Below are 144,179 nucleotides of genomic sequence, written 5' to 3'. Positions count from 1 at the left end.
AATTATGGGCACAGAGAGGGTACTGCAAGCTGTTTATAGGATGCCCCAAAATGTGCCTTGATTTACCTGCTTTTGTACACATATCAAGACAATAACTTCTTTTGTGTTTTACAAAAGCAAAACTCTTATTTTTTTTTTTTTGTTTTATTTGTAAGTTTGTTTGTTTTTTGTTTGCTAGGGAAGCATTCCACCACTGAGCTACCTCAGCCCAAAGTAAACCTTTTATGGGAGGATTCTGTCAGTGGTTGGAATGATTGTAACTCCTCTGCCTAAAGACTTTCCCTGGGTACCACAATAAACACAGTCAATTGATTTTGACAATTCATGACTAGAGTAGATCATATACCAATGTCCTCTTATTAACTAGACTTCTAAATTGAGTTCTGGTGCTCTCACTGATAATTCGTGTTTTCAAGTAAATGAATACAATTTTCATATACAAAGTTGTGGAATCGGTGATTCATTTTTTCTATATATACTTAAAAGAAAGATATTATGGGGTGAAAATGTAGCTCAACTGGAAGAGTGCTTGCCTAGTGTGCTTGAAGGACTGAGTTCAGCCCTCAGTAACTCATAAACTAAGCTCAGTTGTGTGTACCTGTAATCCCAGTTCTTGAGAGATAGAACCTGGAACATCTGGTATTCAAAGTGGTCCACAGGTTACAAGACTAGTCTGAACTATATAAGACCATGTTTTGTAAAAGAAAAGAAAGAAAAAGAGGTGGGCAGAAAGTAAGGAAGGAAAGAAACACAAAGAAAAGGAAGAAAGAAAAAGCAAAGGAAAGAGAAAATTTATTGAAGACAAGAGTTGTGCATATTAAAGCAGTGCTTCTCAAAATTGGAGTCACAGCCCTTCTAGGGTTTGTATATTAGATATTTACATTATGATTCATAAGAGTAGCAGATTAACAGTTTTAAAGTAGCAACAAAATAATTTTATGGTTGAGGTCACCACAACATGAGGAACTCTATTAAAGAGTTATAACATCAGGAAGGCTAAGAACCACTGTATTAAAAACACATTGTAAGATAAACACTGTGGCAACAGGTTTATAAACAGTAATCACTCTTTTTCGTAAAGTCAACAGAAAGAGAAAACTCTAAGCACACATATCAAATTGGTAAATTGCTTTTCAGTTGTTAGCCACTATAGAAAACTACTAGAAAAGGAGAAGATTAAAAAGTTGGAATTCCTCTATCTTTATCCCTGAACATCACATAGGCAGGGTAAACCTGGTGTTGAAGTGTTGTGGGTGGGTTGGTGTTCCCGGCCCTTTACTAGACTAGTCTACTTAGAAGGTGTCTTCTTCAGTCTCCATGGTCTCTGCTACTAGGAGTCTCTCCTTGAATACCCCTCATTCCTCCCAAGAGCCTGCCCTGACTTAGGTCTCCATCTTGTCACAGAAATGTCTCCACCCTCAGTTTTAAGCAGAGATTGAGAGACTGTCCAATGGAGGCTTAGCCCATCCAAAGGCCCACACTATTGGAGAGGGCCAACCCCTGAGACTATGAATGATACTCTGCTAAGCTTGCATACATGAGCCTGCCAGAGTTGTGCTCTGAGAGGCTCTACCCAGCATTGCCTCTAAACAGATGCTGAGGCTCACAGAAAAACATTGGTCAATGAGTAGGGAGTCCTGGAAAATAGTGGGAGGAAAGAAAGAGAAAAAGACCAGGAAGTGACAGGAGCTCCACAAGAAAAACAGCAGAGCCGTTAGTCAGGGTCCAGAGGGATTTCCTGAGACTGAATAATAAACCAAGGACCATGCATGAACTGGACCTAGACCCCTATAAAAATGTAGCAGATGGGCAGCTTAGGTTTCAGGTGGCTACTCTAGTAAGGGAAGTGGGGACTGCACTGGACAATGGCTCATTTGTTCACTTTTAAATCACTTTCTTCTGGCAGGACTGCCTTGACAGGCCACAGGGGAAGAGGACATGATCAGTCCTGATGCAACTTGATGAGCTGGGATGGATGGGAAAGGAAGCTCCCCTTTTCTGAGAAAGAGGGGAGGGGAGAAGAGGGATTGAGAGAGGATGGGGCTGCATGGGGAGGACTAAAGGGGTTTAAAGGATGTAAGGTCAATAAAATAAATAAATGAGAAAAACAGGCAAAACTGTATAGAGAACCACAGAAAACTTAAACAGCATTATGTGGGTGATGAAGAATGATTGCTAAGAATAATCAGGGACAATGTATATCAATTGACATTAATGACCAATATTGTTGGTAAACCAAAACAACTGACGAGGAAACACCCTGCTGTAATAAACAGGAGCTGATGCTTCGTGATGTATATGACTGTTCATTCACATTGATTGTCAGCTCAAAGGAACTAGAATCACCATCACCGAGGAGACAAGCCTCTGGCACACATGACAGGCAAAGGAAGGTTTCTATACTGGTTTAATTAAGATGGATAGATTTACACTAAGTGTGAGCTGTACTACTTAGCGGTTTAGAACTCTGACTAGGTGAACAGATGGAAGTGAGCTAAGCACCAACATTCACTGCGCCACTTGCTCAAAGCAGAGGAACCATGACCAGCTGCCTCATTTTTAAATTTATTTTTATTTTTTAAACTTTTAATAATTACACTTTATTCACTTTGTATCCCCCCATAAGCCCCCACCCTCCTCCCATCCTAATCCCACCTTCCCTCCCCCTTCTTCATGCATGCGCACACACACTCAAAACAAAACAAAGCAAAACAAAACACAGTAAATATACACTGTGTAGGTTTTTGTTTGTATATATATATATATCATGGGCTTATAAAACATGTTTAATATAAGACAACTCAAGAAGGAAAATTAAAACTTCTAATTTGAATAAAAACTGAAGTGAACACCTCGGGAAGTTAATGAGACACATGCATAAGAGTGGATTTCTACAAAGTATCCTGTAGACCCTAGCTATGCCCCCTTCTTACTGGGGAAATGAATTGTGTTGACTCAACTACTGCACTTGGGGAAAGGGGGAGGGGGTTAAAAGTGTTCTAAACATTGTTCAAACCTTTACTTCAATTATGCAACTGTATAACATGAGCAAAGAGAAGCAAAGAAAAGGATGCAGGATCTGAAACACTCCTGTTGAAAAGTCACAGTTGGCTGTGCTATCAGATCTTGTCCACCTAGGACACATACCAAACACCATAATATTCCTTTTACTTGGTATCCTCCTTCCAAATAAAATAAAGTGGACATTTCTCACCCTGAGTAGGGGAGAAAAGTTTAATTAACACAGAATGAATTCATAGATGGGTGCAAATTCTGTTTCTAAGTGTGCCTGTCCTCCAGAATGTTACCGTATTCCAGTTGCACATCTGGGTGCAGCCATTACAATGGAACAATTCAGTTGGTGATGGTAGAGAAGTCTCATGTTGATTGTAAACATATTTCTAAGAGAAATTATGTAGAATACATTGTCATCAAGAAATTCAGAAAGAAATGCTGGGGAAATTCAGGATATATGGCTTTAAGATTCCTGGGAATAATATCTAGGAGCATGGGAATGAATGTATCCTTTGCCCATGTTAGTAATCCTAGGGCCAAGCATGGATAAGGAACATTTTTAACAGTGTCATCATGTAGCCTTGTGATGTTTGAAGGTGTGGAGAATGTTTACAAAAGGAGGAACTGGGAGAAGAATGAAATCCATACCAGTTACAAATAACTACTAGACCTTCTCTCTCTCTTTCTCTCTGTGTGTATATGTGCATCCATATTTACATGCTTACACATCTGTGTGCATATGTGTGTTCTCACGTGGGCGCATATACATAAAGGCTGGGTTTTCGACTTAGGTAAGGCTCATTTTATTTTGAAGCCAAGGTCTCCAGTGACCCCGAGCCTTTTTCCTTTTTCCATCCATCTAAGGCTGGAATTGCAAGCTTATGACAGAACACTATGGAATTTTGAGAGGATGCTAGTTTATTAAGTTTTCAAGAAAGCATAGTTAAGCACTTTAAGGATTGAGCTACCTCCCAAGACTTAGTTGTTGTGAACTTTTTATCTTCTCCCTTGATAGCCAGTTAATCAATATTTATAGAGACCCAGTTTTAATAAGCACTGTAAAAGTGACTGAAAAGTGAAAAGCCACATCACCTGCAATCCTGGAAATCTATTCAGGAAGATAGTTTACATGCTAATGAAAACACTTAGAAGTGTGATTCTTCAGTCATCATTTTTCAAGGCTATTTTGGAAGAACTGTTTCTTGGGTCCAAATTCATGTTTAAATAACTATTTTCCTTAAATCTGCTACCTATGATGATTTTTCACATTATTTGTAGGCACAGAAGCTCGTACATCAGACAATGTGAGTTTTTCAAACACTGTAAGGTCTTCTCCCACATGCCTTTCCATTTATGGAATCCTAAACACATGAAGTTGAGAACTTTTATTTCAATGTCTGTGTAGAATTGTGTTAAAACTTTGACAAGGATTGCTTTAAACCTGTAGATGTGGTAGGATGAACATTTTTACTATGTTAATCCTACTATGAGCATGGTTAATTTTTCATCTTCTGATAAATTCTTCAATTTCATTATTCAAAGCCTTGAAGTTTATAACATACAAGTCTTTCACTTGCTTGGTTAGAGTTACTATTCTAAAATATTATATCTTTTTTGAGGTTATGGTAAAGGCTGTTGTTTCCCTGGTTTCTTTCTCAGTCCATTTGTCATTAGTATATAGGGAAGGGGCTACTGACTTTTGTTAGTTAATCTTGCATCTAGCTACTTTGCTGAAGCTGTATCTTAGCTGTAGGGAAACTTGGAAATTTTTTAAATTTTTTATTTAACTTTTATTAATTACACTTTATTCATTTTGTTTCCCCCCATAAGCCCCTCCCTCCTCCCCTCCCTGTCCCACTCTCCCCCCCTTTCTGCATGCATGTCCCTCCCCAAGTCCACTGATGGGGAGGTACTCCTCTCCTTCTTTCTGATCTTAGTCTATCAGTTCTCTCTCATCAGAAGTGTCTGCATTGTCAGGGTTCTAGTTATCTCCATGAATAGTCCTTGGTTGGAGTATGAGTCTCTGGGAAGTTCCCTGTGTTCAAATTTTCTTGTTCTGTTGCTCTCCTTGTGGAGTTCCTATCCTCTCCAGCTCTTACTATTTCCCACTTCTTACATAAAATTCCATTCACTCTGCTGAAAATTTTATTAATAATGTTAAACAATATCAAAATAGGAAGGTGGAATGGTAAACTAAGGTGATGAAAACAATCTGTACATATTGTATAAAAGAATGAATCTTTTGAGGAACCAAGTTATTTAAATAAACTACTAAAAATATAAATAGAGTCTATGTCCTAAAGAACATAAAACACAAATGGAAAATATATTAATACTCAAATAAAGAGATATTTTATTCTCATAGACGATTTAATTTAATATTATCAGAATATTAATTCTTGTCAACTTAGCATATGCATTTAAGAAATCCTCAGGAGGGAATTATATACAGTCACAAATTTTTCTAAGTGTTATATGGAGATACAGTTCTACTCCAATTGTTTGATGTGTAATCTTGATTGGCAAAATGATAGGACTGAGAATCATCATGAAGGCAATTATCACACATCTGTAAAAGAGTTTACAGACTGAGTTAACAGAGATAGAGAAGCCCACTCTAAATATAGATGGCCTCCATTTCATGATGTGGTCCTGGGCTAAATGAAAAGGAGAAAGTGAATTGAGCACCAGCATTCACTTTTTTGCTTTGTGATTTTGAATGTACTTTGACCACCTGCCTTGTGCTCCTGTTGGCTATGCTATCAAACTTGATATCCTATCAAACTCTGAACCAAAACAAACTGTTCACTGTTCTCATGTTTTAGTCAGGTCATTTTTCTCACAACCTTGGAAAGTGACTAGTACAATTTAGCTATGACAACTATCAAGAAAAATATAAACACTGGAAAACACAACACTTGACATTGAGACTTTTGAACAGTAATTCATAAGATGTAGTATTAGTGTAAACCATGAATACATGAATCAATCAAACAGAAGTAGACTTATATAAATATGCAAAATAAATACAGTCCACTAAATTGTTTTTACTAAATAAGAAAAAAAATAATAAAAGGTAGATTAACAGATTAGGTCAGAACAACTGGAAGTCTGTAACCCATAGTAATAAAATCAGGAGTAGACAGGAAAAATGCCTTAATATAATAATTTATATACCCATTTTAAAACTTCACCTGACATCCAAAATAAGAAAAATTTTAGAAGAAATTTAACACCTAAAGCAGTTTGAGTTGAGTCATAATTATATTAAAATAACAAGATTCTGTTAGGTCTCTGTTAGATTTTTTTCAGGATCTTCGTAATGTCTCAGAGCACTCAGATTCTGGAATGAATTGGAATACTAAGGTTACAACTGTAAAACCTGAAGTATCTTTTCTAATGAAAAATATTTCTATAGAAATATTTATGATCATGTAAATATCTTATTTAATTAAGTAAAATCATTACTAAAATAATTTCAAGACCAGAAAAAATTGACAGCTAATAAAAACTAGAAGGTCTTTTTGCTTTTTTACATATACAATCCTTGTGGTGTGATGATTAATGATTAATGCTTCAGGACATGGCCACTCTAAGTGGGATAACTGATAAAATAAGGGATGTGTACTGTAGTTATAAACCCTGGTCAGAACCTTGGGAGACTAAGGTTTCTAGTGTTTGTGAAATACAGGACCAGAGGGGGGAAAAAAGCTGAATTAACAGAGAAATTTGGAAATATTTAGAGGATTCTCCTAAAGTATTCCATAGGATCCTCACGGTGAAGTGTGTGAGGAGACACTAATCAGTACTGGAAAGATCAGCTAAGGATTGGAAGGATCTATCTGCCCTGCTCACAATGCTGAGAAGTGTCTGTTGTCAACAGCAAAACCAAAGGGAATCATAGACGGTGGTAATTGGTGGCTGCTGCTCAGTACGATTCAGCTCATATCTGATAGTGACTCTTGAAGTCCAAACATAGACGGGCAAAACTGTGTTAATGACTGAACTTCACACTAAAGTGTGCTCCAGACCAGTTAAAAGTTATTTGATACTACCACAAATGCCTAAAAATAGTGCTATCATTATATTTCATCTGAGTTCAGTTTATGGAACATCTCCTCCAAGAACAGCAAAACATACACTCAAGTGCTCATGTTATTTTTATCAAGGCAGAAAATGTTCAAAAACAGCAACCCCGTTTTCAGAAAAGCAAAACAAAACAATTTAAACCATAAAAGGTATGCTCCTTAGTCTCAATGAAATTAAATTAGATACACATAACAGAGAAACTTTTGAAAAGTTCCTCAATGACAGAAAGTAACATATTTTACCATTACCTTTAGACAAAAGAAAGTCAAATTACAAAAGAAAAATAAATATTGAATGGTTTAAAAGTGAAAATACCAAATGAAAACTTGTTGGTCACTACTCTTACAGTTCACTGGGCAATTATATTTCATGTGTTTATGTTAGATAAGAACATGTGTCTCAAATATAGATCTTCAGTTTTTAAAATAAAAATAATATTATACAGGCTGGAAAGCTGGCTCAGCAGGTAAGGCACCTGACTCCTCACTTGAAGGTCTGAGTTCAATCCTTGAGACCCACAAAGTGGAAAAAGTGAATGGACCTCTCTGACTTCCATGTCATTAACAGTCACACATAGTGTACTCTTTCTCTCTCTCTTTCTCGTTCTGTCAATAATTAGAATAAAAATCTGGAGAAGAGACTAACAAAAAAAATCTAATGTATTAAAAATCATAAAAAGCAATAAAGTTCACAACGGAAATCATTGGAATGAAAGTGACAATCTTGAATAAAAATATTAAAGACAATACAAGTTAGGCCTTTGAAAAGAGCAAAAAAAGTTGACAAGATCTAATTAAAAAAAACAGATATAACACAAATGATCAATAAAAATGAAAAGGTAACATAATTACAGACTCAAAAGCCATTGATAATTAAAGATAATTAAGCTATGATATTGATAACTTTTTTTAACTTTTATTAGTTATACTTTATTCACTTTGTATCCCGCCCATAAACCTCTCCCTCCTCCCCTCCTAATACCACCTTCCCTCCCCCCTTCTTCACATGCCCCTCCCCAAGTCCACTCATAAAGGAGGTCCCTTCTACTTCCTTCTGATCTTAGTGTATCAAATCTCATCAGGAGTGGCTGCATTGTCATCTGCTGTGGCCTGGTAAGGCTGCTCCCCCTTCAGGAGAAGGTGATCAAAGAGCAGGCCAATCAGTTTATGTCAGAGACATTCCCTCTTCCCATTATTATGGAACCCACTTGGACACTGAACTGCCATGGGCTACATCTGTGCAGGGGTTCTAGGTTACCTCCATGCCTGGTACTTGGTTGGAGTATGAGTCTCTGGAAAGACCCCTGTGTTCAAATTTTCTGGTTCTGTTGCTCTCCTTGTGGAGTTCCTGTTCTCTCCAGATCTTATTATTTTCTGCTTCTTTCATAAGATTCCATGCACTCTGCCCAACAGTTGGCCATAAGTTTCAGCATCTGCTTTGATAGTCTACAGGGCAGAGCCTTTCAAAGGCCCTCTGTGGCAGGTTCCTAACTTGTTTCCTGTTTTCTTCTTCTGATGCCTTTCGGGATGGGGATTGAGCATTTTAGTTAGAGTCCTCCCTCTTGATTAGTTTCTTTAGACAAACAGATTTTAGCAGGTTAACTCTTTATTGGAAAATACAGAATTTGGATGAAATGTAAACAATTTCCTTAGAAAATCAAGTGCCAGAGTGACTCAAGAAAAAGTCACTCTGTGCAAGTAGCATTGTGCCTATTAAATGTATGCCAAAACCATTTCCGTACCGGTGACAGTAAGAGCCATTAAAATAAGAAATATTATAAATTGCACCACACAATGTATGCATTTCAGATATATATTTATATATCAACAAGTTGAAGAAAAGAAAATGTTTCCTATGTATTTTTAAATGTTTACTATTTATTCATCCATATTGCTTTCCATTTTTTCTTTTAATTTTTATTAATTACACTTTATTCACTTTATATCCCTTTGTGGCCCCTCCCTCCTCCCCTCTCAATCCCACCCTCCCTCTCCCTTCTCCACACATGCCCCTCCCCATGTATACTGACAGGAGAGGAGACCTCTCCTTCCTTCTGATCCTAGTATATCAGGTCTCATCAGGAGGTAACTGCACTGTCTTCCTCTGTGTCATGGTAAGGTTGCTCCTCTTCAGGGGAAGGTGATCAAAGATCAGACCAATCAATAGACATTACCTGAGAGTAAAGGGCTGGAAGATAGTTTTCCAAGCAAACTGACCCAAGAAGCAAACAGGAGTAGCCATTCTAATATCTAATAAAATAGACTTTCAACCAAAATTAACCAAAAGGGATGGAGAAGGACACTTCATACTCATCAAGGGAAAACTCCACCAGGAAAATATCACAATCCTGAACATCTATGCTCCAAATACAAGGGCACCCACATTTGTAAATTAAACATTAATAAAACTTAAACCACACATAGATCCCCACACATTAATAGTGGAAGACCTCAACACCCCACTCTCAACAAAGGACAGATCAACAAAACAGAAATTAAACAAAGAAACAATGTCTCTAACAGAGGTCATGAATCAAAGGCCCCTTACAGACACTAGAGAACCTTTCACCCAAACACAAAAGAATTTACCTTCTTCTCAGCACCTCATGGAACCTTCTCCAATATAGACCATATACTTGGTCACAAAGGAAGCCTCAACAGATACAAAAAGATTGAAATAAACACTTGTTTCCTATATATTTTTAAACTTAATTGACTTTAAAACAGCTAAGGAAAAAGGACAATCTTCCTCCTGAAAATAGAAAAAGTTATCAAAATGGAAAATATTACAAATAAATTATCAGTATGTAAGGAGAATACGATATTAAGTATGGTTTAATACCCAGCAAACTCTATCTCACAACAGACTTCCTTGTCCTTTGGATTTTATTCTGTTCCTGTTTCCATAATGTTCTCTGACTTCAGTTGTGGAACTGTGTTGTAAATGTACCAATTGGAACTGGACATAAATCCACAGATAATTGTTTCTATTCTTTATTCTTCTCTCCTAAAATGTGAAAATCTTTCTAGGAAATGTGTGTTTCCAGGACTTGCTGCTTCACTTGCAAGGACCACCCTTCTCTGACCTGTCTGTCCTGTTTCTTCCCCCTTTTGCTCAGCTCTGTTGAGTGACCATCTCTCTAGTAATGCCAGCTTTCCACACTGGCTGAATGCTAAATTATTTCTACTAGTTTTTCCTAATACCAAACTTCCAATTCATCAAAAAAATTGTAATTTCTCTCCCTTCTAATTAATTCTTGTTATATAGACTCTTACTATTTCTCTGTGTCTGTGAGAGATGAAATTTGATGTACTTGCTTATATTTTGTGTTTGTCGAGCTGAAGTTGATCCTCAAAACAGGCAAATTGACTGTTTAAAAAAAGGGAATGATGATAGCTCTCAGCCTCAGAACTTACCACAATGGCTGTCTATCTATAGCTGTTTGCCCATGACCTCCAATGAAAAAATATGTACACTTTCTTAGATGAAGTGTAATAGTGAGTTTTCTGTTCTTGTGATGGTATACCCTGACCAAAAAGCAACTTTGGGGAGGAAGGGCTCATTTTGGCTCACAATTCCAGATGGGATATAGTCCAGCGCAATGGGGAGGTCACACCGCCAGGATATGAGCTTGGTCATTCATATTCCCTACATATACAGGAAGAAGGGAGTCAAAGAGAACAGTAAGTAGGGCCAGAAAACAAAATTTCAAAATAAATGCCGAGCAATATACACGGTGTGCCAAGGCTTTGCCTGCTAAATAGTCCACAATCTTCTAAAAGATTGCTCTACCTGCAAGCAAGTACTCGAACGTGGAAGCCTGTGAAGGACATTGCACAATCAAAAGTACATTTCAAGGTGCAATAAGCCCTAGACCAACGAAGTAACTGAGATGGGAAATGCAGAGGTTTTCATGAAGACATACTCACTGAACAGTCTAGCGCTATCTCATTCTAGCTAAGACTTTCTCGAGAAAATACTTAATATGCAAATAGTACATCTCAAGGATTTAATGAGACTAAAAGATGTCATGTGATGAAAGTTGATTGCCTCCCTGTAGAATATATGATTGTCCAATATGCATTTAATCCATGTTAAGTACTTCTGAATAGCTGTCAAATGGATAAAGCCCTACATTCATAAGGCAGCTGCAATATTCCCACAGGGAGATGATCCTCAAACAAAGAGGTAAAGAGAAAGAGAGAAAGCAGAACAAATGACTCTCTGAGCCTTTCATTCTCTGTTTAGCACACGGAGATTAAAAAGAGCCCCAAGCAGGCATAAACTTATCACTTCAGGGTACTGGCTTAAAAAGAGCAAAGATAGAAAACCCAAAACCTACTAACTGGAGTCTGTCTTAAAGATCAGCTTGAAGCCCTACAACAGGGAAGCCATTAAAATATTGAAAATTACATTTTGTCTTTGACCCTTATGTTCTTCATTTCCTCTTCCTATTTTTAGCTCTTGCATTAAGCCTTCCTATTTTTGAATATGATTAATCAGCAGCAGGGAAAAAAATCTTCTCTTAGGCTGAAGTTTCTTGGGTTTATAATTCACTAAACTTGACAAAAGATTACATATTTGTGCTGTAAAAGCTGTAAAAGCTTTCTTTTTAGCTCTTTAAACAACATGGCCTTAGGGTTGGGACAGATTGTTCAATGGTTAAGAGCACACACATTAGGAGGTCACAGACATTCCTGGGGATCCTATGGCTCCTCACATTCAAACGCGCATATCAATAATACAATTCTATTTTAGTCCATTGATCATCCAGATAATGTCACCGGATCATTTTTAATAAGCATCAATATAAATAGGGTAACTGCCAGGGAGACAGTTTGGTGGATAATAGTGATGACTGCAAGCACGAGGAGGACCTGAATTAAAATCCCCAGCACTCATGCAAATTATTGGCCATGCCCATGCAAGCCTGAAACTCGAGCACTACAGAGCAGGAATGGACAAAGATAAAGCTAGAAACCTGATATCCTGCCCTTATCTTTGCATAAGTGTACACAGAGGCATGCAGCTACATGTTCACTTGCCACACACACACACACACAGACGCAGAAATGCACTTCATACACATGGACATATACAAAATTGCAGACACATACACAATTAAGTAACATTAAAATAAATAAAATTTAAATAAGTATACAGGGCAACAGGTAAGATCATTATTTAAAACATAATCTGAGAGGACTGTGCAGGGTTCCGTTTCTAGATCTTATATGATTTATGCTGGTGTCCCACAGTGAGTGGTTCTCTTGTGTTTGTTGTGTATTTTCTGATTAGCACTCTGCTCTTTTATACTGGTAACAGTAGCTTTGTTAATATGAGCTGGCATCTGGCTATCACATCGCACAGCGGTGTTGGCAGGGCTGAGCTCCAGAACCTGTGGGGCTTTACTCCGCAGATGATTGGTGTTGCCCTGTGAGCTGCTACCTCATGGCTACCAGCAAGTCAGCTTCCTCAGCCAATACGTATCTGCAACTTCATTACACAGAAAATGCATTTCAGTTCATAAAAATTCTCCTTTTTAGATATTTGGATACTTGAAGTTAGTCAACAGAAAGCAGGGGCTTATCTTCACCAGAAAAAAAAAAAAATCCAAATGTCATCTTTCACCTGCAGTTTGGATTCATATCTCCTGTTCTGAGATGGTGAATACTCACCTGTGCGTATGTGGGTGAATGTGTGTGCACTCCTATGTACATGCAGGTGTACACAGGTGTGGAGACTGCGGTCACCTTGAATAGTGCCTTCATTAGTTGCTTCTTCATTATGGGTTTTGTTGTTGTTTTGTTTTTTTAAGATAAGGTCACTCCCACATTTGGCTAAGGCCGAGGATCTGGCTTGCTTCCATGTATGTGGACCTATCTGCATTGCCCCTGTGGCACGCCTGGGTTGGCTACCCAGAGGCTATTTAAGCTGTGGGCTGGCTTTCCCCAGGGTCCGAGGATTGTTCAATGTTCCTGAATAAACTGCATTGAAAAAAAAAAAAAAGAAATATCAAAAAAAAAAAAAAGAAATGGCTAGAAGTTAAAACATATATATATATCATGGAAAAATAAAAATGTAGCACGACTATCCTTTGAGAGGTTTTACCCAGCAGAAGATCGAAACGGATGTTGAGACTCATAGCCAAACATTAGGCGGACATAAGCCTCGGGGTGTGTTGTGCAGAAATGCAAGGAAGGATAAAACATCCCAGGAGGGTCAAGAACTGCTCAATAAGACCAACAGTGTCAACTATAGAGACTGAAGCACCGACCGAAGAGCACGCATGGACTGGAGCCAGCCCTTGAAACACACGTAACTGCTGGGCAGCTTGGTCTTCACGTGGGTCTCCCAGCAAGTGGGGATCATATCTGACATGAACTCTTTTTGCCTGATTTCGGGTCACTTTTCCCTACTTAGGCTGTTTTGTCTGGCCTCAATTAAAGAGGATCTGTTTAGTAAGGATGTGACTTCATGGGGAGAGGGGAGAGGGTGGGAAGGTGGGACCAGGAAGAGAGAAAGCTACGATCAGGATGTAAAATAAATAAATGAATAAATTTAATAAAATTTAAAAAACAAGAAAATGAAAAAATATATATACATTTCTCATTTCTGTGAGAAGTCAGTATCAGAAGTTAAAATAGTTTACTTTAACTATGTTTACTAAACATTCAATCACTTTAAATATCTGTAGTTTTTGTGGTTTGTGACTGCAGGCAAGCATTTTACTATTTTAATAAAACTTTTCTATCCCAAAAAAAAAAAAAAAAAAAAAAAGATAAGGTCACTCTGTGAACCTGTACCGCACCAATTTGGCTTGGTTCGCTGATCAGCAACATTCAATGACTCTCTTTTCTCTTGCTCACCAGTGCTGCAAATACAAGTGTGTGCCCAGTGTCTGCCTTTTTATGTGGTTTCTGGGGATCCAACCTCGCTCATGATGCCCACACAGCAAGCACCTTCTAGCATGAGTCACCTCACTAGGCTTCGCTTTGTCATTTTGATAGCAACAAAATCAGTTCCCTTCATAAGAGCAAGAACAGAGAATTTATTATGCCACCCCTTCAAGAGTGCGGTTTGACAGGACACACACACGAAAGTAATAGTTGTGGAAGCGTGATTAATTTGTTTTTATTGTCCATATAGATTTTCCAAAAAAAATTACTTTAATATGTAATCCTCCTAATTTTAAATATGTTACACTTGTTTAACAAAGACATATATTGTTAACTAGGGTAATTTACAGTTACTAACTAGTGTTTATTGGCCAAATATATTATTTTATACTTTATATATATATATAAAGTACATATATATAAAGTATATATATATACTAAACTTTTGAAATATTTTTTAAGTTATTCTGTGATAATTTCACACATATGCACAATGTATTGGGACTATAGCCACTTCAATTTTCTTTTTGTTTCTCTTCTCAGAATTCTCCCAATGAAGTTCTTCCCAAGTACATGTTCTCATATTTTTTTTTTAATATTATACCCCAGTACATTCAGTTAGTGCTGCCCATATGTACTTGGATCTGGGTCAGACGTTTGTTCATGAACAACCAACCAGCGGTCATAATGCCAAATAAATATACATTGGCTTATAGATGTATATATATGGATTATATAGATATCCATTACTAATTGATAATACATCACCTAATTAGAATGTAAGGTAGCAAATGTTCTTTTACATTAATGTGTAGAAAGAGTCTGTGATTTATTTATCATCATATCAAGTACTCAGACCTAGTTGATGCTGTGGCAGAAGCAAGATGATATGACCCAGAGGATTGCAATAGTATTTAAAAGAAACTTCAACTGAGGGGCATCTGGACTATTTCCAGCTTCTGGCTATTACAAATAAGGCTGCTACAAACATAGTTGAGCAAATATCCTTATTGTGTACTTGAGCCTCTTTTGGATATATGCCTAGGAGTGGTATAGCTGGATCTTGAGGAAGCGCTATTTCTAGTTGTCTGAGAAAGCGCCAGATTGATTTCCAGAGTGGTTGTACAAGTTTACATTCCCACCAGCAGTGGAGGAGGGTTCCCCTTTCTCCACAACCACTCCAGCATGTATTGTCACTTGAGTTTTTCATCTTGGCTATTCTGATGGGTGTAAGGCGAAATCTTAGGGTCATTTTGGTTTGGATTTCTCTTTTGACTAACGATGCTGAACATTTCTTTAAGTATTTCTCTGCCATTTGATATTCCTCTACAGAGAATTCTCTGTTTAGCTCTGTACTCAATTTTTTTTTAAATTGGATTACTTCATTTGTTGCTGTTTAACTTCTTGAATTCTTTATATATACTGGATATTAGTCCTTTGTCAGATATAGGGTTGGTGAAGATCCTCTCCCAATATGCAGGCAGTTGATTTGTTTTGACAACAGTGTCCTTTGCTTTACAGAAACTTTTCTGTTTATTGACTGTTGCTCTTAAAGCCTATTCTGTTGGATTCTGTTCAAGAAGTTGTCTCCTATGCCAATGAGTTCAAGGCTATTCCCAACGTTTTCTTCTAAGCAATTGAGTGTATCTCCTTTTGTATTAAGGTCTTTGATCCACTTGGACTTTAGTTTTGTGCAGGATGATAAGTATGGATCTATTTGCATTTTTCTACATGTAGACATCTGATTAGGCCAGCACCATTTGTTGAAGATGCTGTCTTTTTTCCATTGAATGGTTTTGGCATCTTTGTCAAAAATCAGGTGTCCATAAGTATGTGGATTTATGTCAGGGTCTTCTATCCGATTCCATTGATCCACCAGTCTGTTTCTATGCCAGTACCATGCAGTTTTTAATATTGTTGCTCTATACTACAGCTTGAGATCAAGGATGGAGATACCTCCTGGAGGAATGTATACAGAAATTGTGGTACATCTACATAATGGAATATTACTCAGCAATAAAAAACACGGAAATCATGAAATTTGCAGGTAAATGGTGGGATCTGGAAAATATCATCCTGAGTGAGCTATCCCAGAAGCAGAAAGACGCACACAGTATATACTCACTCTTATAGACATATGATATAGGATAAACCTACTAAAATCTGTACACCTAAAGAAACTAATCAAGAGGGAGGACACTTGCTAAAATGCTCAATTCCTATCCAGAAAGGCAAAGAAGCTGGACATCAGAAGAAGGAGAAAAGAGGGAACAAGCCAGGAGCTTGACACAGAGGATCTCTGAAAGGTTCTGCCTTGCAGACTATCAGTGCAGATGCTGAGACATATGGGCAACCTTTGGGCAGAGTGCAGGGAATCTTAGGAAAGAAGTGGGAGACAGTAAGATCTGGAGAGGACAGGAACTCCATAAGGAGAGCAACAGAACCAAAAAATCTGAGCACAGGGGTCTTTCCTGAGACTGAACTCCAACCAACGACTAAGCATGGAGATAAACTAAGACCCCCACAAACATGTAGCCCATGGCAGTTCAGTATCCAATTTGGTTCCTTTGTAATAGGAACAGGGACTGCCTCTGACATGAACTGATTGGCCTGCTCTTTAATTACCTCCCCCTGAGGGGGAGGCAGTATTACCAGGCCACAGAAGAAGACAATGCAGCCACTCCTGATGAGACCTAATTGACTAGGATCAGAAGAAAGGAAAAGAAGACCTTCCCTATCAGTGAACCTGGGGAAAGGTATGCATGCAGAGGGTGGAGGAAGGGAGGGATTGGGACAGGAGGAGGGAGGGAACCACAGAGGGATACAAAGTGAATAAAGTGTAACTAATAAAGAATTAAAAAAAAAAAAAAAAACAAGAAACTTAAAATTTTGGTTTGTCTAAATAAAGATTATAGAATATTTTCTTTGTAAAACTTATTTGGTCTTTTGATAAGTTTGTACAATGTTTTTTTGATTACACTCAACCAACCCCTAGATCCTCCCAGATCCACTCTCATTTTTCTACCCACTCAACTTTGTTTCCTTTGTGTTTTTTAACTCAAATCAAAATTTATGCTACCATGGGCCCTTCATACTTTCTCTTCCTAACACTCAGATAATTATTAATTACTACAATTTTCTCCTTCTTTAATTTCAGAATAAAACCATAGTACCTTATCTCATCTTTTTTTATATATGCATTAGTTATCAAATGGATTGTCGATTGTATTAATACTAATAACATCATATCAACACTATTGTAGTAAAGATAAAAATCTCTTGTTTAGTGATCATATAATTTAAAATCTTTAAATGAAATATTCAGAATAATGTATGTTTACAAAATATAGAGATTTGGTATTAAGAGGAAGAAAACCTTATATTTTTGCAAACTTTATGTACTATGAAGTGCTGTCTAGTGTCATATTTTATGCAGTGATGAAATGCAGCACCAAAGGCAGGTTTAGGAAGAAACAGTTTACTATGCCCGTAGTTCAAGGAACAAGTTTGATGTTGTCCCATAATTACTCATTACTCCTAAAGGTTGAGATTACAAGAAGGCACTACCAGAAAAATCTTCCTCTTCCTCTAACTTTTTCTCCTGAAGAGTATTAGACAAATGAAGTAGATATATCAATGAATAGATTAAGATATATAGATGGTTAATAGAACATAAGTAAAAGAGCCATATGTGAGTAATCCACAGAGTAAAAGATCCATAATGAGGAAATGAGTGAAGCAGCTACATCATATATTCTCTTTCACTAAAAGATGAGAAAAAAAATTGTACAAAAAGCAAAATGGAATCTTCAGCCTCTTCTTCTTGATTTAATCATTACATTCAAAGTTTTTCTATTTGACCTTTCTTCTTTAAGTTGTATCGAATTACTGCATTTATTTTTTCCTTCTTTCTTATCCCACAGATCTCCAACACAAGAACAATCTATCTGTATATCTATCTATCATCTATTCATTTATCTGTGTATCTACCTATCATCTCTCTGTTTATCAGTGTACCTATCTACCTCTTATTATTATGTAACTATCATTTACCTATCTCTTATTTATTAATTATCTATACATCTATTAAAAATCATTTATAGATCTTTCTACCTTTGATCTATCAACCATCTGACTGTCTCAATCTATTCATTGATTGATCTATAGAAAGATCATGTTTCTGGTAATTCATTCCTGTAAACTCAGCCATGAGGAGGACAATGGATGGAGAATTTTGAATTTGAGAGCACCCTGGGCTACCCAGCACACAGTAAGCCAGCCTCTGTGGTTCAGTATATATTCAGTTCTTATCCCATCAGAAATGGTGGTGTTGGTGTTGTTAAACTTCACTGATTATATGCTTCACTGACTACTGGGGTGCTCAAGGGTGGGGATCAGAATACCTCTACTGTATTAAGAAGAAGTTTCTACCAAGTCACAGGTAACTAAGGGCACTTTATTTATTTATTTATTTTAAAGGCTAGGTTGGATAAACTCTCCTGTTCTGAGTGACTGGACAATAACAGAATCTTTCTCCTAAAAGTCTATCCATATGGAAAGAATAAAATAAAAATCTTCCTTCAAGCTATTGTTTAATGTTTTTAATTGAATAATTGACCAAAACAGGACAAATATAATAACATTTGTGATTGGAAACAGCCTCTGGCCAAAGCTAGGCAGTTGTGGTTGCTGTCTATCTTTGTAACTTAGGCAACTTTAGCATTATATAACTTTTGTTTCCTATACATATGTTATCCATCTGAAGGCTGATGAAAGGGAGGAGTCCAGCATCTAAGGAAGAAGAAAATCTTTATTAAACATGTAAAACACATAAAATCAAAAGGCTCAGGCTTCTGCACTTCATGACAGCTGTGCACTTCCCACAGTACAAAGTCCCAGGAAGGGTAGATTAATTAAGTCATTATGCCCTGAGAGACAGGTATAATTATTAATCTTCTCAGCATACTATTCTGAGTTCTCAAAATTCAGAAAGTTAGATGTTAGGGATTTGTGTATGTGTGTGTGTATATATTGAGATGCCATGGGGAGGGGTCAAATCAAAAGGACAAAATCAAAAAAGAAAAGGAGAAAGGGGAAGAACAATCAAGCCCCATCACAAAAGCTTCTGAGAGTCTCTGCGGAGAGGATCTTTTTGTCTTCAGGACCACGACAGCAAGGGGAGATGAGGAACTGGCTTGGTGGATTGTGGGTAATGTGCCCCGTGAACACAAGCTCCTGCATTCAAGCCTCTGACACATGCAAAACATCCAATTATGTCAGGGAAAACTTGTAAATCCCAGAGACTGGAGGATTCTTGCCAGAGGCAGACTAGTCCTAGCATGATGGGAAAGTTCAAAGCTTGTAAGAGACATTATCTAAGAAAACAAGATGAGCAGCACAGAGGAACAACCCCCAAGATTTAATTATTTAATTTTGTCTTTCACATGTGGGTCCATGCACACATACACACACACACACATGCACGTGTGCACACACACAGAAGCATGTGAGTATACACATATGTAAAACTACACAGATAAGTTGATACATGCTGATGTGAGAGGAGATGGCTCTAAAAAAATAATAAAAGGGGAACAAAGACTAGAGAAATTTCATCTCCTCTATTTCTATAAAAACACATTCACAATGTGTGCCTTTAGATTGCAGAATTTAAAACAGCAATACATTAAATCAATCTCCTAATCTCCTTCTGAGAAGTGCAATCAAAGTTGTTCTCCGCATGTTAATATGCTAAGCTTTTTACATTGAGCACTATGTTCTGTAGAATAATACAGTGTACCTGTATTTAAGATCAGAAAAATTGAACAACCATCACAGAAGATTGAATGTTACAGTCTCTTTTCTATAATAGTATATAGATGTTAGTGATTTCAAATGAGTCAATAAGCAGAAAAAAAAAAAAATCACTGCCAGAAACACTTGAGATAGAAAAGAGACTATTATGGTCGGGGTTTGAAAGCCCATTTTAATGTGTTCTAACAAGATCAGCTCTACATCAACATATTGCTGACATCTAAATAAAGTTCAACAAAAAGAACTTCGTGTGATCTCTGAACTCAGAAACTAGCTTCTTTCATACAATAGTAAGGGTTCTCTACAAGAACAGAATTGATAGAATGGGTAAAATCATTAAAGAGGATTTGTTTTAGAATATCTTGCAGGCCCTCATTCAGCCAACCTAATAGAGGTTGCCTCTGCACTGAAGGCCAAGAGCCCAGCAGTTTTTCAGTAGACAAGACTGTCTCAGTCTTCCTAATAGAATGCTGCTTTCCTAGAGAGCTGCTGGTCACTACATTGGAATCCAAAAAAGTTGGCTCTAAGATTGGCAAAGTGCTGACTCTGTCAGAAAGTATATAACCCACTTGATGTACAATGTATACATGTGTGAAACTGTCTTAGTTGAGCACATGACCTTGTACAATGGATACTGTGTTAAGGATCTTGGGAACAGACTTGATTTTGCCAATTTTATTAAATGTATTTATTCATTCTGTGAAAATTTATAAATGTGTGTAATGTCTTGATTGTTTCTATTCCTCACTGCTCCCTATCAATTCCTCTAGCCCCAGAATAACTTAATATCTCCCTCCCAACTTCATGTTCTGTGCTATTTTTTTACTTTTATTCTTTGGATAACTGAAATGACACTTGAAATTCTACCATCAGCTGAGTTCATGTCAGTTTCTGGTGCCCATATTTAGGGTGTTTTCACAAGTACCACTCTGAGTTTGTCAAAGGGATATGCCATACATGAAAGGTAAGTTTCAAGGTTCAATTCCAACTCTACAACTCATGTTCAGATGAATTCCTTAAATGTATTTGTCTTCTTTGGATGTTTGAAAAAAATAGAAAAAAACTGCTTTGAGAAAATTAAAGGTCTTAATCCTTACAAAACACATTATTTGTGTGTTTTCTAACTTAAACATCTTCTTCCTTTAAAAATGTTTCTTAAATTTATTTTAGGGAGACAGGTTGTTATGGCCATGGTTTGAGTGTGTGTGTAAGTCAGAGAGCGACTTTCAGGAATTGGTTCTTTCCTTTCACTATATGGATACCAGGGATGGAACTTAGTTCATCAGCTTCATGACAGAGACCTTTACTACCTGAACCATCTCAGAGGCTCCAGTTGATTTTCTGACTCTATCATCTTTTCTTCTCTTTAAGATGCAAACAGAGCAATTCCTTTTTTTCTGTGAAAATTTCTAACACATTAGTTATATTTTATCTTGAAGTTTGAAAGCCATTATTATATAAATTTAAAAATTAGAATGAATAATATGACTGCCATGTTAGATCCATTGTTAAAAGTCACGTTACACCTTTTTTAAAATTATTTTATTTTTTTATTAATTACACTTTATTCACTTGGCATCCCCCCATACACCCCACTCTCCTCCCCTCCCGATTCCACCCTACCTCTCCCTTCTTCATGCATGCCGCTCCCCAAGTCCACTGATAGGGGAGGTCCTCTTCTCCTTCCTTCTGATCTTAGTCTATCAGTTCACATCAGGAATGGCTGCATAGCCATCTTCTGTGGCTTGGTAAGGCTGCTCTCCCTTCAGGGGGAGGTGATCAAAGAGCAGGCTAATCAGATTATGTCCCTCTTCCCATTACTGTGTAACTCACTTGGACACTGAACTGCCATGGGCTACATCTGTGCAGGGGTTCTAGGTTATCTCCATGAACAGTCTTTGGTTGGAGTATGAGTCTCTGGGAAGTTCCCTGTGTTCAAGTTTTCTGGCTCTGTTGCTCTCCTTGTGGGGTTTCTGTCCTCTCCAGCTCTTACTATTTCCCACATCTTACATAAGATTCCATGCACTCTGCCCAACAGTTGAGCATAAGTCTCAGTGTCTGCTTTGATAGTCTGCAGGGCAGAGGCTTTTAGAGGCCTTCTGTGGCAGGTTCCTACCTTGCTTCCTGTTTTCTTCTTCTTCTGATGTCCATTCTCTTTGCCTTTCGGGATGGGTATTGAACATTTTAGTCAGGGTCCTCTTTCTTTAGATGTGCTGATTTTACTAGGTTTATCCTATGTTATATGTCTATATGAGTGAGTATAAACAGTGTGTGTCTTTCTGCTTCTGGGACAGCTCACTCAGGATGATCCTTTCCAGGTCCCACCATTTACCTGCAAATTTCATGATTTTCTTATTTTTCATTGCTGAGTAATACTCCATCGTGTAGATGTACCACAATTTCTGCATCCATTTTTCAGTTGAGGGGCATTTGGGCTGTTTCCAGCTTCTAGCTATTACAAATAAAGCTGCTACAAACATGGTTGAGCAAATGTCCTTTTTGTGTACTTGAGCCTCATTTGGATATATGCCTAGGAGTGGTATGGCTGGATCTTGAGGAAGTGCTATTCCTAGTTGTCTGAGAAAGTGCCAGATTGATTTCCAGAGTGTTTGTACAAGTTTACATCCCCACCAGCAGTGGAGGATGGTTCCCCTTTCTCCGCAACCTCTCCTGCATGTGTTGTCACTTGAGTTTTTGATCTTGGCCATTCTAATGGGTATAAGGTGAAATCTCAGGGTTGTTTTGATTTGCATTTCCCTAATGGCTAATGACGTTGAGCATTTCACTTTTTAAAGTGAGTGTCACATTCAAATATTTCAATCGCCAACTCCTTATTTCCTCATTTTTTATGTTTTCTGTCATTTGTTGCTGACTTATTGCTGAATGAAAAGCGTATGTTTGTCTGTTGGGGGGTATATGCTCACATGGGTGTGCACTGCTCTGTATGAGTGCTCTTGCATGTGTATGTGTATTTTTAGAGGTGGAGGATAGAGATCAACATCAGATGTGATTCTGGTTTACCATCCATTTTATTTTTTTAAGACAGGAACTGTCTGAGCCTGAAGCTTGTCAGCGAGTTCCAAATATCCACTTTTCTTCACCCCCTTACCACCTACCTGAAGTACAGATGATCACTATTGTGGCAAGAGTTTTACATGGCATTGTGGATCCTAACTTGGCCTTCCTGTCTGATTGCAAAACAAATGCTCTATCCACTGAGCCATCTTCTCAGCCCCCTTGTCGTTGGCAAAGGTTTCACAAGCCACCCTCCACGTATCTTTTGTGTCTCGATATACTACACTCTTACTTATTAACCGCCAAAGCGACCATCTAAATAGAAGTGTAATTGTGATTATTTTCTCCTAGATGTTTAGACAATAAGCCCCAATAAACAGGTACTATGAAACATGTTTCAATTCCTGGACTTGACTGAATATCTTTCTTTAAAAACAGAGCTTTGCACAGAAAGAACTGAACCTTCATTCAAGTCTCAGAACCCCCCAATCCAGTGATGGGAAATGGAAAGGAGTATCTTGGCAGCTGGGATATTTTAGGAAATCATTCAGGCAGGTATATGTGTTTATTAGGAATATGTGATCGAAGGGGACCAAAGATTCTGGCTTTGCTATTTATAGAAACGAAAACAAGAAGAATCCCAGGAAGGATTCTTCCTGGGAGTGTTCAAAGTGGTTATTTTAGAACTGTTAACAAACCATTCTCCATCTTGGCCTCTGTAAATCCTGTTGAGCTCACAAACAACAATGAAAATCAGGAAATACAATCCTATTACATGCCTAAACTGTGAAGATGCAAATACTTCCTGTGACTAGACCAAAAGCAACTCATCTATTGCTGGCAAGCCTACAACTGGCTAAAGTAAGTTAGAATATTGTAAGTGGGGGAGATGGCTCATAGCAAAATGTACTTCCTGTGTAAACTTCAGACCTCTGGTGAAGGGAAGGATATGATTCCAGAAGTGTATTTGAGTTCATACATATATAATTCATACCCACACATAATAATAAAAAAATAAAGTCTTTAGAATGAATACTGCTCACTAAATGAATATTTTTTATTTTATTCTTAGATTGCACACTTTATGTGCAACTAACTTTCCAAAATTAGGCTATCAACACATTCCAAGTTGGGGATGTGTTTTAGTTGTTAAAGTCATTGCCCTTAATTTGATCCAGCACTGAATAAAATTGGACCTGGTGGTGCAAAATGGAAATGGAATATCAGAAATTAGGGGGCAGATAGAGTGAATTTAGAAGTTCAAGGTTATCCTCAACTACTCAGCAGGCTGAGACATTGACAAGTGGAAAAGATGGTAAAGAGGGTGGCTGTAGAAACCTAATGGCTTGAAATTTGGTGCTCAAATTGCCCCTCCCCTCCCATGCACACACACCGTCAGAAAAAACAGACCTAGCCATCCCTGGCTATATGAGTGCCTGTCTCAAATGAAGAGCCCAGTGCCAAACTCAATGCTTCCTTCTAAAACAGTAAAGAAATGCCAATGGAGTTATGAATGTAAGCATACTATAGTGTCTTGTTTCTCCAGTTTCCATAACGCAATCTAAAGTCATAAAATATTTACACCATGAGACCCCTCAGGAGAATAAACTACAATGCTTACCTCTCCATCCTTCAAGTCTGTCATTTCCTAGGCAGAGAAGAGAAGCTCATCCTCTAGATGAGCCAGCAGGCCCATGGGGAGGAGTCCAAGCAAGGATGTTTATGGCGAGTGGATTTATGTTCTTGACATGTCTGTAGAGATCCTATGCAGAGATGGCATAGGCATCTGACAAGGGTATTTTATCATTATTTGTTCTGCTCCCCAGGGACCATAAGGGAAAGACTGGCAAGCAAACAAGTGAGCTTTCTGTAACCTGAGAAGACATATGCCTGTATGGGAGGGCTGCTGGATATACCCTTCACACCATGCATATTTAGCATGCTGTATATCCTGGCTCAGAACCTCTTGCTGGTTCAATAACACAGCTTTGACTTTTCAAGTAACCTCAGCAGGAAATCTCTCTTTTCTTGGGGGATACTTTTATCATGGGCTGGAAATAGCCCCATACACATAACACTCATACAAGACAGACACACACAATCTCCATGTGGACTCATTCATCATTTTTATTAAGGACAAATTATTCAAGAATATAAAATATAATGAAAGAAATATTATTTTAATACTGAAATGTCCAAGAAAGTTCCTAAGGAAATTAAATAGACAGGAAATCATATGCCCTGTGTTTCACAAATTGGGATATGTAAATAAATGATATCAGTTTAATTGCATAGCAATTTACAGAAACATTTCTGGTAAAAAAAAATCATCATTATCACCATTTCTGACAAGAATTTCACACAGATTGTGCTACTTGGCTTTCCGAGTATATAGTTTTAGAAAATTCATCATTAATCTTTTCTTTAATTTTTGAAAAATTATCATTAATTCATTCTTTCAGTGTGTGAATTTGTGTCTGGTTTCACCTGCATGTGTGCTTTCTCAGACAACTAGGAATAGCACTTCCTCAAGATCCAGCCATACCACTTCTAGGCATATATCCAAAAGAGGCTCAAGTATACAATAAGGACATTTGCTCAACCATGTTTGTAGCAGCTTTATTTGTAATAGCCAAAAGCTGGAAACAGCCCAAATGCCCCTCAACTGAAGAATGGATGCAGAAATTGTGGCACATCTACACAATGGAGTACTACTCTGCAATGAAAAATAAGGAAATCATGAAATTTGCAGGTAAATAGTGGGACCTGGAAAGGATCATCCTGAGTGAGCTGTCCCAGAAGCAGAAAAGACACACACTGTTTATACTCACTCATATAGACATATAACATAGGATAAACCTAGTAAAATCAGTACATCTAAAGAAACTAATAAAGAGAGAGGACCCTGACTAAAATGCTCAATCCCCATCCTGAAAGGTAAAGAGAATGGATATCAGAAGAAGAAAACAGGAAGCAAGGTAGGAACATGCCACAGAAGGCCTCTGAAAGGCTCTGCCCTGTAGACTATCAAAGCAGACGCTGAGACTTATGCTCAACTGTTGGGCAGAGTGCATGGAATCTTACATAAGAAGTGGGAAATAGTAAGATCTGAAGAGGACAGGAACCCCACAAGGAGAGCAATAGAATGAGAAAATTTGAACACAGGGGTCTTCCCAGAGACTCATACTCCAACCAAGTACCAGGCATGGAGATAACCTAGAACCCCTGCACAGATGTACCTCATGGCAGTTTGGTGTCCAAGAGGTTTGCATAGTAATGGGAAGAGGGACTGCCTCTAACATAATCTGATTGGCCTGCTCTTTGATCATCTCCCTCTCGGGGGGAGCAGCCTTACCAGGCCACAGAAGATGACAATGCAGCCACTCCTGATGAGATCTGATAGACTAAGACCAGAAGGAAGGAGAGGAGGACCTCCCTTATCAGTGGACTTGGGGAGGGGCATGCGTGAAGAAGGGGGAGGGGAAGGTAGGATCGGGAGAGGAGGAGGGAGGGTTGTATGGGGGATACAAAGTAAATAAAGTGTAATTAATAAAGTAAAACAAATCAAATTGTATCTATAATTAACAAAATATTGTAAGTATGGATTTTTACAAAGTAATATATTATTAATAACTTATATATGACATAATATTAACTACTGCACTTTAGAATAATGAGCATGATAGTCTTTTTTTAATATAACATGATGTAAAGTTATACAGATAAACTTGTGGTTGGATTTCTCTTTTTTTTTTTTTCTCTTTTTTTTTTTAAAGATTTAAACTATTGTCTATCCATAAGCTTAGGAGCTGCCTCTTTGATCACCTCCCCCTCAGTGGGGAGCAGGGGAACAGCCTTGCCAGGCCACAGAGGAAGACAATGCAGCCAGTCCTGAGGGGACCTGAGAAGCTAGGTTCAGATGGAAGGGGAGGAGGACCTCCCCTTTCAGTGGACTTAGAGAGGGTCAGGGAGGAGATGAGGAAGGGTGGGTTGGATAGGGAAGGGAGAAGGGAAGGGGCTACAGCTGTGATACAAAGTGAATAAACTGTAATATATATATAAAGAATCAACTGAATATGGCCAGTCATTCTAGTTTAAATGTCAAGTTACAGGCTCAATGAGATATTCTGGATCTCCACAAGTAAGGTGGAGAAACATAGCATTGACCTCTGACCTCCACACATGTGCTTACACAAGGGCAAGCACACCTGCAAATGAACATGCATGTAACACACATGAGCACACACACACACGAACAGCCTCATTAATAAAGCTTTATTTAATTTAATTCTACCAAATGTCCATTTCTGGATTATTTATTCAAATGCTTCACAAAGCTGTAATAGTGAAGTCATTCTTTCCATGAAGTGAGATGTTCTTGAAATCATGGGAGGCATGTAAAGTAATAAATGAGATAAAATTGCTAGCACATTAGCAGTTTTGGCCAAAATCATAATTCTATGTTGGATCCATTATTGACAAGAAATTAGAGTTGTCTCAAACTACCAAATAAGTAAGATATATCTTCAGAACAAAAGACTATTACAATGAAAAATAACCATAACTCAAATGCAGCATGTTCTACATTTTGCTTCCTAACTTTTCTGTTGGACGAGCATTCAATGAGAATCCAAATAGGAGCTTTTGAGTGCTTATTTATATTCTTAGGCAGGGTTTGGCTTTATGCAGATTTTTTTCTTGCTTTTCTGCATTTAAATTAAGTCACAATTCTTATCAGCTCTCTCCCATAGTATATTGTTAACAAGAGTAGACAGAAATGGAAGAAATGCTTGAAAATTACATGCTTCATCACTTAGCCTATGTTCATATGCCTCCTTATTTTCCTGTTATATTATTTTCCATGACCAAAATAGAGAATCATTCCATATGATGGGGATGAATATTATGGTCAGTCTTGTTTTCATCTTCTATCTATATTATATCTTCATATATTTCATGTATATCTATATATTTCATCTTCTATCTATATTATATTTTGTACTTTTATGACCCACACATGCACAATGCCTATTGTAGTGTATGTCTTCATGCACACGTGTGTGTGTGTTTGTGTGTGTGTGTGTGTGTGTGTGTGTGTGTGCCTATGTCATTGCATGTGCAGGCCTGAAGATAGAATCAGAGTTCCAAGAACTGGGGTTATAAAAAGCTGTGAGATGATGCCTGGCTTCTGTGTTGGGCACAGAATCTTTTGTAAGCAGAAGTGCTTTTAACTGTTAACCCATCTCTTTACTTTCCCATAGATTCCATTCAATGTACATACTCTGTGTGGTGTGTGTGTTTTATGTGTGTGTGTTACAGACACACACATGCATGAGTACCTTTGCCTGTGTGTGTGTGTGTGTGTGTGTGTGTGTGTGTGTGTGTGTGTAAAAACTACAAGAATATGTCATGTCTGGATTTTTATATGAATGCTAGAATCTAAACGCATTTCCTCGAGCTTACACAGCAAGCATTTTTATCCACTAAACTGTCTCTCCAGCCCCTTAATGCATGCACTCTATGACTAAAAAAAAGTAGATGAGATTCACTGTTTATCTGTAAATGTGCTATGACATTTTCTATATAAAACTTCCTGATGGGAAAGTATAACACAGACACACTCCAAAGCTAGAGCATTAATAAACTAAACTGTTGTTTCAGAGTGAAGAGAAGCAGAGGGACACCCACACAAGTAGAAAAACAAATACTAATGTGCATGAGATAAAGCACCAAGTTAGCATATCTGTCACTCTCCATAGTTAGCAATACTCTGTAACACTAAACCACACAGAAAAAAGTGAGCTTTTGTTTCCAGAGTCAGTATGCGTCCTAAGAAATTCAAAGATCAGACTTTCAGGTTATAGACTGCAAACCATACGCTCTGAAGCAAATTTGGTCATACAACTGTATTGGTAGCAAATGACTCTATTGTGTTTAAGTAATGAATACTTTGGACTAAAGCACTCATACTTTCTACTATTAGTAGACTCATGACAAAATAAAACAAATTCTGTTCTTGTTTATGAACTTTAAATATAGTCTTCAAAGCTACAAACATCTTCAGATTTATGTTTCTGATAATAACTCACACTTTGGCTGTACTATTAAAAACTCACATGAAATTAAATGTTTTATTATAGGGAATAAAAGACAAATAATTACATGTTTTTATATTGACATGCAAAAACGACGAAAATAAACTAATAGCCTCAAACACCACAGATTCAGCTGTTTCTGTAAAATATATCTTTTTTTTTTTTTACCTTGAATTAAGTTTTATTTTTGGGATATTGTTGTGAGATATCCCTGGGGAGATCCAACACATATGTCTAGCAATTACAGAAAGGAAGCCCATGACAGACTAAAGTACAGATAATACCAAAGACCAACTTGCGAGTCAACGAGTTTTACTGAAATTACTTACAATAATCTAGGTGAGGGGTTACTTATAGAAGCAGAAATGATTCAAAGACAGTTGAATCACCAAGGTATCCCCAAGCTTATGTGACAGCTTACAAAAGCTGCAGTACAGGCAGCTCAAGATGTTAGCAAGTGTCTTTTCGAGGTATCTTAAAAGAGATTTTGCCAAAATGGAAGGTTTTAATTTTAAAGGGAACTGTTATACAACATGCATGCATAAATATGTATGTTTGTGTGAGTATGCAGGAACATGACTCCACTAGCATATGGAGGACAGAAGTCAACATTGTGTTCTATTCCACGGGAACCATGTTTTCTGATAAGAGTTTGCCCATTGGCAAGGACCCAGATGATTAGGGTTGGCTGGCTGAAGAGCCACCTGCAGAAATCTAATTGCCTCTCGCTCCCTTGCACTAGTATTATACTTATGTGCTGCCGATCAGGTTATAGTGTTTGCAAGGCATTTCAAAGACTGAGATAACTCCTCAGCTTCTCAAGCCTGAGAAAATAGGTTGGGAGTTCTCCACCATTTGATTTTCCTGAATCATAAGGCCTGATGTTCTGGAGTTGGCATAATAAGGAAGGGGTTTAGCCTCAATCCCAAAAGCACTGTATGAAGGATAACAGGCCTAGACAATTTCCATTCCCAGAATTGAGCCACTGATGCACAGCTGTATTGAAAAATGTGGACTCTAGTGCTTACAACAGTTCTTGTTTTTTGTCATGATGGCTGTAAAAACTGCCAATAGAAATTTGTGGTTATCAGGATTTTACTCTAGAATATGTTACATTGGCTTTCTGATTAGGCAAATACACAGACACACACTAGTGATTTTTAGATGCTTAAGAATGTATCAAATATTTAAATATACAGCTCAGGATGATAATCAAGTGATGTGTGTGCTTTATACTTTCCAACCTCCATGTGGCCTCATTTAGACAATTGAATGACAGCTAGGGTGCAGGTGAGAAAATGTAAAGCAGATGTCAGATTCAGAAATTATCTGTGTCTTTGATTTATTAACACAAACTGTGGACTTAGAAAAGATAGATCTGGCAATACATGTCTCTAAACCCTAGACTGTGTAGGCTGAGATAATCTGTTGAGCTCACTGTGCAGCCAGCCTAGCCAAATTGGTAGGCTCCAGGCTTGTCAGGAGAACTTGTCTCAAAATCTAAGGTGGAATATGATTAAAGATGGCAGCTGATATCAGTCTCTGATACACACACACACACACACACACACACACACACACACACTACGAATGTTATCCAAAAGATTAGAAGCTTGTAAAATGGTGACATAAAATATACAATTAACAAATGAACCTATATTTAGTCTTTGACAATTAGCAAAAGATAAAATCTTTCTTTTTAAAAACTCTTTAATTTTAGGTGTTGAAAAGCTGTGAAAGTTACAGGGAAGTTAGAACAAAGAGACTGATTGAAAGCTGTCATTCTAATAAGTTGTATGGTATCCCTGATCCGTGTTTATTTTTTTATTTTTCTCTTCTATTCATGGATATATCAGTTATGTGGACCTGGGGCTGTAAAGCTAAGAATTAAAATAAAAATTAAAAAAAGCAGTCCCTAGAGGGCTGTGGAACTGAGAAAACGTTGGAACTGAGAACTTAATGGCAATCACCTGCAGAGATGAGAGATTGACTTATAGAAAGCAACAGAGTAAGGCACGAATGGTTAATTTACCAGAAAGTAAACTGATAATGAAGTGGGTCCAGATTCTAACATAAAACTTCTTTCTAAGAACTAGGTGATTTGTAGCAACTGGCCTAGAAGCAGAAAGACCAGGCATATTCAGTGATTGGGAGATCGAGGTCATCACTAAATATTATGTCTGTCTCAAATTGCCAAGAGTAGCCATTGGAAATAAAGTTAGAACTGTAATCTTACCAATAAAGACTGGCATTGGTAAACGCTAAGCTGAGTTTTACACTTTTACAGACATAAGATAATCTGGCAGCCTTGAGTGCATTTTGAGAAACTGAGCTAGGGACTGAGGTATAGTTAATGTGGAAGAATTCTTGCCTCACATCCTAGCACGCAATGGTCCCTACGGTGCCTGACCTTGATAATTGTACATACTAGAAATCCCAAGAAAATGTGGGAAGAAGGATCAGAAATGAGAAGGCATACTCTACTAAATTGCACATTTGAGTCCAACCTGTGATATATAAGACTTTGTCTCAACAAAATAGCAACAAAAAATCTGCTGTTCTTGATACATTTTGCATTTTGTGATACATGTATTATTTCAGACCTTTGACATACACAACATAGCACTTTTATAAAGTAGTATTTAAAATTACTTGTCATACTTCTAGAGAAAGTCTAATATCAAGAGGCTGGCAAACACTGTGTCTGGTGAGATCCTGATTTCTGACTTATAGGACCTCCTTGTGTGTGTGTAGTAGTGAATTCATGGACCTGCATGAATTAGAGGTTAACTTTAAGTGTTCCTCCTTAAAATATGTATACTTATTTGATACAGTTATTTGATACAGGGTACTCTATTCCTCTATAGAATCTGTTTATTAATACCATAATCTATGGAATTAAAACTTCAAGATATTAATTTTAAGGCATGAAAATATTCATTACATGGTGATATTATATAGGTTTTACTTTGCTGATCTGAATGTGAAATTTATAAAACTAACAGCAAGAAAAGGGGTTAACTAACTTATATAACAGAAATTCTGTCCAGCCTCACATCCCAGCATTAAAATTGTCACAGATCCCAGGCATTTCCAAGTACAATAAAGTATTCCTATCATTTATTCCAAATAGGTCTCGAATCTTGGTCTAGAAGTTTCTGACCACACACTTAAGACATATGTCCTGGCAGCAGCTTTCCACAGCTCTCTTGGACTGCTGTAGTAGGCTCGGCACTTTAGTGTTCGTTTTTATGCAGAGTTCAGTTCATTTCTTTTTGTTTTGTTTTATCTGTAAGATGGCAGCTTTGTTGAGGTTTCTATGGCCATAATGAAAACACCATGATGAAAAGAAAGTTGTGGATAAGTGGATTTATTTCGGCTTAGGTCCATATCTTAGCCCATAATGGAAAGAAGTCAGGGCAGGAACACAAGCATGACAGGAACCTGGGCAGGAACTGATGCATAGACCATGGAGGAATACTGCTTTCTGGTTTGTTCTATATTACTTCCTCACTCTATTTTCTTATAGCACCCAGAACCACCAGTTCATGGGTGGCACCACCCGCAATGAGCTGGGCCCTTACACATTAGTCAAGGAAATGTGCCACAGATTTTCTTCCAGGCAGTCCAGTGGAGGTTTTTCTTCAACTGACATACCCTCTTCCCAAATAACTCTGTCTTGTTTAAAATTGATATAAAACCAGCCTGCACACACTGTAAATGTTTAGTATTTCACAAATGTATATGACCTACAACTCATTTGTAACTTGTAGACGTAAGGTTATTGTGCAATTCAAATTCTGATTTCTGTACCCACCATATCTGTTAGCAATCACTGTTCTGATAAACTCATGTCTCCATGTTGTGTCAACACTGCTTCCCAATTGCCCCTTGATATGCCAATAAAGCAGCTTACTGCCAATCACTGAGCAGGGGAGAGAATGCAGCTACATTTCCTGATGGCCTAAGGAGGAGAGGTTAGGAGACTCAGCCACTGGAGAGGTCCAGGAAATATCAGGAGAAAGGAGCTGGAGCAGGGAAACCAGATTAGAGGATTAAGAATAAAGTAATCACTGCTCAGTTATTGTGTTGTGAAGCTTATTATTAAACAAATATTAAAAAGTCTGGATAGCCAGGTTAAGAAATAAACTGAGATACAAACATAGTTTCATAAAACTAACATTAACAGATGTTTACTTTGTTGTTCAGTCTTACTTTATAAATACATACGCATTGCCTATGACCATCTACTCCAAGGATCTCCTAATTTTTTTAAGTACTGTCTAGCTAACCTTGTTCCACCCCTTCCTTACACAGATAGGTTTGGATTCATGTCACAGAGGCAAGCTTTCTTGTCTTTCTAAAGGGATAATTTCTTATATGTTGTTTCTCAAATGACAAAGGCACTTGTTCTTCTGTAAGCCTTTCAGTTGTACTTCACCCAAATATTAACAATAGACTTCAATGAGGCCCCAACATCATCGGTTGCATTGATAACTTCGAATGATTTATAGATAATATAGCTCAAAAATAAGAATCATTATGAAAAATTGAGATATTAGTTACTTTCCTTGTTGTTGCAGTAAACAGTATATTAAAACAATTTAAGGAAGGAAAGATTTACAGTTATAGAGGATCTATTCTATCATGGTAAGAAAGACATGGCAGCAACCGAAGAAATATGGCTGATTCCAAAAATATCCTTAGCCAGAAAAATGAAAAGGAAAATGAAATGAGAGCAAAGTATATAAACTGACCCAGCCTTCCAGTTGCCTATTTCCTCCAATGAAGCTGTACACCCTGAATGCTCTTCAGCCATTCCAAACAGTGCCACCAGATGGGAGCAACTGTCCAAATGCAAGAGCCTATCAGGGAGATTTCATGTTCTAACCAGAATATGCACCATTAGACCTGTTTTTCCTACAAGCAGCTTAACATGCGATGTGGCTCGTTTTATACAGATGAGACTATTGTATTATTATGTCCCGGTATTAACACTGGGGTTCAATGACCTCATAGCATGGGAAGTTTTAGCATACCCTTTAGCTGTATGGGTTCTAACTTTGTAAGAATACAGACACAGCTGCTGAGCTCTCTTGATCTATTGGCAACTGAATTCTATTACTTTTCACAGAAAGTGGATACAGCAAGGCCAAGCTTGGAGACTTCAGTCATTTGATTGTTTCTTTTGTTTAAGCTCCACAAACACCAATATGGTCTCTAAAACAGTAGACTAAAATGGCCATTGCCTTGTCTGCATCAGTGGCTTGCTTTGACAGTCTTACCCACCATGAGGTTTTACCAGCCTTTAAGAGAAATAAAATAAAAAATGCATGTGAGAAATGCCTGCAATGAAACATAATATTTCTTTTGTGAATTTGAGCCTAGTTATTTAAAATGCAGTTAATAATTTGATGAAGGAAAGACAGGCATGGATGGGAGGATTAAGTAAAACGAACCTATATGGGAAGATGTCTTAAAAACATTACTTTATAATCTATATTTAAAATATAATTTTGTAAATGGAACTGAGGGACTGGAGAGATTGTTCAGTCATTAAGACTACTGACTATTCTTCCTGGGAATTTGAGTTCAGTACACAGTTATGTGTAATTTCATTTCCAAGATACCCAACACTCATTTCTGGCCTCCACATGCACCAGGCATGTACAAAGAACACATGTGTTTATGCAATAAAAACATCTATACATATAAAATTAAATAATAAGAAAATAAGGAGCTGAGTAAATCCTGCATAGGTACAAAATGCTTTTCTAAGAAAACACAGGTTGCCAAAACACAGCGATAATAAAATAATGAAAATCATGTTTATAAAAAACTCTCAGCTCTCCACAATTAACTTTTTATCATGATTGCATCATAGAAAGTGTTTTAAGTAATTAATTTATTTATTCACATTACATTCTGGTCATAGCCCCTTCCCTCCTCTCTTCCCAAGCCCACCCTCTTTTTCCCTCCCCTTTTCTGAGAAACAGGGGAGCCTAGAGTTTTTAAGATGATGTGCAAACTATAGCAAGCCTCTGGACACTTCGAATCCTAATTTGCATTTAAATATCAAATTCATTAAAGAATAATTGTTAAAGTCCAAAAGGCAATTTTACTGAATAGTGAATATTTTTGCTCACTGTCTTATCTCTTCTTAGAACTAACAAGCTCAATACCTTTGTAAACTTAGTCGACAATGGAGACATATGGAAAATTGAGAAAAATATATTGTAGGTTTAGATACATGAGAATAGACCCTGTTTCACATACCAAAACTTAATCCTGAGGTTTTAACAGGGAAGTGTGTAGAGCTGTGCTTTGGGGAAGGGAGGAGAGTTGGACAAGATCATCAGCATAAGTGAATATTGGAGTCAAAAACTTGCTAGAATTTTTGGATTTTTGTGTCTTTGAACAATGATGTGAATAGAAATATGTGAGGGGGCTGGAGAGATGGCTCAGAGGTTCAAAGGACTGCCTGCTCTTCTAGAGTTCCTGAGTTCAATCCCAGCAACCACATGGTGACTCACAGCCATCTATAATGTGATCTGGTGCCCTCTTCTGGTGCACAGATGTACATGCAGGCAGGATACTGTATACATAATAAATAAAATTAAAAAAAAAGAAAGAAATATGTGAGTAGTAACAAATGAAGAAAGAGCTTATTAAAGGACAAAGGTACCTCTCTCAATATGGAAGTTAGGCCATTTTTTGAGAAAGGCCAAAGGCTCAGTGGAGCCCTGCAAGAAAGCTGTGAGATCCTTTGAGTTTCTTACACAGTTGCCTGCCTTTTCCCCACATTTGTGTATCATGAGTGGGGAATTATTTGCTCATACTTGTGCTTTATATACAGTCCTTGGTGTTCTGTGCCATCTCAGGGATGATCTGTCCTGGTCATAATTTTAGTTTCAACTTAAGCATGTAGTAAGCCAAAGTAGAAGAACAAATTGCAAATAGAGAGAAACAAGAGAGGGCCTGACCCCAGCAACATGCCTCCTTTCACCAAGTCGCATCTCTTGACGTTTCCATATTCTTCCTAAATAGGGCTTCCAGCTACAGACTCAATGCTCAAATAAGGGAACTAATGGGGCACATTTCTCAAACAATCATACTAAGATAATGCATAATACACTTGATTGTAGGTTTCAGTGTCATTAGTTTCTTTTATTTTTTAATCTTGATTTATTTTGCTGTGTTTCTACCTTGCTTTCCTACCACACTTGTGACTTTATCAGAAGAAGGAAAAAGAGCTGAAAAAATGCCCATGTCCTTCCAATCTCTTGTCATGTAAAGCTCTGTGCCACTGTGACACTCTATCAACAAAAATAAGAGCATGCATGCATGCATGCTTGTGTGTGTGATCTGTTTTCTTCAGAAAGTAGCTGTGTCTCATATTTTGTTATGTAATGTTGTTGTATCACAAAATAACAAGGCATATAGTACTTATAGAATTAATATATATATATGCATTTCCATTCATGTTGGAAATAGAAGAAAAATGTAGAAAAGTGATGAAACAATTAAATTGCTAATTATTTCCTTTTCTAGTTATTCCAAAAGAAATGCTATGAAAGAAATTAGCTAATCCCTAAGTGCAGACACCTTAGTATTTTTTGTTTGTTTCTTACTGTGATTAAAAACAAAACAAAACAAACAAAAAACAACTCAAGGGAGAAAAGTTTCATTTTAGTTCAAATTCATGGGTACAGGCCATCAACACAGGTTCTTGAAGCATCTTGTCACATGAGCCACAATCAGGAGCCAGAGAGCAGTGAATCATTGTTTAGCTCTTCTTCTCTACTCTATACAGCCATTGATCTCTGCCTGGAAATGGTTTCCAGTTAAGGTGGATCTTGCTTTATTAATTAATTCAGTCAAGATATTCACTCCTGGACATTCCCAGATAATTCAACACCCCTGTACCTGGAGGCTTATCCTAGATGTTTCTGTCAGGTTGATATTTAACCCTAATCATCACAGGTGGTAACATTGCTAGAAATGCATCATGAATGTGTGCACTTCTGTTTACAAATTATGTAGTTTAATGCTATGTGAGGAGAGAATGAGAGAATACCTGACCTCAGAGTTCATTTCTGTCTATGTGATTTAACTGAATCTTGTAGAATATTTGAAGGAAATACTTTAAATGTTGCTAGTGTGTTTCTGGAAGCATAGAAAACAGAGAGTGGGTATTCTCATGTCCTACTTATAAAATCAACAAGTCCAGTGAAATTCTACAGAGAGGTTTCATGAAACAAAAGAAAGTGCTCACCTTGGCCAAATGGACAAGGAGATAAAGGATGCTGACGTAGTGTGGAAAAGAATTTCTTAGGAAATTACTGTGCCCCAAAGGGCTATCTATGACTTAATAGTATGTGTATTTGAGGGAGATGAGAGCAAATGATCATGAATAAAGGGCAAATTTAATCAAAACAACTCTATTAAATGGCAAGTTATTGACTAAATAGGTGATAAAAGGTACAGAATAGCAATGTAGAAAGTCAAAGGAAAATCCAGCCCTTCAAATAGAAAGTTTTACTATGTCTAGTGGTGATATTTTCTTAACTCCTTATAACCTTTATCATATAGGAGACATTCCTACGAACCCAAAAACGTCCATTGACTTTGATATTGTAGCCAATGTGACATGTGTAAGTGACAAACTGACTGGTCCCAAGAATACTAGGGGAACACCTAAGCTGAAGGAAGAAGGATTTTAAGCACAATGCATTTTCTAAATCGACATTTTCTCAAGCCACTCTTTCAGCCCCATCAAAAGACATTTGCATCTTCTATGTATGTATGTATATATGTATGTATTTTTATCACTTATTTGTGTGCATAAACATGTTCATGTAGTTCAGGTAGCATATTGCACAGATGGGGTCAAAGTATAACTTTTTATCTTTTCACCTGGTTTGTTTTATTTTTACTAACATCTCTCTAGTTGTTTATTATTTTGTTGTATAGTCTAGGCTAAATGGCCCAAGTGCTTCCTTTTGATTTTCTTCTTTCTGTCTCTCATATTTCTGTAGGGTTTTGGTATTATGCATTCTGATTCTACATTTAAGTTTTAATTTTTGATTTAACCACAAACTTGTGTTAAGATATTCAGAGCATCCATGTATAGTACCATCCACTTTTGTTTATATTAGAGATATGTTAGCATAGAAAATCAGGAATAATCACTGAAGCAGTATAAGATAATTTAATGGATGCTTGTATATTTTTTTCAAAATTGGCTTATATTTTACATATTGTTCTTTCTCTATTTTTAAATATATTTTGAGATCTGATGCCCATTTTTGGCCTGTGTAGGTGCCAGGCACACATGTGATATGCATGCACATAAACAGAAAAAAAAAAACTTATACAAGCAAATAAAAATAAATACATGGTTAGAGAAAGAGAATCTCCTGGAACAGAGAGTGGAAAGATTGCTCAAAAAGCAGCAGAGCTTGCTGCAAAAGCATGCCTGACCTAAATTTCAAATTCTGTTACTTATGTAAAACAGCTGGGTGTGTGGCTATGTACATGCCCCTGAGCTAGCTACCTTCCTGTTGCTGTGATAAAACACCACAACCCAAGGCCATTTTAAAGATGAGTTTGTTTTGACATATGGGACCAGGTGCCAGAAGCAAGACATTGAGACATCATATCTCTGACAGAAAAGACAAAGCAGAGAGAATAACTGAAAGTTATACACCATTCCCAAAAGCTGCCACAAGACAAATAGGTAGCCCCGAAGACCCACTTTTGAAATTGAATGGTTGCAGTAAATAAACATGAGATCCACAGTATAATCACATTACACTTGATAAGAGGTACTGATGGGGAGGGCTAAGCACAAGCTCTTAAGTTTAATACCCAGGACCCACATAAAAACAGCAGCCCTAGTACATCCAGGCGAAGACCTTCTTGGTTGAAGGATGTTCACTTCTTGTTTATTCTTATGTAGTAAAAAGAGAATAAGAGGGCTCTTTCAGGTTCTGTTTAACCTCACTCACTAGAGCTCTACCATCTTGACTTCTTTTAAAATGAATTAATTCCCAAACACTCTACTGTGTGCTTACATCATGCTGGTTCACAATGGTAGTGTAGTAGACTCAGAGAACACAGCAATTCAGTCCATTATGGAGACAAGAAAAAGGAGTTAGTGTTTCAGTCTATGAGCCTGTGCAACAAAGAAACATTTATTTATTTGTTTATTTTTAATTTTGAGAATCTGTACTGTGATGGTTAGCCTTTATCATCAACCTGAAAAGATCTACGCTCACTCAGGAGACAAATTTATCTGCTTTTCTGTTAAGAATTTTCCAAATTAGTGCACTTAAGATGTTAAGATCACCTTGAATATAAATAGACCCATACCATGCCTTGGGATCCAAGGATGATTAAAAAGAGAAACAGAAAGTGAGCTGAATGCCAGCATTCTCCTCTCTGCTTCTTGACTGCAGATACAATTTGACTAGCTGACTTATATTTCTGCTGTCATGTCTTCCCCATAATGATGGACGGTATTCTCAAACTGTAATAAAAATAAACTGTCACTTCCTTCAGGTGATTTTTGGGGGCATTTTGTAACAGAAATGGTACAAATAACTGACACAGGTACTATATAAAAACAGCGACTCTGAACTTGAGGAAAATTTACGATGGAATCACAAATTCAGCATGCTGAGAGGGACATGTTTGGAATCCTTCTAAACTTAAGATAATAACATGAAATAGCCAGAGGGCAATAAAGAAACACTCCTAGTGTTGCATGTTAGGTAGTAAGTGGTGTCTACACACAATGTTAAGATAAGTGGGAGAAGAAAAAATGATTTGGTCCAATTTTGTTCTCTGCTATAGCCATATCAAGTTTTCTCAGTAGCTTTAACAGTATCAGTATTTAATTAACCTATAGTAGATAATCTCTTTAGGACCATTTGCAATCAATGTTAGGGTTAGCTTTAGATGACAATATGTAGAGCTATTTAGAGAGAGTACTGTGATTTCCGTAAATTAATCCATAATCTAAAATGACTCATGAAAAGAGTTTCCATGAAGACTTACCTAGACCATGCCTTGTAGGCATGTATGGATGATTGTCTTCATTAAATTGATTGATGTGGAAAGATCTCGTACACTGTGGGTGGCATCGTTTCCTAAGGTGAAGCTCTGAACTGTATGCGAGAGGAGGAAGATAGCTGAATGCTAAACATGCATGTATTCATTTCTCTCTGCTCTTGACTATGGGTGTGGTATCACTAGGCCACTTAAAGCACTGTCTCACCCTCCCACAATAGTGGACAGTAACTAGGAATTGTAGCTGTGTAAAACCTTTCTCCCTTAAATTGATTGTCAGTGTCTTTTATTAAAGCAGTATAAATGATACAAACATAGTGTAGAAGAATGATATTTTAGTGTGTTAAGTGATTTGCTTATTTAGATATATCAGCAGCTAAAACTGTTATTGAATTATCCTTGTTTTTCATTGAGTTCTGGTACAAGCCTGTGATTACACATTAGAGAAGTAGGGACAGGAAGATCATTAATGCTCATTGGCAGGCATTCTAGATTATTTCTGGGCTCCAGAGCCCAATGAGAGACTCTGTCTCAAAAATAAGATGGATAACAAGTAACAAAGACACAAAACATTAGACTGGGGATTCCATATGCATGCACACACATGTGCAAGAGCACACACAGATGTGCATATGTGAACACGTAAGTACATATGCATATAAAAATGCAGAAGAATTAGTTTAAAAAATGGAAAAGTGTTTTCCAAAGCTAAGAAAATGGAAGCAGGAGGGATTAGCTTTTACTGAGAATAATGATTCAGTAATCCATAATAAAAAGGTTTCAGCAATCAGTTGCCTACCAGTACAAATGCAATTAACATTGAACTTCATATGTACCAAGGATAAATGTGACAAATGTCATGTCATGAGACTTTACACTGATAATAATAGTAAAAATGTTTTTCAATCCTCACACTTACAGAATGTTTTCCAACTCAAAATTGTCTTCACATTTCCTTATTTGAGTCTATATTGTGGAGTGAGCTTTACCCTAAAATCCACACTTCGAAATCCAAATCCCATGTCACAGGATTTGAAGATAGGTTGGGGTATAAAAATCTGGGTATGGTCCACCTGTGATACCATAATCTAGGAGGCAAAGACTGAATATTTAGGGATTATTAGTCAGCCCTTCTAAATAACTTGTGAGTCCAGGCTAGTGAAAGCATTTATGACACAGTCTCATAAAAACAGTGGAGAGTGATTGAGGAAGCCACCCAAGGTTGACCTCTGACTTCTTCATACGAAATTTTACTCAGCGAACATGAATCTATGCACACAGACATGCACCCACACGCTTCTTCAAACATATACACATATGCTCAGATGCATATTCATACACAAATAATAAAAATAAAAGGAGTTGAGGGTAGCAGCCTTACCAGACCACAGAGGAAGTCAATGCAGCCTCCTGATGAGACTTGATAAGCTAGGGTCAGAGGGAAGAGGAGGAGGACCTCCCCTATCCTGGACATGGGGTTAGGCATGGGAGGAGAGGAGGGAAGGAGGGTGGTGTTGGGAGGAGAGGAGGGAGGGGGCTACAGCTGGGATACAAAGTAAATAAATTATAATAAATAAAAATAAAAGAGGTGCAAGAGACATTGCTCTGCTTCTGTTTTTCAAGTATGCAGACCCGCGGAAGACATTTTTCCACAGAAACGTCAACTGTCTTCAGGAGTCTAGGGTGGGTCCACATAATATACCTCATCTCATCAGTCTCTGATTTTGGAGTTTTTTCCTAAAGAAATATGAAAGATAACTGCGGGATTATGTTTGCTTGTTTTGGCTTTCTTTAACACACTTATTATATACTAGTTATTGTTCTCTGCAACACCCTTTACTCTTTCCAATCATCTTTAAACTGTCCTTAAAAAATTACTGGTGAATGGATACCTCGTACCACAATCTCAAAAGTTAACTTAGGCAAATTTTGTCCTTAACTTGGCTTCGTGTCAGCACTGAATCAGACAATCTCAACTGCAAGGAGACCTGCATGTATGGACAGCTACATGCAAGAACAGATGATCGAGATGATCAAAACCAGATAGTCTTATGTGATACATCATCTGTTTCCAATTTGTCTGCAAGTAGAATCATTATGGAAAAACATGTCTGTGCATGTCTGCGAGAAACTTTCGTTATTATGTTGTTAACTGGCACTGAAAGGTCGACCCTCTATACTGGTGGGACCATGCTATGGTTGTAGAACATATAAATGAAGAAAGCAAGCTGAGAGCCAGCATCTATGGATTTCTGCTTCCTGACTGCATATGCAATGTAAGTAGCTGCCTCAAGCTACTGCTTTAGTGAAATGGATCTCTCTGAAATGGGAGATGGTGGATACTATAGTTTAAGTTGCTATGAGAGGTATTTGGTCACTGTATCCACAAAAGTAGAGAGAGTGTGTTGTCTTCAATGAAGCATATGGCTGCAGAGACTGTCTCACAGAAGCTTTTCCTTTCAGTGTCTGAGGATGAAGCAGCTACTGGCAATTATGTGCAGGCTGTTATGGAAGCTTGAGGAGTGAATGCAAGCATAGAGCTGTTAAAGCAACCTTTCCTGAAATTTATAATAGAGACATACAAAACCTGACTTAGGCTTTCAGGTTTATAAGGTAGGATTCTGGGATTCAATGTTTTCCGTGAATGAAGAGGAGAAGTGAAGAAAAATTATTTGCAAAATGAGAATTCATTCAAGGAGTGTTAGAGGGGAAGATATTATTTGGAGGAAATATTCTAAAATCAGTGAGAAAAGAGGAAAATTGAGAAGATAAGTGGAAGAAAATAAATGGAAATGGAACATTTCATATGTATGAAATTCAAATAGAAAGTAAGAAATAGTCGGAGGAGTTCAGAAACTTTTTTTCCCTAACTTGGTTCTAGTAACTCAATGAACCGATTAACAGATTTTATTTTGCATGTACTATATGAAATGAATGGTTTTGGTTTTGTTTTAGCTTTTGCTGCTGTAAAGCGACATTGAATAATAGAGACAGGATGTCTGAATTTGTAGAATGTGTGTTCACTTAAGAACAGTGTAAAAGCAAAAACATAAAATTAGCCAGAAAATATTCAGTCATATTAATAAGCATTATACAAAAATCCACAAATCTCCAACTGGAATCTTGAGAGAATATTTGTTTTTAACAGTGAATAATTTTTGCCTTAAATTGTATTTTATATTTATATTTAATTTTTAATGATGTGAAGGTTGTATATGTGTGTGAGCTTATGCACATGAGTGCCCGTGGAATCCCCAACAGCATTTGGAAGTCCTATATATGAATATATAGAATGTTGTGAGCTATCCAATGTGGTTGCTGTATCTGACTTCTGTTTTTCTGGAAGTGCAACAACTGTATCTGACTTCTGTTTTTCTGGAAGTGCAACAATCAGTTTCCCTGGCTGGGTCCTCTCTCCAGTGTAGGCAGAGAATAGTTACATATTTACATTTACGTATTTATTTTGTGGCAAGGCTGCATGCATAATGCCTGGACAGATGCCCTGGTGGATGTGAACAGGAGACAGGAACTGGTCAGGTAGGGCAGAGACTGTAAAGCATCAATTCTGAGGATGTCCTTCCAGCAGACCAGGACTACAGGAAGTAAGCTCTGCTTCCTGTTCCTTTGTTATCTCATACTTTAGCACCTCTACCAACAAAGTGCTTCTCCTATATGTGACAGAGCTAACAAAGGGCCCCTGGACACTTCCCAGTTAGGCCACCTGGACTTACCTGTATTTGCCTGCCCAGACCACAGACCAGTTTTAGGCACATGAAGAGACTGAAAAGAAAAGAGCAGAAATATCTATACTGAAAAAAAAAAAAAAAAAAAACAATTATATTGCAAACTTTTCGCACACTTAGCCATTTGGCTGGCCCTTTCTCTTCTTTCTGTTGTCCTTTTTCTTATCTATATCTTTTTTTTTTTTTAAGGATATTGCAAGTAGTACATTTATTTTTAAGTATAAATAACAAACCTCATCATGATGGTGTAATTCTTTTTTTTTTTTTTTTCAATGCAGTTTATTCAGGAACCTTGAACAATCATCTGACCCTGGGGAAAGCCAGCCCACAGCTTAAATAGCCTCTGGGTAGCTAACCCAGGTGTGCCACGTGTGCAATGCAGATAGGTCCACATACATGGAAGCAAGCCAGATCCTCAGCCTTAGCCAAATGTTGAATTGTTCGTGACAGAGAGAGCACTCACCATCGGGAAGGTGGAAGGCGGAAACCAGCTCCATCTTTAAGGCATAGCATTCCGCAGCTCTCTACAGTTCCCCCTTTTTGTTTTAGATGCATCAGGCAAGAGTAGAGGTCTGATCTCTGATATTAGAAATAAATTGGGACTTTGTACTGATGTTCATTTAGGTGTCATCCACCCAAAGAGCATCAGACCCGTCCGATACCTTTTTCTCAGAGGCGGGACCTGGGGCATCAACCCGCATGCAATCAGACATGCTCTTCTCTGGGTCGAAAGCTGCTGACCCTGAGTGCAGTGCTTAGCCTTGCATCCTGAGCGTATCATTTTAGCTTTTTATGGTATCCAACCATGCTTGGGGAGAATGTCCTGCTTCAATGGCTGTAAAGGCCTGAATGATCATGGCTGCATCACACTGTTGTGAGACTCTAATCTTATCTATATCTTAATCTCTAATCTGTTCTTATTTCCTTACTGAACTGAATAGTAAGACTCACTAAGTTTTTACTAGTAAAACTCAATTTTGTTTAGTTTATTTCAAGATATGATATTTTATTTACCATATTGTAAACTTTCATAGGCAGTTGTAGTCAAAGGCATCTGAGCAAGGATATTTTTAGCCTTTATCCTTTTATAGTCTTGCAAATACTATTTTGTTGAAAGGTTACTTTTAGAACACTCTGTTTTATATGCTTCAAAAAGATTTTTGTTTTGTTTTTATTTGTGTATGTATGTGTTTCTGTATGTGTGTGTGTGTGTTTCAATATGTGTGTATATGTGTTTCTGTATGTGTATGTATGAGTGTGTGCATATGTGTTCTCTGTGTGGGTGAGTATAACGTGATTTCATATACTTCAGGCTAGGCTTACATATACTATATAGCTGAGGATGTCCTTGAACTCCTAACTCTCCTGTCAACATCTCCAAAATACTAAAATTTCAAGTGTGTACCAAAATACAATTTATGTGAGCTTCATCTACAGATTCACTTATCAACGTTGTGAAGTGTCCAAGTAAGTCATGTCTAAGAACATGTATAGGCTGTTTGTCATCTCACATCTCCCAGGATTTATTCAGATCAGAGGACAAGATTCATACCCCTTCTTACCTTCCTCCACAACAGGGAGAAACCATGACATCTTCAACTGCATTCACTTTTCTTCTAGTTGCAGGCTTTGTCTCTTCAGACATAAAAATATGTCCATCCTCTGATGAGTGCATGTGAGGCTAATACATTGATAAAATGCTCCTAAAATAGAAGATTGCTGTAAGTGTAGTGACATCCTTGTCTACATAGTGAGTACAGGTCAGCTGTCAGCCTATGCTCCATAGTGTAAGACACTGTCTCTCACATCTGGAAAATAAGACAAAAGAGACCTACAAGTACTACAGATTTTGTGTAGTCAAGAGATGTTTCATTATACTCTGGAAGGTTTTCCTTTCTTTATGATATATATATATATATATATATACATATATATATATATATATATATATATATATATATATACTCTCCTGCCTCACATAAATTATTGTATGTATTTACATAAATTCTAGCAACCACAAATGAGAAAAAACACTTGATATTTGTTTTCCTGAGATGACTGAGTAAATTTTCCTAATATATCATCTCAATTCTGCCTATTTTCATGCAAATGGAATGACTTTATTTTTTTTTGTGACTAAAAATATCTTGTCTGTATATATGCTACATTTTCTTTATCCTACCCTGTGTTGATGGAGACCTAGGTAGGTCCTGTGATTCAGCCATTGTGAAAAACAGTGCTGTTTTGTAAACAACATGTGCTAGTGTCTCTATTATATGTTCACTTGCAGTCCTTTGGGTAATAACTCAGGAATAGTATTGCCAGGTCATATGAGAGGTATAATTTTAGCATTTGGAGAAACCTCCGCACTGGCTTGCATAGTAGATAGGCCAGTTTACATTCCCACGAGTGGTATCCTATGGGTTTTATCAGTTTTCTTGCCTCTGTAAATGCTTCACTGAAATCTGGTTGAAGGGATTTCACTTTACTCTGATCAGCCATGTTTCTGTCTCATAGGGTCAACATTTTTTGTAGTATTCCGTATGATGTCAAGTTATAAATGATACCATAGGTATTTGATGTGGTTCAAAACATCATCATTATGCTCATCAGAGATTCATGGAGTTTTAGACATCTATCTGGTTTTACCAGCTTGGTAACAGATAAGTTCTCTCGATACGGTTTCTTGGTGTTCATACAATTGACATAAAGTGAGACTTGTCCCCATTTTATTTTTTTTTAATTTTTTATTTAACTTTTATTAATTACACTTTATTCATTTATTGTCCCCATTTTAAAGATAAAGTAACCAAGGTTTGAAATGTCTCGGGGGATCTGTACATAGCAAAAAAATTTGGTGGTTATTGGAAATAGTATCCTGCCCCATGTATCTACCAAGAGAAAGTCCACATTTTGTTTTTATGAATATTCACAGGCAATGTCTTCACTCAGTGTATTTAAAAAGATCTTTTAAATAATTATTAACATGACAAACTCAGCAAGAACTGGGCAAGGAATTAACTAGTATTAAGTTAAGTTGAAATATATACTTTTCACTTCTTTTGAAAGGGAAAAAAAAAAAAAAAAAAAAAAAAAAAACTCCAGAGTGAGATTAGGCAGCAAAGATGAGCTAGCAGCCTGAGCACCGTAACACTGTAAGGAACAATTAGTCAGAGCTTGTACTGTTAAACGAGTATCCTTGAAGCCTCCACAAGAACAACGATGCTGATATTTCCTGACAGATAAGAAGTAAATCGAAGCTAAAAATTAGAGAAAACTGAGATCAAAACCAAGCTACTTCTCCTTTATTTCTTGTTTGATCTAGGGCAAGTCACTTGACCTGCCAAAATGGTCTTGTCTATAATGAGGAACATAGATAGGCCAGAGAATTTGAGCACACATAACACAAAATCCAAGTTACTATATTTTAAACATTATACGGTATTTGACAGTGCAATTATAATGGTCAGAGATTCGTCATCATCAGAATGAACCACAATAAATGGTTAGAAGTAAGAATGCTACTCTTATACAGTCATCTAAAAAGTCCACCTTCATTCACAGGGCATGTTATTTTGAAATTTTCTTGTATCCCTTTTGGAAAATTTTACAAGTGAAGTAGTGACCCTGTACAGCAGAGTTCACACTCGGATGGTCTGCTATTAATGGACATTTCCTTCTTAGCCTGCTGATCACGATGACATGTTTTCTGTTTCGGGATTGGGAAATCTCAATTATGAATGTACGGCTATTTACAGAATTAATACAAAGCGTACATTATTTCATTTAAACTTATAATCTGAGTTCTAGCATTCAAACTCATTCTTAAAGACTTACTATGTTTGGAGCTATGAGTATATGCCTGGGGGGTGTCAAACACATGCAATGCATTGTGCATGCACTTGCTTGTGTATGTGCATATATGTAGATGTCACATAGGCCAGAAAAGAGAATCAGGTACCCTGTGGTAGAGTTATAGGCAGTTGTGAGCCACCAGATACAGATCCAAGAAATCTCACTCAAGACTCTGCAAAAGTCCTATCTTAAATTTGAACTGTTTCTTTAGCATCCCCAGCTCATTTTAAATAGAATTTGTAGTGATATAAAATATGTAAAAATGGATATAATTAGAATACCAAATATTAAAATACATTATAAAACACTTAAAAAGAGGGCAAACACGATTCAAGAGTTTGTTTAAAAATAAAGTATATATATATTTAAATAAATGTTTCACATAATCTTTAGCTGCACCAATAATGAACACTGATGAGAATTATGTTTCTATGAATATTTAGAGAGAATGTCATTGCTCAGTGCATTAAATTCATAGAAAACAAAAATATGTGCTATATTTAAGTGTTCATAAATTTTTATAAAACTAAATATAATTATATCCATAATGTTGCTTTTACTCACAGCACTAAGTTATGAGCATTTAATAATATATTTTATCAAATAAAGATCCTCAGCTATAGGGGACAGGGAAATAGCTCATAAAATGTTCAGTGGATAAAAGCATGTACTACCCTTACAGTGGACCAAAATCAGTTTCTAGCCTGAAGTGTCTCTAAACCATCTGTACCTCCAGCTCCAGGACACTGTACTCACATGGCACACACACACACACACACACACACACACACACACAAACATACACAGAGAGAGAGAGAGAGAGAGAGAGAGAGAGAGAGAGAGGCAGAGAGGAAGAGACGCAGAGACACAGACATACAGAGAGAAATCTATATCAAAAAGATAATATGTATTATAAGAACCCTTTAAAACCAAACTTCTTTACAATCTTGACTCAATTCCATTTTGACAATGGACTGAACCTCAGAACTGTAAGCCAGCCTGTCTTAATTAGGGTTTTATAACTGTGAAAAGGCACCATGACCAGAACAACTCTTAGAAAACATTTATTAGGGGCTTGTTTACAGTCTCAGTGTCAAGAGTCTACTTCTCCTGGTTTGTCTTCTATTATTTTTGTACTGAAGTCGGGGAAAGGCTGTATGTAGACATGAAATACAGCTAATGAGAGAAGGAAGAAGTGATGTCATGAGGTATGCATTTTTTATGTGGGTTGGGGTAGATTTTTGACCTGTGAGGGTCAGGACTGCAACTTTAGGCTCTATGGAAACACATAGATTGTGGTTTGAAGGGCAAAAAGCCCCACAGATTCATGTCCCCCAGGAAGTGATGCATTTTTTGAGAAGATTGTGAAGTCTTTAGAGAGTAAAGCATTGTGGAGGAGGAAGAGATCTGTGGGGTGAATCACTGGGAGCAGGCTTAAGGGTCTATGGCCTGCTCCACACCATTTTCTTCCTGCTGCCTGATTATAGACACAATGAGACCAGGATTCCCCTGCATCCATGCTTTTTAAAAGAAAAAAAAAAAAAAGTTCGTACTGAAACTAAGCCAGAATAAGCCTTCCGTTAAGTTGTTTCCTCTCAGATATTTCAAAAGAGCAATGGCAAAATTAAACTACTACAGCATAGATTCAGAGAAGATAGTAATCTTCCAAATAGTAGACAGAATAAAGATGATTATGATGAAAATGATAATTTACTTTACACAAGAAGACATTTCTCTAGGTTCCTCTATTATAAGAACATTCTAGTTTTCTAATTCCAAGATATTTGTGACTATGGTAAAATACTAAAGTACTACAGGAAAAATATTTTCTATTTTGTATTGGAGAATATTTTCTTATACTCAGCATAGGCAGATTTCACCTGTGACATCACGGAGTACTTTGTATGTGTGTGTGTGTGTGTGTGTGTAGTGTACAGGTGGGCATATGTCTAGAAGCAAGAGGTTGGCATTAGGTGTCTTACTTACTCTCCATCATACTTTTGATTCAGAATTATTACTGAACTTAGAGCTCACCAGTTCAGCTACCCTGGCTGGCTGAGTTACTCAGAGGTCTGTGTTTCTCTACCAAACTAGCACTGACATTGTAGGCTTGCCTTGCTGTGCAGAGCTTTTTACTGGTGCTGGTGATCTGAACTCAGTTCTTCTTGCTTACTTGGTGAGCATTTTGCCCTACCAATCAAGTCACTTCCCCCTACAAATATATTCTAAGACTTTAGTATATTCTCTTTTATAATATGTCAAAGCTCCCTTTCTGTGAGTATACTACATGCATTTTCCCCTTGCTGCTTTTAGACGAACTCGATGCTGTTGAAACTGCTTAAAGAGCTTAGAAAATTATATCTTGATGATGCAAGTATAAATGAACTCAAACTACTTAGCAGATGTGTTTCAACTAAATCTTTTCTCTTCAGACTCCAAAGTAACTTTTATATGTAAATTCATTAATTCTCATTCATGTATCTTTCACTTTTCCTTGAAATGTCAGAATAAAAGATAACTAGAGGGTCTGAGTCTAATTCATATAGAATATTCTGAGTTTGTGTCAATAATAGCAGCCACAACAACAATGAAATCTCAGCTGTGTGAAATAAGCAACAGAAATTCTTTTTTTAATTTAATTTTCTTTTTATTAATTATAGTTTATATTGGTAGCCTCCTCCCCCATACCCTCTGAATCCAACTCTCCTTCCTCTTCTCCTGTGCCCCTCCCCCAGTCCAATGATATGGGAGGTCCTCTTCTCCTTCTGTCTGACCGTAGTCTATCAGGTCTCATCAGGACTGGCTTCATTGTCTTCATCTGTGGACTGGTAAGGCTGCTCGCCCCTCAGGTGGAGTTGATCAAAGAACCAGCCCATGAGTTAATGTCAGAGAGAGTCCCTGTATTTTTAAAACCTAAAACTATAGTTTTTACTAGGTCTCAAAAGCATGAGTCTACTCCTGTTGTCTTACAGACACCTGTTAACTTTTTTTTTTCTAAATTATGGATTTCAATACAATATTGATACTAATATACTTCCTTTTGTAAACTAAAATTTATATGAAGGTCAGAAAATCAAAACTTCATAAGACCTGACTCTGCCACAGTTCAAACACAATTCAGATAAGTACTCTCACTTGATATTGAAATGAAATTTTCCCTTTGGTCTTGGGATTACTCACTTTCCCCAAATACTAAACACATTTTAATTTCTGTTTCTAGTCTATATTTGTCTCAGCAGATTTTTACCTGTCTGAGAGACTCCATTCAGGGATCACCTACAGATTTCAAGTTACTGAAATCTAGACTTGCTGAAAGCTAATGTAAGCCAGTTCAGCTGATGCGATTGCTTCTGATAAGTGTCCATTCCCTAGCTTTCCCCTAGCTTTTCAAGCCTTCCTATATCCAGATAGGATCCTGATGTCAGCTAGAAGTTACAGAAGAGAATTTATCACTCATTCTCCTACCTTACAGGCTGAAATGCTAAGTCAAAAACCAGAAACAAAAGCAAAAAAACCCACAAAAAAACAAAAAAAAACAAAAACAAAAAACAAAACAACAACAACAACAACAACAAAAAAAAAAAAAACAAAAGCAAAAAACAAAAACAAAACTCTGGCACGAGGGACAAAAAACTACCTATTGACTTACTAGAAAATAGGTCCTTAGTTCTATTTCTTTATGTTCCTTAAATGACCATGCCTAGCATTAGAAAAAAAAAAATGTTAAAGAGCAGGTCTCCGTTGTCTGACTAATGTTAAAGTCTCAATACCAGCCCTTGCACCCATCTCAAGGATTTGAGATGAGTCTTATATGAGGGGTTAGTGAATGAGCCTGGCTAAATAAGGTTAACCAACTCCCTAACAGGCTTCGTTTACTTGCTAGACAGAACAATCCTAGGAATTACAAGAAAATCCACAAAGATAGGGCAACCAATCAGAAAAAGCAAGACATCTGGCCTGAGGAAGAAAAGATTGCTTAACTTTGCCAGTTTGGAAAGGACCCAAGTCCTGACAAGAGTCAGGTAGCTTCCTTGGAAACCAGCCAATTCCAATGAAGTTCACATAGCCAGATCATGACTTCCCCTTTCCGGCTTTAAAAGAGGCTTTCAATCGTCCCTTGCGGTCACCACCATTCTGTGATGGTGGTAGTCCCAGCAGGCTGGACTTCTGCAGAAATAAACGCGCTTTGATTTTACATACTATTTGAGTCGGGTCTTTCCTTCGGCAAATTTCTGACCCTAACATCATGGAAAGAGTGGGCAATCTTGTCTTCTCCCTGATTTCTGTGAAATTGATATGTTTCTCTCCATTTAGTTTGATGTTGGCTATAGGCTTTTGTTTTTATGGAGGATTACATTGACAGATTTCCCTACATTGAACCACCCCTGCATTCCTGGGCTGAATCCTGCTTGGTCATACTGGATGACATTCTTGGATTTGGTTTGTGAGTATTTTATTGAGTATTTTTGTGTCAATGTTCATAAGGGAATTTGTTCTGAAATTCTTTTTTTGTTGGATATCACTTAACATGCCTGAATATCACCCTTGTTAATTTGTGTCTTTACTCGAGAAGTTAAACTATATAGTTTATTTAACTACTTTTCAATTCTTAGTACATTTGTGTTACTGTTCTATTTTAAAATTACTTTTTAATGGAGAAATCTATTCTTTTATTCAATAAATACACCACACCACATCTCAAAAACTGCCTGATGACTTTCTAAACAATTATTAGAAAACAGATAGAATAAAACAAAGGTATATTCTTTCCAATTATTGTTTGTACTGTTGGAGATTTAATAAACAGATAATCATCAGTTCAACAATTTTTCCACAGGGGAAAAGTGAAGAAAAATATTTGAAGTGTTAAGTAGGAGCAAGAGAATCTCTGCTTTCTAGAAGAAATGATAAGTCATTAGGACAGTATATGTGAGTAGAAATAATAACATAATCAAAAAGTTAGAGCCCTCCCCCACATAAAAAGAGATAGACACCAGAATGTTCTTGGGCCACCTGAGAGGTACTAAAAAAGGCACTGTGCTGGGTCTACCTACAACAGGAGAAGAACAAGCCATAAAGGTACAAGACTGAGTCAGTGATACAGTATATGACAACATAAGTACCCTTAGGTTCCCTGTGACCCTGTTTATGTTAAAGAGTAGAATACTTTTGTGGAGGCAATGAATGTCCAGGCTTGATGACTGCAAACTGAGAGATGAGGTTCTCACATCTTCTCATACTGGAATCATCCCCTGATGATGCTCCTTCCCCAGTATACCTGAATCTGTGTGTAGTACCAAAGCATACATATAGATATAAATAATACATGATTGTAAATGATATATGTATATATAAACATAAGCACACACACATATACACAGACACATATATATTTATGTATATGGTATATGGTTAAGAGCTTGCTGCTGCTCCAGAGGACCTAAATTTGGTTCCTACACTGCTTACAACCTCTTCTAATTCTGGCTTCAAGATATCCAATGTCTTCTTCTTGCCTCCTCAGGTATCACATGTTGTACACATACCCAACAATACATATAATTAAAAAATAAAATAAAACTTAAGAAGTCAAAAAGAATAATTTGAACATCATTCCAAAAACTAATTTGTACATGAAGCCTTTCTTCCAGAAACAGAAATGAGGGGAAAAAAATACATTTTCAAGTATTGAATGATCTTGTGTAAGTTAATGTCATTAAATAAAACCAGTTAAGAGGAACTAGTACTCCTATATCCCCCAAAGAAATAGAAGCAGTCATCAAAAGTCTCCCATCCAAAAAAAGTCCAGGACCAGATGGCTTCAGCGCAAAATTCTACCAGACCTTCAAAGAAGAGCTAACACCAATTCTCTTCAAACTATTCCACAAAATAGAAACAGAAGGAACATTACCAAACTCATTCTATGAAGCCACAGTCACCTTGCTACCTAAACCTCACAAAGACTCAACAAAGAAAGAGAATTTCAGGCCAATCTCCCTTATGAACATTGGTGCAAAAATACTTAACAAAACACTTGCAAACCAAATCCAAGAACACATCAAAGATATCATCCACCATGACCAAGTAGGCTTCATCCCAGGTATGCAGGGGTGGTTCAATATACTGAAATCCATCAATGTGATCCACCATATTAACAAACTGAAAGAAAAAAACCACATGATAATCTCCCTAGATGCTGAAAAAGATTTTGACAAAATCCAAAATCCATTCATGTTTAAAGTATTGAGAGATCAGGGATACAAGGCACATATCTAAATATAGTAAAGGCGATATACAGCAAGCCTATAGCCAACATCAAACTGAACGGAGAGAAACTTAAAGCAATCCCACTAAAATCAGGGACAAGGAAAGGCTGCCAACTCTCCCAAAATCTCTTCAACATAGTGCTGGAAGTCCTTGCTAGAGCAGTAAGACAGTTGAAGGAGATCAAGGGGATACAGATTGGAAAAGAAGAAGTCAAATTATCACTATTTGCAGATAATATGATAGTATACATGAGTGACTCCAAAAACTCCACCAGGGAACTCCTACAGCTGATAAACACCTTCAGGAAAGTGTCCGGATACAAAATTAATTCAAAAAAATCAGTAGCCCTCCTGTATACAAAAGACAAAAGGGCTGAGAAAGAAATTAGGGAAATAACACCCTTCACAATAGCCACAAATGACATACGGTTCCTCGGAGTAACCCTAACCAAGGAAGTCAAAGACTTGTATGAAAAAAATTTCAAGTCTCTGAAGAAAGAATTAGAAGAAGATATGAGAAGATGGAAAGATCTCCCATGCTCATGGCTTGGCAGGATTAACATAGAAAAAAAATGGCCATCTCACCAAAAGCAATCTACAGATTCAATGCAATTCCCATCAAATTACCAACACAATTCTTTACAGACCTGGAAAGAAAAATGCTCAGCTTCATATGGAAAAACAAGAAACCCAGAATTGCTAAAACAATCCTCTACAATAAAAGATCTTCTGGAGGTATCTCCATCCCTGATCTTAAGTTGTACTATAGAGCAACAGTTTTAAAAACTGCATGGTACTGACATAGAAACAGAATGGTGGATCAATGGAACCGAACAGAAGACTCAGAAATAAACCCACACACTTATGGACACCTGATCTTTGACAAAGATGCCAAAACCATACAATAGAAAAAAGATAGCATCTTCAACAAATGGTGCTGGTCCAACTGGATGTCTACATGTAGAAAAATGAAAATAGATCCATACTTATCACCCTGCACAAAACTGAAGTCCAAGTGGATCAAAAACCTCAACATAAAACCAGACACATTAAATAGGCTAGAAAAAAAAAGTGGGGAATACCCTAGAACTCATTGGTACAGGATAAAACTTCCTGAATAGAACACCAACATCACAGGCTCTAAGAGCAACAATCAATAAATGGGACCTCATGAAACTGAAAAGCTTCTGTAAAGCAAAGGACACCATCATCAAAACAAAACGACTGCCTACAGATTGGGAAAGAATCTTCACCAATCCTTTATCTGACAGAGGACTCATATCCAGTATATATAAAGAACTAAAGAAGCTGAAAAGCAGTAAACCAAGTAATCCACTTAAAAAATGGGGAACAGAGCTAAACAGAGAATTCTCAAAAGAGCAATATCGAATGGCAGAGAAGCACTTAAAGAAATGCTTAACCTCATTAGCCATTAGGGAAATGCAAATCAAAAGAACCCTGAGATTTCACCTTACACCCATGAGAATGGCCAAGATCAAAAACTCAAGTGACCACACATGCTGGAGAGGTTGTGGAGAAAGGGAAACCCCTCTCCACTGCTGGTGGGAATGTAAACTTGTACAACCACTCTGGAAAGCAATCTGGCACTTTCTCAAACAACTAGGAATACTGCTTCCTCAAGATCCAGCCATACCACTCCTAGGCATATATCCAAAAGAGGCTCAAGTACACAATAAGGACATTTGCTCAACCATGTTTGTAGCAGCTTTGTTTGTAATAGCCAGAAGCTGGAAACAACCCAGATGCCCCTCAACTGAAGAATGGATGCAGAATTTGTGGTACATCTATACAATGGAATACTACTCAGCAATGAAAAACAAAGAAATCATGAAATTTGCAGGTAAATGGTGGGACCTGGAAAGGATCATCCTGAGTGAGTTGTCCCAGAAGCAAAAAGACACACATGGTATATACTCACTCATATAGACATACAACGTAGGACAAACCCACCAAAATCTATGCATCTAAAGAAACCAAGCAAGAGAGAGGACCCTAACTAAAATGTTCAATCCCTACCTGAAAGGCAAAGAGGATGGACATCAGAAGAAGAAGAAAATAGGAAACAACCTAGAAACCTTTTACAGAGGGCCTCTGAAAGCCAGAAGAAGAAATGAGGAAACAAACTAGGAACATACCACAGACGGCCTCTGAAAGCCTCTGCCCTGCAGACTATCAAAGCAGATGCTGAGCCTGATGGCCAACTCTCGGGTAGAGTGAATGGAATTATATGTAAGAAGTGGGAAATAAAAAGAGCTTGAGAGGACAGGATCTCCATAAGTAGAGCAACAGAACAAGAAAATTTGAACACAGGGAACTTCCCAGAGACTCATACTCCAACCAAGGACTATTCATGGAGATAACCTAGAACGCACAGATGTAGCCCATGGCAGGTCAGTGTCCAAGTGGGTTACATAGTAATGGGAAGAGGAACTGCCTCTGACATAATCTGATTGGCCTGCTCTTTGATCACCTCCCCCTGAGTGGGGAGCAGCCTTACCAGGCCACAGTAGAGGACAATGCAGCCACTTTTGATGAGAACTGATAGACTAAGATCAGAAAGGAGAGGAGAACCTCCCCTATCAGTGGACTTGGGGAGGGGCATGCATACAGAAATGGGAGGGAGGGTGGGATCAGGAGGGGAGGAAGGAGAGGCTTATGGGGGGATACAAAATTAATAAAGGGTAATTAATATAAAAAAGAGGAACTAGTACATGACTAATCATTTTTAGACACACAATATGTGTAAATATGTATATACATATGTAGATATATTATCCTATCATATTTATATATTTATATATAATTTAGTTGTTCTTATGTGTGTTTGTGCATATGCTTATGTTTTAAGAGAATTTTAAGGTCTTTACTGCTGAATTTGGTAATAGAGTAAGAGAAGAAAATAGGAGTCAAGAGACCCGTCTGGACTGTAAATTTTGTTTGCAGTCATGAGCAAACAAAAAGATAAATTTCCAAATTAAATAATAGATATCACTAAAAGACAGAGAATCATAGGATGCAAAAGATTTATTTTAGATATGTCAAACTAAAGATTACTCTCATAAATTTGTGGTAAAACGATACATAATTGATATGCTGGAAAATAGTCTATTTTGGTCTATTAAAACAAAATATGTACATATTCAGGCATTCCCCTCTGTGATATGCCTAGGTGGTTTGTAAAATTCTCACCCAATGTGTAAAACAATTTAGTAGATGTGATTTTTATAACACCTCAAACCCATAGGTACACTGAATATTGACAATACATAAACTACATATTTATGTGATAGAAAAGTATACATCCATGTAACAGTTGAAAGACTCCTGAATATATTCATGATTCTAAGGCAAAATATATAAAAGAGTGTGCTCAAAGAATATGTCCAGTCATATCTGAGCTGTGGGATGATAAAAATACTGGTATCTTCATACTAACTGGCAAAAGAATAAAAGGGAGTGTCCTGATGCTAATAAACAGTGCATCACATTTTCAGAAATGCATTGACCTGAGCTGAGGACATAGCTCAGTTGGTAAGAGAGATTTTTAGTCAAGTTTAATGATCTGAGTTTGAATCCCCAATATTCACACAAAAGCTGGGGGTAACCTGCCACATGGCTGTTACCCAGCTCTGTAATGGGAGGAGCCAGAATGATTACATTACTGGGTTCAGTGAGATAGACTGTCTCAAGGGAATTAGGCACACAAAGGTAGAGCAGGACACTTTATAGCATCCTCTGGCATCCACATGAGTGTTAACAGGCACACACAAGTGTGCACTCACATGCTAATTCATCAGCCTTTTTGTCTTAGTCACTATATTCTTATATATTTGTCTCAAGGCAATAACCTATTAGAAGACCCTGCTGTCTGAGGGAGCATTGCACCACGTCTGGACAGCTCTCCAGAACTCAGTACAGAATGGAGGAATCCCTTTCTCAACAGGGGACTTTTTCCTCTCTACTTTAATTCATCTAATGTGTGTCTCTAAGGACAAGTCCCACCCCTGAGGGAGGTCAAGTAGTCCAAGGCCAAAATGTAGATTCAACTTACTTTTTTCTGATAAGAACCAGCCCGGTTCTGGAATTCTTGAAATGTAAAGCCTTCCAGGTATCTTAAATCCCAGCTAATAATATACACCTCAATAGGAAGCACTCATTCACTCCCCAGGAACTTGTTCACCCTGAATAAAAGTGAGTTGTCTTGCTGAAGCTGCTTCAATATGTCAGTCATTGCATTGTATTCACAGCCATCTGAACCCTAGGCCCCCACAACCCCCAGATCTGTTGTCTCTGCTTTCTTTATCCTGTGGGACCAATACCATCCGATGATCCCTGGGAGAATGGAGGATCACAATAACCATTTAACATAATTTGGGGGTCTCCAATAAACTTCTAAGTGTTCATGTGATCAAGTACTAAGGTGTGTAGCTACACTATTAGGAAGGTTGATGAAAGATATGAAATTGGGAATTGTGATCATATACATGAGTTATTACAGGCTATAGGTATCTCCAAGAAGACAGACTGATAGTGAAGAAAAGTGTAAAGATGAGCCTTGCACACTACAAGTTAAACAAAAGAGACACAGTGAGAGACCAAAAATATTAAAAATTAGCAGCTATTATTAAGACCTGAAGTAGGTGGGTGGCGAAGTCTAGTAATGCCCTGAGGGGAAGGACTGCCTTACTGCATTCTTTCCCCACCCACTAGAGTCAACAGTTGCTAGGAAACTGGCCCATTCCCCCTAGGGAGGGACACCAGGTCATTATGGTCTGGGGACCTTCCTATAGCCAATCAATTCAAAATGTAGCATTTTGACCAATAGATGCTTGCCAGGCAGGAATTGCCCCTGCCTTGGGCATGCTGGGAGGGACCAGAATCTATATATCACCCAACTAACCTGGGCACAGCGTGCTCAGCTTCCACCGCTTCAGCGGTAGGGGTGTATGGGCCCAAGCTGCAGCTTGTAATTTACAATAAAAAGAACCTCATGTATTTACAGTGGAGTCTAGTTATTCCTGGTCTTTTGAGGTTCGTGAACTGGGCAGAACACACAGGGATGTGGAATCTGGACGAGAACCCAGGAAACTCTCCAACAAGTTCGCTCACCTTAAAAAGTGCAGGAATATCAGAGAGACTTTGTCTCCAACAAGATGAAAAGCAAGGACTCACAGCTGAGATTGTGTTTTGTATGCATGCCCTCATATGCCTGTTAACAGCGTTCACACACATCAAAAACCAGGCCAAGAAAAGTCTCTTGCATAGACAGAAGGTCTCCCCTTAAAACTTAGTAGAGGAAGAAAGAAAAAATAACCCAGGAGAGGTGAAACTCTTCAGACACTAACGGTGAACACAAAGACAACAGGAGTTTTGTGCCCCAGTGCAGACCTGCTCACTGATGTGGATCAAAGAGTCAAAGCTGGAGGAATGACTTGGAGACAGGAGTTGTAGATATGTGTAGCCTCCTTTTGGTAAAGATGGGTTAAGCTTTTTAATGAAAACTTGTTTTGAGGATTTGTTCATCAATAAGCAGGATAAAAAATAAACAGAGACTTCAAGCTCCTCCACAGTTGGCTTTCTTAAATACTGTGCATTTACATCATTGTTTGACATTCTACTTTCATTGAAAAGAATAGCAATATGTATTATTATCAAATCAACTGCCAGAGTCACTGAATAACAAGGCAATAGAAATTTCCAGGGATATTTTCATGTATCATCTTCCAGCATATTAGGAACCTGAGAACAGTGTGATGTGTGCTTATGTGGATGTGACTGTGTGTGTTTTCACACCACCAGTCTTAATAGTTTGTGATTGTGTGTGTTTTCACACCACCAGTGTTAATAGTTTGTTTCTTTGGCAGTAAAGAGGAAAGAGGTAATCAGTTCTTCATTGTTCACTAATTGTACTCTTAGGTGATGTCTCAGGAAACAGCTGTAATGAGCTGCTTTAATCCAGGGTGTGGACATTGGTGTAAACAATCACAGATACATCTGTTCCCACATAAAATAAAGAGTTTCTGCTTCGAAAATAAACAGATGCAGTGAGCTTTAAAAATTATTGTGGTAAATTGGGTTGACTAGAGCTGGGTGGCTTCTGCCTTTGATATAGAGGACCTTTCAAATTCACATCTTTGTATAAGAGAAATATCTAGTGGCTGAGAAACACTTAAAGAAATGCGGATATACTCACTTATATAGACCTATAAGATATGATAAACATAATGAAATCTATACACCTAAAAAAGATAATCAATTGAGCAGACATGGGGTAAGATGATCAATCCTTGTTTAGAAAGACAGATGGGATGTGCATTGAACGTATGTCAGGAGTTTACTGAGCGCATCTGAAAGACTCTAACTAGCAGTGTTTTCAAAGCAAAGACTCATGACCAAACCTTTGGCAGAGTACAGGGAATCATAAGAAAGAAGGGGAGTTAGTCTGATGGGGAAAGGATAGGAGCTCCACAAGGACCAAATATATCTGGGCACAGGGTCTTTTCTGAGACTGACATTCAACCAAGGACCATGTATGGATATAACCTAGAACCTCCACTCAGATGAAGCCTGTGGTAGCTCAGTAACCAATTGGTTTCCTAAAGTGAGGGGAACAAGGACTATTTCTAACAGGAACTCAATGACTGGCTCTTTGGTCTCCCCACCCCCGAAGGGAGGAGCAGTCCTGTTAGGCCACAGAGGAGGGCTTTGCAGCCAGTCCTGAAGATACCTGATAAAACAGGATCAGATGAATGGGGAGGAGGTCCCCCCTATCAGTGGACTTGGAAACGGGCATGGTGGAGATGAGGGAGGGAGGGAGGGACTGGGAGGGAATGAGGGATCGGGACACGGCTGGGATACAGAGTTAATAAAATGTAACTGATAAAAAAAAATAATAATAAAATAAAAAAAGGAAATGCTCATAATCCTTAGTCAATATGGAAATGAAAAATAAAATGACTCTGATATTCCATCTTACTCCTGTCAGGATGGCTATGATCAAAAGCTCAAGTGACAGCATATGTTGGTGAGGTTGCAGAGAAAGAAAAACACTCCTCCGTTTCTGGTGGGAATGCAGATTTGTACAACCACTTTGGAAATAAGTCTTGCAATTTCACATGAAAATTGGGAATAATTCTGCCTCAAGATTCAGCTGAGCATCCAAATGATACTCTACCATATCAGAAGGAGTATGTGAGTAGTTTAGGTTCTTCAACTACATTAATAGGATCTTTAATAGCAATAGCCACAAACTGGAAAAAAAAAAAGAAAAAAAAAAAACCCTACATGTCCCTCAACTATAGAATGGATAAAAAATTGTGTTACATTTGCACAATAAAATATTACTCAGCTATTAAAAATAAAGACATCTTGAAATTTGTAGGACAATGGTGGAACTAGAAAATACTCTGAGTGAGGTAACCCAACCCCCAAAAGACATGTATGACATATAATTGCTTAAAAATGGATATTAGCTATAAAGTCCTGGATAGTCATCTTACCATCCACAGACTCAAGTAAGCCAAGAAGGGCCCAAGAAAGGATGCTTGAAAATTGATATCAGCCATAAAGTACAGGATAACCATGCTATGATCCACAGACCTAAAGACATTCAGTAACAGGGAGGGTCCAAGGAATAATGCTTGAGTTTCATCTAGAAATGGAAATAAACTAGGTATTAAAGGTTGATGGAGGGAGAGAACTGGGTAGGAAAGGGAGTGGGGAGGTGACCAGGGTTAGCAATTAGGAGTAAGAAGAGCTGAGGAAAGCAGGCCTCGTGAGAGAATGGAAAACAGAGATGGGAGACATCTCTGTGACTTTGTAGAGACCTGGGATAGGGGAGGCCCCAGAAAGTCTACGGGGGGTCACCCAAGCTGAGAACCCGAGCATCAGGGGGAATATGGAGTATGAAGTAGCTACTTCCAATGGCCAGGCAAATCTTTCATTGAAGGGATATTGACACCAAACTACCCACAAAACCATCAACCCAAAATCTGTCATGCCTACAAGATGTGCAGGGACAAAGATCGACTAAAGATCAAGGGGATGCCCAATCAAAACCTTGTCCTACTTGAGACCCATTCCATGAGAGAGAACGAATCTCTGACACTATTAATGCTACCTTGCTATGCTTGTTCTACCAGAGCCTACCATACCTCTTCTGAGAGGCTTTACCCAGCTGCTGATGGAAACAAATGCAGAGGGCCACAGTCAAACATTAAACAGAGCTCTGGCATTATTATATGAGAGTTGGAGGAACGATTGAGGAGGACAGAGGGGTTAAGGACTGCATAAGAAGTCCTACAAAGTAAACTTACGTGGGTACATGGGGGCTCACAGAGACTGAAACATTGACTAAAGAAAATGCAAGGACATTGTCCTAGGCCCCCTTCCCATATGTAGCAGATGTGTAGCTTGGTCTTCCTGTGGGTCCCCCAATGACTGCAGTTGGGGACCTCTCTGACTCTGATGCATGACTTTGGATCCCATTCTCCCAACTGGGCTGCCTTTTTGGGTTCAATAGGAGAGAATGTTCCTAGTTCTGCAGTGACTTAATGTGACAGGGCTGGTTGGTACCCATGGAACACCCCTCCTCATCTTCCCTTTGTCTATCTTTCTTTTTTGGGGGTTGGGAGGTAGATGACAAGGGTGGAAGTGACCCTGAGAGGACTGGAACATGAGTATAATCAGGGTACATGACATGCAATTCTGAAATAATCAGTGACAATATTATTTTGGGGGAAAATAAAACAATTCCTCCCTCCCCCCCTTCTCCACAAATGCTCCTCCCTAAGTCCACTGATAGGGAAGGTCTTCATTTCCTTCCTTCTGATCATAATCTATTAGGTATTATCAGGAGTGGCTGCATTGTCTTCCTCTGTGGCCTGGTAAGGCTGCTCCCCCCTCAGGGGGAGGTGATCAAAGAGCAGGCCAATCAGTTCATGTTAGAGACAGTCCCTGTTTCCATTACTTTGGGACCCACCTGGACACTGGACTGCCATGGGCTACATCTGTGCAGGGGTCTAGATTATCTACATGCATGGTACTTGGTTGGAGTATCAGTCTCAGGAAAGACCCTTGTGCTCACAGTTTTTGGTTCTGTTGCTCTCCTTGTGGAGCTCCTGTCCTCTCCAGATCTTACTATTTCCCACTTCTTTCATAAGATTCCCTGCATTCTGCTGAATGGTTGGCCATAGGTCTCAGCATCTACTTTGATACTCTGCAGGGTAGAGCTTTTCAGAGGCCTTCTGTGGCAGGCTCGTGATTTGTTCCCTGTTTTCTCCTTCTTCTGATGTCCATTTTCTTTGTCTTTCTGGATGAGGATTGAACATTTTAGTCAGAGTGCTCACTCTTGATAAGTTTCTTTAGGTGTACAGGTTTTAGTAGGTTTATCCTATAATATATGTCTCTATGACTGAGTATATATACATGTGTGTCTTTCTGCTTCTGGGATACCTCACTCAGGATGATATTTTGCAGTTCCTACCATTTACCTGCTAAGATCAAAAACTCAAGTTACAACACATGCTGGAGAGGATTTTGGAGAAAGGGTAACCCACCTCCAGTGCTGGTAGGAATGTAAACTTGTACAACCACTCTGAAAATCCCTTTGACGCTTTCTCAGACATCTAGGAATAGTGCTTCCTCAAGATCCAGCTAATACCACTCCTAGGCATAGGAGGCTCAAGTACACAATAAGGATATTTGTTCAACCATGTTTGTAGCAGCTTTATTTGTAATAGCTAGAAGCTGGAAACAGCCCAGATGCCCCTCAATTGAGGACTAGATACAGAAATTGTGGTACATTTATACAACAGAATATTACTCAGCAATAAAAAAAAAAAGGAAATCATGCAATTTGCAGGTCAATGGTGAACTAAATATTATGCAGTGTGAATGATAACAGTTGTGTGTGTGAGACACACACAGAGAGACAGAGATCAAGAGATATACAGAGATCTGTGACTGTGATGTATATGCCTGTGCTTGTGTGTGAATGCTTATGCTGATGAGCAAATGAAGGAAGAGTTGGGTTTCCTGCTCTACAATTTTCCATTTTATTCCCATGAGGCAGGTTCTATCATTGAACATGGCCAGTGAGCTTCTTGTCTGTTATCTCCACAAGGCTGAGCTTATATTCTCAGGTGCATGGAAGGCCATTGCCAGCTATTTTAATTATATATTGGGTACTTGAAATCAATTCCTTGTACTTAATTAGTTTGAATATGCTACCTCTAGCCCCTTTAATAACACTTTTATGGATTTTGTTCTAATATAGGCAAATTCTTAAACTGTTTCTTGTCTCTATGGATTTCAGTTTATTATCAATACTACAAGTAAACTTACAAAATGAATTGTACAAATATGCAGACCCACAAAATCTAGAAATTTTGGTGAGTTCCAAACCCATGGTTCTTTTTAATTATGCATCTCTAGTTGAGTGTCACCTGAGTATGTTCATTGTAAACTGTTCCAAACTTAATGTTTTTGCCTTCTATGCCCAAATGCTTATGAATAAAATGAGCTCCGACTCTCTGCAGAAAATCATATTATCAAACTGTAGAATAGAAGTTTAGATGCTAATGAGCTAAATTATTTCTGGAAGCAACAAAATCCTATTTTCCTATTTTGTTGTTGACTTTGACATAACATTTCTTTTTTAATATTAGACCTTCCATAATCCTAGGTCAATGAAAATCTTCCTTTAACTTCAAATCAAGTAATTTTTTTTTAATTTTTATTTTATTTTTTATTTTTTTCATAGAGAATTATTTTTAATTACATTTTAATTTTTTATATTAATTACAGTTTATTCATTTTGTATCCCAGGTGTAGCCTCCACCCCACCCACTCCCAATCCAACCTTCCCTCCCTCTTCTTCTCCTATGCTCCTTCCGAGGTCCATTGATAGGGGAGGTCCTCCTCTCCTTCCTTTGACCCAAGTCTATCAGGTCTCATCAGGACTGAGCTTCATTGTCTTCTTCTGTGGATTGGTAAGGCTTTTGCCCCCTTAGTTGGAGGTGATCAAAGAGTCAGCCACTGAGACAGTCCCTGTTCCTATTACAGGGTAACCCTCTTAGACACTGAGCTGCTATGGGCTACATCTGCTCAGGGGTTTTAGGTTATCTCCATGCATGGTTCTTGGTTGGAATGTCAGTCTCAGAAAAGACCCCTGGGCCCAGAATTTTTGGTTCTGTTGCTCTCCTTATGGAGCTCCTGTCCCCTCCAGGTCTTTCTTTTTTTTTTTTCTCTTATGAATAGTTTTTTTTCAATGCAGTTTATTCAGGAACCTTGAACAATCCTCGGACCCTGGGGAAAGCCAGCCCACAGCTTAAATAGCCTCTGGGTAGCCAACCCAGGCGTGCCACGTGGGCAATGCAGATAGGTCCACATACATGGAAGCAAGCCAGATCCTCAGCCTTAGCCAAATGTGGAATTGTTCGTGACAGAGAGCACTCACCATCGGGAAGGTGGAAGGCAGAAACCAGCTCCATCTTTAAGGCATAGCATTCCGCAGCTCTCTACAGTTCCCCCTTTTTGTTTTAGACGCATCAGGCAAGAGTAGAGGTCTGATCTCTGATATTAGAAATAAATTGGGACTTTGTACCGATATTCATTTAGGTGTCATCCACCCAAAGAGCATCAGACCCGTCTGATACCTTTTTCTCAGAGGTGGGACCTGGAGCATCAACCCGCATGCAATCAGACATGCTCTTCTCTGGGTCCAAAGCCTTCCACCTTCCCGATGTTTTCCCAACATTGAAAACATAAAATGTACAAATGAGTGACATTATTCAGACTGAGCAGATTATGCTTAAAATTATATACACATATATGCACATAATAATAATTTAAAAAAGATTGCAAGGATTTGAAATAGAAAAGGTGCAGATGGGTGGGTTTGGAAGCGAAGAATGGGGAAAGGAGAAATAATCTAATTATATCTCAAAAAGAAAAAAAAATGTCTAGAAATCTATATTCTGCTCTGGTTATCCATTTGTCTTATATTTATTTCACACACTTATTCTTCACACACTTATTCTTTATTTGAGTTGCATGAAAGCATCATGCTTGAGTTTTTGGTAGTTTCTGGACTTTACTGTTTTCTTCAGTTTATCGTGTACATGTACAGTCATAAAACTGAGATTTTTCTTGTTAAGTGAGAAGATTAAGAGTCAAGATTTAATGAATCATTACAAATGAATCTAAAATACTTTGAAAAGTAAAATCTACATGATGATAATTGATACTAACTGGTTGGTGCTAAAACATGCCACACACATTTCATATTTCCACATTAAATGTAGGTGTAAAGCTGTGTGTCAGTGTTTCTATATCCATAGGTACACGACAAAGGAAAATATCGGAAAGTCACTGAAGAAAACTGGTTTTGGTGTCATAAAGCCTATTGACAAACTGGCCTGTGGCCTGGCAGGGCAGTTTTATCAGGTGGAAGTAAAAAGAAAGCTGGTAGCATAGCAGGAGTGTGTTTTAGAGCAACTACCAGTTGTAAGAGCAATCCTAACTTGGATTCATAGAAAAGATTAGGGAAAAAAGTAATTGTAGTTGATCTATATCAGGAACTTAATGGTCAGGTTTCATGGATAAAGCCAAATCAGGATAAGTTACATTGGAGACTGGGGAGATGGTTGAATTGGTAAAGCACCTGCCCTAAAAGCATCAGGACCTAAATTTGGACCTACATCTCCCACAGAAGAAGAAAATAAAAGTGTGTGTGTGTGGTTGGACATGTCTGTAACCCCAGAGCTGGGAAGATGAATCCTGGGATCTTACGTGCTAGACAGTCTGCCTGAAATGATGAGTTCCTGATTTGGTGAGAATCTCTGTGACATCAAAGAATGTGAGGTCAAGACTAGTCCAAATCCTGAAAATCTCATTTTTAGACTGCCAAGAATAAGGATCACTCCCTCTTAGTTCCGAATCTACATGTGTGGGTTTATGAGGTCTTCTGACCTGCACCTATGTCATGCTTGAGGTAGTTATGCAGCCCTGAGACTAGGCTTCAGTTTTCCTCATAAGGACATGTCCAGCTAGCACCTGAAAATCCCCTCTGTGCAAATAAAGAATTCCCAGGAGCTCAGCCACAGTCAGTGATGTACTCTCACCCTACAAATTCCTACTCACTTCCCCAAGTCTTATGTACCCTCTATTCCTTCCAATAAAGAAGAGCTGTATCACTGGAAGAACTGTGTCACCGAAAGGGATGTATTACACTGAAAAGGCTGTACTGGAGAAAGCTTCCTTCCCCTGCCCTCCAGGTCAGGCATTTATAGCCTCTTAAGGATTCCCAGAATGCCAAACATAAACTATCTGCAGCTGGTAAAAATCATGTCCCTGGCATGAGGCAACTCATAATCACCTGCTGTGAAGAAGCCTCTTATCCTACACCTAGAATCAAGAGGAAACATATTCGTATAACTTAACTGGTTTGTTAAGGAAACCAAAACTCTGACTACAGAAATATACACATGCACATGTCCAGATACCAGACACACACACACACACACACACACACACAGGAGTTTATCTTTGTCCAAAATCCAAAGAGCATATGATGAAGTAAAATTACATATTGTAGAAAAACTATAAAGCAAGTACATAAATACTAATAATTTAGTGTACTAATTTATATCAAGAATTGTGTTGATAGAACAGTATGAGGAAGGAGATTAAATTAGTTCTAGCTTAATTTATGTTGCTGTGAAAATATCTTGACAAAAATTAATTTATGAGAGAAGGGTTTTCTTTTAGCTCACAGTGACAGGTTATAGTCCAACCTAATGAGAAAGTTAAGGCAATGTCCTGCAGCAGGTAGTTACATCCACAATGAAGAGCTGAAAAACACTGAATGTCTCCATGCTACATACTCTGATATCTTTCTTTACTCTTACATATCCAAGGTCCCCAAACTAGGGAATGGTGTTGCCACATTAATAATGAATCTTCCTATATCAGTTATGTCTATCCAGCCAGTTCCCTATAAACATACCTATAGACCAACCTGGTTTAAATCGTCCTTCGTGATCCGCTCTTCCCAGATAATTTTCAGGTTGATGAAAGCTGACATTTAAAAGTAAACATTTTAGTAGGGAATGAGGACCTCCCCCATCAGGGGACTAGGAGAGGGGCATAGGGGGTAAGAGGAATAGAGGGTGGGACTAGGAGATGAGAAGGGGGACTACATCTGGGATAAAAACTGAATACATTGTAATTAATAGTAATAATAATAAAGGAAATACTAACCACAAAAAGTAACCATCAACGGCAGGTCTTGGTGGTGCACACATTTTATTCAAGCACTCCAGAAGCAGAGATAAGTGGATTTCCGCGAATTTGAGGCAGACTGGTCTACAGAGGGAGTTTTAGCCAATAAATAAATAAATAATTAAAAACCCAAACAAATAAATAAATAGAAAGTGAAGATACTAATTACCTTGACAGGTAGGCATTTTCATGTCATAGAAATCAATGTGCATTTTTTTTTGCTTTACTAAATCAAACAAACTATTAAAATCAAGTGATAAACACATCTGTAGAAATCTCCAGTTCTATGACCCTCTTTTCCCATTTTGTGGAAGAGAGAGTTATATGTGTGGAAAGAACTAAAAGTATGGAGCTAGCTTCCCAGCACAGCCATTTTCCAAGTCATACCTGAAAACTGTATGAACCAAACATGACCTCCAACAAGCTGCTTTGTTATTCTCTCAATTTCTCCTTCATTTTGTCTTCTAGTAGCTAAAAGATATTGTAAACCTTAAACACCCACACCTGCATGATGTTCTATGGTGTCAGTGTCATCAAAAGTAACTGCAGACTGGAGAGCAGAACTGATCTTTAATATCCAGGAGGCAGACAGTCAGTAAAGTAAGATAGGAAAGGACACAGTAGCAGAGTATGAAACACAGCAGATGTTGCAGGCTGTAAAATAGTAGGAATGTCTTATAGAAGCAACTGTTCCAAGACACACTTAACTTCAGCTCTTCTGTTACATATGAGGGAGAAGTATACACTGGGGATATGAGCCAGAGTCCTGATCACTTGGACCCACTAAAATCAAGGAAGGTGTGGCAACCTGTCTGCAATTCCAGCACCTAGCAGGAAGAGACAGATCACTGGAGCGAGAATGATACCTGCCAAGATTAGGCTAATCTGAAAGCTTGTCTCAGCGTGAATCCTCCTGCCATAAGTAATGTGCAGAACATTTGAGTAAGACCAAATGGAGTCTTGCACATGTGCATGTGACATGTGTATCTACACACATGTGAACATGCACATACACCTCATATGCATACACATCAAAATATATCAAACACCCTATATCTTGGTAAAACAATTGCAAATGCACAGAACATCTATGTGGGATTTTGTCATCAAGATATATAAAGATAGTCCTAAGCATTCTAAGGAAAAATGGCAATGTTCTACTAGATTTAAGTAGATTAGCATCAAAAAGCATGTAAAATCAAATTTAAAAATAAAATAAAATAAAAGCCAGAATATTGTGTCTTGAAGCAACTAGCTTTATGGAAAACCTGAGATACTGCACAACACAATTTATGTCTTCAGAGACTTTCAAAGTACTAGTAAATATTTTACTGACCATTTCATGTTTTTCAGTAAATGAAGTGCATAAGGCACTAGAGAAAAGGAAAAATGTTATTCTATTTCAATTTTATAACCCCTCACATTAGAGGTGTGAGTTTATCTGTAATGTGTCATGATATGGTACATCGATTCTACTAGGGTGTATTATAATATTCAGAATTTTCAAAGCACAAAGTAGTAAAATGCCTTCCAATGTGCCCATAATTTGAAAAGTCACAAAATATAAATAGGATTATACACATAATGGAAATAAACCTTTGAAATACTCCTATCTGCTGTTTTAATAAGCCAAAAACTTTTATATTGTCAGTGATGTGAGAATGTGCAATTAAGTTTTAATATTAAAACATAAACACTTTGTTGATACAGTATCTTAATCACCATGAAAACGAAATAATGCAAGTGAAATATTGGCCTAGAGCATGAGTAGAATTTCTTTGCATAAAGGCATAAAGGTAATGCAGAACTCAAAAGAGGCAGATGATCATTTGTGGAATGATATCTCATGAACACATCAGGTACAATTAAATATGCCAGAGTCAATGTTTATGACAAGTAATAAGCTTTCCATTCATATATGGCAAATATTTCTGAATATCATTATGGTTTTATCAAAGGAAAGGAGTGATGAAAATATGTGAGTAGAATAAAGATGATAAAAGCGTGTAGAAAGAAGCTGAGAATATAAACGTCATTCTCTTAAACTGAGGCCCATGAAGCATAGAAAATCTTCCTTCGTTACTGATGGTATATAAGGACACATAAACATAAAAAAGATGACTAGGAATGACTTTTGACATTTTATTTCAAAGTTTACATATATCAGGTATGGTGATTTTGATGGGGGAATGTTTCCTATAGGTTCCTAAGTTTCAACCCATACCCCCATTTGGTGATTCTGCTTGAGAAGGCTGTGGGAGTTTTAAAAAGTGAAGCTTCATTTTAGAAAGTAGATAACAGGGCCGACTTTGAGTTTTGGAGGGCAGACATACTTCTGTTCACCTTTCTGTGTCTGACTTTAAATGCAGTGGTTTACTCTGGGAACTGGAAACTGAAATAAAACCTTCCTCCTTTAAGTTGAATCTTTGTATATACAATGTTTTGAAAATTATTTGAGAATTTCATATATTCATAGTGTATTCTGTTCATTTTCACCACTACTCTTTCCACTAGCTCCTTACAAATCTACCCTCCTTTTCCTATCCAACTCCCAAACTCATGCCATTTTTTTTTAGATTGTTTAAAACCTGCCCATTCAAGATGTGCTAACCATACATTCAAGAGTATGGCACATTCACCTGGGCAGGGTTTATACACCAGCCACTACACCCTTAAAGAAAAGTGACTTTCAAAATATTGCAGCCAAATACTCTTAATAGGTCCTCAGCATATAGTGGGAGTTGATAAGCTCTTAATCCCTCCGTGCTGGAAAATTACTGGCTTGATCTTGTGCAGATCTTCTGCAGGCATCATGTGCTGTGAGTTCAGGAGTATAGCATCCAGGGCATATCTAGAACTCATTCTTTTTAGTCTTAATTCTCCTCAATCTCAGATTTGTATAACATGATTTTTTTTCTATTTTTTTCTTTGCCAGTGGTCTGTGAGACCTGGGTGGAATCAGGTGACACAGGTGTCTTTTTCTTTCTGTCTTTCTTTTTGAAATTTTTTTCTTTATTAATTACACTTTACTCACTTTATATCCCCCATGGTTTCCTCCTCCTCCCATCCCAATCCCTCCCTTCCTCCACCCTCTGCATGCATACCCCTCCCCAAGTCCACTGATAGGGGAGGACTTCTTTTCCTTCCTTCTGATCCTAGTCAATTAGGTCTCATCAGGCGTGGCTGCGACTTATGGGCAACCTTTGGGCAGAGTGCAAGGAATCTTAGGAGAGAAGTGGGAAACAGTAAGATCTGGAGAGGACAGGAACTCCACAAGAAGAGCAAGAGAACCAAAAACTGTGAGCACAAGGGTCTTTCCTGAGACTCATACTCCAACCAAGTACCATGCATGTAGATAATCTAGACCCCCTGCACAGATGTAGCCCATGGCAGTTCAGTATCCAAGTGGGTTCCATTGTAATAGGAACAGGGACTATCTCTGACATGAACTGATTGGACTGCTCTTTAATTACCTCCCCCTGAGGGGGAAGCAGCATTACCAGGCCACAGAAGAAGACGACAGGTGTTTTAAATTGCTTCTTTTCAGGTATTTTCTCCTGGAAATGAGAAAAGTAACTCACATAGCATATTTTTACCATGCCTTTGTTATTATCTCAACCAGATCTGGCTATCTTGAATTGAATCTGGGAATAGTTATGACTTAACAAGTAACTCTTGCCAAATAAGGTAAATTAGCACTAGATAACTCATCCACCCCCCCCAAAATAAATACTGCACTCCAACATATATGTGACTTCTTTGGTCAGTTTCTCCTACTGCTTTTCAGTCTTGAAGGAATCACATCGAACAATTCAAGTGGCTGTGTGTGATTTGAACCATTTCCTTATCAGGATATGGGTAGAGATGTAGTCCAGTTGGAAGAGTGATTTGCCTGACATGCCTGAAGCCCTGATGTTAATCCCTAGATGCTTGAACAGAGCTTGGTGACGAAGACCTATAATTCCAGCATGCATAAGGCAGAGAAAAAAATAAAGTAAGAGTTCAAGGTTATCCCTGGCTACCTAGAAAAAGAACTAAAAGAAAAAAAATGATTATCAAACAAAAACAAATCTTTGGACCTTGAGATACATGTTTGCCTCGGGCTTGTTTATGATTCTTCAAATGGGCATAAAATGATCTCCACTGAGAGAATGTGAGCTTTTGATGAAATGGAGCTGACAGAACACATGTAGATGAAATGAAGCTAACAGAATACATGACACAGAACATTCTGCATGGAAAGCTTCAGTAGCATTAAATATTGTGATTGTGTACTAAGAGAACAACTCATCTTTTCAAAAAAAAAATTCCAGTATGTATTCCAGAATACTATGGCCATGTGTTAGACAGTCTTGACAAGGGCCATAGTCAAACATGTGACCTGTTTAACTGTGCGTTATGGAAACAAGTTTATGGAGATATTTTGAATGTTCATATAGGAGTTAGAAAAACCATGTTATGTAGTATGTACAAATTCTGTCATTGGTACTCAAATATGTATTGTCTTTCAACAATACCGTGGTAATTTCTATTTAAATAATCGTTTCTTTGTGGATCAATGTAGATCCTCAAAATATTTAACAACAGACTGTGATACATGTTAAAACAATAGGACTATTTTTGAGACTGTAATTCTGTGTCTCCAAGAATCCAGAAAGTATATTAATTATGCCACTAGCTCCATACTCAGGATGATGACAGTCTGCTACATTATTCCAGCAGTTGCCAGGATGCAGGATGGGACCTAGATTTCTTTGAGCATGATGGAAAGTATTAAAGAATCTGTATGCTGGTTTGTCCATTAGAGTGATGCCTCAGAGCCACATGCCCATGGAAAATGAAAAGTGTCTTCACTGTATTGGCTCTATAGGCACCAGTAAGTTTGTTATTACATAGTCATTCAGAGATATGTTCACAAATTTGTTCACTACTCCAAGAATCTTTTGTGGGAAACTGTATTCATGTTTTGCTCTTTCACATGTAACTGAATGCTTTAAGTGCATAGAAGCAATATATTCACTTATTGATTTTTTTAAGTATGAAGGGGATCTCAGCACTTCTATAATTTCAAACTGTACAAATATCAATATTACTGCACTGTTATTTACTGTTTGCACTATTATGTTTTCTGTTTGAAGAATTTATTAGTAAAATTTTTTCCAACTTTTAAAGTCATATTTTCCTCATACTTTTACAAAAAGACTCTATATTTATTTCTTTGTTTATTTTATAAAATTGTACCTGTAAACCATTCATACTGACCACCATTACCCCCACCACCCCACACCCCTTTACACATTCCTTCCCACAAATGTTTGCACATATTGCTCTTCTTATATAATCCATCTGTGTGGCCAACTGTTTAGGACTATGCCTTTGATCCAGGTAGACTCAGTAGTTGTTCACAACTGCAGACAGTGATTTCTCTATCCCAGAATCTATAAGTGATTAGTTGTAGGACCCTGGGAGCCCTTCTTCCTTCCTTGACTGGTTGTTGGCATGGTAAGTTCTGTGTGGGCCTCCTGCTGTTTCAGGGGAGCATAGGTTGTATTTGGCTAGAGGATGGCATGAAATGGTAGAACAGCCATAATTTTTTCTCAGTTACTAGTGAAAGTGATATTTTTATAACATAAATAAGATACAAAAGACATAAGAAAAACTGCTGAATTATTAGTTCAATAAATATGTCATCATAGAATTCCTTCTCTATCTCAAGGAACAACTGAATTCACTCTCCAAGAAATCGGTTATTACATTCTGTTGCATCAAACCAATATGGACCAAGTTTGGCCTCAATACATTTCATTTTACTGAAATGTATTAACAAAATCTAACTGAAAAGACAATTTTTGCAATTGATGGCAGAACCCCAGCCAGCTAAACAGAGAAATTTCACAGGATTGAAGGTAGATCTTTGATCAAATAATGTTCAAATAAGGCAAACACTAATCTTCAATCAATCCAGTATCTTTGTGCATCATTTCCAGTTTCTACAATAAGTGCTCAATCAGGTAATCTTATTTTATTTGCATTCAGAATGGCATAATCAGAGCATAGAATACTTAAAAACTATCAATAGTTTCCTTTACTAACTCTGTCAGCATTAAAGTCTTTTGCATAGGATATCCATGAATTATTTCTTTATACACCTTGCCACAGAAAGTGCGTGTGTGCACACACACATGCATACACACACAAATAGACTTAAGTTTTTAACCATCATCTTCTTCTTCAGTGAGGATGTGATGTAGGCTTTGGCTTTTCAGGCGTCCTGGCCACATAGTCTATAAAAATACTGCTGTATTTGAACTTTTAGTTCAATTCTACTTACTTACACAACAATCTTTAAGACAGGCATCATTGGTGTCAACCCTTACTGCTTTGACTATCAATAAGATTGAGTTACCCTTTCACACATTTCTGGCAACTTGTATGTTTAGAGAACTATCTTTTCTGTTTTATGTTATTTGTTGTTCTTTGAGCTTTGTTGAGCTTTCTTCTTATGTCCTCATATTTGTTCTGCAAATAGTTTTCCCCATTTTGAAGTTTGCTTTCTTTTTTTTAATATTTTTTATTTTAATTATTATTATTTACACGTTATTCCCTTTGTATTCCCCCATAGGACCTCCCTCCTCTCCTCTCGATCCTCCCCTCCTTCCCCTTTCTCCACACATGACCCTCCCAAAGTTCACTGATAGGGGTGGACTTCCTCTCATTCCTTCTGATTCTAGTATATCAGGTCTCATCAGGAGTGGCTGCATTGTCTTCCACTGTGGCCCGGTAAGGCTGCTCCCCCTTCAGGGAGAGGTGATCAAAGAGCAGACCAATCAGTTCATCTCAGAGACACTCCCTGTTCTCATTACTATGGAACCCACTTGAATTCTGAGCTGCCATTGGCTACATCTGTGCAGGGGTTCTGGGTAATGTCCAACAATGGTACCTGGCTGGAGTATCAGTCTTAGAAAAGACACCTGTGCCCAGATTTTTTAGTTCTGTTGCTCTCCTTGTGGAGCTTCTCTCCTTTCCAGGCCTTACTATCTCCCACTTCTTTCATAAGATTCCCTGCACTTTGCCCAAAGGTTGGCCATAAATCTTAGCATGTGCTCTTATACCCTGCAGGGTAGAGTCTTTCAGAGGCCCTCTGTGACAGGCTCTTGTTCTATTCCCTGTTTTCTCCTTCTTCTGATGTCCATCCTCTTTGCCTTTCTTAATGGGGATTGAATATTTTAGTTAGAGTCCTCCTTCTTGATTAGTTTCTTTAGGTGTACATATTTTAGTAGTTTATCTTATATGTTTAATATCCACTTATGAGTGAGCATATACCCTGTGTGTCTTTCTGCTTTTGGGATACCACATTCAGGACAATAATAAATAAATGGGACCTCATGAAACTGAAAAGCTTCTGTGAAGCAAAGGACACTGTCGTCAGAACAAAACTACTGCCACAGATTGGGAAAGGAGCTTCATCAACCCTATATCTGACAGAGGGCTAATATCCAGTATATATAAAGATAGAAAGAAGTTAAGGCATAGCATTCAGCAGCTCTCTACAGTTCCCCCTTTTTGTTTTAGATGCATCAGGCAAGAGTAGAGGTCTGATCTCTGATATTAGAAATAAATTGGGACTTTGTACCGATGTTCATTTAGGTGTCATCCACCCAAAGAGCATCAGACCCGTCCGATACCTTTTTCTCAGAGGCGGGACCTGGGGCATCAACCCGCATGCAATCAGACATGCTCTTCTCTGGGTCCAAAGCCTTCCACCTTCCCGATGGTGAGTGCTCTCTGTCACGAACAATTCCACATTTGGCTAAGGCTGAGGATCTGGCTTGCTTCCATGTATGTGGACCTATCTGCATTGCCCACGTGGCACGCCTGGGTTGGCTACCCAGAGGCTATTTAAGCTGTGGGCTGGCTTTCCCCAGGGTCCGAGGATTGTTCAATGTTCCTGAATAAACTGCATTGAAAAAAAAAAAAAAAAAAGAAGAAGTTAAACAGCAACAAATCAAGTAATCCAATTAAAAAATGGGGTAGAGAGCTAAAAATAGAATTTTCTGTAGAGGAATAAAATGGCAGAGAAACACCTAAAGAAATGCTCAACGTCCTTAGCCATCAGAGAGAAGCAAATCAAAATGATCCTGAGATTTCACCTTACACCCATCAGATTGGCAAAGGTTAAAAACTCAAGTGACAACACATGGTTGAGAGGCTGTAGAAAATTGGGAACCCTCCTCCATTGCTGGTGGGAAGGTAAACTTGTACAACTACTTTGGAAATCAATCTGGCACTTTCGCAGACAATTAGGAATAGTGCTTCCTCAAAATCCAGCTATACCACTCCTAGGCATATACCCAAAAGAAGCTCAGGTATACGGACATTTGCTCAACCATATTTGTAGCAGCTTTATTTGTAATAGCCAGAACCTAGAAACAAATCAGATGTCCATCAATAGAAGAATGGATACAGAAATTGTGGTAGTTTTACACAATGGAATACTACTCAGCGATTAAAAACAAGCAAATCATGAATTTTGCAGGCAAATGATGGGATCTAAAAAGATCATCCTGAGTGAGGTATCCCAGGAGTAGAAAGACACACATGGTATATACTTATATAGACATATAAGATTGGATAAGCATATTAAAATATGGGCATCTAAAGAAGATAAACAGGAAAAAGGACCCAGAATAATATGATCAATCCTCACTTAGGAAGACAAATGGATGGACATGGGAAGTAGGAGAAAACAAGTAACAGGAAAGGAGCCTACCACAGAGGGCCTCTGAACGACTTTGTCTAGCAGTGTATCAAAGCAGATGCGGAGACTTATAATCAAACCTTGGGAATAGTGCAGGGAATCCTATGAAAGAAGGGAGAGTCAGTATGACCTAGATAGGACAGGAGCTCCACAAGGACAAAATATATCAGGGTATTGGGTCCCTCTGTGAGACTGTTTCTCCAACAAAGGACCATGTAAGGATATAACCTAGAACCCCTTGCTTGGATGTAGCCCATGGTAGCTCAGTAACCAAGTGGCTTTCCCTAGTAAGAGGAACAGGAACTCTTTCTGACATGAACTCAACTACTGGCTCTTTTACCTCTCCACCCCCCTGAGGGAGGTATAGTCTTGCTAGGACACAGAAGAGGACATGGCAGTCAGTCCTGAAGATACCTGATAAGCTAGGGTCAGATGGAAGGGGAGGAGGACCTCCCCTATCAGTGGACTTGGAAAGGGGCAGGGAGGAGATGAAGGGGGTAGTGTGGGATTGGGAGTGAATGAGGAAGGGGGCTAAGACTGGGATACAAAGTAAATAACCTATGATTAATATAAAAATTAATAAAAAATTATTATTAAAAATTATTTATTTTCCAAAATGGTACAGAAGCATATACATGGTGCAACAAAATAGAGTCTAAGAAAAATATTAAACATTACAAGTTAGCAAATTTATAATTGATTTGATTATAAATGCATTAATGGCTCAAATTATTCCAATATCTTGTTTCTTTTTTTAGCAAAAGTTATGATACTTTCAATTTTTAATTAATTCGCTTAGATTTTTTTTTGAATAGTTAAAATCATGCTTTTGAGTTCAAGGAAATACATTGTGCTTAATTAATGTTGAGCTATGTAGTACTGTAATTTGATTATTTAACATGTGAATGACTGTTGTTAATACATTAAATTTTAAATTCATGTTAGATGTTGAATATATTTCTAAGGAAATAAAGCAAATTTGTGTAGACTGATCTTTTCTACAACTTAAATGTCCTAAGACTTTTAAAATCAGGGTAAAAAAGTAATACTCTTGATTGTGTGGAGGGACCCCTAAGAAATATTTTCAAATAAAGTGAAGGTAGATATTTGGTATAAATGCTGAAGAGTCAGAGAAAAAGCAGATAAAGTAGATGTTTGGTCCCTAGGATATGTTACAGTGTATTTTGAAGATATTGAACTCAGAAATCAGGATAGGTGTAAAAATACTGACAGGGCATTATTGAACAAAATTTTATTTCTTGTAATATTGAAAATACTTTTAAATTAAATTCAAATTTTAAATGTATCCTAATGATGTGTAATGTAACAATTTTGAGGGGCTGTGAAGATGGCTTATTTTATAAATTGCTAGTCAAACAATCATAAGTGGCTGAATTCAGATACCAAGTAATGACTTTAAATGGGGCTTAACCTTACATGCGTGAAATTCCAGCCATGAGAGACCATGTCTCAAACAGAGCAATAGAGGAAGATATTCTACATCAACATCTGTCTTCTACACACACATGCACACAGGTGCACAACACATACACAGAGTTACAATTTTTGAAAGGATGAATTTAGAAAACAGGCAAAAGTAATTTTCATTGGGGAACATCATGGAAAAGAGAGCACATAGTGGCTATTAGGCTATAATCGTTTAACATAAGAGTTAATGCCTGAGCTGTGGTGGTAAAATGGGACAGATGAAGAAGAGACAGATGAATAGCACAACCCCAGAGGCTGGGGAAATCGGTATTGACACGGAAGGAACCCAGGACAAAAGCTCTCATTTTCCCTGGAGCCTGGAAAATAGTCCAACAGAGCCCATTCATTTCCCCAGCAAAAAAGTCTCCTATTATTCCTCAGAAAGATTTATCTTTGCAACTTGGCGGTCACAATAGTATATATTTGAAGACGCAAACCTATCGCTGTCTCTCCCATTGTGAGTCACTCTGGGAATTTCAGGTATCCCATAGTGGAGTCAAAAGCCCAGTAAAATAAATGTCTCCTTTAATCTTCTACTGCACAAGGGGTGTTTATTATGTCAGTAAAAAAAAAAAAAAAAAAAAATTTACTCTGGGTCTCTGGGTTAGTGTTGTGGACAATCATTTCCCAGGGTGCTCCAGTGTGATGTATTATAACTCTCAAAAGGTAACAGTTTAACAAGAAACAGGCAAGCAATTGTTTGCCAGAGGGGAAAAAAAAAAAAGCTCCTTCCTCACGATATTGAGCCAATCAGGATATCAAATAATTGAAAGCAATAGAGCTGTTCTCACTTTCTCAAACAATAGATCATTTTCTTTTTTTTTTTAATAATAAAACTGTTCTTAACTTTTAACAATTTTATTTATAAAATGTACTATTATCATATTCACCACTTTTATCTCTTTCTCACTCATGACTCCTGCCTCCTTCTCCGTGTTCTCCTCCTCATTGTTTTTATCATTTTATCCTCCTCTTGCCATGTATCCTCATATGCCTTACTATCATCATTCTCCTCTTATTTCTTCTCTGCTCCCTTCCCCTCTTTCCCTCCCTTTTTGTCTATCTTCCCTCCCTATCCTCCTTGCCCTTCCTCTGCCTCTTCTTCCTTTGTCCTTTTCCTCCACCTCTTCTTCCTTCTCCTTGTTTTTCTTTTACATGACCCGCATCCTTTTTATCTTCTTAATTCCTCTGTGGGTTTGTTGTTTGATGGTTGATTGGTTTATTTTTGTTGTAGATGGCCAAAGCTGTTGAGAATTCATGATTACAATAACAGTGTTTTATCCAAAAGCAACTTTTTAAAACATTCCTACCCATTCACTAGCTCTTCTGTCTTTCATGACATCCTCTGGTCCTCAAAGGAGCTGGGGATACAGATTTCCCATTTAGGACAGAACACTGAACTGTTACTTATTCTCAGAACTTTGATCATCTTTTAGCATCATTATTAGTCTTTTTTTTTTTTTTTCTGCAAAGTGAAGGTTTTCCAGTTGCCTGTGGTTCTTTGTGTAGGTTGCGGTTTTTTTTGAGCTTTCCCTGTCTGCTTTGGAATGCCCATTAGTGTTGTCCTTGTTCAGCTCATTTTTGGGGAGTTACATTAATAAGACTATTGGTGTAGAATGTTCTCATCTTTTTCATTCCATGTCCTTTGTCCATCAATCAAATTCTACCCTCCATTGATATAGAAGTTGCAAGTTGTTGGCCAGCAGGCTCACCTAGGATAACAAGAACATATTTGTTTTGACAAAAAATATTAATAATATGAGTAATCATTTAGAAAACATAATTAATATGTTTGAAATTATAGCATTCTAGCTGCCCCCAAATAATACAAAGAAGTATCAAATAAACCTGAAAACCAAACCATATTTGGAGCTCTTTCTCCCTATAGTTCATGATAAGAAACAGTGACTGCACTTTAAATGGTAAGGAGGCTAGTTCTGGGCCAAAGTCTTAAGAGTCATTTATTAGGCCCAACTATAGACAATCAACAGGCTTTTCTAGCTATCCTCAAAGTGGGACTACCCTCCCCCATCACTATGCTTATTGTCTGCACAGGACATTGTGCTATCTTAACAATATAGAAGCCAAGGACTCCAGCAAAAAGACGGCAGTCTGAGAGCTGGGCATAACAACTGAGCAAAACTGATGTCAAGTGTTGTTGAACTGCTCTTTTATTGGTGTGTGTGTGTGTGTGTGTGTGTGTGTGTGTGGTATTTACTCATGTGAGCACAGTGCAAGAACAGGCCACAGCTTCACATCATGATGTCCTTTCTTACCACCATGATTCTCCTGTCTCCACCCCCAGAGGTATGGTTACAGGCACATGCTTAGCTTCAATGGTTGCATTGGAGATATGGATTCCTACCCTCATACTTGGTCACCAAGTACTTTGCCAAATAAGCCATCTTCTTAGTCAAGGCATCTTTCTGATGACCCACTTCAAGGAATTTGGTGAATTGTACTTATAGCTTTAACTATTGAACTTGGTATTTTTAAAAATTCATTAAATTTTGATTTAATATGTGGTGTGTTTGTGTTTTTCTTTAGTTTCACATGAGTGCAGTTGCCTCAAGAAACCAAAGTGAGTGGATTCCAGTAGCTGGAGTAAGAAACAGGTATGGGATAGCTGACATGTTTGCTGTGAACTTAATTTAGGTCCCCAAGAGAAGTTACATGCTTTTAAGCACTAAGCCCCTGTAACTGGTACTGGAAAGACATTAGTCTTAAGTTGTGCAAGGTACATTTTAGCCTTTAGACTGCTGAAGCTCAGTCTTTCCTCTGCAAAGACAACTCAGCATTGTCACTACAGAGTTTAAATTTTGACACAAAGTCTCTTGGGCTGACTTTTCATCTGGTGTTAATATTTTTTTAATCTGCTTTTAGACCTAAAAAGTGCACAGTGCTCTTTCAGATAACATGGTACCCTTGCCTTAACTCTAGTATAGATGTGTGGTATTGCACACTAATTCGGAGGTAAATAAGTTATGACACAGAGAAGATTTGAGGAAGATTTTATTAGAACACACTTATACTTGTTTCCACATTGTCTGTCTTTAGAGGATATCTAGAGAGCTGAACACTTCTGACAGATACCATATAGACATCAGCACCTACAATACTTTTATCTGTCCTTTTAAGTAAAAAAAAGGTACAAACTTTTAGACTGCCCATTTTTTAAAATAAGTCAATGAACAAACAATACTTTCTACACTTGATGAAATGACTGCTGGGCTTTTTTTTTGGGGGGGGGTTTCTAAAATGTCTCATGCACTTAGCATGGGTGAATGACATGGGAAAAAAAAGAACTGTTTTCTAAAGGAAGGCAAAAGGTCATGTCGTTTCTTTTTTTTTTTTTTTTTTTCTTAACGATGATAGACAGGCTATCATTTATGGGACTACCGGAGATGCTGGATATTTGCTAAACTTCAAGCTTTTACTTCTATTCCACAAGACAAACCTAAAACTGTCCCCTCACCATGAAGGAGTAAATTTCTTTATGCTATTTTTTTTTAACAAAGAAGTAAAATGATGTTGCTTATTCATATACCATTTATTCATCACATCACATGTGTTACAACCATAGTGCATTCATAAAATCAAGCTAAGTATTGTGGAGAAGTAAATAAAAGCTAAAAGTGCCACAAACAGTGGGGAGCACATATGATCAGAAATATAGGGCAAAGTGCTTTGAAACTCCATTCTCTGGACTCCATATAATTTTTGGAAACCTAAACTCATATCAGCTGTGGTTACTTGAGCTGGGCTCACTCAGGACAGGCCATTCAAACAGTTGGTCATGGAAAGAGCTGGGGCTGAGATGCAGCATAATTTACTGCTTGGCAGCTGGCTATTGATAGGTTCTTGTAAATGGTACATCTTAGATCCAAATTGTGTTCCTACTGGTAAGTACACTAGACTCCAATTAGTAACTCTAAACCCACGGTCATGTAGACAGTCCTGGTAAAACTCACTGAGTCACAAAATAAAACAAAGAGGCATAAGAGAGATATGGGAGAGAGAGATTTGTTAGGAGAGAGAGGTAAAGTGGTGGAGTAGGCAAGTAGAAAATAATAGGGGAGAAGATTGATCCATATGCATCTTGTGAGTGCATGGAATCATCTATGAACCTGTTCGATTAAATTTAAAGAATAAAATTAACATAGTAGAAGAAGTAGTTACAACTCACATAGAACACAAGTAATATATACAGTAAGTAGAAAGCCAAGTTTATATCTGTCAGTCACCAGGAAGAAGTGATCAAGGAGCAGGCAACTGAATTTATGACAAAGACTATCTCTTCTCCCCTTAATAGGGAACCCACATGGGGACTCAGCTTTCTATGAGCTACAGCTGAGCAGGGGGGGTCTATATCCTCTCTATGCATGGTCCTTGGTTTACAAATCTGTCTCTGCAGGCATCCCTGGCCCAGATATTTTGGCTTTGTTGGTCTCTTTGTGGAACCCTATCTCCCAGACCCCTTCCTCCATAAGACTCCCTGCACTGCTGTGAGTCTCTACATCTGCTTCGATCCCCCAGTTGGTGTAGTCTTTTAGAGAATAACTGTGTTAGGTGCCCATCCTGTTCCCTCTCTTCTACTGCTTCAGGTGTGTATTCTCTTTTCCCTTTTGAATGAGACTTAAGCATCCTCTCTAGGGTCCTCCTTATTGTTTAGCTTCTTTAGCTCTATAGATTTTATTATGTTTATATACAATGTGTGTCTTTTTGCTTCTGAGTTACCTCATTCAGGATGATCTCTTCTAATTCCATCCTTTTGCCTGTAAATTTCATTATTTCCTCATTTTTAATAGTTGAGTAGTATGTCATTGTGTACATGTATCTAATCTCTGTATCTAATCTTTGGCTGAGAAACATCTATTTTTTTTTTTTTTGTTTGCTGTTTTGTTTGTTTTTGTTTTCTCCAGATTCTGGCTATTAGGAATAAAGTTGCTATGAACATAGTACAGCAAATATCCTTGTGCTATGGTTGAGCATCTTTTGGGTATATGCGCAGGATTTGGAAAGCTGGGTTTTGAGGAATGACTATTCCCAGTTTTCTGAGAAAGCCCCACATTGATTTCCAAAGTGGTTGTACAAGTTTAAATTCCCCCCAGCAATGAAGGAGGGTTCCCCTTTCTCCACATCCTCTCCAGCATGTGTGGTCATTTACAGTGATCTTAGCCATTCAGATGGGTATAGGCTGGAATCACAGAGTCATTTTGATTTGCATTTCGCTGATGACTAAGAATAACTGTTGACAGGTGTAACTACACCTTTGTGCTTCAGGTCGTTGCAGGTGGACTCAAGAGAGATTCTATGGCTCTGCTACCTTCCCCTTGCATAGCTGGATCAGTAGCTGGCACATTTATGATACTGAAAACTTCCTACCTAATTAAAAAAATAAAAGCTACATACAATCCATATTCTATCATCTCCCACACAGAAATTCTGTAAACATCCATTCAGTACTAATTCACCCTGGGAAACCTGAATTAGTCAGTCTTCCAAAATATATCATTCAAAATTGCCTCATTTGATATCTTTGATATTACAGGGAAAGAATTTCATCCATATACATTTAATAGATGATAAAACATCATCTTCAAAGTTAGAAAGAGACCATTTTTAGCAATGGGAATTTGGGCAAAGTACACAAAATTTCTTACCTTAGCTATCTAAATAATTTTAGATACTAACACAAGGACTTACTTCACAGTGTTGTTTTAAGTACTAAACATGCCAATACCTGCACAAAACATTCCAAACAGAACTTGCCTTAACATTTGTATGTACTGAGATATATATGCAAAATGACTCTGTATTTAAGGCCCAAATGCTATTAAACTCATTGAACTGAGTTTAATGGGAGAAAAAGAAATTGTCCCTTACTAAATGGTTAAATAGTATTTAAGACTTTTCTTGTTGTATTTTCATTAGATAATGCAATATCATGGATTCTCATTCAAGTATATGAACTATCAAAAAGTGGTCACATACTCTTTCCCCAGTTCCTTTCATACCATCATCCACTAAATAATAGTCCTAGTTTAACCCTGAGGCATTGGCCTCAATGTCTTATCTGTTCAGAATTCTCCAGTTCCATGTGTTAGTCAGATTCTTAAAAAAATATGCAATACCACAGACGTAGATAAATGAGCTTGGCCAAGCCAATATCTGTGTAGAACAAAAGGTCTGTTTTAAACTTCTGTGGGAAAAATCAACTAATTTTTATATTTTTACAATCTTAAAGAAAATAAAAAGCATAGTAACAAGCTAAATATCCATCATTTTTAACTTTAACGCTTTTTTTTTTTTTGGTGGTTCCAATAATAACAGGCTCAGAATTCTCCACCTTTTCCTCCTTCTTTCCATTATTCTACCCACGCTTTTTTCTGCTCAAGAATCATGTTAATAACCTCAAGAAAACCAGAGAAAATAGAGCAATGACAGTAGCAACACAGCTGTACATCACCATTTCACTACCCTCTAATTTCTATAAGAAAAAGAAAAAAAGAAAACATCTTCACAACCTCAAATTTTCACAGAAACTCCTAGTGTCACATTCTGTTATTCACTTCACACTCTACAATTAAGCAAAGCAAAAGGGTCAGTAGCAGACATGGGGTTTTTATGCTATCAGGTTATCATTTGTATTTGAGTAAAGTTAGAACACAGATTTTAAATCTGATTTTTAAATCTTTATTTTCTTTTGAAAAACTTTTTACTAAATAGTAGAATGAAGAAAAATAGACTTTAAAATAACCACATACCTAGTATACACTTGATTCACCCTGAATCACCAGAAGGCAAAAGTGCAAGTTTCCTTTCTTTCCTTTCTCTTACCATCTTTTCTTTTCTTCCCTTCCCTTCCCTTCCCTTCCCTTCCCTTCCCTTCCCTTCCCTTCCCTTCCCTTCCCTTCCCTTTTCCTGGACTCCCCTCCCCTACCATCCGATTCCTTCCTTTATTCCCTGAGACAGCCTGCCCTAAACTCACTACATAAACTACGATCATCTCAGTCCCAACACACTAAAGATTCCCTTAAATTCATGATAATTGATCTTCATGCTCACACACTTGAGTCATGAGAGGAAAAGCATACATCTGGCTATTTTAACACTTTCTGTTAGGTATTTGTAACTTATTTGGATGTACTGCTTCTCTTTCTCTCTTTCAGTTTCTCTCACTAAAAATAATAATAATAATAATAATAATAATAATAATAATAATATTAATTGTATTGTATTATCATTTTGAAGTCTGGTGATTAAACCCAGGTGCTGGAAACTACTAAATGAGACAAGATCCATAAAAGTTTAATATAAATACTTATTTCCTTCATTAGATACTGCAGTAAACATTATGAAAATCAGGTTACCCAATATATGTAATAGTTTTCGTCTAGTTGGTAAAAATTTATTTCTCTAACATGATATCCAGGTTAAGGAGAAAAATATAAAATTAATTAACTTAAATATTTAATAAAGGCCTGAATAACTATCCTATTCAGTAAGTGACAAGTAATCTGAATATGAAATGTTAATCTAATGTAAAAATTTGTATAATTCCTTTCATAATATAATTGGCATGATATAATCATGATAAAGGTGGACTGATACAAAACACTTATGGTATTTGTGGCTCTTTCTTTTCTCCCTCTTCAATGTGGGCATACTTTCAGACAGTGTCCTTGTTTCATTTTTACAATCATTGTCTTTGTGGTTACAATCAAACCAGACAATAACATCGCATCCTTTGAAGGCTCTGGCAGAGCAATAAGAGTGCCAGACTTGCAACTTGTAGACAAAGTGGGAAGGAAAACTTTTATTCAAAACTTTTCAGTAGAAGTACAAGCCAATGACTACAACAATAAGTAATCCTTCCTATCACATGGCTCATCCACTTATGACTTGTGCATTAATCTCTGCCCTCTCATTATAGGCTAGGCTGGCCTAAATATCTCAAAGATCCACCTGCCTCTGCCTCCCTGAGTTCTGGGACTACAGGTGTGTACCACTTCACCTGGCTGTTTCTATAGCTTTCATTTATATAGTTGTAAATATACTAGGTTCTATTAAATAGTCATATGATCTTCAGTTTTCTGAAAAATTTACTTATGGTTTTAATTTTGTATGTGGATTCAAGTTCACAGAACTAAAAAAAAAAAAAAAAAAACCAAAACAGCAGCAACACAAGTATTTTTACTTTAATTATTATGTTTACATCATGACTTAAAATTTTCATCTTTAAACAAAGGCTGTATTCTGTCTACCATTACAGGGCTGTTTCAAATTCTGGCCTAAGCATTATCTCCATGTGAGAAGCAAAGGTATCCAAAGCTAAAAATAACAATTGGCTTTGGGCCAACAAATCTTAAACTTGTTTGCCTCATCAGAAACAAGATATGAATAGACAGGCTAATTATTAGCAGTGTTTCCACTTTTAAAAACCAGCATTTCTAATTTCAAATGACAATATATTTATAACTCTGATATCAAATATTCATGTGCAGTAATGCAAGTACTGAATCAATGGTGATCACTTGGTAACATAGATAATAATAGCATATACTATATCTGGAGTAATATCAAGGGACCAAACATACATATTCTAATAATTTCCAGGTAAGGAAAGTAAGAGACATAAATTATCATGAGAGGAATTTTCTGACATTTTACTCTCAACTAAGAGAGTCTTGGCGTTGGTGGGTTTGACAAAGATTTCTAACATGCTAATTAAAAAACACCACTAATATCACACACTGAGTTGCCACCACACTGTTGAGAAGACATGTCTCATCTGAGTTAGAAACAGATGTGCTTTAATGTCATCCTCTTAGTACTATTACAAGTAGATTTGGGAGTGACTCCGTCCTATTAATGGATTGTGCTCATTTATGTGGAAAAGGTGTTCAGTTTCTATAGCTGATTTACCAGCAGAGAGTAGATTGTTCCTTCTAACTAATTCACCCATTCTAGCTTTGTTTTGACAGAAAAGTTTCTTTACAAAATAAAGCAACACACACACTTAGACACCCACATACACAATTTGAAAGTTAGCTCTGCTTTAGAGAACTAAAATCTAGAATTTACAATACCACATATGATAAAATCCAAAAGACTTAACAACTGAAAATAACAAGACTCAACTATCATTGAGTCTTTGTCATACAGTAATTGCTAACACACTATTATGCTATCACACAGTAAATATTGAAAGCAGTGACACCTAAGGGAAGATCTGAGAACATAATTTCCTGACATAAATCCAGAAGAATAATGAACACATACTAAGAATCTGTAAACTGGTGTAGATATTCTGGTGTCTTATTTGTGTCTATGATGCTTTATTTGTAATGGTATTTGTTACCATTAAAAAATGCCTGACAAAAACCAACTTTAAAAAAAAAAAAAAAAGAAAGGTTTATTTGGACTCACAGTTTGAGAAAATGCAGTCTCTCCTGCCAGAGAAGGTACAGTAGGGGAATCAGGAGCTGGCTAGTCTCACTCAATCAGTTAGAAGGAAGGAGAGAGTGAAGAAGAAATGGGATATTTCACTGAGGACATTCCTCAACGACTCCCTTCCTCAAATATACCTCCACTTCCTAAAAGGTCTACAACTTTCCCGAACAATACCACAAGCTCGGGACCAAGTGCTTAAACACATCAACTGTACCACCTGTAAATTGCATACAAATTACACAAAGTGACATAACTGCTTACTCAAGGCCACAGTTGGATAGTAGTGGCACAGAATAACCAATTGCAGTTGTTGAAACACCATGAGAAAACAAACATGCCAGGTTCTTCCCAAGGCAGGAGACAACTCTTTCCATTGTCAGGCTCTAACTGTGCACTCATTACTCACCATGCAAAAATAAGTGCCTGAGATTTAAATAACCAAGCAAAGAGCTTCTGCTATGGTTTGGATGGATAGCTGTCTTCTTCAGAGGCTCAGAATTATGTATGTAGTCCCTAGGATAGCATTTGTAGATTTTATAAAACATTTAGGAGATGGAGCTTTGTGGTGGAGCTTCAACCACTGGTACATGCCCTTGAGAGAAATCATGAAACTTCTGTTTTCTTTTTTTTTTTTATTTCTGGCTCCTGACTGGCTTGACTTTTCCCCACCATGATGTGTTTTCTGTCAGAAACGAGTGTTGGAACATCCTAATCTTAAAATACTGCCTGTAAAATCATGAATCAAAATAAATTTTCCTTTTCATAAGTTAAATATGTCAGGTATTTTATTATAGTAATACAAATCTAACATCTTAAAAAATTCATTTCACCACACAATTTGTGAATTCGTTATATAAATAAAATGTTTGCCAAAACACACATACAAAAATACACAGCATAAAAGAATAAGGGGACTCTTTGAAAAGATTGAGGGCCAATGAAACAAAGAAGAATGAACAAGAAATTAAAGCACAAAAACATGAACACATGAAAATGTTGTAAAACAAACAAAAAAACCACTATTTTCAGTGATTATATGTGTATATATGTGTGTGTGTTGCTCTAGTGCTGAAAAAAATGATGAATTCACAACTCTCCATATAGTCTCAGAATGTTCCTGATTCATCCTATGAATCCTAGTTTATAGCACACATGTAGACACAGTAGAGAAACAGATATCTATGTTTTCGTGCATTTCTTTTTATCACACAAGGCACTATGTCAGCTTTGCTCTTCCTTACATAAACTTTGAATCACTTATCTGGTTGTTGCCATTCAAATGCTTACCGCATCTTACATTAAACATCAGTCTTTCCTCTTTCATATCACAAAATCAAAACATATCCCCCGAAATAATCTTAAATATTAGATATAGACCTGTGAGCTTTACATTCATAGTCCATAATCATTCACATGAAAATTATATTACTACCACCTGTTCTGTAAATGACATGAATTTAGTCCAACTTTGTCATTAATATGACCATAATCACCCCAACACAACTGTCAGTGACCTGAGCATACACACTCTTTATCAGTTATATTTCTGTTGCTGTAAATAAATACTATACCCAAGTAAGAGAGACAGTTCAGCTATTGGATGCAAAGCTAAAAATCAACATATCATGACCAAAATTGGAACAAGAACTGAAGCGGTTCTTTTAGCTTACAGTTCAAGAGGGTGAGAGCCCACAATGGAATGAGACAGGGCAGCAGATGGTAGAATCAAGAAGCTTCTGACGTGATAATTATCCCAACTACCCATTCCATGACCTATCACACAAACATACCTAACCTGCCATCAACATTCAAGTGAAAATACTCATATCTACTCACTCTCCAACTGTGATTGTGTACGTTATGTTTTGCGAGTTCTGTATTGTTATCACACCTAATCTACTTTGAAGCTGTTGCCTTTGATTTGTGAATAACAAGGAAGTGCAGAATATTAAAGCAACATTAATGTGTACTGTTTGGATAAAATAATGATGTGTTGTTTGTGTGTTTATTTTTTCAAAATCACCAAACTATATTTCAAAAATTATAAAAGTCATTTAATAATATTTAAATTTTTATATTTTTTGTCCGTGTGTGTTTGATCAGAGTGAAAGGAAAGTCAGTCTCCGTCAGTTGTGTTTCTCCAGTGATTAAAAGGCAGCCAAGAAATAAAACTAGTTTATGGTAAAAAGAAAAGACTCTGGATATGTCTGGATACGAACCTGCCATTAAGGCAAATTCATGGTGAGCTTGGTAGATATAGGAGATCCTATCTGGTTGGTTTGGAGTTCAAACTTAGCCTTTCCTCAATTTTCCTAAGATGAAACAATCTTAGATAACTAAGATAGAAAGTTAGAGTAATTGGAGCAATCTGTCATTTTTCAGTCAATCTCTGATCATTTTAAGCCACTATTAAATAGATATTATTTAGTTTCTAGAGAATGTAAGTAGTGGTATTTTTTTAGGGTGATTTTTTTTTTAATCCATAAATTGCTTTTGGGAGGATGGCCATTTTTTACTATGTTACTCTTATTGACACAGGAGCATGGAAGATCATCCCATCTTCTGGTATCTTCTTACATTTCTTCACAAATGTGAAGTTTTTTAGCATTCAAGTCTTAAACTTGCTTAGTTAAAATTACCCCAAAATATTTTATATCATTCTTTGCTGCTATGAAGGGTATTGTTTCCAGAATTTCTTTCACAGTTCAATTGTCATTTGTATATAGGAGGGATACTGAAGATTTTTAGCTATTCTTGGATGCAACCACATCACTAAAGATGTTTATCATTCGGAAGAGTGTTTTGGTAGAATTTGGAAACCCCTGATATATACTATCAAAACATCTGTAAAAATGAAACTTGGGCTCCTTATTTTCTAGCTTGCATCCCCTTTATCTTCTTTAGTTGTCTTATTGTTCCAGCTAGAGCTTCAGTTACTATAGTGAATAAATATGGAGAGAGTGGACAGCCTTGTCTTGTTCCTTGTTTTAGTAGAATTACTTTGAATTTTCTCTATCTAATTTGATGCTGGCTGTAGGTGTGATACAAATTTCCTCTTGTATGTGTAGGTATGTCTTTGGTATTCTTGATCTTTCCAGGAATTATGAAGGGATGTTGGATTTTTTTGTCAAAAACTTTTCAGCATTTAATGAGATGATCATGTTTTTTTTTTTTTAAATCTTTTTTCTTTCTTTTAATTAGTTTGTATGGTAGATTAAATTGACCGATCTTCCTAGCTGAACCATCCCTGCAGCTATGTGATGAAGCCTACTGATCATGATAAATGATTTTCTTTGATTTGGTTTGTATTTGATTATTTTGCATGTATGTTCATGATGGAAATTAGACTATAATTCTCTTTCTTTGTTGAATCTTTGTATGGTTTGATTATAAGGGTGACTGTGGCCTCATGAAATGAATTTGACAATGTTACATCTCTTTCTACTGTGTGGGATAGTATGAGGAGTATTGGAATTTGCTCTTCTTTGAAAGTTTGGCTGAATTCTGCACTAAAATAATGTGGACCTGGGTTTTGTTTAGTTGGGAGATTTTTTTTTTTTCAATGCAGTTTATTCAGGAACATTGAACAATCCTCGGACCCCGGGGAAAGCCAGCCCACAGATTAAATAGCCTCTGGGTAGCCAACCCAGGCGTGCCACGGGGGCAATGCAGATAGGTCCACATACATAGAAGCAAGCCAGATCCTCAGCCTTAGCCAAATGTGGAGTTGTTCATGACAGAGAGCACTCACCATCGGAAAGGTGGAAGGCAGAAACCAGCTCCATCTTTAAGGCATAGCATTCCGCAGAAATGAACATCTGTACAAAGTCCCAATCAGAATAAAAAAAAATGGAAAACAACAGATACCAAGGAAATTCAAAGAATTAACAAAATTAGAAAATCTAAAAGAAAAGGATAATTTGTCTTATAGACACCACTTACCAAAGTCAAATCAAAATCAATTAAACAATGTAAATAGACATATATGCACCATTGAAATAGAAGCAGTCATTAAAAATCTCCCAACTACAGTTCCTAAGTTAACTTCTTTTTGTTCTAGAGCTTTCAGGTGTGCTATGAAGTTGCTGACAAGATCCCTCATCAACATTTTTATGTAGGCATTTAGTGCTATAAACATTTTTCTCTTAGCATCTCCTTCATTGTATCTCACAAGTTTTAGTATGTTGTGCCTTCATTTTCATTGAATTCTAGAGAGTCTTTAATTTCTTTTTTGTTGTTTTTTATTTCTGCCTTGTCACTGTGGTCATTGAGTAGAGGGTTGTTTGTTTTCCAGGAGTTTGTGGGCTTCCAGTTGTTTCTATTGTTGAATTCAGTTTTCATTTGTAATGGTGTGATAGCATGCAAAGGATTATCTCAGTTTTCTTGTACCTTTTGAGACTTGCATTGTAACCAACTAGGTGTTCATTTTTGAGAATATTCTTATGTGAGATGCTGATAAAAAAAAGATTACTCTTTGTGTTTGGGTGAAATGTTCTATAGGTATCTTTTATGTCCATTTGGTTAATAACATCTCCTAATTCCATTATTTCTGTATTTAGCTTTTCTCTGGATGACCTGTCTACCGGTGAAAGTGGGATATTGAACTTGCCTACCTCCAATGTGTGAGAATTGATGTGTAATTTAAGTTTTATAATATTTCCTTTACAAACATGGTTGCCCTTGTGTTTGGGGCTTAGATGATGTGTCCTTGTCTGTCTCTTTGAATTTGGTGGAAGGACCCTACTCTATCCCCTATCCTCTACCCTGTTCGATCCTCTAAACCCTGATAGCCATTCTGAGCTCCACATTAAGGTACAGGACTCCTTCCCTCCAGCAGGGTCTCCTTATCTTTGCCTGACTTCATCTGGAGAGTATCTTTAGACATAGATGCCCCAAACAATATTTGATATATGGCTTTTGACACAGTTCTTTGCTATCTCTCCCCTTCCTGTGCTAATAGGATTATTAGGTACTATGTCCTAAACTGTAAGAAAGGAGCATACTATTTATTGCAAATCAAGCATCCATGAAGTACCTAATTTTTTATTGTATTTTTATATTAATTACAGTTTATTTACTTTGTATCTCAGTTGTAGCCCCCTTCTCACTCCTTCCCAATCCTACCCTCCTTCCCACATTTCTTTCCATGCCCTTATCCAAGTCCACTGATTGGGGTGGTCTTCCTCCCTTTCCATCTGACCCTAGCCTATCTGTTCTCATCAAGACTGGTTGTATTGTCTTTTTTTTTGGCCTGGTAAGGCTGCTCTCCCCTCAGGGAGAGGTGATCAAAGAGTCAGGCACTGAGTTCATGTCAGAGACAGTTCCTGTTTCCCTTATTAGGGAACCCACTTGGATACTGAGCTTCCATGGCCTACATCTGAGCAGGGCTTATAGGTTATATTCATGCATGGTCCTTTGTTGGAGTATCAGTCTCAGAAAAGACCCCTGTGCCCTGATTTTTGGTTTTGTTGCTCTCCCTGTGGAGCTCCTGTCCTCATCTTACTATCTCCCCCTTCTTTCATAAGTTTCCCTGCACTTTGCCCTAAGTTTAGTTATGAGTCTCAGCATCTGCTTTGATACACTGCTGGATAGTCCTTCAGAGGCCCTCTGTGGTAGGCTCCATCCTGTTTCCCGTTTACTCTGTCTTCCAATATCCATCCCATTTGTCTTATAAGTGAGGACTGATCATCTTCCCCAGGGTCCTTCTTTTTGCTTATCTTCTTTAGGTGTGCAGATTTTAGTATGTTTATCCCACATTATATTTTTAGTATCCATTTATAAGTGAGTATATAAAATGTGTGTCTTTCTGCTTCTGGGATACCTCACTCAGGATGATCTTTTCTAGATCCCATAATTTGCCTGCAAATTTCACAATTCCCTTGTTTTTAATTTCTGAGTAGTATTCCATTATGTAAATGTACCACAATTACTGTATTCATTCTTCAATTGATGGACATCTGGGTTGTTTCCAGGTTCTGGCTATTTTGACTAAAACTGCTATGAACATAGTTGAATAAATGTCCTTGTTGTGTACTTGAGCATATTTTGGATATATGCCTAGGTGTGGATTTGCGAGATCTTGAGGAAGCGCTATTCCTAATTGTCTGAGAAAGCAACATATTAATATTGTGCTTGTACAATATTAAATTCCCAGTAGTAATGGAAGAGGGTTCTCCTTTCTCCACAGCCTAATTGGAATATGTTGTCACTTGAGTTTTTGATCTTAGCCATTCTGATGGGTGCAAGGTAAAATCTCAGGGTCATTTTGATATGCATTTCCCTGACTAAGGACTTTGAGTATGTCTTTAACTCTTTCTCTGTAATTTGGTATTCCTCAATTGAGAATTCTCTGTTTATCTCTGTTCCCCATTTTTTAATGGGATTACTGGATTTGTTGCTTTTTCACTTTATTTCTTTATATATTCTGGATATTAGCCTTCTGTCAGATATAGGTTTGGTGAAAATCCTTTCCCAGTCTGTAGCCTGTCGTTTTGTTCTGAAAACAGTGTCTTTTGCTTTACAGAAGCTTTTCAGTTTAATGAGGTCCCATTTATTGATTGTTGATCTTAGAGCCTGTGCTGTTGGTGTTCTATTCAGAAAGTTGTCTCTTGTGTCAATGAGTTCTAGGCTCTTCCCCACTTTTTATTCTAACTGATTTAGTGTGTCTGTTTTTAAGTTGAGGTCTTTTATCCACTTGGAGTTTAGTTTTGTACAGGGTGATAAATATGGATCTATTTCCATTTTTCCACATGTAGATATCCAGTTAGACCATCACCATTAGTTGAAGATGCTGTCTTTTTTTCCATTGTATGGTTTTGACTTCTTTGTCAAAAATCAGCTATCTGTACGTGTTTATGTTTGTTTCTGGATCTTCTGTTTGATTCCATTGATCCATCATTTTATTTCTATGCCAGTATCATACAGGTTTTATTACTATTGCTCTTTAGTATCTCATTCCTATTGAGATTAGGGATGGAGATACCTCCAGATTATCTGCTGTTGTACCGGATCATTTTAGTAATTCTGGGTTTTTTGGCTTTCCATATGAAGTTGAGAATTTTTTTTTCAAGATCTGTAAAGAATTGTGTTAGTATTTTGATGGGAATTGCATTGAATCTGTAGATTGCTTTTGGCAGGATGGCAATTTACACTGTTAATCCTACTGATCCATGAGCACAGAAGTGCCTAATTTTAATTAATAATATACACCTAACCTTGAAGCCCCCATCTACTCTTCAAGGGGTATATAGTCTTGCTTCTCTGGAATTAAGGTTTGACTGTCTCCTTGACGTGGTTTCCTGAGTGTTTGATCTCCATGGTGCTCACCAGTTTCCAAGGTCAGAGACTCATCTTCTGCCTCTCTTGCCTTCCTGTGCTGGTGGGAAACAGCCACCCAGGGATGAGGAGAACCCCAAATCTGGCACCCAACAAGGGACTTCAGATTTCACCAGAAAATGTGAGCACCCTTCTCTTACCCCTGTAGAAAAGATAGTAAACTCTATGCCTGACCTTCCATCAAAGAATGGTCAAAGTGGAATGTCTCTGGCCTCAGACTCTGTTAAGAATCTAAGAGAACACACATACACAATAAGGACATTTTGTCAATCATGTTTGTAGCAGCTTTATTTGTAATAGCCAGACCCTGGAAACAACTCAGATGCCCCTCAACTGAGGAATGGATACAAAAATTATGCTACATTTACACAATAGAATATTACTCAGCAATAAAACCTAGGAAATCATGAAATTTGAAGATAAATGATCAAAACTGAAAAAGATCATCCTGAGTGAGGTATCCTAGAAGCAGAAAGACACAGAGGGTATATACTCACTCATAAGTTGATATTAGACATACAATATAGGATAAACTTACTAAAATCTGTACAGCTAAAGAAACTAATCAAGCAAGAGAACACCGGCTAAAATGTTCAATCCCCACTCAGAAAGGCAAAGAGGATGTACATCAGAAGAAGGAGAAAACAGGGAACAGGACAAGAGCCTTCCACAGAGGGCCTCTGAAAGACTCCACCCTCCAGGGTATCAGAGCAAATGCTGAGACTTATGGCCAATATGGACATAAAATATTCTTTCCATATCCTTTCAATGGGAGCCTGGAACAAAGCTCATCTTCAATGGACTTATTTCTTACTATCACCATATCTACTTTTCCATATAGAGTACTTTGGGATAGGGATCTGAAATGTAGTACCCACAGCTGAATAGAAAAAACATTTATCCACAAGTATTGTGGAGTAGGCCTAATGAAGACAGAGTCCCTATTTTGTGCATCTTGGCATCTCTTTCTAGTACCCTGTGCCTTCCTAATATCTAATTCCATGTGAAGCCTTGTGGCAAAACAGAATAAAATATACACATAGAAAATAAGAATGAATGTGTATACTAAGAACTATGTGTTACCAAGAATAAGCGACTGTCCTTTTATTTGCTGAGTTCTGGCTTTACATAGCCATGCCAACCCTGCCTTCGTCTCTATTGTTTGACCTTTTATTTCAGGCTGTACTTTTCACATAGTGCTTCAGGATCAAGGAAGAGACTATCTATCATCTATATTTTCTCTTCCCTTCCCTTTGTTGATTACTATTTTTGTTTCATTTGCTAAATTAGTGTATTAACAGGAATACAAACACAGTGACCTCAAAGAAGGAAAGCAAGTTCTTGCCCTATAAAGCCTTTAAAGAACATACGAAGACTGGAGAGATGGCTCAGGCAGTTAAGAGCACTGACTGCGCAAATCTGTCTGAACAATTGTCGAGCTATATTTTAGGCAATTGGACTGGAGAATTCGATACTACGATGGAGCAGCTGAGAGTGGCCATTGTCACAGTAAATTCTACCAGAGTGGACGCAGGACTAGCCACAGGATTATCAACATGGATTGCTGCAGCCATGAATCATCTGAAGGAATGGGCGGGCATGGGAGTGTTAGCAGGCCTTCTGGTGTTGGGCTCCTTGGTTTGCCTGTGGTATATATGCAAGATTAGAGTCTCACAACTGGGTGATGCAGCCATGATCATTCAGGCCTTTACAGCCATTGAAGCAGGACATTTTCCCCAAGCATGGTTGGATATCATAAAAAGCTAAAATGTTACGCTCAGGATGCGAGGCTAAGCACTGCACTCAGGGTCAGCCGCTTTGGACCCAGAGAAGAGCATGTCTGATTGCATGCTGGTTGATGCCCCAGGTCCCGCCTCTGAGAAAAAGGTATCGGACGGGTCTGATGCTCTTTGGGTGGATGACACCTAAATGAACATCTGTACAAAGTCCCAATTTATTTCTAATATCAGAGATCAGACCTCTACTCTTGCCTGATGCATCTAAAACAAAAAGGGGGAACTGTAGAGAGCTGCGGAATGCTATGCCTTAAAGATGGAGCTGGTTTCTGCCTTCCACCTTCCCGATGGTGAGTGCTCTGTGTCACGAACAACTCCACATTCGGCTAAGGCCAAGGATCTGGCTTGCTTCCATGTATGTGGACCTATCTGCATTGCCCCCGTGGCACGCCTGGGTTGGCTACCCAGAGGCTATTTAAGCTGTGGGCTGGCTTTCCCCGGGGTCCGAGGATTGTTCAATGTTCCTGAATAAACTGCATTGAAAAAAAAAAAAAAAAAAAAAAAAAAAAAAAAAAAACTGAAAAAAAAAAAAAGAACATACGAGAGAGAGAGAAAAAAAAAGATCTTCGGCAAGCACAGCAATCATCATTCCAATCAGGGGACTTTTTTACCTCTCATTCCACAGAATCTCCTGGACACTATCCTCTTTGTAAAGTTGGAAATAATTTTTGTATGTCTCTACTCCATTTTTCCAAGTTAGAGCTTGAATGTATGAACCATCCTAGACTGCTGCTCAGGGTGTAACACCACAACAGTCTCTTCCTTGATGCCTAACATTTTACTTGACCCTAGCCTGCCAGGGACTTTGCAACTTCCTAACAGACTTCCTACATAGCTAGATTTCTCACATTCTCCAAATGGACTACTGCTGACTCCCATTTCTTCAATGCCTTCCCTTTCACTTATTAGGGAATCCCTGACAGTCTTATTATCTAAAGTTTCTTCACCCCCCTAAGATCTATAAAAAGGATCTTCCCTCTGTGCCTTCTGGGATAGGACTCTCCTCAGAGCCCTGACCATGCTGCTGCTGTCTGTCTGTCTACCTATGGTGTTAGTAAATAGTTTAATAATCTAATTCAAAAGAAAAACCCTTATCAGTGTTCTTTAATCTCAAACCTAAAGCTCTTCATTTAGGAAAACTATGTTCTCTACCAGTCTTTGTCTCTCTTGGTGGGTGGTAGGACTTCCAGGCTTTAGTCACAGATTTCCATGTAGGCTCAAGAGTCCATTAGCCTATGGTTGTCTCTCTTGCCACCATGCTTCTCCTTTTTTCTACCATACACAGAGCTTTTGTATTCTTAGCATGATTCCCTCAGGCCTTAGTTAAATGTCTGGAAAATGCAAGGAGCTTTATTCATACTTCGGCAATAAAGGTTGATGGTGATAAGCAATTATTTCTTTTGTTTAACATTCCAATCCTAGCAATTTACACAAATGTTTAACACAGAAGAAAACCCAGGGGTGACATTCAAACCATTAAACAATTGGCATGGTAAAGTAATTAACATGCAAATCTAGATATACTATTGAGATCTGTTTCTTAAAATGCCCCACAATTTCCTATAGACAAATAAATACTAGAAATTATAACCATTTATTCAGCTCTAAATGCTGTAATGAGGCTACTGTTTTAACCAATCATTCCAACACTTTCTCTATTATGTAGTGATTTTTATAAGCCTATATTTAATGTAATAGCTAGTGCAGCCTCTGTCCAACCAAGATTTGACAAAACAATCAAGAATGCACAGCAAGCCTTCAGAGTTCCCACCCCCTTTATGTTTATGGACCATAAAAGGACACATGGATCTTTCTAAGATGGAAAATGCAAGTGGCTGCTTCTGTCTGCTCATCTTTAGTTTTCCTACTTATTTCTAGGTCTTTTTGTGCAGCATTCCCTACTCTATGCCCTATTTTCTGTTTTCCCTCAGGACAGTATTTTAAGGGCAGAGGAATCAGTAAAAGTCAGGAACAGTGCTAAAGAAGTTCACGATAAAGGGGAGGAGGTATTCAAGCCATGCTGGTCTCATTGGGTTATGTGAGAAGAGGTCACAACTGAGTAACTCAAGAGAAAAATAGGAGCTTATAACTATAATTTTAAGGTTTCTAGCTTTTTAAATAATAGTGACACAATAAAATATTTATCAAAGGGGTGAAGGATGTTAACACCAAAGTCCTACATCATTTGTTCAAGACAATAAAAGTTGAGTCAGGACATGCTTACCTGGAGATGAGATATTTTTTCATATGAGGTTTTCTTGGATCACACGAACTAACCTCTTAGAATCAAGCTGTGTTAGTATTGTTTCTACTGCTGGGAAGAACCACAATGACCATGGCAACTCTTTTTAATTGGGCCTGGATTACTATCCAGAGGTTTAGTTCTTTATAATCATGACTGGTAGTATGGTGGCATGCAGGCAGATATGGTGCTGGAGGAAAAGCTGAGAGTTTTACATTTTGATACACAGGTAGCAGAATGAGACAAGTGACTGAGCCTGTGTTTGAGATTCTAATACCTCAAAGCCCACCCACGAGTGACAGACTTCCTCCAAGAAAATCACATCTCTTCATAATACACACCCTATGGACCAAGGCTTCAAGCAGAGGAGTCTATGGGAGACATTCCTATTCAAATTACCATACAAAAGAAATTCAGGTTTCTTGAAACATTTTATATGTGTTATTGTCTACTTGTTTTCAATCTAATAGATTCCCAAACATTAAGAAAACACCTATTTCCTTACTTGAAAATAATTTGACATTTGCCAATGCCAATCATTTGTCCCAGTGAATTACTACACTTTAACCATTTCTGTGTCTGAACATGTCCCCCCCACAAAAAAAAAAAAAAACATAAGCCACCATGCTATGATACTACAGTGTGCCCCTGCAAAACTGATAAAGTATGAAGTGTTTCCCTGGAAAGAGATTTTACACTATTCTGACAAATTTTCAGGTCAAGCTTTAGGAGAGAGTAGAGTCAAGACAATAAGGCAATGTGGACTAGGACCACAACTTGACCAAGACAGCTTAGTTAGTCATTCTCATTGTCTTCTATTTAATTCTAAACTCCTTCTCAGACCTTATAGACGGACTTAGAAGACGAGGAAGGTATGTGGACATTTTTTTTTCTCCTCCTGATGTGGCCAGTGATAATTTAGTAAGTCTCCCTTTTCTGCTTTTCACTATCACCTTTCTTTGTAATATTAATGGCAGATAGTTGAGATTACTTTGCAGAAAAAGCAGAACCCATGACCCTAATAAGAAATATCCCAGAAGGAGAAAGACAAACATGGGATATACTCACTTATATAGACCTATAAGATATGATAAACATAATGAAATCTATACACCTAAAAAAGATAATCAATTGAGCGGACATGGGGTAAGATGATCAATCCTCATTTAGAAAGACAGATGGGATGTGCATTGAACGCATGACAGGAGTCTACTGAGCGCATCTGAAAGACTCTAACTAGCAGTGTTTTCAAAGCAAAGACTCATGACCAAACCTTTGGCAGAGTACAGGGAATCATAAGAAAGAAGGGGAGTTAGTCTGATGGGGAAAGGATAGGAGCTCCACAAGGACCAAATATATCTGGGCACAAGGTCTTTTCTGAGACTGACATTCAACCAAGGACCATGTATGGATATAACCTAGAACCTCCACTCAGATGTAGCCTGTGGTAGCTCAGTAACCAATTGGTTTCCCAAAGTGAGGGGAACAAGGACTATTTCTAACAGGAACTCAATGACTGGCTCTTTGGTCTCCCCACCCCCGAAGGGAGGAGCAGTCCTGTTAGGCCACAGAGGAGGGCTTTGCAGCCAGTCCTGAAGATACCTGATAAAACAGGATCAGATGAATGGGGAGGAGGTTCCCCCTATCAGTGGACTTGGAAAGGGGCACGGGGGAGATGAGGGAGGGAGGGAGGGACTGGGAGGGAATGAGGGATCGGGACACAGCTGGGATACAGAGTTAATAAAGTGTAACTGATAAAACAAAAAAAAGACTAACAGGAGTTTCTAGATCTAGTTTGTCCTTTCTTCACTTCCCCCTCATCACCCCTCCTCTCCTCTCTTGTTCTCTCCTTTCCCCTTCCTCCTGCTTCCCTCTTCTTCTCTCCTCTGTCTCCTCTTCCCACCACTCATCTTCTCCCCTCCCCTCTTCTCTTCTCTCCTCTCCTCTCCCCTCCCCTTCCTTTCCATCCCTCTCCTTTCTTCTCCCCTCCCTTTCCTCCTCTCCTGTTCTCTGTTCTCTTCCCTCTTCTCCTCTTCCCTCTCCTCCTTTAACTTCCCCACCTCTCTTCTTCTCTCCTCTCCTCTTCTATCCCTCCCTTCCTCTCCTCTTATCTCCTCTCCTTCCCCCTGCCCTTTCTGATCTTTGGGAAGTTGTTGACTGAATCTAACACTATTTTACTTTTACTTACAGATTGGTGATATTAGCTGCCATTCTATTACTCTAAAGACAACTTCTGACATAGCGTAAGTAATTGTTATAATTATTCAACCAGGCAATCAGGCAATATAGTAAAACGATTTATCTCATTTTCAATAGTAAGAATAGTATTTCCCCTAATCTTTACTTTCTCTTTCTTAGTGTAAGCCTTACACTGTTAGTATAAGCCTTATATTCTTTCTAAATATAAACACTACAATTTATTTCTTCTTGAAAATATGGCTTTAGGCAAAAATTTTAAAAATTCAGCATATAACTAAGAGATTCAACTATGCTGATCATGTGTTTTTCAATACTTAATTATGTATTATTGCTGATTAATATCACATTGTGTAGATGTATAATTTCTTTATATTGTAAATATAAAGAGATTTTTTAGCTATTTACTGTTATGTATAAAACTACCATTAAGTTTTAAGTACAGGTTTTTGTTTTAACATAGTGGTTATGCCTAAATCCTATAAGGGAAAATTAAGACAAACTTTAATTACAACTTTAGTCTTAGTCTGATTTCTGGCATGTTGACTACCTCAGAGCACGTCATGTGATATGAAACTTCTGTGCTCCCTCAATGTCATTTAAGAATAATAATCCTCTATTGTCTTCTGGAGTTGAATGCTCTTTCTTTTTTAAGACCCTCAGACATTGTACCTGGCATTTGTCTCTGCTAATGAAGATTTTTGGGGGAATAGAGGGCTGTCTCTCAGGTTCCATAATGATGCTTCATCTCTGCTACTGTTCTCCCACTTAAAACTCTAATCATGGCTGCCCACACTCACGCTGCTTTCTCTTAATAAATTCCATCAGAACATAATTTTTCTCTCTAGAAATATTCTTTGTGGTACTAATGATGAGACCCAAAGACTTGGCAGCCACTAACCAACTATGATAGAGTTCCCAAATTTGAATTAAGTTTTGAAATTGTCAAAGGACAATTCTTGCTGTTTAGTCATGTTTGAGCTTATTTTTTTTATTTTCTGTCAATTGGACTATATTCTAAAATGCCATATTTCTGAGTATCACTTTACACAGAATGCATATTTATTCTTTCACAGATGCTGTGCTTCTTATAATTTCCTTTGAAGCTAATGACTTTTATACCCTCTGGCTTTGGTATTATTATTTTTTTTTCCAATCTTGCTAGAACATCATCAATTTTATTGATTTTTGCTAAAGCTAGGCTTTTATTATTTTATTGACTTTTGCTCTTTTTTCCAGGCGTTAAATTTTGTTTTATGAGTTTATTAGTATATTTTGATTTATTTTCTTTGCATTGTGTTCAGTTAATTTTTTTTATTTTAGTTTCCTGAGGTAGAATATCTGGTTATTGATTTGAAATTATTCTTCACATCTAGTGAAAGCATTTTCCATTACAAAGTTTCTTTTCAACATTTATTCAACTTTATACTTACTCAGGATGTTGTATTTCTGTTTTCATTTAGTTCTAAGTATTTGTCTAATGGATATTTTATGCTTCTCTTTGATACATGAATTATTTGAAGTAAATTATTTAACTTATACATGTTTACCAGGGTTTTTTCTATAATATAAAACACATTCAGAATGACAAAACCTTTTGAAAATATGTTGGCAGTCATGACGGATGGCGTAATGGTTAAAGATACCTGCTACAAATGTCAATCAGAGTTTGATGACTAAGAATTACCTCCATGAGTGGAGGAAGAGAAGTGAAGATCTCAGAGTTGTCCTCTCAGCTCCTCACACACTCTGTGGTATATTATGGGAATGCTCATAAATACACAGTTTTTAAAATACAGTTTTTCATACATACACAGGTGTTTTGCCTGCATATATGCCTGTACACCACACACAAGCTTGGAGCTCACAGAAGCCAGACAAAAGGCATCATGTTCCTGGAACTGGAGTTACAGGTTATTGTGAGCCATTATGTGGCTATGGAGGAATCAAATTCATGGTGTCTAAAGTATCAGCCTGTATTAAACTTAACAGCTGAGACATCACTCCAGCTCCAATACACATGAAAACACATGCACGCACACACAAGCACACCTTCTGAACACACATGCACACTCAGTTTCTTAATTGAAGTTTTAAAAATTCTAAATAAATAGTGCTGGGAACCCTTCTATGCCTTAAGATATGAACCATCTTCTTGATCAATAGGAGAGATCAGTAGGGTAAATATGGACTCCAATCTTCATGCTTCAAAGCTGTTTTGTTATACTTTCCTTGCATCACATCTTTCCACCTCTTTAAAACACACTCATGTAAAACTCATGTGTTTCTAGACTCTGTCAGTTGAAAGAATTTCTTTACAAGTGACTGATACTCTCACAAATATAAATTCATCTTCCATAGTCCAATTCAATAACTTGATAGGATGGTTTACAGGTTGAGAATACTATCTCAGAGCTCCTTGCAACTGGGCACATGTTCTTTATTCTCAATCATAGTAACATAATAAAAGGAGTAGGTAGTTTGAAAAAATATCTGTAAATATTACAGAATGTAACCACACCATCTTTATCATGAAATGTCTAAGAAAAAAGAATGTTTATGTCTTAAATATTTAATGTCTAGCAAAAATCTATTGAATATCTACTCAGCATCTGTGTATCTATTTATCGTCTATCAAATACCTATCAATAATTTATTAACTATGTAATATCTATACATTGCTTATCTGTCTGTCATTATATATCTATTATCATATAAATACTTCTCTATTCATATATTAGCTAGCTTGTAAGCAATCACCTTTAGCTTTGATATATATATAAATATATATCAAAATATAAATATATATATATTTTTAATGTTGTGAGGCAGGTATTATATCTTTCTCATACAGATAGTAGGGACATGAGGGTTATGGGTGCTGCTAACGTTGGGGAACAATATACCAAGTATGCACAGCATTCTGGGCTTCACTCTCAGTAATGCAAATTTACAGTAAAGAAAGGAAGTGGAAATACCAGTGTAGAGTGACATCTAAATTTCCTGTATTGTTGTATTGTTGTATTCCTGTGTTGTTTACAGTATATTTTGTAAATGAGCATATCGGTGAAAGTATACGTACCACATACTACCTTGGCAAATTCATTCCTTCACTATTCTGAATTTTTTTAAAAAGATTCATTATTACTTATTTATTATGTGTACAAGTTCTGCCTGCATGTACACCTGCATGCCAGAAGAGGGCACCAGATCTCATTACAGACGGTTGTGGGCCACCATGTGGTTGCTGGGAATTGAGTTAAGGACGCAGTGCTCTTAACCTCTGAGCCATCTCTCCAGCCCTATTCTGAATTTTTATGAGAATTCTCTTTAAAAAATAAAGAAGACCCGAGTGGCATCTTGTGGTCTTTTTCTTATTCTGTACTTTACGGAATCTTATCAGTGTTACCAATTCAGTTACCATCATTAAATACAGCATACTACTGATCAAAGCAGATTTAATCTATCATTTGAAGTTTACTAAAAATTAAATGACATGTTATATAGTACATGAAGATTATGTAAAGTGTGACGGTCATATACTTACAGAGAAGAAATCTGTCCCTGGAAGTTAGGCAAACTATCCACTTCTTCATTGCTCTTAGATGCTTCAAAGCACAACAGAAATGTCGAGAAATTGTTATTAGGGACATTTGGCCAAAAAAATCAAAATTATTAACAGTCCTACACACACACACACACACACACACACACACACACACACAAATTGACTGCCCTTTGGGGGAAAAAAAAACACCTCTTATACCATTAGGGCCATCAAGAACTGAATGGAGGTTGTCACTCTGAACCTTTGGCTCAGTAAAACCCAGATAATCTCATTTTATTCATGTGTGTGTACAGGCACTTATTTGTTTATCTATATTATTTCTCAATCCCTCTCCATAAAATTTTCTAAGGCAGAATGTCTCACTGAGCAGTGTTCACTGCTACAAATAGACAGATTGGCCAGTGAGTTGAAGGAATCCTGTCTCCAATTCTCCAAAAGCATATGCTGCTGTGTCCAGCCGTTTGTGTAGATGCTGGGATTTGAACTTAGGTCCTTATGTTTGTATGACCATGAGTTTTAACCAGAAAAGCTATCTTCCAGAATCTTGATTAGATTCTGTAAATAAAATCCTGATTGAATTTTTATAGAAAAAAGACAGAAACAAAATAAGTTCCAACGCAAATAAAGGAATGAATCTGACAAATATATATTATTTTAATTTTGTCTTTACAACTATCATATGGCTACATGATAAGGAGGTAGCATTATTTGGTTTGATCTTTAAACATATTTTGCCAGCAATTTAACTGTTTTCTCCATGGTGATTAAAGCTATCATAAAACTGATCACAAGATTCATTAGTATGGAGGGACACAATGGAGACAAGCAGTGTCATTATTACACCGGATGTTATTGGCTGCATTACAAATGCTGAAGACACAGGCCTGAGTCAGAGTGCAGTTGAAACAAGCCATCACAATGTGTAAAGAACCTGTAAAGAATATGACCCAGATTTATCACTCCCAGGTATTTATTCAAAGGACTCCAAGTAAACATATCAGAGATGCTTGTAACAGGGATGGGTAAAGAAAATATGGTTTATATTACAAAATGGAACTTTTGCTCACCCATAGAAAAATATGTGGTTATGTTGCTCATGAGAAAATGGAAGCAACTGTAGATAATCCCATTAAATAAATTAAGCCAGCCTCAGAAGAATAGATTTTGTATATTTTCTCTCAATTGTGTTTGTATGTGTGGTTGTGTGGTCATATATGGATTTTTACATATGCATATATTAAGCCACATATACGTATATAGCCCCCATAAACTATGACAAGCATGTGAAGAAAAGAGGATCCTAATACATTGCTGATAAGTTATCATAAAAATTATATAAAATTGTATGGAAGTGTAAAAATTAAAGAGAATATTATTCTGGGATACCATAAACCTACAGAGGGTATTAAATTTTAAAAATGTGACTCAGCATATTGAAAGGACACCTGCACTTCCAGAATGGGTGTGAAATATATATACAATATGCAATATGTATGTGATATATATGTATCACTTCAGGGCTAGAGACCATCAAGACCTTGAAGATAAGGCAAGAAGCAGGGAAGGCATGGTGGCAGGAGGAAGCCAGGAAAGCACATTGCATCTGTTCTTAGAAGGCAGACAGCATGAACATCAAGAGTGGCACAGACATAGATCTTCAAAGCTGGCTCCTTGCATCCCACGACCTCCAGTATGGACCATCTAAACTTTATTAAAGGGTCTAAAGGATACACAATATTTCCAGATAGTGTCTCCATCTGGGGACCAAGTGTTTAAACACCCAAGACTGTAGTGGACATTTCATATTCTTACCAAAAAAAAAAAAAAAAAAGGGAAAAAGAAAAAGATCTCCATAAGTTTTATCTTACAAACCTCAACAAACCTACACCACTCACTCCTACACACGTGTTTTTGTTGGTATTGAAGAATGTTCTAACCCATCCAATATAAATGGCAAATAGCTTTATTTTGACTTATGATTCTGAAAGTTGGTGAAGGACAAATGAAACAAGGTCAGAAGACTTGTGGCTGGGGAATAGCTTAGTGGATAAATCACTTACTATGCAGGTGTGAGCCCCTGAATTTGAGTCTCCAGAACCCATAAAGTTGGGCATGGTATTACACATCTGTAATCCTAGTGCTCTTTAAGACAATCTGGAAGGCAGAGACATGAGAATCTCTGTTTATTTTTTTCCCTCTGAATCCTGTCTGTGTTATAGCCATTGACAGAATACATTATTTTGTGTAGCTGGATATTTTTTTTATTGTACCTATGTAACACATTTTCTCTATCCATCTATGAGTGAAAGTTACACTTATGCTATTTCTTTATTCCTTATTGTCAGTGATGCAGCAGTCATTCTGGAAGTACAGGTGTCTTTTTAACATCCTAAATCACATTTTAAAATGTAATCTTGATATGGGATTTATGATATCCCATGAAAATATCCTTATTTTTTTCACCTCCACACCATTTTCCATAATTTTTAAGCTAACTTACCAGGTCCTCTTTTCTTCACATACTCAGTTTGTTCCCAGAAGTCTTCTCGGTGGTGACTATTTTTCCTTGTGTAACATAATAACTCATGATTTGATTGCCATCTCTGTACTGCATATTTTACTATCTAACAAGCTTCCACAGTGTACTGTATGCTTAACTGATGAAATGAAAGGGTTCTTCTGTTAGACATTATAGTGTCTAACAAACCCAGTGTAAAAAAAGAAATATTGGCACAGTGATCTTGAGTCTGTAGCTTAGAGGATTATGCCTTTCATAAAAAAGAAAGACAGAAATCGCTAGAATCCAGAGGTTCTTATGCAAATTCTGGCTACATAATTTTAATGCAATCACTACAGAATCGGTACAAAGTCCCAATTTATTTCTAATATCAGAGATCAGACCTCTACTCCTGCCTGATGAGTCTAAAACAAAAAGGGGGAACTGTAGAGTTGCGTAATGCTGCGCCTTAAAGATGGAGCTGGTTTCCGCCTTCCACCTTCCCGATGGTGAGTGCTCTCTGTCACAAACAACTCCATATTTGGCTAAGGCTGAGGAACTGGCTTGCTTCCATGTATGTGGACCTATCCGCATTGCCCACATGGCACGCTGGGGTTGGCTACCCAGAGGCTATTTAAGCTGTGGGCTGCCTTTCCCCAGGGTCAGATGATTGTTCAAGGTTCCTGAATAAACTGCATTGAAAAAAAAATAAAAAATAACTAATTATTCTAGGGAAAGTTATCTGACCTTGGCACTCGTAGTTGCTTTGATAGTCAATTTTGTCAACATTGCACACAGAATCACCTGGGAGAACAGTCTCAATGAGGGACTGTCTACATCAGGTGGGGCTGTAAGCATGTATGTGAAGGGTTATCTTAATGATATTAATCAATGTAGAAAGACCCAGACATTGTGGGCAATGTCTTTTCAGGGTTTGGGTCTTGGACTGCATAACTACAGAAGAAAAGGAACTGAGTTGTAAGCCTTCGTGCATTTGCTTCTTTCAGCTCCTGACTGTGGATATGATATAATCAGAAGATTCATTCTCGTGTCACTTTGGCCTCTCTGCAATCATGAAATATAACCTGGAATTGTGATATAAAATAAAAAAAAATTCTACTCTAAGTTGCTTTGTTCAGACTGTTTTATTACAGCAACAAAAATGCAAAATAGAAAGGATGCCTTCCCAGAAGTATGAGTTTCCTCCATCTTGATTAGTAGTCTTCAAAATTTTAGATAATCATGGGATTTAGTTTTCTTAGTTTCCCAGTTAGCTACACTCATTCTCTAATGTACATCTTGTAACTTCAGAGAAATTTTAACCCATGTTTGTTTTCTTCATGATGATAGGATTCTGAGAAGTCTCAAGTCTCAGAACCTATACTTGATTCTAAGAACTGACAGAACTGGGGATTCTGACCACAATGTGTAACTTTCTATTATAGATGGGGAGTGATGCAGAGGTAGCTTTGTAGTGCGGTGGATGGAATTAAGAGTCAACATAACCTACAGCCACCTGGGATAAGGGTCTTAGTGAGGAATGACCTAGATTAAACTGGTCAGTAGATAGGTCTGTAGAGAATTCACTTGGTTATTAAGCAATATAGAAAGACCTACCCTCACTGTGAGCAACATCATTTCACAGGCTGAACAGATTATATAAAAGAAAGCTAGCTCTCCTGAAGCAAGTGAGGTGGTATATCACGGATAGTAACCTGGAATTCTAAACCAGACACATCCCTTTACTCCCTAAGTTTCTTGTGGTTTTACCACAGCAACAGTAATGGGAATAGAACAGTCATTGCTCGATGTGTAGGCAGCAGCTTGAAAAAGTCAGAATCTTGGCTCAGCCTAAGGATTCCCTGCTTTACTTTATAAATAGGATGGCAATTACCTGGTACTAGGTTATGTGTAAAATAGGATGCTGCCCAAAGACAAAGCTTAAAGTTACAAAATAATAAGATAACAAATGCTAAGCCTGGTCACTGAAGATTATAATGCAACAGTTATTCTTTTTTTTTAATTTAATTTTATTTTTCTTATTAGTTACATTTTGTTAACTCTGTGTCCCAGCTGTATCCCACTCCCTCATTCCCTCCCCAACCCCACACTCCCTCCCTGGTCTCCTCCCTGCCCCTTTCCAAGTCCACTGATAGGGGAGGAACTCCTCCCCTTTCATTTGACCCTGTTTTATCAGGTATCTTCAGGGCTGGCTGTAAAGTCCTCCTCTGTGGCCTAACAGGACTGCTCCTCCCCTGGGGGGTCGGGGAGGTCAAAGAGCCTGCTCTTGAGATCCTGTTAGAAATAGTCGTTGTTCCCCTTACTTTGGGAAACTACTTGGTTACTGAGCTACCACCGGTCACATCTGAGCAGAAGTTCTAGGTTATATCTATAGATGGTCCTTGGTTGAGTGTCAGTCTCAGAAAAGACCCTGTGCTGGATATATTTGGTCCTTGTAGAGATCCTATTCTTTCCATATCATACTAACTCCCCTTCTTTCATATGATTCCTTGCACTCTGCCGAGGGTTTGGTTATGAGTCTTAGTGTCTGCTTTGAAACACTGCTAGGTAGAGTCTTTCAGATGCCTTTTGCGGTAGACTCCTGTCATACGTTCAATGCACATCCCACTTGTCTTTCTAAATGAGGATTGATCATCTTCACCCATGTCTGCTTTCTTGATTATCTTCTTTAGGTGTGTAGATTTTATTATGTTTATCATATCTTGTAGGTCCATATAAGCGAGTATATACCATGTTTGTCTTTCTCCTTCTGGGATACTTCACTCAGAATGATCTTTTCTAGATCCCACCATTTGCCTGCAAATTTCATGATTTCCTCCTTTTTGATTGCTGAGTAGTATTCCATTGTGTAAAAATACCACAATTTCTGCATCCATTGCTCCGTTGATGGACCTCTGGGTTGTTTCCAGGTTCTGGCTATTACAAATAAAGCTGCTACAAACATGGTTGAGCAAATGTCCTTGTTGTATACTTGAGAATCTTTTGGGTATATGCTTAGGAGTGGTATACCTGGGTCTTGAGGTAGCACTACTCCTAATTGTCTGAGAAAGCACCAGATTGACTTCCAAAGTGGTTGTACCAGTTTACATTCCCACCAACAATGGAGGAGAGTATATACTGGATATTAGCACTCTGTCAGATAAAGGGTTGGTGAAGATTCTTTCCCAATCTGTAGGCAGTCGTTTTGTTTTGATGACGGTGTCTTTTGCTTTACAGAAGCTTTTCAGTTTCATGATGTCCCATTTATTGATTGTTGCTCTTAGAGCCTGTGCTGTTGGTGTTCTGTTCAGGAAGTTGTCTCCTGTGCCAATGAGTTCTAGGCTGTTCCCCACTTTTTTTTCCAACTGATTTAGAGTATCTGGTTTTATGTTGAGGTCCTTGATCTACTTCGACTTTAGTTTTGTGCAGGGTGATAAATATGGATCTATTTTCATTTTTCTGCATGTAGACATCCAGTTGGTCCAGCACCATTTGTTGAAGATGCTGTCTTTTTTCCATTGAATGGATTTGGCTTCTTTGTCAAATATCGAGTATTCATAGGTGTGTGGGTTTATTTTTGGGTCTTCTATTCAGTTCCATTGAGCCTCCTTTCTTTTTCTATGCCAATACCATGCAGTTTTTATTACTGTTGCCCTGTAGTACAGCTTGAGATTGGGGATGGAGATACCTCCAGATGATCGCAACAGTTATTCTTAAGCATCTCAGGTGCTGGATTCCAGAACCCTTCATATGTCATAGTCTGCAGCACTCGAATTCTCCAAGGAAAATGGTACAATATTTACATATAACTATTTTATATCTACCCATATGGTATACTTAAAATCATCTGTAAATTACTTATAATACAGCACACTGTATAAATGCTGTGTACATACTTTAGACAATATTGTTTACTTTATATAAACGAGTCTATGCCAACATGCAAACAACGGATATGTAACTAGTGTTCATAGAAACAATGTAGGTGTTCTTTTCAAATACTTTCTACCTGTAGCTAGTGGAGGCTTAGATGTGAAGTTTTCAAATATGAGGGCTGGATAAGCACTGTTTACTTCACAGGTTCTAAAAGAATGCATTTTGTACCTTCCTCAATAAATATTACATATTCACCTGAAATGATGATGGTCTGTAAAACAATGGGTGTCAGTTGACAGATGTGGTGATGAGAACATAGTGTGTGTATACATTAGACATTAGTAAATATTTTTCATATATGTAAATTAATAAATTTTACTTTAATGGTTCTGAAATAACAGCAAAAATATGTTCCAAAAATCAAAGTACCAATCTCCCTGTCCTTTTTTAAGGAAACCCTTTCTAGTCCTCTTTTTCTTATTTTTTTAATGGTAAGGTATTATGAAATGAACATGTAAGCATTAAGAATTTATTTATCAAATGGTAATTTGTGTTTTTTATAAATGTTTTAATTCGAATTCTAAAATTACTAAACATATCTAATATATAGTAACATTTGATTCTAATTATAAGATCAATTTCCCATAATTCTACTATTTTATTTTTGTTAGTGAATGATATTGTCCCAACTTGTAACCTTCATCTTACAAGATTTTGCTATTATTCCAAAATTCTGTCACCTACATTTGTCCAGGTATATAGTACTTCCAATTTAAGGCATCCTTAAATATATTATAAAATTATGGTTGTCAGATAAATGCCAATAGCAATATTTGTAAAAGAATTACTACACCAAGTCTCCTGTTAACGAGAACTGGAGACCCACTTCTGAATCTCATGGTGATTTGTGTTAGTTTTTAAGAAACCAGCTCATGGCAACTGCTCTCCTGTGCAGCCTTCCAAGGTCAGGACACTTCCAAACCTGCTTCCTTCAATAACAAAGTTCTTGTCTTTTAATAAGATCCCCCAGAGTCCACTCAATAGCGGCTTTCTATGCACCTCTCAAGAAAGGATATGTGCAGGGGTCAACACATCTAACTAATGGTTCTTTGATGTCACAAGCTCAAAAACCCCATGTGACATATAATTCTCCCAAGAAGAAACATTCAAGCATGGGAAGTTATGGCGATCTGATCCACACCTGCACTAAAGAATCACAAACTCCCCCCCTCCCCATCCAGTCCACAAGCAGCTGCTCTCTTATTTCCTGTGGGCTCCCAGAGGACACTCCTACCTGGCAGACAGATTTTAGCTCATAGTTCCTGCCTCCCTGGCAGTCAACAAATACTGTAAAGATTTTTATATTCACAATGAGCCCTGGGATTCACGTTGACACTTCATATGCATAGCCAGTGAGCAACACCTTTTCACACGATGCCACTGCAGACAAGCAAGGCCCTTTTCTGCATAACACTTCCAAAAGCCCCAACTTCTACCACTTGCTAATCAGAGACTGTCTGGGTGTCTTATGTCCTTTATGCCCAGGTATTTCCCAACACCATCTACATGCTTGAAATTCTATGAACTACAACCTTCAAAGTTATAAATAAATAGACTTGGTCCATTTTTATCTCAGCCATAATTTTAATTTTGTTCCACATTTTCTTCTTGAGGCTATTAAATGTCATATTAAATGGAATCACAAAGTGAAGAGCAGTTAACCATAGATACATTAAAAAATATATATCATCCCTGAACTTCAGCCTAGAGCATGAAGTGTGTAGAACAAATCCTTTCTTCCATAGCTGAGGAATATACGGGATGTGCAGTGTAAGATATATTGTAAATAGTATGCTATATTTATAAGGTACATAGTGTATAATATAAAGTACTTAGTATACAATATATAATATAAGGAATGGCATAAAAAAGTACATTATAGTAAAGAATGGTCTTTTAAATTATATGTATATTAAACAGTATGCAGCACATATATGGTACACAGAATAGGAAATACTTAGACAATATAAAGTATGTAGTATAATTACATAATAGCGTATAATGTATGAGGCACAGCATACAGTGCATAGTATATATTATAAACTGTGCATTATATATCACAGCATACAAAGCATAGTCTATATTTTGAAGTGTACATTATAGATCACACAAGGTTCTATGCCTAGTAGTGAGGTTACAGTGTGTGATATGTAGTATAAAATGTCTAAAGCCCACTCTTCAGGAGTCATTTATCCAATGAGGTTTACCTCCCTCAGATCATGTCAGAGGCAGTCCCTCTTCCCATTACTATGGAACCCACTTGGACACTAAATTGCCATGGGCTACATCTGTGCAGGGGTTCTAGGTTATCTCCATGCCTGGTACTTGGTTGGAGTATAAGTCTCTGGGAAGACCCCTGTGTTCAAATTTTCTGGTTCTGTTGCTCTCCTTGTGGAGCTCCTGTCCTTTCCAGCTCTTACTATTTTTAAACTTCAGTGAGAAGATGAATCACAAAGTATAAAGTAAATGCCCATCACAAAGTGGGGTCTCATGCACTGTGGAGGTGAGATGGGAAAAAGAGGCCAAGTAGACCCACAGGCTGCACATCATATGCTTTGGAGCATGAGCATGCTGTTCTCTCTCTGATCAACAGATTATTTTTTAATCTGTGAAATCAATATGATATTTTCCATCTCACAGAAAATTCTTAGTCTTATGCAGTTCAAATTTGTAAACCGTTTTCTAAATCTGAGAGAATAAATAATCTGAAGTTCTTGACTGTTTTATTGGGTAACAATCGAATGAAAGCTTTGTTTCCATACATTAATGAGTAGACCTGGATGAGGAAAGTAGACTTTCTGGGTCATAGCCACTGATCATATTCCCATCTTCGCTACTTTAGAAAAATAACCCATGACAATTTAGAACATATCTATAGCACCTAGCTAGCCTCCTCCTGCACTGGAATGAATAGAAGTCTAAATGAGATCAGAGTCTATAGCTGTGATGATTCCACTGCAGGCTTTACAGCAGGCAGGAAAAACAATCATGGTGAGGAAAGAATGCAGCACAGTTCAACCTGATTTTACTGTAACCAGTGATGGACCAGGATTTTAAGGATACATTCCACATTTTTTTTTAATTTGTACATTTTTTTCTTTTTTTATTAATTACACTTTATTCACTTTGTATTCCCCCATAAGCCCTTCCCTCCTCCCCTCCCGATCCCACCCTCCCTTCCCCTTCTTCATGCTTGCCCCTCCCCAAGTCCACTGGTAGGGGAGGTCCTCTTCTCCAATCCACATAATTTTAATTTAGGTATATTTAAAAGCAGTACAGTTTTAGAAAAAAAAAAAGTATTCAGATAACATTAACTCACTCACATTTTACTCTCCTTCAGACATTTTCCCAGGAACCCTGCTTTAGTTTCTTTCCCATGTGCTTCCACATGTCAGAATGCCAAACTCTCTGTTCTACCCTCCCACCAAAGCATAAATATCTAATGGTATGGTAATGCCTAATTTCAAGACATGTCTGTTATAGTGCTTGATTTTGTTTTGTTCTTAATCTCTATATCCAAGTCTGAATATCCTATTGTAATTTTATGTATGTGGATAACAAAATAATTTATAAAATATATGCTGAAGTGAAGTAATGAGAATACTCTTCTGCTGTGTAGTTAGGTAGGAACCTAAAAAAGACTAGTTTACAATACTTTTTCTTCTTTAGGCCTAGGTGAAGATAATTATAGAAAAAGAGGGCTTTGGAAGGTGAAGAAACTATGTTAAAAGGTGAAAATGCATTACATTTTTGAGCCACATTAAAAACAGATGAGCACTTACCTAAAACTCTACAGTGAGCTTTCAGGGTTTATCTGCACTCTGAATGTGAATGTTATTCATTAAGAGTTTACTACTTATTGCTCTTTACCGGAAAATAATGTATTCTTCCTCATACTAGAAATATTCCACCAGGAAGGAGCTTCTGGATAACGCTGAGTGTATCAGATACTAATGCAAAAACTATTATTTTACCACTCATTCTGTGCTGAGATGATTGCTTAATAGCTCCTTAATTATGTACATGTTCCTTTATTCTTTTACCATTTTAAGAATGCTAGATCAATACAATTCCACATTCTCCAATATTTGAAATATAAACATTGCTCTAAATGCACAGATTGTCATCTTTAAAAGCAGAGAGGCTTAAAAACAAAATAAATATCTTTGTACTTTTTATGGGAGTGTTCTGTATGACACCTACTTTATTCTGAGATAATCAAGTCTATCTGAACCACTATATGTATTTTTCTAATAAGTATTCAACAAATGTTTGTCTAAAAATCTTGTTTTAAAGACATCCAGGCTATTTCATACTACATATAACCTATCCACCCAGACATTCCTTCCACTTCTTTCCACAGTGTCTAGCTCATAACTAGGAAACCCATATCAGGACAGAAAAAGGCTACATGTTTTCTTACCAGGGACTTCTAGGTAAAAATATTCAGAAATAAGTGTAGTCCTTACCCCACCTCAAGAAATCTCTTTTAACAGATGGAGAACATTACAGAAGACCACAACCAATCAATATGCAATGTTATGACCCCAGTCCTAATGGATATGTTCATAAAACAACTCCCACACCTGAGGTGTTTTTTTTATTTTTCTTTCAGTTGGTTTATATGGTGGATTACATCGGTGGATTTCTCTATATTGAACTACCCCTGCATGCCTGGGATGAAGCCTGCTTGGTCAGAGTGGATGATACCTTTGATGTGTTCTTGGATTCTGTTTGCACATATTTTATTGCGTTTTTTTTTTTCATTAATGTTTTCTTCCCATCCTCATGTGTACTTTTTAATACCCACTGAGTATACTTTGTACTGCCTATACATGCATGGGTGGAAGCTTCTTTACTGCAGGCTGGGGAGCCTCCTAAGTGCCATGCCAATGAAGAAAATAGACTCTCTTTCATAGCGTCATCAGTTTCCAAGAGTGCACCAGCTAGGGGTGACTGATCCTGCATATACAGTTTCAGCAGCTGAGAGTCCACTGTCTTGCCCAGCAATGCTCTCTGTTGATACCCAATAATTCTGTGGGTTATTTTTTTTTGGCTTATTATTTTTTATTAGTTAAAGTTTATTCATTTTGTATCCCAGCTGTATCCACTTTCCCCATCCTCTCCCTATCCCATGCTCCTCCCTCTTCTCCTATGTCCCTCCCCAAGTCCAATGATAGGGGAGGTCCTCCCCTTCCATCTGACACTAGTCTATCAGGTCTCATAGGGACTGGCTTCTTTGTTTTCCTCTGTGGACTGGCAAGGCTGTTCCTCTTTCAGGTGGAAGTGATCAAAGAGCCAGCCCATGAGTTCATATCACAGGTGGTCCCTATTCCTATTATTAGGGAACCCTCTTGGAGACTGAGATACCATGAGCTACTTCAGTGCAGGGGTTCTAGGTTATCTCCATGCATGGTCCTTGTTTGTAGTATCAGTCTTAGAAAAGATTCCTGTGCTGAGACTTTTTGTTTCTGTTGATCTCCTTGTGGAGCTCCTGGTCCTCCAGGTCTTTCTATCTCCCCATTCTTTCATAAGATTTCCTGCACTCTATCCAAAATTTGGCTGCGAGTCCCAGCATATGTTTTGATGCCCTGCTGAGTAGAGTTTTTCAGAGGAACTCTGTGATAGGCTCCTGTCCTGTTCGCTGTTTTCTCCCTCTTCCATTGTCTGCCTCGTTTTCCTTTTTGAATGAAGATTGAGCATCTTACCCAAGGTCCTATTTCTTTATTAGCTTCCTTAGGTGTACAGATTTCAGTATGATTATCCTATATTATAAGTCTAATATCCAGTTATAAGTGAATATATACCATGTGTGTCTTTCTGCTTCTGGGATCCCTCACTTAGGATGATCTTTTCTAGATCCCACCATTTGCCAGTAAATTTCATGATTTCCTTGTTTTTAATTGCTGAGTAGTATTCCATTGTGTAAATGTAGCACAATTTCTGTATACATTCCTCAGTTAAGGGATATCTGGGTTGTTTCCAGGGTCTGGCTATTACAAATAAAGCTGCTACAAACATGGTTGGGCAAATTTCCTTGTTGTATATCTGAGCATCCTTTGGATATATGCCTAGGAGTGGTGTAGCTGGATCTTGAGGTACTTCTGGTTTTCAAAGTCATTCTATCTACTCTTCTATGGTAATCCCTGAGTCTCAAGAGGAAGAAGACAAAATTCTAGCCGTACATAAACTACTAAAATTTAAACCAAAATAAAAAATCTTGTCACCTCTGATTATACAGGATTATAATGTGCAACTTAATTATAAGTTACTCTTAAGTTGTCAGATGTTCCAAAGTACAAACCCCCTGACATCTTCTCACATCTAACTATAATTTCTGTGCTTTTGAAAAATCATTTTTTCAATAAGTACTGTGGCATTTCTTGTTATTAGGTGTTATATTCCTAGAGTTATCAAAGGTTCATCTTTCCTTGAAAGAGAAATGGCTGCTCCTGTATACATGGTGTGTAAATCAGACGGAAACTGCATAAAGTGGAATGTACTAATTTGAGTCACATATTACCATCTTCTGCACTGTTACTTAAAGGTTTCTAATGTGTCTGACTTATTAACAGTTTTTGTGCCCTTTCTTGATACTCTCAACCCCAGAGTCGGGACTACCTTAATATGTCAGGACTTTTCATCCTGTGACTTAAAATTTTATTCATATTAGCTACTTTCTTGTTGCTGTGACAAAATGTCTGACAAAAGTAAGTTAAGAAAGGATGGATTTCCTTTATCTCATTGTTTGAGCATATAGTTCATCATGGAAAGTCATGGTGGCAAGAGTGTGAGGCAGCTGGACACATCATATCCAAAGTCAAGAAACAGAGAGAGATGAATTGGGTGCCTATCTCACTTTCTCCTGTTTTTCTTTTTTCTTTTTTCCCCCTCTTTTTCTTTTCACCAGTCCAGGTCTCTGACTCATTTGATGGTGTCACCCACATTCAGAAAGTGTTTTTTTCACCTCAGTTAACTCAATCTAGAAATCTCTCAAAGGCATCTCTAGATGGCTCTCTCTGGTGAGTCCAGATCCTGTCAGGTTGACACTTGATGTTTAATATTATGTTACTTGTATAAATTCCTGAAAGTGAACAGCTCCACACCCAGCTTTCTCATTCTATTGGTGTCTGGTACCAGTGGAGCATAACCAACGATAGAGCTGCTTCTCACCTCCTACCTAATTACTAAATTTATAAGTTCATTCCTTACCTTTTTGGCATACCATATCTTCCAGTCATCACTTTTCATCAAAGCAGTGAGCCCAGTAGGACTTGAAGTCCTGGGAAAATAGAATGTCAGTCGTTCCTTGACTCCTGGACTTGCATGCATACTGACAAATATCAACTTGTCCCCTGCTGACACATAGTTCTGGCTCGCAGTATGCAGCAATGTGCCATTCCATCTATAATGGAACCTGTTCTGAATCAAAAATTTAAGCAAGATTCCAAGTCAGAATAGGAATTAGTAAATTCCTTAATAATAACATTTGCTGTGTTAAATTTATAGATATATTTAGTCTTAATATTATAAGGAATGTCTTAGCACAGAGATTATCATTTTACCCTATCCAAATAAGAGTAACTAAGAGATAACTGTGAGCTGCTTTTGTTCATGTAAGTTAACACTACTATTTTTAAAATTCCATTTTCCGAGCATGTGTGGTACATAGGAGGGAACTTGGTGCTGGGGCTGGGGAGACTACTCATTCAGTAAAGTGCTTGCTGCTCAAGCATGGGGAGTTAAGTACAGAACCCCAACACACATGAAAAATTTCAATCATAGTACATACTGCAAACTCAGTGCTGGGGCTTGGCAAGGCAGAAAGAGGGGCCTTGGAGTCCACCAAGAAGCCATCTGTACAGACTGCTGAACTCTGCCCTCAATGAAAGACCTTGTCTTGAAAGGAAGGAGTGACCAGTATCAACCTCTGGTCTCCATTAACACAAGCCATTGCATGTACATGAGCTCACTCTCCTACATACCCCTCTCCCCCGCCAAACACATGCACATATACAGATAAAAAGGAACTTAATGGCTTATAGAAACTATAATAATATATAATAAATATTGTATGCAAGAATTACTATTGGTTACTACAGAGGTCAAAGTATTCTTAAAAGACAGTTTTTCCTTAATCATATGTAATTAGGTCACTAATAAAATGAGCAATAAAAAGGTAAAAATAAGAACTGTTTGTGAGTGATACAGGTGTTTGAAAAATAAAACAACTTTCATGTCAAAGATTGCCATGAACCAGGCAGCTTGGGAAGTTTTCAAGGACCTACAAAGTGAAAATGGTTTGGTGAGTAATTTTTGTTAATTGCTTTAAGTATTACATTCTAGCAAACATCCATTTTTGCCTGTCAAATGACTTATTCCTATTTTATCAAACAAAGACCTAAATGGATGGGACTAAGAATAACTTTTTAAGAAGGAGGCTTACCTCTGCATATTATCCAGGATTTTAATACTCATAAGAGCTAACATTTCAACATGAAAGCCACATCAGCTAAGGAATAATTTTCTTACATTAATTTGATCCTAATAAAGTCCTGAGTATAAAAATTAGTAACATGGCACCAACTACATATATAATTAATTTCATTGAATTTAAAGTGGAAATACTGAGAATCAATGAATAGTCAGTTTCCACATTAGGGGAATTTAAGTCTCTGAATACATTTGTGAGCTTCTACAAATATTATAGATGCAGAATATTTTAGTGAACAGGAAAAAAAAAAAACACTTGCCAGTTTGACAGGCCTAACTATTAAATTGCTTTTTAACTTAATTTAGCACTATTTATACATTTATTTCATAGATGGTAGTCATTCATTAGCTATGTGCTAGAAAGCCCATTCCTCTATATGCCAGGAACAAGTATAAAGTGATAAATGTCCTCTCCTTGTATCCTTATATCCTTGTATCTCACTGCTTTTTCCATTCACATGTGGAGGCTGATGACATTCTCCCAATACTTGCTTACCTTGTGTGTCAGTTACTTTCATTGCTCCAACAAAATGCCTGATGAAAGATAGCAACTTAAGAAAGGGAGCATTTATTTTGGCTCAGTTTTTGAGGGTTGTATTAGTAAAACAAATATATATATATATATATGATTATAATAAATATAATATATAATTATATATAATATATATTTCTGTGATATAGAGAATAATTTATAGTCTTTGGTCCCACTAGCCCAACAATGGCTGCCTCCCAATGAAAAAGGCAAGAATCTTGAAGTTGTTCAGTCTACAAGGAGGCTGAATGTTTCAGCTGGTCATGTGTCTGTGTTAGAATCCCAAAGAAGTACGTTTTGACACCAGCAAAAGAATGCCTCAGCATCAGGATAAAGCAACTTGGCAACAAGAGATGTTTCTTTCTTTCTTCAGTTTTTTAAATTAGCTGGTCAGTGTCTGCCATTCATGATTCCCGTGAAGAATTCTCATATATAAAATATGGGCATAATAATTAGCAGAGTGAATGCCTCATAAATAATGTGAAAAAGAGTTTAATGACAACCATAGCAAATGACTTTGCCCCATTGATAAGAAAGTGGAGGTACTGTTGGATACAGATGCAATGCTAAGAAATGAGTTCACAGACTATGGTGAGGCACACACACACACTCACAAATGCTCGAACTACAGTGTGGAATAAGTTATCAGAATTTCTTGGTGATCAACCCCTGATAGAAGGAAATATGCAAATAATTTTTTTTTTTTTTTTTTTTTTTTTTTTTTTTACAGGAGGATGTGTGTATTATCTGTGCATTGAAGGTTCAGTAATGGGAGATGATATTCTGTTGGCTGTGCAGGTGTTGAGAGGTATGAGAATGCCTTCCACACAAATAAACACTGTTTGTTACTTTTTGGACTCTAGAGGTGCAATATGCAAGATCTATCCAAAACTAGGGAGATGTGGGGGTTGGAGAGATGGCTCAGTGTGTACAGGCTCTTGCTACTAAGCTTGATGAATTGAGTTTGATGTCTGATAGAAGAAAAGAAGCAACTTCACCCAGTTATCCTCAAGCTTCCACACATGTGCTATAGCATGTATGACCCACAAAATGAATAAGTATGAAAAGAAGAAAAAAGATCCAATTCTTTATAGATGAAATGTCTTTCCCTGACCACACTCTCAGAGCATGGCAGGATGCTGAGCTACTAGAGTCTTCTTTGAGCTTTCTGGTTTTGCCCTGCAGCCATTCTGATGAGGCTGTTTAGAAAGTATTTTGATCATCAATTCCCAGAGTAAATAGCTACCCCGTGTTTGGAGTGGAGCCTCTGAACATTAGCCTTGCTGAGCAAGTGTTTATATCTGTAATCCAAGTGACTCTAACTGCAAGTGAATTTTATGAGCTGTTAAACTCTTCTCATGAAAAAAGCCTCCACACTAACAGCGGTGGTGCTTTGTCCAAAGAGTTCAAGACTTACTATGCTTTATGGAACCTCCTAGGCGCATAAAAATCAAAAGAAACTGTAAACATTGACTTTTGGTTCATGAAATTTTGCAGCTGGGGTAGATAACTATAGACAAGAGGACAGCATATAAAGAAAGTATTAAAAAATACGTAAAAGCTTAATATAATGGATTGTCTCCCCTGATTGCTTCAATTTAGATTTTTCCAGTTCTGTTTGTTTTGTTTAGATTTGATTTTTGAAGAATCCAATTTATTATTATGTTTTAAATTTTTTTGAAGCACTTGGGGACAATTTCAATTGGATCTAAAAGAATCTATGTCCATATATGTATTTTACACTTTGGCATTTAAAATTAAACTGATGAAGGCTTTCACTAAGAATAGTGCTAATGGTATAAATGTGATGATGTTGTGGAAAAGAATAGAATGTTCTGCATTTTTATATTAAGTGTACATTGGGAAAATTTAATAAAAGCTCACCAAGTCAAAATTATGACTCGTGGCTCCCAAAAATTCATTAAATGACTGTAGCATAGTTAAAATAATTATTACTAAAGCTCTTGTTTTTAAGAACAGAAACTGAGGTAGATACAGTGTGGATCACATTCAGTCACCGGGGAGACAAAGCCAGAGACATTAGTGTTTGAGTAATCACAGCAGTGTAGCTCAGTTGAGGTGAGAGGTAAAGACAGGAGAATATTTAAAAAAGCTTGAGGCCTAACTATCATGGAATAAAGAGTGGAAAACAAAAGAGATGGTGTTAAACAAGACTAAATAAAAGAAATGTCACCTGGATTTGCCATCTGAACCCAACATATGTGCCTTGGTATGCATGCAACTCACACATGATTATGCATACACAGAGAGGAAGCAAGTATGTGAGAGACAGAGATGTTAAATTAACAAAGTGAAAACTCTCTTCTGCATGTCTTCATGCCACTTTTCATCTTGTGATGAGATACCAAAGACTTAGCATATCTGCAGTCTCCTTTGCCCATGGATGTCCTTGGGCTGAGTCTTTACCTTGTTCTTTGAACATAGTATAACCCAATGCAACAATCCTGTTCTTATTTGTGCTTAATTTTTAAAATTTATTTTTTATTAATTACAATTTAGTCGTTTTGTATCACCGCTGTTGCCCCCTCCCTAACCCCTCCCTATCCCGCCCTTTCTTTCTCTTCTCCTCCCATGCTCCTCCCCCAATCCAGTGATAGTCTTCCTCCCCTTCCACCTCACTCTAACATATCAGGTCTCATCAGGACTTGGTGCATTGTCTTCCTCCGTGGCTTGGTAAGGCTGCTCCCTCCTCGGGGGGGGGGGGGGGAGGGTGATCAAAGAACCAGACATAAGTTCATGTCAGAGACAGTTTGTATTCCTCTTACTAGGGAACGATTTTAACACTGAGATGCCATGGGTTACATCTGTGCAACGATTCTAGGTTGTTTCCATACACGGACCTTGGTTGGAGTATCAGTCTTAGAAAAGACTCCTGTGCCCAGACCTTTTGGTTCTGTTGCTCTCATTGTGGAGCCCCCATCCCCTCCAGTTTTTTTTTCATTTTCTTCTTTCAAAAGATTCTCTGCACTCTGCCCGAAGTTTGGCTATGAGTCTCAGCATCTGCTTTAATACCCTGCTGGGTAGAGTCTTTCAGAGGCCTTCTGTGGTAGGCTCTTGTCTTGTTCCCTGTTTTTTCGCTCTTCTTATGCCCATCCTGTTTGCCTTTCTGAATGGGGATTGATCAGCTTAGCTTAGCTTCTTGCTTTGCTTCCTTAGCTGGACAGATTTTAGTATGTTTGTGCTATATTATATGTCTAATATTCACTTATAAATGAATATATACCATCTAGACAGTTGGAACCATGTCTACATGTGTGTCTTTCTGCTTCTGGGATACTTAACTAAAGATTATCTTTTCTAGTTCCCACCATTTGCCTGCAAACTTCATGATTTCCTTGTTTTTAATTGCTGAGTAGTGTTCAATTGTGTAAATGTACCACAATTTCTGCATCCATTCTTTCATTGAGGGACATCTGGGTTCTTTCCAGATTCTGGTTATTACAGAGAAAGTTGTTATGAACATGGTTAGGCAAATGTTTTTATTGTATACTTGAGCATATTTTGGCTATATGCCTAGTAGTGGTATAGCTGGATCTTGAGGTAGTACTATTCCTAATTTTCTGAGATAGTGTCAGATTGATTTCCAAAATGGATGTACAAGTTTACAAGTTTACATGATTTATAAATATCATGTAATGGAGGAGGGTTCCCCTTTCTCCACATCCTCTCCAGCATGTGTTGTCACTTTAGTTTTGATCATAGCCATTCTGAGAGGTGTAACATGAAATCTGAGGGTATTTTTCATTTGCATTTCCCTGATGACTAAGGATGTTGAGCACTTCCTTAAGTGTTTCTCTGCCATTTGATATTCCTCTACTGATAAGTCTCTGTTTAGCGCTATACCCCACTTTTTTTAATTTTAAATAACTGCTTCTCTAACATTCAGTGGCTAAGTTTGGATCCTCTGCACCCACACAATAATCTATGATGGGTAATGTTTCTAAGCTTAATTCAAGGGAAGCATAGGCAAGAGGATCCACAGGCACTCTGGCAGTATGGATTCGCCAAATTGGTAAATTTAGGTTGAGAGAGAGATTCTGTCTCAAAAAAAATAAGATAAAAAACAATTCAGAAAGTCATTGAATATCAGTTTCCACTTACACATGTGCACATTCACTTCCCCCCCACACACACACATGAGAGAGAGAGAGAGAGAGAGAGAGAGAGAGAGAGAGAGAGAAGGAGGGACAGAGAAAGAGGGAGACAGAAGAGGGAAGAATTCCTTATTCCTAAAACTGGAGACAATCAAGGAACTCACTTTTCTTCTAGCTATTTCTGGATCTCCATATCATACATGAAAGTGTGAAAACCCTTTTTCACACCCTTTTTGTACACCCTTTTTCCAAATCTACTTTGAGGGCAAAGAGTGTCAGTGTCAAACAAGACATTATTGAGTCAGCTTTCAGGTGTAAACAACAGCTAGATCACTCCAGGAAAAGGTGAGAACCTAGTAAGTACTTAGTCCTTGAGACTGGGTGCCTCAACAATAGGAATGATCCCATTATGTCTGTCTCCCATCAGCAGGGTATCTGTCTCTCACCAGCTGGGTGGAGTAGAGCTGACAACCAATTTGGGAAGTGCACAAGGCTGCATCCCTCTTTAATTTGGATCTAGAAGCCAGGAAGTTTTATCTTGAGTCTCTGCTTCCCACCTGCAATGGAAGCTCCAAAAAAAAACAAAAAAAAAAAAAAAAAAAACTGATCCTGTTTTCCTGTTGTCATCCAAAGAAGTTGCTGCAGCAGCAGCAGCAGCAACAGCAGGACAGGTCCACTCCATGCCAGAGGAAGGCCAGGAGAGTGAAGAGACAGAAATTATCCTTCTGAAATTTACCTTTTATCTGAAGAAAATATTGCTGCCCAAAATTGGGATAGAAAGTCCCACATAAAATTTGGAAGACTTCCTTAGGCAAGGATCCCTGCTCAGGTGATTATAATTTGGGTCAAGGTGCCATTAAAACCAACCTTCTCCCAAACTTCTGGGTATTTGATAGGGCTTTCCTCATTGGACAAGCCAGCCTGAATGCTTTCTACTCACTAGAGAGTCTAAACACTGCTCAACAAGGTTCACATTACTTTTCCAACATGGGCTCCACCTATATAACCACAAATTCAGACAGAAAAAGAAGAGATTTCAGTAATTATCAGAGTATTCAGATGTGAGTTAAATTTGTGCTTCATTCTAGAAAAAAATGCCAAATTGACTCTTACCTTGTATGATAGTCCCACTTTTCTTTACTACAGTTGGAACCATGTCTACATCAGAATTAAAAAGAATAGGAGAACTATTTCCTGGTGACAGCAAAAGCATTCATTCAGAATTTTGTAGGAGATTATAAAGCTGGCTTTACAACCTCTTAGATGTTACCCCAGTATAAACATTCTTCTTGTTTAAGGGTTTGACATGATCTCTGTTTTTGCAGATGTTTCTTTCGGTTTTTGTTCCAATTGTTTCAGAGCCTGATTTAGCTGCAATTTGTGACTATGAGTCAAATCGCAATCTGCAGCAATGGGGCTATAGATGTGAGTTGTTGTCATTGCCTGGTGCTAGTTTCTTGGAATATGTTTTAACGGTTAATCTGTTAGGAACTTGCTCTAGGGGTCTGAAACACTGTCTGCAAAGAATGTGACAAGCCTAGAGAGAAATAATTCAGGAAACTTAAATAATTCAGCATATCTAGATGATAATTTTCTAGATCACCAATTCTCAACCTGTGGTATGGAACCCCCTTTGGGGAAGGAGATCAACTGAGCCATTCACAGGGGTAACCTAAGTTTATAGATGAAAATGCAGATGTTGACATGATGATTCATAACAATAGCAAAATTACGGTAAACAAAAGTGATTTTAAGGTTGAGGATCACTACAACATGAGGAATTTTATTAAAGGGTCACAGTGTTAGAAGGGTTGAGAACCACTAGACTTTAGGTGGTGGGATTTTAAACTAGGACACATTTTTAAGTGCTTTAAGGTCAGGTAAGAAATGGAAAAGTTTCTGTGTTGTAAGAAGGGAACAGATGTGGGATATAAATATATTTATAGGAAAAAACTACCTCTGTTTTTTAACCTTTGATTTTTACCTATCTTATTTCAGCATTTCGAGTCTTAATTATTTTACTGTGTGTGTGTGTGTGTTCATGTATGTGTTTGTGAGTGTGTGTGTGTGCATGTGTGGGTTTGTTACAATGTGTTTACAGATGCATAACTACACAGACATGCAAACCCATAGATGCCAGGGAAGGAAACATATTTTTCTTATTTTTTTTTTTTTGAGACAGTATTTTTTTCCTAAATCTGGAATTGGCTATTTCAGCTAGACTGGCACGATACTCCAGAAATTTTCCTATCTTTGCTTCCCATGGCATTGTGGTTATATGTAAATATACAATGAGCTTATTACATGGGTAGCAGGATCTGAACATGAGTCCAGATGGTCATGAAACTAGAGCTCTTAACCATTGAGGCATCTCTTTATTCTCATCAATTCTCTTATCTTTACAGTTGCAAAAATGCTTCTACACCAAAGGGGAAAAATGTGGTGAAAAGGCAATTTCCTGAATAGCCTATGTTCATTCTTCAGTATGAGTCTTTATAATTATTCTGATCATGGAAGACAACTCTTATCATGGACATAATTACGTACTGATATCTAGGAATCTTATAAATATAAAGAACTGTATATTAAAATGTTAGAGATGCAGCTCATTTGACAAGATTCTTGCTATTGAAGTATGAGGATATAAGTTCAGTCTCCAAAATGTATGTAAAACAAACTCAGGTTTAGCAATGCAAACTTGTTGTGAAAGTGCTGGGGCAACAGAACCACGATGATCCCTGGGCTTCCTGTCAGGCCATCTTAGACTATTTAGTGAGTTCCAAGTCAATAAAAGATGCTGCCTTAACATCAAATAAACATCTGGGTGATAGTGGCATATAATGTTACTTCCAGCATTCAAGTTGCAAAGGTAGGTGGATCCCTGTGCATTTGAGGCCATCCTGGTCTACAGAGAAAGTTCCAGGACAGCCAAGACTACAAAGAGAAACCATATCTCGGAAAAAAAAAATCAAGTAAGCCAATGGAAGTTAAATCAAATCAAGGTGGGTTTTCTTTGAGATAGCCAGTGTTGTCTAATGGTCTCCACTTAGGAAAACACATCCACTTATACTCAAACACAGAAGCACACCTGCACATACACATAGACAGCACAGGAAAGATGCTGGATTCAGAATTATTTGTGAGCTGATTACTAATGAAACTGACTGTCGGAAATCAGCTCATTTATGTCCCTTGTCACATACAGGTGTTAAAAGAAATAAGAAAGTGTGTAGACTATACTAGGGATTTTTACTCTGAGTGAGAAGGGATTTGCAAAACTTCTCTGAACTTGATGATAGTAAACATTGTCACTGAGAATATAAGTGAGGTTAGATGAACTTTCCTACCCTTGAAATCTCAGAATTTTCACATATTTGTTTGATCACTACTTATCATCAAGAGGAATGATAAAATTATAAATAAACATCAAAACTTCTCAAGAGTGTCAAGGGAAAGTACAAATGATAGCTATAAAATGTGTATAATCCACGTCATGTATGCAATTACTGAGATAATGTTCTGTAAATACAAACAGAAAAAGAGAAACAGATAAGAGTGGGGAAATTATGAGCTAGCTATTAGATGGGGAGAAGGGGAAAACTAATGTATTTTGCATAATTGTTCTAAGGGAGATGCCATGTCAGACACATGAGAGATATCCATGCTTTGTCCATTCAGCAACAGTCACCCTGAGATCCACCATTCTGAGTTACAGAATATAGCTGCTTAATCACATGTCAGTAGATTAGAGAGTCAAGGTTACCATTGTTCAGGAGGATAAAACCTATGAGTTTTATCCTCCCCAGGTGACTTAATTAGGCAGAGACATTTTCTAGAATAAAACTTAAATTTAACATATTTAATGGGGGCTCTACTTAAGACACATCCTGGTATAATCTGAATTGTCATTCCTAGAATGATCTTCTGAGGTCAGATGATGAGAATTAAAGAGAAGAAAATAATGACAGAAAAGTGTACAATTCCAGGAACATGTCTTTGAGTTAATATTCTAAACCTCCTGGTAGAGTATCAATTCAAATATAATTTCCATGACTGTAATGAGACTTAAAAGTCACCTGAACTGATTTTTATAACAAAATATAATAATCTTAAGCTGAAGGGACCTTTCAAGAACATGATATACAGTCTGAAATTGCACAACAACTGCTTTAAGTGACATTTGGACTACCGTAAGATACCTTTGGTAAGGACTACAAAACTATTGAGGAATGAAGACTTTGTAGTAGGTATTTTGATTAGGTCTATTTTTCTCTCGCATTCTTAATTTGAAAAAAAATTATGGAATAAGAAGGTAATATTATAAACTTGTTTTTCATTTTATACCCATTATAACTTTAAAATTATAATGGCTATGAATGAAACTCTCATTACAAATATCTCATTATAGTTAAATAATCTGCCTCCTATGCTACCTACTCTAACTTTGAAAATAAAACCTTAAACATTTTTAAGGTTAAGGTATGATGGGATTTGAAAATATGCATCGTTTTATTTGTTGTAGAAACTTGATATTTCCATAAGTCTTTGTACATACCTCAGCTCCTGTTGATTAAAGCAATAAAAGGAGAGTGTGATTATTTAAGAACAATGATTCTGTGTGATGTTAATTTAGTGTCAAAGAGAAGAAAAAAGAAATTATAAACTATTACTGTGGCTCGTTGCATTCTAAGGTAAACAACAGATGTTATTAAAATCTGTAGCTCCACAAAAAACAACAACAACAACAACAACAACAACAAAAAAAAAAAAACGTTAAGTTTTGCTGTAGTAGTTAACTACCGTCTATATTCAGCAGATGTGTATGTTCTTAGAAAAGTTGCAAGAGGAAAACTATAGCTTAAGCCTAAATCTTTTTTGCCTGTATTGTCTACAAGATTCATCAAAAAATTTTCCATTGAAAAACAGAACTATCATAGAAACTCCACACATACTCAGTTTTGCTGATAGTGCTTGTAAAGACATATCAATAGCAGCCCCCACATGACAACATCCAACTCTTAGAATATGTATTACAGACTTCATGGTAAACATGTTGAAGAGGAAAGTGAATTGTTAATCTTGCAAAACTGATGCTGGAGTGGGAAGATATTTCTGAATTATAACATTGGATCCAATGGGGGAAAAATAAATTAGATTAAAACGGCGAAAGAGAGAACACTAAAACTGAGAAGATGGGGAATTCATAAAGCTCATACTTATGACAGCCTTAGGGAACAACGAATTGGCTAATAAAAAGAGAGGAAGCTGGCCATGAGCCACAAACGGATGGTGGTTTATACAAATTGAAAATGTCCAGTAAACAGAGTCTCACCTAGAGTTTCATGCTAGAGTACCTTTATGATAGCTCAATGACATGAAGTAGAATTTCTGAATATAGAAAAGTAAAGAGTATGATTTTCTACTACGTTCATGGCAATTTTCTATACAAACAATAATATAAGAATATTTTTATTTGTCTGCTTCTCTAAGCAAGAGCCAAATAAAGTGAAAGTGGTCCAGAAATCTGGCACTAGGAGCAATAGACTTAGCTCTGTTACAAGAAAAAAAAAAAATGTAAGCATGAGGACTTTCTTACTATCCCAGAACTCGGGTAAAATAGCTGGACCTGAGAGTATGGACTTATAATTCTTACACTGAGAGTTAGAGACAGGCAGATACCCGGGCCTCACTCACTGTTGAGCCAACTTTGAGTACTTGAGTACAAGCAATGAGAGACCCCACCTCAAAAAAAAAAAAAAAAAAGAGAGAGAAAAGAATAGTGAACAGTGCATGAGGAATAAAGTTTAGTATTGTCTTTTGGCTTCTACACACATCATGTACTGTTTAATACACACATATACAAACAAAAGCACACATAAATCTGAACATGCACACACATGAACATGAACATACTCCTGTATAACCAGAAGACTCAAGAGAAATACTGTGTTGGCATGAGGTTGAAAACTTTTTGAGAATTCCAAAAGAAAATCATTCATTGATGTGAACAGATATGACCAGAAATGTTGAAAAGAGAGTCTCTAGTAAGGGCTAGAAAAGAATGGAGGCTTAGAAAACAAATTTTCCAAATAAGATATTGCCGCAGAGAATTTCATACAGAGACGATTGGTCTAGAGATGTACACTAAGAACATTTTTGATGAAGGCTTGGACAAAATGAAGATGTTACAAGAAATTGGGGGAAGATTACCGTAGTTATAGAAGGCTTAGCAGAACTATGTGAATCAAAATTTATACAGATAAAATTGAACACTCTAAGTGATGCTTTCCTATATGCTGCAGCATAAAGAAAATGCGAAAAGGAAGAGACACATCGAGATAAGAACTGTCAAGTAAAATGGAATCCAAAATTGATGGCTTGAAACTTCGTGGTAGTCACATTCCAGGTTCATTACAAATAGTAAATTTACCTTCAGGAAGCATGTTTTATTTAAAAAAAAAATCAAGGTTATTACTACTTAAATTTTTTTGATCAAACGTTTTGAAAAATCTTGTTCTGTAAAATGTCTGTAAGGAAAATGAATAGATGAGAAGCGTATTTTCAAATGCTATATCTACGAAGATGTGGCAAAGATAACAGAAATCTCTCAAAGCTCAATTAATGAAGACAGAAAAATCAACAATTTGATCATAATGTGAGTAAAAAGCACAAACATTTTAATAGGGAGGATACACAGGTTGCAAAAAGGACCTGATAAGGAGTTCACTGATCACTAAATAAAAAATCAAAGGTTCGGTAAGGTACTACTGTGTACATTAAAACAAAAGATAACATTAAAACATGCTCCTTTTAGTGCTGTTGCTGTTTGCATGAGAATGACCTCCACAGGCTCAAGTACTTGAGTAATCAGTATCCAGTCAGTAGAACTGTTTAAGAAGAATTAGGTAGTGTGGCCTTCTTGGAGAAGGCATGTCACTGGAAGAGTCCTTGAGGTTCAAAAAGCTTCTCTATTTCCCAGTGTTGTTTTTACCTCCTGCTTGTAGAACAATACTTGAGCTCTCAGCTCTGGCTCCACCCATCTAGGATCATGCCTTGTCTTCACCCTACTGTCATACAAACCTAATAAAACTTTTATTTTTATTTTTTTTACAAATAAATTTCCTTCATCATAGTGTTCTATCAGAGCAATAGAAACATAGACAGATCATAGGCTATTTCTCTAACATCAGATCATGTGGCTTATTGGAGGAGTGTGGAAGACTGAAACTTTGAACTTGACTTTGGACATCAACTCTCACCTCTAGTGGAGCTTACTTGCAGCAAGAGCTTGGAGGACATCAGTGCTTAGAGAAATGTGGAATTTGGAGGGTGGCCACAAGACATATAAAAATGTCTTTTACTCACCAGATGTAATTATTATCTCTGAGCCTTACTGCCCCTGTCAGCTAACCTAGGACTAGTCCTGGAAGCTTCTAGTCTCTGTAATCTAATCTGTATTCAAATCTAGGCCTAGAATGCTTTCTGCTTCTGAGACATACTGTTTAATAAGCTCACAATTACTATCTCTTTGTGAACTACAGCTGGCTGATTAAACTCAGTTTCTCTGGCTCAAACTTCCCTCTAAGCTGACTTATTCAAACTGGATCAACTTCTATCTAAATTGCTCTGTTTGGCCTCAAACTAACTCTAGAATTCTATTCTGATAACTCTACCTCATTCTCATTCTCTGGCTGATGCTGTCTAGTTGTTCTCTCTTCAACCTGTTTCTGTAAAACTCCCCCAGTAAAACTGCATCCTTTTTCTCCCTGTGTTGTTTTCTTTTAAGTCTTCTCTCTTTTCTAACTGTTCTCATGAAAGTTGGGCATATTCTAGCTCTAACTCATTCTATTAAATCTTTCTCTGGTTCATGAGTCATTTGTCTTCCCCTCAATTAGTCAGATCCTACTGTAATTCAGGGCATGTCTGTATTCTAGCTGGATCACACAGACTAAGAGGGTCTTCAGCTGTGAACCCTTGCCAAATCAGCCATGTTGTTGGATTAAAACATCTTTACAAGGTGCTCTCAACGGGAAAGAACATTAGCCTTGGGATAGTCTTGGGATATTTTGGATAGGGTATGATTGCTCTCTGCCCTTGTCCTAAGAACTTTTCTGAGGCTAAATTTAAATTAATAGAGTAATTTCAAGACTACTTAATATTGACTCTGTTTTTTTGGATACTAGTAATTTATTTCCTTATTTTTTCTTTTTCTGAGATTGTAGTGTAATTATATCATTCCTCCTTCTCTATCCTCTTTCTAAACTTTCATTTATAAACCCTCCTTGCTCTTTTAAATTCATGACTTCTTTCTTTCAATCACTGTTGTTGCCAGTGTGTGTGTGTGTGTGTGTGTGTGTGTGTGTGTGTGTGTGTGTGCGTATTCCTAAATACATAAATACAGCATGCTCATCCGGTATATTACCTAAGCGTATGTTCCTAGGGATAAGCATTTTGTATTGGCTATCCAATTGACATGCTTTTCACTATGGGGAAGATGCTCTCATTCTTATTATTCTTAAGTAGCTTGTAGATCTTTGTGTTAAGCTGAAGCTTTGTGGTATTTCTACTGAACATGTTAGTATGTCTATTGGTGTCATTTGTTCAAATAGGTTTTGTCATTTTAAGAAAGCACAATCTCATAGCAAATTTCCAGTTTTTCTGGATCTTACAGTTTTTCTGATCCCTCTTCCATAATAATCACTGAGCCTTAGGTACAGGTGGTATGTCAGGCAGGACTGAATTCCAAAACTGAATTTTAATTGGTTGTAGGATTTCTGTTATTGTTTCTGGATTTTTTTGTTTGTTTGTTTGTAAAATTCCCCATCTGGTACAAAGGTAAGTTTCTTTGAAAAAGAATGGGGGCTACATGTATTTGTGGGTATAACAGCAAACAAAATTTAGTTACAGATTATGATAGGTTAGCAAAGTCGTGTTATAAGACTTTCTCTGAGATTCCTGATTTCACTAACCCTGAGTAGTTGGCTACATATCCTTTACCAGGCATGATTTCTTTCTGGTTGAGTGTGCCTTAAGTAAAATTAGAGGGCTATTGAAAAAAATGCCAAGGTATGAATATCACTTATATACTCTTAGGATTATTATACCATCCTGTCCATTGTTTGGCATCATAGGCATCATAGCTACATAAGATTATTGGTTGCCTTCCTTTTTTGGAACCTTGCATTCAGCATACTGAAGGAAGGTACTGGTCTTTCAGGCCAGCTTCAGCTCAGGAGGCTCTGGCATCTCTCTCTAAAGTGCATGATATCTTCATCAATAGGGACTCATCTTCGACCTCTTGAGGGGTGAGACACCAAGGGCAATGGCAATCAGCTATAATATTCAGGAAGTCTACTGGATAACTGTGATAAACAACTCAAAAGAGCTTCTATACTTGGTGTTAGGGTTTTATTAGGTGGTCTTTGGCTCTTGAGGAGAGCATTATCAGCCCAAATGAGAAAAATTCATATAACATTTATATATATATATATATATATATATATATACATTTATACACAGATTTATATTCATTATAAGTATTTTTACTTAGGTAGTTTAATTGTGTCTTTTTAACAGTGAACAACCACCAACTCTCTCACCTTCTGGGAACATCTTATTGGCTTATAAAAAAAAAAAAAAAAAAAACTTCAGGAAATTAGTGGTGGCTACTCTTAGAAATCCCTGACTTGGGGGAGGCAGCTGGCAGGCCTGCCTAGAGTGCACTCAAATACAGACTTGCTTTAAACTGAGCATTTACTAGGTCCTTCTCCCACTTCCCCCAATCTCAGGTTTAGCAAAATGTAGTCAGCTATAAATTCCCCTCATATGATTGCTTTCAATGTGTCCCGGAGTTTCTATTGCAAAGTGTTTTCATTTTTATTTTGTCCTAGAAAATTTTATTCTTTCTTGTCTTCTTTGACTGACTCATTAATCAATGTGAGCACAGCGAGGTAGAGGTAGTACACATCTGTAATCCCAGAACTCAGGAAGACAGAGGGAGGTGGATATCTGTGAGTTTGAGACCAGAATAAAAAGCAAGTAAAACACAGCCAAGGCTACACAGAGTAATTCTGTCTCAAAACAAAAACAAAAACACAAACAAAAACAAGGATTGTTTTTGCTTAACATCCATGAGTTTGTGCATTTAATTTATTAGAGATTTGGTATACTGTCAATTATAAATTTTATTACATCAATTGAGATAGGACACATGGAATTATTTCAATCTTTGTGAATTTATAAGGATTTGGTTTTTGTCCCAGTATATGGTCTATTATAGTGAAAATTTCAGTTGCTACTGAGAAGAAGATATATTATTTGGTGTTTGGGTGGAATATTCTACTGGTATCTGTTAAAACCATTTGTTTATGATACTTATTACTGGTGCTTTTATTAATTTTCCAGATGATCTGTTTATTGGAGAAAGAGGGTATTAGTAACACCTATTATTTGTAGGCTGATGCTAATTTATATATTTAAATAAAGTAGTATGCTTTCTATGAAATCGGCTACATCAAACAGAGTTTGATATACATAAACTCAGGAAAGCAATGTGCTTATTATTAACTGTTCCCTGGTAAAACTGAAGTATCACATTTTATATTCTTAAATTTAATTTTATTTTATTAATTACATTTTATTCAGTTTGTATTCCCCCATAAGCCCTACCCTCCCTCCCCCTTCTTCATGAATGCCTCTCCCCAAGTCCACTCATGAAGGAGGTCCTCTTCTCTTTCCTTCTGATCTTAGTCTATCAGATCACATCAGGAGTGGCTGCATTGTCATCTTCTGTGGCCTGGTAAGGCTGCTCCCCCCTCAGGGGGAAGTGATCAAAGAGCAGGCCAATCATATCCTGTCAGAGGCAGTCCCTCTTCCCAATACTATGTAACCCACTTGGACACTAAACTGCCATGGGCTATATCTGTGCAGGGGTTCAAGGTTATCTCCATGCATGGTCCTTGGTTGGAGTATGAGTCTCTGGGAAGACCCCTGTGTTCAAATTTTCTGGTTCTGTTGCTCTTCTTGTAGAGTCCCTGTCCTCACCAGATCTTACTGTTTCACACTTCTTACATAAGATTCCATGCTCTCTGTCCAACAGTTGGCCATAAGTCTCAGTGTCTGCTTTGATAGTCTGCAGAGCAGAGCCTTTCAGAGGCCCTCTGTGGCAGGTTTCTAGGTTGTTACCTCTTTTCTTCTTCTGATGTCCATCCTCTTTGCCTTTCAGATGGGGATTGAGCATTTTAGTCAGGGTCCTCCCTCTTGATTAGTTTCTATAGATGTACAAATTTTAGTAGGTTTATCCTATGTTAAATGTCTATATGAGTGAGTGTATACCATGTGTCTTTCTGCTTCAGGGACAGCTCACTCAGGATGACCCTTTCTATGTCCCACCATTTACCTGAACATTTCATGATTTCCTTATTTTTCATTGTTGAGTAATACTCCATTGTGTAGATGTACCACAATTTCTGCATCCATTCTTCAGTTGAGGGGCATCTGGGCTGTTTCCAGCTTCTGGATGTTACAAATAAAGCTGCTACAAACATGGTTGAGCAAATGTCCTTATTGTGTACTTGAGCCTCTTTTGAATACATGCCTAGGAGTGGTATGGCTGGATCTTGAGGAAGCATTATTTCTAGTTGTCTGAGAAAGTGCCAGATTGATTTCCAGAGTGGTTGTACAAGTTTACATTCCCACCAGCAGTGGAGGAGGGTTCCCCTTTCTCCACAACCTCTCCAGTATGTGTTGTCACCTGGGTTTTTCATCTTGGCCATTCTGATGGATGTCAGGTGAAATCTCAGGGTCAATTTGATTTGCATTTCCCTAATGGCTAATGACATTGAACATTTCTTTAAGTGTTTCTCTGCCATTTGATATTCCTCTACAAAGAGTTCTCTGTTCACCTCTGTTCCCCATTTTTTAATTGGATTACTTGGTTTGTTGCTTTTCGCATTCTTTAGTTCTTTATATATACTGGATATTAGACCTCTATCAAATACAGGGTTGGTGAAGATTCTTTCCCAATCTCTAGGCTCTCGTTTTGTTTTGACGAGTGTCCTTTCCTTGACAGAAGTTTTCAGTTTCATGAGGTCCCGTTTATTGATTGTTGCTCTTAGAGCCTGTGCTTTTGGTGTTCTCTTCAGGAAGTTGTCTCCTGTGCCAATGAGTTCTAGGGTTTTCCTCAATTTTTCCCCTAACCAATTTAATGTGTCTGGTTTTATCTTGAGGTCTTTGATCCACTTGGTCTTTAGTTTTGTGCAGGGTATGGATAAGTATGGATAATAAGTGTGGATATATTTGCATTTTCTCTACATGTAGACACCCAATTTAACCAGCACCATTTTTGAAGATGCTATCTTTTTTTCCATTGTATGGTTTTGGCATCTTTGTCGAGGATCAGGTGTCCATAAGTGTGTGGGTTTATTTCTGAGTCTTCTGTTCGGTTCCATTGATCCACCATTCTGTTTCTATGCCAGTACCATGCAGTTTTTATAACTGTTGCTCTATAGTACAGCTTGAGATCAGGGATGGATATACTTCCAAAGATCTTTTATTGTAGAGGATTATTTTAGCAATTCTGGGTTTCTTTTTATTCCATATGAAGTTGATAATTTTTCTTTCCAGGTCCATAAAAAAATGTGTTGCTAATTTTAAGGAAATTGCACTGAATCTGTAGATTGCTTTTGGTAAGATGTACATTTTTTTTTTTTCTATGTTAATCCTGCCAAGCCATGAGCATGGGGGATCTTTCCATCTTCTGATATCTTCTTCTAAGTCTTTCTTCAGAGACTTGAATTTTTTTTTATACAAGTCCTCTACTTGGTTTGTGAGGGTTACACCAAGGTACTTAATGTCCTTTGTGGCTATTGTGAAGGGTGTTGTTTCACTAATTTCTTTCTTAGTCCTTTTGTCTTTTGTATACAGGAGGGCTACTGATTTTTTGAAGATAATTTTGTATCCATCTACTTTGGTAAAGGTGTTTATCAACTGTAGGTGTTCCCTGGTAGAGTTTTTGGTGTCACATTTTATTTTTAATGAATAGTTTTAGTTACAAATTTATTTTGTAAATAGGAGGATAGTGATAACTGCTTGCTTCCTGGTACTACTTGAGTAGAGTAATTTTGTCCATCCTTTTACTCAGATGGTACATTTCTTTAAAACTGTTATACGTTCCTTACAAAAACAGATAGGTGGATTTTCATTCTTGAACTATTCATCTACTCTTCACTTAGTTTTTTTGAATAGAGAATTGCGACCATTAACACATAAACCTATTATTGAAATGTCTGTTGTCTGTCCATATAATTAATCTGAAACTCTTCAATTTAGTCTTAGGCAAACTATTTATACAAGACCCACAACAGCTACAATCTTTGCCAAAATATTACAAGAATAATCTCCAGGCCATATACTGACATTCCCTTCTGAAGCATCTTAAACTAGGTTTCCATGGTTCTAGTCACTCTGCACCTCTGTCTGCTGTCTTTCATGTTACTAGTAGAATAGCTGATTAAGCCCCATAGGCATTCAACTACTTTTCTAATCCACAGTCCCAAACTCTATAATCCTCCTTACAACAGCATTGTTAGGCCTATCACAGCAATACCTCACTCCTGGTACCAACTTCTGTTTTAGCCTGGGATTCTATTGCTACAAAGAGACACCATGACCATGGCAATTCTTATCATATAAAGAAAAATATTTAATTGTAGCTGGCTTAGAGTTTCAGAGATTTAATCCATAATCATGATAAGAAGCATGGTAGTAGATCTAACAGCCACTGGTCCTTAATCTCCCTCAACATCAATGGACTCAATTCTCCAATAAAAAGACACAGACTAACAGAATGGATGCATAAACAAGAACCAACAATCTGTTGCATACAAGAAACACACCTATATCACAAAGATAGACATTACCTGAGAGTAAAGGGTTGGAAGACAGTTTTCCAAGAAAATGGGCCCAAGAAGCAAGCAGGAGTAGCCATTCTAATATCTAATACAATAGATTTTTCAACCAAAATTAATCAAAAGAGATACAGAATGACACTTCATACTCATCAAGGGAAAAATCATCTAGGAAGATATCACAATCTGGAACATCTATGCCCCAAATTCAAGGGCACCCACATTTGTAAAAGAGACTTTAATAAAAATTGAACCACACATAGACCACCACAGATTAATAGTGGGAGACTTCAACACCCCACTCTCAAAAAAGGACCAGTCAACAAAACAGAAATTAAACAAAGAAACAATAACTCTGAAAGAGGCCATGAATCAAATGGACCTCATGGACATCTACAGAAACTTTCACCCAAACACAAAATAATTTACCTTCTTCTCAGCACCTCATGAAACCTTCTCCAAAATAGACCATATAGTGGGTCACAAAGCAAGCCTCAAGAGATATAAGAAGATTGAAAAAAAATCCCTTGTATCCTTTCTGATCACCATGGACTAAAGCTGGACCTCAATGAAAAAATAACAAAAAGCCTACACTCATATGGAAACTGAACAACTTGCTACTAAATGACAGCTTGGTCAGAGAAGAATTAAAGAAAGAAATTAAAGTCTTCTTAGAATTCAATGAAAATGAAGGCACAACATACATAAACTTATGGGACACAATAAAAGCAGTCCTAAGAGGAAAGTTCATAGCATTAAGTGCCTTCAAGAAGAAATTCGAAACATCTCATGCAAGCAACTTAAGGGCTCACTTAAAAGCCCTAGGGAAAAAAAAAAAGAAGCAGACACACCAAAGAGGAGTAGATGGCTGGAGATAATCAAACGCAGGGCTGAAATCAATCAATTAGAAACAGATAAAACAATTCAAAGAATCAATGAAACCAAGAAACCAAGAGCTGGTTCTTTGAGAAAATCAACAAGATAGACAAACTATCCAAATCAACAAAATATGAAACGAAAAGGGGGACATAACCACAGACACTGAAGAAATCCAAACAATAATTAGATCTTACTTCCAAAGTCTATATGCCACAAAATTTGAAAACCTAAATGAAATGGACAAATTTCTTGACATATTCTACATGCCAAAGCTGAATCAGGACCAGGTAAATAGTTCAATATGCTCTAAGAAAATTGAAGCTGTCACCAAAATTCTACCATGTAAAACAAAAGCCCAGGGCCATATGGTTTCAACACAGAATTCTACCAGACCTTCAAAGAAGAGCTAACACCTATACTCTTCAAACTATTCCACAAGATAGAAATAGAAGGAACACTATTAATCTCATTCTATGAAGCCACAGTCACCTTGGTACCCAAACCTCACAAAGATCCAACAAAGAAAGAATTTCAGGCCAATCTCCCTCATGAACATTGATGCGAAAATACTTGCAAACCGAATCTAAGAACACATCAAAGATATCATCCACTACGACCAAGTAGGCTTCATCCCAGGTATGCAGGGGTGGTTCAATATATAGAAATTCATCAATGTGATCCTACACATAAACAAACTGAAGGAGAAAAGCCACATGATCATCTCCTTAGATGCTGAAAAGGGATCTGACAAAATCCAACATACATTCATGTTTAAAGTCTTAGAGAGATCAAGGATACAAGTCACATACCTGAACATAGTAAAGGCAATATACAGCAAGCCTATAGCCAACATCAAACTCAATGGAGAGAAACTTAAACCATTCCCAGTGAAATAAGGGACAAGGCAAGGCTGCCCACTCTCTCCATATCTCTTCAACATTGTTCTTGAAGTCTTTGCTAGAGCAATAAGACAATTGAAGGAGATCAAGCGGATGCAAATTGGAAAGGAAGAAGTCAAAGTATCACTATTTGCAGATGATATTATAGTATACCTGAGTGACCCCAAAAATTCTACCAGGGAACTCCTACAGCTGATTAACACCTTCAGCAAAGTATATGGATAAAAAATTAACTCAAAAAATTAATAGCTCTCCTGTATACAAAGACAAAAGGATCAAGAAAGAAATTAGGGGAAAAAACACCTTTCACAATAGGCACAAAGGACATAAAGTAACTTGGTGTGAACTTAACCAAGCAAGTCAAAGACTTGTATGAAAAAAAATTTCCAGTCTCTGAACAAAGACTTAGAAGAAGATATCAGAAGATGGAAAGATCTCCCATTCTCAAGGCTTGGCAGGAGTAACTTAACAGTGTGATGCAGCCATGATCATTCAGGCCTTTACAGCCATTGAAGCAGGACATTCTCCCCAAGCATGGTTGGATACCATAAAAAGCTAAAATGATACGCTCAGGATGCGAGGCTAAGCACTGCACTCAGGGTCAGCCGCTTTGGACCCAGAGAAGAGCATGTCTGATTGCATGCAGGTTGATGCCCCAGGTCCCGCCTCTGAGAAAAAGGTATCAGACGGGTCTGATGCTCTTTGGGTGGATGACACCTAAATGAACATCTGTACAAAGTCCCAATTTATTTCTAATATCAGAGATCAGACCTCTACTCTTGCCTGATGCGTCTAAAACAAAAAGGGGGAACTGTAGAGAGCTGCAGAATGCTATGCCTTAAAGATGGAGCTGGTTTCCGCCTTCCACCTTCCCGATGGTGAGTGCTCTCTGTCATGAACAACTCCACATTTGGCTAAGGCCGAAGATCTGGCTTGCTTCCATGTATGTGGACCTATCTGCATTGCCCCCGTGGCACGCCTGGGTTGGCTACCCAGAGGCTATTTAAGCTGTGGGCTGGCTTTCCCCGGGGTCCGAGGATTGTTCCATGTTCCTGAATAAACTGCATTGAAAAAAAAAAAAGTGGCCATCTTATCAAAGCAATCTATAAATTCAATGCAATTTCCCTAAAATTACCAACACAATTCTTTACAGATCTTGAAAGAAAAATTCTCACCTTCATAGGGAACAACAAGAAACCCAGAATTGCTAAAATAATTCTCTACAGTAAAAGATCTTCAGGAGGTATCTGCATCCTTGATCTCAAGCTGTACTATAGAGCAACAGTTAAAAAAACTGCATGTTACTGACTTGTGGATCAATGGAGTTGAATAGAAGATCCTGACATAAATCCACATACTAATGGACACATGTTATTTGATGCCAAAACCATTAAATGGAAAAAAGACAGCATCTTTTGATGCTTGTCTAATTAGGTGTCTACATGTAGAAAGATGCACATAGATCCATACTTATCACCCTGCACAAAACTAAAGTCCAAGTGGATCAAAGACCTCAACATAAATCCAGACACTCTAAACCGCTTAGAAGAAAAAGAGGGGAAGAGCCTTGAACTCATTGGCACAGGAGACAACTTCCTGAACAGAACACCAACAACACAGGTTCTTTTTTTTATTTTTTTATTTTTTTTATCAGTTACATTTTATTAACTCTGTATCCCAGCCGTGTCCCGATCCCTCATTCCCTCCCAGTCCCTCCCTCCCTCCCTCATCTCCACCGTGCCCCTTTCCAAGTCCACTGATAGGGGGGACCTCCTCCCCATTCATCTGATCCTGTTTTATCAGGTATCTTCAGGACTGGCTGCAAAGCCCTCCTCTGTGGCCTAACAGGACTGCTCCTCCCTTCGGGGGTGGGGAGACCAAAGAGCCAGTCATTGAGTTCCTGTTAGAAATAGTCCTTGTTCCCCTCACTTTGGGAAACCAATTGGTTACTGAGCTACCACAGGCTACATCTGAGTGGAGGTTCTAGGTTATATCCATACATGGTCCTTGGTTGAATGTCAGTCTCAGAAAAGACTCTGTGCCCAGATATATTTGGTCCTTGTGGTATGACAGGAGTCTACTGAGAGCATCTGAAAGACTCTTAACTAGCAGTGTTTTCAAAGCAAAGACTAATGACCAAACCTTTGGCAGAGTACAGGGAATCATAAGAAAGAAGGGGAGTTAGTCTGATGGGGAAAGGATAGGAGCCCAACAGCACAGGTTCTAAGAGCAACAATCAATATATGGGTCCTCATGAAACTGAAAAACTTCTGTCAAGCAAAGGACACTGTCCTCAGAACAAAACGACAGACTAGAGATTGGGAAAGGATCTTCCCCAACCATACATTTGATAGAAGACTAATATCCAGTATATATAAAGACCTAAAGAAGTTAAACAGGAAAAAAAAAATCAATATTCCAATGAAAAAAATGGGATTCAGAGCTACACAGAGAATTATCAGTAGATGAATATCAAATAGCAGAGAAACACTTAAAGAAATTCTCAATCTCATTAGCCATGAGGGAAATGTAAATTAAAATGACCTAAGATTTCATCTTATACCCATCAGAATGGCTAAGATCAAAAACTCAAGTGACAACACATACTGGAAAGGTTGTGGAGAAAGGGGAACCCTCCTCCACTGCTGGTGGGAATGTAAACTTGTACAACCACTCTGAAAGCAATCTGGAACTTCCTCAGACAACTAGGAATGTTGCTTCCTCAAGATCCAGCTATACCACTCCTAGTCATATACCCAAAAGAGTCTCAGGTACACAATAAAGAAATTTGCTCAACCATGTTTTTAGCAACCTTATTGTAATAGCCAGAAGCTGGAAGCAGCCAAGATGCCCCTCAGGGGAGGAATGGATGCACAAATTTTGGTATATCTACACAATGGAATGTTACTCAGCAATAAAAACAAACAAACAAACCGTAAAACAAAAACAAAACAAAACAAAACAGAACAAAAAAAAAACAAAAAACAAAAAAAAAAGGGAAGCATGAAATTTGCAGGTAAATGGTGGGATCTGGAAAAGATCATCCTGAGTGAGCTATCCAAGAAGCAGAAAGATGCACACAGTATATACTCACTCATATAGACAGATAATATAGGAAAAACCTACTAAAATCTGAAGACCTAAAGAAACTAATCAAGAGGGAGGACTCTTGCTAAAATGATCAATTCATATCCAGAAAGGCAAAGAAGATGGCCATCAAAAGAAGCAGAAAAGAGAAATCAAGTCATGAGCCTGATACAGAGGACCTCTGAAAGGCTCTGTCCTGCAGATTATCAAAGCAGATGCTGAGACTTATGGCCAACAGTCTTGCTAAAATGATCAATTCATATCCAGAAAGGCAAAGAAGATGGTCATCAGAAGAAGCAGAAAAGAGAGATCAAGTCAGGAGCCTGATACAGAGGACCTCTGAAAGACTCTGCCCTGCAGACTATCAAAGCAGATGCTGAGACTTATGGCCAACTGTTGGGCAGAGTACAGGAGATCTTAGGAAAGAAGTGGGAAACAGTAAGGTCTAGAGAGGACAGGAACTCCACAAGGAGAGCAACAGAACCAAAAATTCTGAGCACAGGGGTCTTTCCTGAGACTGATACTCCAACTAAGGACCATGCATTGAGATAACCCAAGACCCATGCACAGATGTAGCCCATGGCAGTTCAGTGTCCAAGTGGGTTCCATTGTAATAGGATCAGTTCTCTGACATGAACTGATTGGCCTGCTCTTTAATTACCTCCCCCCTGAGGGGGAAGCAGCATTACCAGGCCACAGAAGAAGACACTGCAGCCACTCCTGATGAGACCTAATTGACTAGGATCAGAAGGAAGGAAAAGAAGACCTTCCCTATGAATGGACTTGGGGAGGGGCATGCATGCAGAGGGTGGAGGAAGAGAGGGATTGGG

Source organism: Meriones unguiculatus, chromosome 18 (genome assembly GCF_030254825.1).
Source record: "Meriones unguiculatus strain TT.TT164.6M chromosome 18, Bangor_MerUng_6.1, whole genome shotgun sequence".
NCBI classification, from domain to species: Eukaryota; Metazoa; Chordata; class Mammalia; order Rodentia; family Muridae; genus Meriones; species Meriones unguiculatus.
The sequence above is the reverse complement of the archived record's forward strand: the minus strand, read 5'-3'. Positions refer to the sequence as shown.